Below are 121,896 nucleotides of genomic sequence, written 5' to 3' on the forward strand. Positions count from 1 at the left end.
CCGGGAAGAACCCACTGGCTACAGGTTATCTACAAGTCTCTGCTAGGTAAAGCCCCCGCCTTATCTCAGCTCACTGGTCACCATAGCAGCACCCACTCGTAGCATGAGCTGCAGCAGGTATGTCTCACTGGTCACCCCCAAAGCCAATTCCTCCTTTGGTCGTCTTTCCTTCCAGTTCTCTGCTGCCCATGACTGGAACGAATTGCAAAAATCTCTGAAGCTGGAGACTCTCATCTCACTCACTAGCTTTAAGCACCAGCTGTCAGAGCAGTTTACAGATCACTGCACCTGTACTTAGTCTATCTGTAAACAGCCCATCTATCTACCTACCTCATCCCCATACTGTATTTATTTATTTATCTTGCTCCTTTGCACCCCAGTATATCTACCTGCACATTCATCTTCTGCCGATCTACCATTCCAGTGTTTAATTGCTATATTGTAATTTCTTCGCCACCATGGCCTATTTATTTCCTTAACTTACCTCATTTGCACTCACTGTATATAGACTTTTTGTTTTCTTTTGTTCTACTGTATTATTGACTGTATGTTTTGTTTATTCCATGTGTAACTCTGTGTTGTTGTATGTGTCGAATTGCTACGCTTTATCTTGGCCAGGTCGCAGTTGGAAATGAGAACTTGTTCTCAACTAGCCTACCTGGTTAAATAAAGGTGAAATAAAATGTAAAAAATAAGAAGGGGGTGGGTGTATGTTTCATGGTTAACTACTCATGGTGTGATTGTGATAACGTACAGAAAGTTAAGTCCTTTTGTTCACCCGACCTAGAATACATCACAATCACATGCGACCTTATTACCTCCCAAGAGAATTCTCTTTGGTTAAAGTCAGAGCCGTACATATTCCCCCTAAAGCCGATACCAAGAAGGCCCTCAAAGAACTTTACTGGACTTTATCCAAACTGGAAACCACATATCCTGAGGACGCATTTATTGTAGCTGGGGATTTTAACAAAGCAAATTTGAGGAAAACGCTACCGAAGTAACACATCGACTGTCGTACTCGCGCTGTTAAAAACACCCGACCACTGCTATTCTAACTTCAGGGATGCCTAAAAGGCCCTCCCCCTCCCTCATTTCGGCAAGTCTGATCACGACTTGATTTTGCTCCTCCCTTCCTATAGGCAGAATCTTAAACAGGAAGTACCCGTGCTAAGGACTATTCAACGGGGGTCTGACCAATCGGAATCCATGCTTCAATATTGTTTTGATCACGCGGATTGGGATATGTTCCGGGTAGCCTCTGAGAATAACATTGACAAATACACTGATACGGTGACTGAGTGTATCAGGAAGTGTATAGGAGATGTTGTACGCTGTGACTATTAAAACCTACCCTAACCAGAGACCGTGGATAGATGGCAGCATTCTTGCAAAACTTAAAGCGAGAATCACTGCATTTAACCATGGCAAGGTGACTGGGAATATGGCCGAATACAAACAGTGTAGATATTCCCTCCGTAAGGCAATCAAACATGATGAAAAGCCTCTCGTTTTACTATTGGTCCGCCGTGGTTTTGCGTAGCCTAGTTTTGCTCATATATTTGAGATCAGTGTATTGCAGTTAATTTTGTCTTTGACTTAATAAGTCAAATATCTTTGAGTGGTAGATGGATAACCACGAGGTGAATAAGATGAGGACACAGTCCATGCCAGTCAGGCCTGTCTTTTTAAAGAAACACCATTTATTTCAATGTATAGTTGATTAATTAAATGAAGTAGCTTTGTTCTGGTCACAAGACATTCCAGAAAATTATGGTAAACAGCGCCACACTCAGGCAGAAAACTGAATGTTCTATTCTCAGCCAGGCCCAACTTGTCAAAGAAAACACATTTAATTATGTATCTATTTGAGCAAAATAAGTAGTTGTGTTGGATCACAAGAAAACCCGAACAAATCAGTTAAAAAGCGCTAAAGTCAGGCAGAACAATCTGAATGTTATATCATAAAGTGAGAACAATTAGTTTCCCTGGCTGTTTGTTATATGGCTGCTACTTAGAAGTACTGTAACAGTAAATGAATAGATGACATTCACTGCTATAAACCTGTCTCCATATTAAATCGCATAGTTTACACAGACCTACTGTGGAACAAATAAATCTCCATGTGAAATGGCCTGTTTTGCCAACCAATTCAATCTATTCCAAACACTGGTGGTAACCAGATAATCCAAATAGATTTGGTAGTAAACTTGTTGTTTTCCTGTTTACTACTCAAATATATTTACTTGTATTTCTAATGTATTCCAAACACAGGTTGTTGGTAACCAGATGAGTCAAATAATGTAGGTATTAAACGGTGGCCCCCTTTGTTATATTGCGAACTGTCTGGGACTTGTTATTTCCCTGTTTAACTACTTAAAGATATTTGACTTATTAAATCAAAGCCAAAATTAACTGCAATACACTGGTCTCAAATATATTAGCATAACTAGGCTACACAGAACCATGGCGGACGTAACATTCGGGGCTTTTTAACATATTAAAATGTGTCCCAGTGCAACATGCCTAACTTTGCCCACTGGGTTGTGGTTTACATAGCGCTCTTTGAAATAGCACTCGTATCGTCATATACAAACGGATCGAGTTCAGCCTCATATCCACCAGATGCTTCAAACTATTTGTGCTCCGGTGGAAGTCATGCATTTTCAATGAAGCAGTCCGCAACGCTGTGTTGGAAATGCCGCACTAGGCTGTGGTGCGTTCTGTGTACCACATGCTTCAATATTTTCATTTTGAGCGTTGCTTTTGTTGTGGGTGGTACCAAGTTCATAACGTCAAGGCAGTTTCCTAGCTCTCTAACTACAAGGCTAACCACTTTGTCGTTTGCCTCGCTTGCGTTTTAAAGTTGTCTTGTGATTCGCTTTCAGGAAGTCTAGAATGAAATCCACCACTGGGCTTTCCCGCGCTAGAGAGCAGGAACTCTGCTATAAGACTGTATGGGTAATTCCGCAACTACAGGAACTTCTATGTCCTCAGGGTCAATTTTGGTGATTTTATAAAAATATATATATGTTTTTATTCTTTATATGTTAAGTTCACACTACAATCACCCTCATTTTTTTCCCCAACACCTCTCTATCAAGTATTTTAGCTTCTTTTCAGATGCATTTTATACCTCAATTTCACTGTTTTGCTCTTGTCCATGACCCAGACTTTTGAGCTTCTACTATGTTTTTCTATGAGAAACCATGAATAATTACAAATTATGTTATCTTATAGAGAAAGAGTCAATTAAATCAAATCTATATCAATATTTGCTGTGGGTATGCCCTTTATATTGTTATTTACACAACATATACCTGTCCTTTGGGAGTGTTGTCATTTTCACCACTGAGGACAAATTCCTCATTAATAAAGTTTTGTCAAGAGAATGTTAACTTAGTTACCATGATAACGTATTGTGACACTGAAGCACAAGGCTGCACAGGACAGTTGTTCCAGGTGTGATGTCCAGAAGTTGAATGAAAATTTAGGTAAATATTGCTTGTGTAGAGAATATTTTTGTTGTCAGTCATTTCCAAACAGGCTACAACTTCTTGAATTTGTGGTAGAATTGAGATTTTTTAAATATATTTGATGTATTTAGTGTAAACCATATGCTAGTTGTAATACTGGCCAAAGCATGCTAAGCAGTCTGTCATTTTTCTCCAAAAACAGCAGAAGCGTCATTTCCATCACAAACTTAACTGTGATGGAAATGGCAGAACGTGCTGGAAATGACAAAAATCCATTATCTCTGAGCTTACAAAGTGAGAACAAAGAAGCAAGAGATGGCAATGGAAATGTAACCAACGGAATAGACAGACTTTAAAGAGAACCATTGCAATGGAGACCTACCTATCAGGCAACACACCACACCAACATCACCAGATGACTTGCAGCCAGAACATGAGGCCAATATACCTGCCCTTAACTTACCTGCCCTGATGCACGCCCTGATACCTCGTCCTCATCATCTGCAACAGGAATGAGAAGTCTAATACTTGCCGGAAGGAAAAAGGTTGGAAGAGGTCGCTCAAAAACATAGAGATCCTTGCATGACAAATGTCAAACTTGATAAAGCTTAACGGAAAACTGAGAAATACAAAAAAAAGCTATGATCAACTGATGAAGAAAATGGAGAGACAAGATTCCCCAAAGACAAAACAGAAAATGAAGGGAACTCCAAAGAACTTGAGAAGGATTCTATTGTTTCAAAATGCCATCATTGCAGTTAAAGCAAAAGTGTCAAAAAAATGGGCAGTGCCAAGGACAAACAAGTGGCTTCCAAAGTGTTCAGAGGAAACATCTTGAGAAAGTATGGGCTGATCAAAGCTGCAAAAAAAGAGAATTAGGATTTTCAGCAAAAGCAACGAGGACAAATGAAAACATGCCAACAAGTCTTCAATACTCCAGGAAAAAGCAGTATAACATAATTAGCACAGCCACAGAAGATGAAAATCACTAGATTCTATGAATGTGATGTCAACAGTAGAGCAGCAACAGGGGAAAAGGGAAACACTAACGAGGAATGAGAAAAAAAAGCAGAAGCGCTTCTTGAATGGCACAATTCAGAACCTTTATCAGGATTTTAAGAGGGAATATTCAGAGATTAAAATGTCCTACTATGAATTCTTAAAAATACCTATTTTGGGGTTGTCAAGCCAAAAGTCCAGGATAGGGACACATGCCTCTGCAAAACCCACGCCAACCTCCAGTTCATGGTGGACAAACTAGTGATCAGCTGCAGCAACAATCAAACCTTACTGAGTCTTTGTGCTGTGAGAACCTGGAGAAAGAGTGCATGTACACAGAGTTCTCCCTTTTCCAAGCCAAAGAGCTTAAACATCTGACTTTGATGCTGGTGAGCAGACTTGGTGGTTTGAGTGGAAAAACAAAGCTGAAGAGAGAGAGAAGGAAAAACAAAGAGGGAAACATTGAGAAGTTCACTGTACATTTGACAGTATAAGAAAAGGTGTGTGGCACACTGCATATTCTACTGGAGGACTTCTCCATGGGATTGAAAGAGAAGTTGGGGAAACACATGTACAAAATTCAACACCAATCCTCCAAACTGAGAGAATTAAAAGAGAATCTGCGGAAAGAGGAGATCATCATGCATATTGACTTTGCAGAGAACTCAGGGGCGCAACTTTCACTGAAATTGCATTTTTGTCCCCTCCAGTTTTATCATTTGAATGTGATGCAAAATGAGGTAAAGGTGTGCTTTAGGACCATGCAGACACCTCAGAGTGGTCGGGTAGGCTGTTTGGAGTGTTTATTCGACGTCCCCCCCACTTCTAAAACCAAAGTTGTGCCACTGAGAGAACAACCTGTGTAAATTCACCAGTGAAATCCAGGCAGTTCACTTTGGTGATTCTCACATGCAAGTGACCCTCCACACCTGTGTTGGACATACCACAAATGATACCGTTTCACTTTGCTCACTGAGCTCTTCTATGCGGATGACCCCTCTGCAATCTCAAAAACACTGGCCTACGTCCTTGAGCTCTGCCCACTTTTGGATTCTTACTTTTTCTTAAATTAATTAAATGTTCTACAATGGTTGTTGTTCAAAATGTTTGCAATTAAATATTGTCTTCATACGTTTTTTTTTACGTAGATGTCATTTCCACCACACCTTGTCATTTCCACCGCACCCATTGTTTTTAGGTAAATGAGTATGTTATGTATAATTGACATTGATTGATTTGTTTTAGTTGTGTTGAATTATTCATTTCAGGAAAACCTTAAAAAGCAGTTAAAATAATATTCAATGCAAGTTCATGTACAAATTTATAAGAAATATTTCATTTTCAACTAAAATGGATGTTTAATGATGTGATGGAAATGACATTTGTCTATGGCTGTCTGAGAAAAACTGCAAAAATATAAATATTCCTGAATAGTACGATCACAGCCTTTATCAGATATTATTTATAGACAAATCAAATTATAATACTGGTAAAATGGTGTTTCAATACATTTTAATTTCTGAAAGCTTGCAGGGCCAAAGTGCCCGAAGATTCAGAATCACCCGTATACCGCTGCCCAAAGCGTTTCCATAGTTGAGTTCATTTGTGCTTTCAAATTTGGTTAAAAGTATCAGGATCAGTCTATAGGTCCACAACTTAGTTACCATGATTAAACACTGATGACCAAGTGGAGTTAATAAAGCATCACAAGAAAACACTAAAGAGATGCCAGGCGCAAACACAAGCCGCACGCGGGTCACCACCAAGCAGCGCCCGGAAGTTTGATGAGAAGATAAAACATTTAAATATTTGTTTTCAATAACGACGACCACCATGAGACCTGTAACGATGTCTGGTTTGAGTCAGTTGGGAAGACGTTAGGCAAAATACGTATTTTCTGGTCATATACCCAGAATAAGACATTAAAATGACATCATGGGCTGTAGCAAATGTTTTGACTCATCACATACACTGCTGGTATTATCTGTCACTTTATTCCTAGTTATATGTACATATCTACCTCAAACCCCTGCACATCAACTCGGTACTGGTATCCTGTGTATATAGCCAAGTTATCGTTTCTCATTGCGTATTTATTATTACGTGTTTTACTTTTCTAATATTTCTCTATTTTCTGTCTCTGCATTTTTGGGAAGGGCCCATAAGTAAGCATTTCACTGTTAGTCCATACCTGTTGTTTATGATCAATGTGACAAATAACATTTGATTTGAAAATCTGACTGTTGTTTCGGGTGTTACACAGGCTTTCCATCTAAATCTCTATTTTATGGTTTGTAACCAATTTGATTTGTGGTTTGTTTGGTTGAAGCTAGGATAAGATAAAGATCCATCTAAAAAACACTGCATGGTCAATCTGACCTCAGTATTGGCCGTGCAGCATTTACGGTGATATGGCCTCTGAAGAAGTTGGCAAGGAAGTGATATTGTTTTTATACAGGGCCTCCTGCCACCGCCCCCACCCCCACCAATCGTCAACCAATCATGTCAATGTGGAGCTATACGGAGCCTTCTGCATTGTTACACAATTTGGGAGGCGCACAGCGATGCGGTACAGAATTCAATTTTGCCTCTGCGTGCCTCAGGAGCTACTGTAATTGCTTCACACCCTCATACATTACAACCTGTTTTTACTTTGTCATTATGTTTGTAGATTGATGAGGAAAAAACTATTTCATCCATTTTAGAATAAGGCTGTAACGTAAGAAAATGTGGGAAAAGTCAAGGGGTCTGAATACTTTCCTAATGTAAGCTATAATCATCAATGTCATGACAAGAATAATTAAAGATCCATAAGCTATAAAATACGAGATTCATAATGTTAAGATACCAATTGGTAGCATAATTACATGGGAAATTCATGCTTAGTTTATCGTTTACAATGTTATAATGCGTGTTACTGGTGATTTCTGTCCTTCGGTGGGCAAATTTCACATTTTTATTTACTCAACACAATCACAAATGGTGGCTTTGATCACAGTTTTGAGGTTAAGGTTGCTTGATGTTCATAGCTGGCAGGCAGCACAAACAAACATTGTTGTGCCAATCTCTCTTCACCTACCATCAACACCAACAATCTCTGCAATCCTCCTCCATGTCATTGACCTTCTGATTTTGTCTCTGTATTCTAGCAAAGCATAATCATATACAACTGGAAAACCATGGAAAACCATGGACCATGGAGTTATGTTGCGGGCGCAGAGTCACTCGGCCTCCGGGAGTACCCGACCATGGACACCATGATAGCTGCCATGGTCCTACCCGACCGGGAGATTATAGGGCAGAACCCGCGACTGAAGCCGGGACCCCCCAGAGTCTTTGAGGACTTGAAACCAACATATTGGTCCCTCTGCTCTCTTGGCTGCCTACTCCACTTATTTTGTGGTCCCAAAAAGAGACGGAGGGTTTCGACTGATTCCGGACCTCCGCAACCTCATCGGGTACTTGAAGGTACTGAAGTTCCACATGTTGTCCCCAGCGTGTGTGTTGCAGTCTGTGTCAAGGGACCAATGGTTTGTGATGCTGGACCTGAGGGATGCGTACTTCCATGTTCCTATTCACCCAGCACATTGGCAGTACCTCCGATTCGCTTTCGAAGGGAGGGCTTATGAATTCATAGTTCTTCCCTTCGGCCTTTCCTTGGCACCCTACATTTTCACAAAGTGCATGGACGCTGTCCTGGCACCTCTCACGTGGCACCTCTCACGTATTAATCCTCAATTACCTGGACGATTGGCTGATTTGTGCACCGACCAGGACCAAGGTCCTGTCAGACAGAGACATGCTCCTGACCCACATCGGCAGGCTGGGCATTACTGTAAACGACAAGAATAGTAATCTGACGCCCACCCAGAGGGTGACCTTCATTGGCATGGAACTGGACTTAGTCCTCATGAGAGCACACCTGCCCACTAGAAGGGTTCAGGCAATCGTATCTTTCTTCGACCACTTTCGGCAGGGATGGGTGGTCAGCACAGACGCCTCCCTGATCGGCTGGGGGTTGTGACCAAGGGCAGGTCTGCCAGTGGCTATTGGATACCCCCTTGGAGCGGCAGACACATCAATACACTAGAGCTCCAAGCAGTACTGCTGGCCCTGCAGTCTTTCCTTCCACATCTGCAAGGAAGACATGTCCTGCTGAGAATGGACAATACCACAGTGGTGGCTTACATCAACCATCAGGGTGGACTGAGGTCCCACTTCCTCTATCTTATGGCATGGGAGCTCCTTCTCTGGGTTCAGGGACATCTAGCGTCTCTACGCACAGCACACATACCTGGCATCATGAATGTGGCAGCGGATATGCTCTCGAGGCTGGGCCCGCCACCTTGGGACTGGAGCCTACATCCCCAGGTGGTGAAGCACCTGTGGGACAAGTTTGAGAGGGTGCAGGTGGACCTGTTTGCCTCCCTGGACAAATCACACTGCCCCCTGTGGTACTCCATGTCGGAGCCACCAGGGCCTCTGGGCTTGGATGCTCTGGCTCACGATTGGCCAGGGCTGGAGCATTACGCATTCCCAACTTTTCCCCTGATCCAGGCTGTGCTGGACAGGACCAGGATGGCAGAGCATCGTCTGCTTCTGGTGGTCCCATACTAGCCCAGACGACCCTGGTTCAGCCTTCTCCTGTCCTTGTTGTCTGGGACACCTTGGCAACTTTCCCTGAGACCGGACCTGCTGTCTCAGGCCGGGGGAACTCTGTGGTATCCGAGGCAGCACCGCTGGCACCAATGGTCCATGTTAGGACTACAGGAGGGTGTAATGAACATAACAAGGGCACCTGCTACACCCGCGGCACACCAGTTGCTCTGGCGGTTGTTCTGTTCTCTGTGCACTGGTATTGAGATTGTGCCCAAGTTATGCAAGGTGCAATATGTCCTCCAATACCCTCAGTCTCATTTGGATGAGGGCTTGGCAGCCTCTACACTGAGAGGGTATTTGGCCGCTATATCTGCCTGCCGTGCGGGGTGGATGGACAGGTCAGTGGGGTGCCATCTCTTGGTCTCCAGGTTTATGAAGGGGGTTCATTGCCTACATCCAGCTAGGACCCACTCAATGGCGAGCTGGGATCTGGAAGTGGTCTTTGCAGCTTTGGCAAAGCCCCCTTTCGAACAGTTGGAGTCTGCCTCCCTGAAACACCTCTCTATGAAAGTGGTTTTCTTGGTAGCAATTACTTCCATGAACAGGGTGGGTGAGCTCCATGCTCTTTCGGTAAGTTCTGAGTGCTACCGGATGGACCCCGGGAGAGGAGGAGTATATCTCTCTGCCCCAACCTGTCATTCCTCCCAAAGGTTCTGTCAGAAAGGCATGTGAACATCCCTTTTATCCTGTCTGCTTACGACCCCACTGCAGTAACGGGAGAGTCTGGGCCTCCCTCCGGCATGCTGTGCCCTGTGAGGGCACTGGCTGCCTATGTGGAGTGGACACGGTCAGTGAGAACAATAGACCAGCTCTTTGTCTGCTATGGTGAGAGAGTCCTGGAGGCTGGGCTATCAAAGGACTGTGCCGGGACCCCCCCTTCCACATTGACAGCCCCTGTGTCTCAATCCCACGCTGGGACTTTGCCGCTGGCTGGCCAGGTCCCTCTTGCACCAACTAATCTGGTACGGGTATACCAATATATTGGAGTGATCCAGTATAGTCAAACGTAACGAAGGTTACGTATGTAACCACGATTATGAGCTATATGGATCACTCCAATCCTCTACGGTGCTGGAGGTGCCTCAAAAATGATGTAGTCGCGACCATGGTGTCTATAGATAGGGGTAGACCCAGCCATGACACAGGTGTACACGGGAGTAAATCTGTAAATCCTCACCTCGGATGTATCCCTCTGCTGCGGAGTGATACCAATATATTGGAGTGATCCATATAGCTCACATAACCGTGGTTACATACGTAACCTTCGGCCTGTGTACACAATTGCCGCATGCTGCTTCAGTGCCCAGAGTGGCTCGCTTGTGGGCGTGCTAGGAGCATATGGCAGCAGTTCGGTTGTGCATCAACAATTAGTTTAATCCATTGTCCATTTCATTAATTTATTCACAGGTAAATAGTAATATAATCTAAACTGCTATGGTGACAAACAAACATTTCCAATCGTCCAAATGGCTGGGAGAACCTATTCAAGTAAGTAAATACATTTTGAAAATGTAAAAAAAAACGATAGCCTGCACTGTAGCTAGTTAACTCAACTGAGCTGCTAATGTAGCTAGCTATCCAGACAACTTTACATACTGTGTAGCTAACTAAGGGAACTACATATCCCCAGTTTCCTAACTTTATATTGGCTAACAGATAGCAGCTCCAACTGTTAAAAAGGGAGAGAGTAGGCTATTCTGGATAGGTCAGGCACTTTTGTGTAGTTCCAGTCCCCAGAAAGAATGTGAGAACAGAGATAATAGAAACAATATTCAGTGTTTTCCAGTGGCGATTTTAGCATGTCAATCGTGGTGGGGCAAACTCCCACACATTGTTTTTAGATGCATGCCAGCAAAGCCACTACACCACTACACACAACACAAAACAATACATTAATTGCTATATAACGATGACAAATGGTGCCCATAAACTGTCCCAAAAGCAGAGTCCCAACAGCAGTCCCAAAACCTTACCACTGCTACACCTGGCTATCAGCGGAGCCTTGTCTGGCCGCAAAACAGTTAATTCAGTCTCACTTACTGCCTTTAAAAAAAACATAGCTGATATGGCTGACTTGCTTAAACAAGTGTAGTTTCTACTGACAATTGAGATGTACAAACTATGGCATAAGGGGACGACGAGCGGACAAGAGGCAATCCGTAATTTCAATGAAGGCATTCCGTCAACGGGACAGTTGTAAATCATGTAGCGCCGTGTGTCATGATTGCACATTTTAGAGAAACAACAAATGTCAGTACATATAAGTGTCTTATATCGGCTGAAGGCTTAAATTCTTGTTAACATAACTGCACTGTCCAATTTACAGTAGCTATTACTGCGAAAAAATGCCATGCTATTGTTTGAGGAGAGCTCCTAACAACAAAATACTTTTCACCACGATAGGTTTGATAAATTCACCTCTGAAGGGTGAAATGTGTCTTTACATTCTGAAATCTTGCTCTGATTTATCGTTCCAAGGGTCCCAGAGATAACATGAAGTGTTGTTTTGTTAGATAAAATCATTTTTCATATCCTAAAAAGGTCCATATAACATGCACGATCGATTGTGTATTTCCACTCGTTCAATTTGCAAAGAAAGGAATCTGTAATGCTCCGGGTGTCGTGGGTGTGGAGTCAAATGCAGGAGACAGAGTTCAATGCTGTGCGTCTTTTAATAGCACCAACGCACCACAGGGTGCTCACAAAAGTTACGTTCCCAACCACAGGGAATCAAAATGTACAATGGAAAAAATCACGACCAGGCACTAACACGTACCTCTAACACAGAGCCGAAGGTTACATAGAAATAATCCCGCACAACAACCAGGCAGGCCAGCTGTCTAATAAAGACAAACTAATTAAACATGAACAGGTGCTACCACTAAACATACAAGGAGGGGGAGGAAAAACAATCAGTGGCAGCTAATAGGCCGGTGACGACGACCGCCGAGCGCCACCCGCCCGGGAAGGGGAAACACCCTCGGTCGGACTCGTGACAGTACCCCCCCCCTGACGCGCGGCTTCCGCAGCGCGCCGACACCGGCCTCGAGGTCGCCCCGGAGGACGAGGTGCAGGGCGATCCGGATGGAGGCGATGGAAATCCCTCAACATGGATGGATCCAAGATGTCCCCCACCGGTACCCAGCACCTCTCCTCCGGACCGTACCCCTCCCAGTCCACGAGGTACTGCAGGCCCCTCACCCGGCGTCTTGTGTCCAGAATGGCCCGGATCGTGTACGCCGGGGACCCCTCGATGTCCAGAGGGGGGGGAGGGACCTCCGGTACCTCACTGTCCTGCAGGAGAGACACATGAAACGAGGGGTTAATACGATAATAGGAAGGGAGTTGTAATCGATAACACACCTCGTTTATTCTCCTCAGGACTTTAAAGGGCCCTACACACTGCGGACCCAGCTTCCGGCAGGGCAAGCGGAGAGGTAGGTTTCGGGTCGAGAGCCAGACCCTGTCCCCCGGTACAAACACGGGGGCCTCACTGCGGTGGCGGTCAGCACTCCTCTTCTGCCGTCCACTCGCTTGTCGTAGAGATTCCTGGACGGCCCTCCAGGTCTCCTTGGAGCGCTGTACCCATTCCTCCACCGCAGGAGCCTCGGTCTGGCTCGGATGCCATGGTGCCAGGACCGGCTGGTACCCCAACACACACTGAAAAGGGGACACGTTAGTAGAGGAGTGGCGTAGTGAGTTCTGAGCCATTTCAGCCCAGGGAATGTATCGTGCCCACTCCCCTGGCCGATCCTGGCAGTATGACTGCAGAAACCTACCCACCTCCTGGTTCATTCTCTCCACCTGCCCATTACTCTCGGGGTGATAACCGGAGGTCAGGCTGACAGAGACCCCCAAGCGTTCCATGAACGCTCTCCATACCCGAGACGTGAATTGGGGGCCCCGATCAGAAACGATGTCCTCCGGCACCCCGTAGTGCCGAAAGACATGGGTGAATAATGCCTCCGCAGTCTGTAGGGCTGTAGGGATACCAGGCAACGGGAGGAGACGGCAGGACTTAGAGAACCGATCCACAATCACTAGAACCGTGGTGTTCCCCTGAGACGGCGGAAGATCGGTCAGGAAATCTATGGACAGATGTGACCATGGCCGCTGTGGAACGGGGAGGGGTTGTAGCTTCCCTCTAGGAAGGTGCTTAGGAGCCTTACTCTGAGCGCACACTGAACAGGAGGAGACATAACCCTTAACGTCCTTAGCCAACGTAGGCCACCAATACCTCCCCTGAAGGCTCCCCACTGTCCTCGTCACCCCAGGGTGACCCGAGGAGGGTAGGACGTGAGCCCACCGAATCAGTTTGTCCTGAACACCAAGCGGCACGTACCTTCGCCCCGCTGGACACTGAGGAGGCGCGGGTTCAGCCCGTAACGCCCGCTCGATGTCCGAGTCCACCTCCCATACCACTGGGGCTACCAGCTTTGAGGCGGGAAGGATGGGAGTAGGTTCGGTGGACCCATCCTCCGTGTCGTAAAGGCGGGACAGTGCGTCAGCCTTCACGTTCTGGGAGCCCGGTCTATAAGACAAAGTAAACCGGAACCGGGTGAAGAATATGGCCCACCTTGCCTGACGTGGGTTAAGTCTCCTAGCTGCCCGAATATACTCCAGATTCTGGTGGTCGGTCCAGATGAGAAAAGGGTGCTTAGCCCCCTCAAGCCAGTGTCTCCAGACCTTCAGAGCTCTAACCACCGCTAGCAACTCCCGGTCCCCCACATCATAGTTACGCTCCGCTGGGCTGAGCTTCCTTGAGAAGAAAGCGCAGGGGCTGAGTTTTGGTGGCGTACCCGAGCGCTGTGATAGCACGGCACCCACCCCAGCCTCGGACTCGTCCACCTCCACTATGAATGCTAGAGAGGGGTCCGGATGCGCCAACACGGGCGCATCAGTGAACAGCGCCTTCAACTTGTTGAATGCTCCGTCCGCCTCTGCTGACCACTGCAACCGCACCGGGCCCCCCTTCAGCAGTGAGGTGATGGGAGCCGCTACCTGGCCAAAACCCCGGATAAACCTCCGGTAGTAGTTGGCAAAACCCAAAAACCGCTGCACCTCCTTTACCGTGGTCGGAGTCGGCCAATTACGCACGGCCCTAATGCGGTCACCCACCATCACTACCCCTGAGGTGGAAATGCGATATCCCAGAAAAGAGAAGGCTCGTTTAGAGAACACGCATTTCTCAGCCTTGACGTATAGGTCCAGCAGTCTACCAAGCACCTTGCGCACCAGAGACACATGCGCGGTGTGAGTGGTCGAGTAGATCAGAATGTCATCGATATAAACAACCACTCCCTGCCCGCACAGGTCCCTGAGAATCTCGTCTACAAAGGATTGAAAAATGGCTGGAGCATTTTTTAACCCATACGGCATGACGAGGTACTCATAGTGGCCTGATGTAGTACTAAATGCGGTTTTCCACTCGTCTCCCTTCCGAATACGCACCAGACTATACACGCTCCTGAGATCCAGTTTTGTGAAGAACTGCGCTCCGTGGAACGATTCCACCGCCGTAGCGATGAGAGGTAGAGGGTAACTATACCCCACTGTGATGGCGTTTAGACCTCTATAATCGATACACGGACGCAAACCTCCCTCCTTTTTCCTCACAAAAAAAGAAACTCGAGGAGACGGGTGAAATGGAGGGCCGAATGTACCCCTGTCCCAGCGACTCCGTGACATATGTCTCCATTGCCAACGTCTCCTCCTGGGACAGCGGGTACATGTGACTCCTGGGAAGCGCAGCGTCTACCTGGAGATCTATCGTACAATCCCTTCCCGGTCGATAAGGTGGTAATTTAGTCGCTTTCACTTTACTGAAAGCGATTGCCAAATCGGCATACTCGGGGGGGAATGCACACCGTGGAACCCTGGTCTGGACTCTCCACCGACGTGGCACCGATGGAAACTCCCAAACACCTTCCAGAACACACATTTTTATTATAGGTACACTTCAACTGTGAGAGACGGAATCTAAAACAAATCTAAAACAAAAATCTAGAAAATCACATTGCATGATTTTTAAGTAATTAATTTGCATTAGATTCCGTCTCTCACAGTTGAAGTGTACCTATAATAAAAATTACAGACCTCTACATGCTTTGTAAGTGGGAAAACCTGCAAAATCGGCAGTGTATCAAATACTTGTTCTCCCCACTGTATACACTACTGTTCAAAAGTCCTCAACGGGTAGCTTCGTTAAATAGTACCCGCAAAACACCAGTCTCAACATCAACAGTGAAGAGGAGACTCAGGGATGCTGGCCTTCTAGGCAAGGTTGCAAAGAAAAAGCACTGAGACTGACCAAAAAAAGAAGATTAAGATGGGCAAAAGAACACAGACATTGGACAGAGGAACTCTGCCTAGAAGACCAGCATCCCGGAGTCACCTCTTCACTGTTGGTGTTGAGACTGGTGTTTTGCGGGTACTATTTAATGAATCTGCCAGTTCAGGACTTGTGAGGTGTCTGTTTCTCAAAGTAGACACTCTAATGTACTTGTCCTCTTGCACAGTTGTGCACCGGGGCCTCCAACTCCTCTTTCTATTCTGGTCAGGGCCAGTTTGCTCTGTTCTGTGAAAGGAGTAGTACACAGCGTTGTACGAGATCTTCAGTTTCTTGGCAATTTCTCGCATGGAATAGCCTTCATTTTTCAGGGCAAGAATAGACTGACGAGTTTCAGAAGAAACATTTTGAGCCTTTTTATTTTATTTTATTTCACCTTTATTTAACCAGGTAGGCAAGTTGAGAACAAGTTCTCATTTACAATTGCGACCTGGCCTAAAATCGAACCCACAAATACTGATGCTCCACATATTCAACTAGTCTAAAGAAGGCCAGTGTTATTGCTTCTTTAATCAGAACAATAGTGTTCAGCTGTGCTAACATAATAACAAAAGGGTTTTCTAGTGATCAATTAGCCTTGATATGATAAACTTGGATTAGCTAACACAACGTGCTATTGGAACACAGGAGTGATGGTTGCTGATAATGGGCCTCTGTACGCCTATGTAGATATTCCATAAAAAATCAGCCGTTTCCAGCTACAATAGTCATTTACAACATTAACAATGTCTACACTGTATTTCTGATCAATTTTATGTTATTTTAATTTCTTTAAAAAAAAAGGACATTTCTTTAATAACCCCAAACGTTTGAATGGTAGTGGTAGTGTATCTCCCTGGCATATTACATCATTTATGTAGCAACATACCTGACATTTTGGACTCACCTTGTTGTGCTGTGCTCACTTGAACAGAAAGGTGGCACGGCAGTCCATGGTGGGCAAATTATGTCATCAAACTTTGGCATCAAAGTCTGGCATTCCCTGGATTTATGGTGCTTTTATGACAACTGGGAACTGTGGAAAAAAAGCAAGAGTTGAATCATGACGTCAGTGATCTTCAGGTCAGAGCTCTAGAAAGAGGACGAAGTTCCCGACTTGTAATTCTGAGTTGGATGACCGTTCAAAATGTATTTTCCCAGTCAGAGCTTGTTTTTTTCCCGAGGTCCCAGTGGTCTTGAACTCACTGAAGTCTGATATTTCTCAGTTCCGAGTTTCCAGTTGTTTTGAGTGCGGCAGAATGTTGGATTGACAGAATGCCTAATGTTTGTCCTTTTAAGCTTGGAAAAGAGACCCCTAAACCCACACTTGGACCACACAACCTCTCCACTGAATAGTAGGCTAGTGATTGATTTGTGATGCTTGCAGTTAGCGACCGATTCCTTCCAAACCACTCATTGTTAAATTTGTGATTTCCAACATGTTGTGTAATGTTTATGTTCAATGGCTGGTGAGCCAGATACGTTTTATCTATAATTTCTCTTCATTATTTCTCTTTATATTACAATGATTGAAAAGGATTTGCCATTAGATTGTCGACTTGATTCATAATGACTGCTAGCTAAAAATGTTAAGTCCAATCAAAGCTTCTGTAGATATCATGTGATTTACTGTCATTTTATCTGTGGCCAATGACCTTGAGCCTTCTTTAATGGGCACTTCTGATGTAACTCTATGGCAGCACCCAAGGGGCTTGAATTTTCTAGCTCTACCCATAGATTTTGCAGTGGTGTAGTGTCCCCAGGAGTGACAGAACACTGAACCAATCACGGCGCAACTAGAGAACAATACCAACCCCTATTGTCCACTGGCTGTATTGTCCACCGGCTGTATTGTCCACTGGCTGCCCCACCAACACAGAAAGCACTGATCTAGGCTGAAACACCTGCATTTTGGAGCTGCCTTACTCAAGAAAGAAAACAAATGCATTTATTGATAGCAAATGTATTAATGCCAAAATAACATGCAAAATGACAGGTCACCACTGGTTCTGTCTAATTTGAGTATAATGAAGTTTGTTTCTTTTGATGTTTTCTGTCCTCAGATACAGAGAGCTGTGAAAGCCTGTTTGCAGATGCAGGGCTCAATGAAGAGAAGTGGTTCTCAGTCCTGGTGAAGGGGACTCAAAGGGGTGCACTTTTTAGTTTTTAGCCTTAGCACTACACAGCTGATGCAAATGATCAACTCATCAAGCTTCAAGTGGTATTCATGTATGCATTTGTGATGTTATCTTTGGTATGATCTTGCTATGTGTGTTCACATGCATCTATCTATCTATCCAATGTTATCATGATTTGTTATAATATTATACATTACTAATTCACAATGACCTGGTTATGTAAAAGCCTAATAATGACATTATCTTCCATATTCCTGTAGATACCTTCCAACTGGAAATTCCCTCAAAACAATTGCTGACAATTGCCATGTAGGGCACTGCCTCCTGGGGGAATTCAAGTATGTGTGAAAGCCATCTGTGTCCTGCATAACTTCATGATGGACATGAGGACCAGGAGGGGACCTGCAGCTCGCCGCCGACTGCCATAGGAGAGGTCTGCTGCTCTGCAGGATGTTGCAAGGATGGGGGCCAACAACACAGCACGGGAGACAATCCGTATGCGAGAGATCTTCACCTCCTACTTCTTCAAAGAGGGTGCTGTTCCCTGGCAACACCAAAGACTACACTATGCACAACTCTTTTAAGAGCCACCCACATTGCAATAAGAGTATTCTTCCATTTACTTAGCTATGTCAACTACAGTTATTCAATAACCAGTTTCTCTCTGTTGGATTTCTACTTCTCAGGTGAGGGTGCTGTTCAGGATAAGGGGATGTCTATACAAAAACAACAGGCTCTTTTAAGAGTCACTCATGTTGAAAAAAATGTAGAACAACTAGACACCCTATAACCCAACCTACAGTACACACTTGTGTATTTATGCATCAATGCTATTTGTTTGTTCTAGTGTGCCTTGTCTGTTTTTCAGTATAAAGTACTCTGCAGCCACTCCGTGTGGGACACCAGGTGAGGCCACACACAAATATCCCTGTTGAACACTCTCTCTTTAACTACTTTGTTTTTTCAATAAGTCTCTCTCCTTCACTTCATCTCTCTCCCCCTTCTCCCTAAATCCTCTAGGTTATATCAGCTGTGTCGGTAAACCCCTCCAGCTTGTGAACTGCCTGACACAGAGGGCACTGCATGATCAGAGGTGAAAGGTCACTTGGTCAGGTCAACATGAAGTATTATTAAAGAGATGTTTACATTGAAATACAGATAGAGATGTAATAGTCCCAGAGTTAAGGATCCAAGGTCAGTTTTGCATTCACCTCCTACTGATTATGATGGCTGACAGTGTTGGGATTAAAATAACTTAAGGCTTAATCATGCTCTTTCTCTCGTCTGCAGGTACTGTATGTTTTGATGTGAGGGATACCAACTCCCAGTCCCGTCATTGCCACCTCACCTGCTCTAAGATAACTGACGGGCCTACTGGGTGCCCAAGGCTGGTCAGGAAACACTGCTAGACACTTATGTAATTGTATTGACCCGAGAGAATATGAAGTTTAGTAGCACTATAATTCATTCATCATATGCTATCTTCCCTGCTCCTCAGTTCTTAACTCTTTCCCTTTGTCTTTTACACTCTCACACCCCTCTCCCAAACTTCTTTCTTCCTGTGTGTTTTTTATGCACACCAGATGTGCATTGAAGTACAGCTTGAACTTGTATTTATAATATCATACTACAATTATAATATGTATAATGCATGTACTATGTATTTATAACACTTGCATAATGAACTTCTTTCATTAAAGCTTTTCAAATTCTCTACTGGAGTTGGTTCACATTCTCTACTGGTTGAAATTAAGTCTTATTTGATGACATACTACATACTACACCTACGTTTCTGATGGTCCTGGCATGGTTTCGAGGCCTGTTCAGAAATCTGTGCTCATGAATGTGCGGCGGCAAAATAAACTTTGATAATGAATAAAGTGGACTTCGTAGCTTTTATTGGTAAGGTTATCAATACAACTCGGGTTGTGGAAAGCAGAAATGCCAGGTTGAAGGTTATTGTGGAGATGGCAAAATAGATATTGGGAGTAACAGATGTTACTGTTGAAATGGTTGTTGACATGCTGAACAAACCTACGGGTGGAGTGTTTCAGCATGATATAGATACAGTTAAATGGGGTTGGGGGTTTGGAGGAGGGTGTTGGAAGAAGTTAGGGATTTATTTGGTTTAGAATTTGTTCATGGTACTACAGAATTGGGCAGACCATGATTGATCGTACATTCCAGCACAGTAGGTGGTGACGTGCACTTAAACGATTGTTTGCGGACCGCCATGATATCATAGAAGAAGAATTATTATTATTATTATTATTATTATTATTGTTCATCTGAACCGGGCGTGCGCACTGCGCTGTCACCGCCTGCGAAGCAACACCAACCCGTGCGCGTACTGAAAACAAGATTGATCCTGCCTGGTGATAGGACATATCCCAGCAAAAACATAACATTTTATCGCCTAGTTAGATCACAGAACACGGACTTTGAGACAGATCATACATAGAGGGGTGAGTTGAGTTGATTTTATTATCTTGATATACAACGAAGCGGTAATGATGACGATGTGGCTGCAGTTGTTTTGCGCTTCCCGTCTGTCTCAAAATGGCGGAGAGGCAGTTACAGCAACAACACACGGTTGGGAAATTGATTATTGTAGCTAAATCATGACCTATCTCACTCTGATACATGTATCCAATGTTGTCTCGACGTGTAGTTTTAATCCATGACATTTGGAAACTTGGCTAGCATTCACATCGAGTTTGTTTACGTGGAACGTTAGCTTACTAAGGTTTTAAACTTTAGTAGCTAACATAGCAAGTCAGCATAGCAATTAGCCACGGATCAGTTGGTTCGACTTTAAATGGTCCGAATGCGGAATGCTTGATTGAAATTACAGAACTATAGAATATAGTATAGGTTTCTTACTTATGGTAGGTGACAATGTCATGTTTGGTGAGAGGACTTGGGCAAGATAAAAGGCTAACGAACCGCTTCAATTTCGGTCTTACTAGCTAACGTAACAAGCTGCATTCGTCAACTGGCTGGAAGGGCGTATGTTGGTCATTGCTGCAACCTTGGATAGCCAATTCCCTCCATGCTAGATCATGTAGCCACCTACCGGTATGTTGGCTAGTAAACCACTTATTAAGTATCACCTTTGCTTTACCACCTGCGCCGATATTTAATCTAGCTAAGGTAAGGAGTTGTCTACTTGTGTAAGCACTTTTGGAAAATGGCTAACTATAGTAATGTTAATGTTAGACGTTAGCTAACTAGGGCGTTAACGATCTTGCGTGCCATTTGAGTTAAATTAGTAACATCACATTTCTGGTGTTGATTCCTCGAGCATATATGCATGCACATGTCGATCAAGGCTTAAATGGGCTGAATGTCCAAAATAAATCACATCGTTCATATGATGAAACGGCTTGTTTGCCACCAGAATGTAAGTCTAACAGGGTGGAGTTTTGGCATTATGGTGTTCATCATGAATAACGTTACACAGATAGTGGTCTCTGGTTGTCTAGATGCTACTCTACACCGAACATTGGCTGGGTTTATATCTACATTTCGGTTCAGATAGTATAACGTTAAACTAGATATCTGGCTAACGTTAGATTCACGATTTGTGTTGTCAAGTTAGCAAGCCAGAATGGTATTTTCATGAGCCTTTATGGCAAAGACAACGTAGTTTGAGCTAGCTAGCTAACGTTAGCTGTCACTGGAGGGGACTCGTCGAAAATAAAAAAGTAACGTTAATGGCGTATTTCTGTAAGCACTAAATCCGCCATGGTTCGCTGGCAGAGGCCCATGTGAAAATGAATGGCGTTTAAGGTCTGTGGTAAACGCATGCTTAGATCTTATACACATTGTTCTGAGATGCTCTTATGCAGCTAATGTCACATTTTGTGAATTTTTAATTATGTAATCGGAACAAGCACATTACGTTTTAGTAATTTACATGCCGCATATAAAGGCGTCATAATTCATAAAGGTCATGCTAACACTCTTTATTTCATAGGGGAAAAAAACAATATACGATCTCCTAAAGCCTGTGTTAACCTTAGACCCTATTTTTGGTGTTCATCCCAAAACCCAATTTCCCCATATGAATGGCTGAATGAACGAACCAGAGGTAACTCATTTCCGTTTTTTAGGACTTCAAACTGGCTAGCTCTATTAGCCGAGTTTGTTTTGCATGGCCCACCCAGTGGGTGGAGATTACCCTTGAGGACCAATTGAATGGTCTAAAATGCACTTAACTGGGTAGTTTGAGCCCTGGATGCTGATTAGGTGACTGCTGTGGTATACCATGGGTATGACAAAAATATATTTTTACTGCTCTAATTACATTGGTAACCAGTTTATAATAGCAATAAGGTACCTCAGGGGTTTGTGGTATATGGCCTATATACCACGGCTAAGGGCTGTGTCCAGGCACTCCACTATGCGTCGTGTTTAAGAACAGCACTTGGCCATATACCCCCCCCCTGCTGTCTTGACACAGCTGTTTGTGATGTAGGCAGACATTACCTGGCAAATAATCTCCCTTTGAACCCACTAACAATTCAACGTTTTTTTTTAACCAAACATCAAGGTACACCTGATCTGAATTCTAGGTCATTATTTGCGTTTAAGCTAGTAGGCAGCTGTCATCCATGATTTGAGTGAGGGTGGAATGAACAGCGAGCAACAGGACATTAAAAAGGACATTAAAAACAACAATTAATGTGCCTGTGCTAAACTTCACTGTTTTTGTCAGTCTGCTATTATTAGTGCATGTACAGTTGGGTCTGAAATTGACACGCTTAAAAAAGATGAGCAAACATTATAATTAAATTATTGAGATATTATTTTATACTAATACAATTGCTCAGAGAATGAGATTTTGTTTTAACTAATACTTTTTTTTTCTTCTCTCAAAGGTAGGGGTCAAAATGATTGACAACCATGTTTTAACACCTTCCAATATTTCACCTTTTTTCTAAAATGTTTTAAGAGTTGGGGAACACATCGGGAGAGAGCTAAAGACCATTCCTCCATACAGAATCCTTCCATATCCTTGATATCATTCAGCTGCACTTATGGACTGGCCTCTTCATGTCTGGAGACTGAGATGGCCATTTGCAAAATATTGATTTTGTGGCAAATTAACCATTTCTTTGTGGATTTTGATGTGTGCTTGAGGTTGTTGTCTTGCTGGAAGATCCACTTGTCTTGTGGCCAAGTTTCAGCCACCTGGCAGAGGCAAACGTGTGTGTGTGTGTATATATATTAGTTTTTTTGTGTGTGTATGTATGTGCGTGCGTGTGTCTTTGTACTGGGTAAAGTTCATGATGCCATTGACCTTAACCAGTGGAGGCAAAATATAAATACAAAACAAATAATTCAAAATTAAATTGCGTGCTAACTGTTTTGATGCCACGATTTTGAAATGGCTAATATTTTTATTTCACCATTCAAATCCATCGTCTATAGTCAACGGTAGGCAGGTTATCAGCGTGTCACCCACCACTTTACAATGTGAGATTGAGGCAATATAATTGTACTTCAAATAATGAGGAATGTCTTACCTTGCTTCAAAATAGCCTAGCCAAAATCCAACCATAGAAAGGTGGAGGCAATTCTTTATAAAGACTACCTCATGTCATTAACCAGAATTTCTCGCTTATTCTATTGGTTTTCAAAACTTTTTTTCGTTATCCAGAACCCAAATGCACAATCCTAGTCATATTAGCAACCCATACTATTTGTTGCTGTTATATTCCCTCTCTTTCTAAGTTTCTAACATAAATGTTCGTCTCTGTCAGATTAGGGCTGGGTGATATGGCCAAAATATCATGTATGGTATTTTTCAAATCTTTGATGGTATGACGGTATTTTATGTTTTTGATTAATAAAAGTTCAACATTTGTTTATCAGCAGTGTGTGACCCAAGGGTGGCAACACATATTCTAAATGATTTCAATGGGTCTTTCTCAGTTCTGATTTGTTTTATACTTTTCAACTTCAACCTAAAACAATTTCCATCAATTTTTGCATTTCCTGCACTCATTTGAGATCATTTCCAGACTGCCACGATGTGGGCAAAAATACCAGGCCTTATTTTTAACCAAATGTTGCAATTGCGATTTAGATCAAAACACTTGGGTGAACTTCTGGAACCATGGAAATATAATGTTTATTGTAATTCTATAGTTAGATTATAAATAATAGTGTGCACTTTGAATACAGTGTTGTTTGACATGACAACGAATGAAAATGCCATTGACGTGTTATAGTGACAGGGTAGGAACCAATATGATGTTCAGTGTTTCCTAGGGTACCCTATAATTTTTGGCTACATTACATCTTCATTCATATAGCCAACATATTCATGCTTCGCCTATTCCTCTTTGATTTAGAAGATAACTGTTGCACAAAAAACATGCTGATTTAAGCCTCCACCAGTACTGGTATCAGGCTGTATTAGCTAGATACCTTTGCTCTGACTCAGTACTTTATCTAGTTAGCTAGTCAGCTAACTAGCGATTAGCATTAGTGGCTAACACAATTTCGAGTAACTTGCTAAGAAAATACAAACGAGTTGTTTGCAGATGTAAGAAACACAAACTAATATTGTAATTATGGAACACTTGTGGATTTATATTAAGATCAAAGTGGAAACAACATCGTTGTCATCAACATTGTTGCATGTGCTGCATTGCCCATGCAGACTGAACGAAAGTGTCTCTTGGTCAAGCAACAACAAATGCGCTCGCTAAGTGACAGGGACTAGGGAGAGCGAGAGAGAGGACTCAAGTAGCGGAGTAAACTATAAAAATGGACGTTACACACGGCGTATTACATGTAACAAACCAAACATTCAAATGCCGTTATAGAAGGTAAAGTAAAAACCCAAACCCATCCGTGCCTATACGGTATACCGCCCAGCCATATGTCAGTGTTTTCCCACAAATTGCATTTTGGTAAATGTTTGAACATGTTTATTTAGCTGCTTCATTACGGCAGTTGCATGTTCAATAATGGGCTATAGACGTTTTACTATAAGACAATGGGTGTGCTATTGTTGCATGTTTTCATTAAGCTCTTAATGAAAAATGTCAGTTCTTTGTACAAGCATGCATAGTATTTTCTGTTGGTCACGTCATTTTGTTTGGACATTTTTTTTAAACAATTTGTGACTGGTGAACGGGGTTCGGTGAGTCGGCAGCAAAATTGCCCGAAATGTGCATTGGGATATATTGGGATATTATTTTTGGCGATGTAGCGACAATATCGCGTTCAAAATGTTGAGCTAGTTGGCTGTACCTGCACCAAAGCTCCAGTGTTGTTATATCGTAGCTTGTTCTCAGTCTTTTTAAATAGGGAGCCAATTTGTTTTCAGCACATATTTCCATGACTCATCAAAATTCGTTTTCTCATTACTCATTTCCCTTCAGAAGACACGATGGGCAATATGTTTGGAACATCGAAACTAGGGCTGCATGATTAATGCAATTCAGATCGAAATTGAGATATTGGTATGTGCAATATCCATATCGCAAGAGGCTGTGATTTTCTTCTTTATTTGACGATCTGTCAATACAACAACAACTAGACTCCGGTACCTCCTCCAATGAGACGATCTAGACTGTTCATTCACTCCGCTTGGAATGTACATGCAGGCCAATCACGAGCTTCCCCGCTTAGAGCACGCAGTTAGGTGCTGGTGGGTGAGGAGAGAAAGTGCTTTACCAAAGACGGTACAGTATGAAGTTTAGAAACTCTGGCTTTACCTCCGAGTGTGTGTTGGAAACATGAGTGATGTTAGTACTGACGACAGTGTCGTATATGGTGCCAAAGAAGGGTGCCCCTTCAGTGGTATGGCAGTATTTTGGCACCAGGCAAACCAATGACAACCAAATGCAAGTTGTTTAAAAGTACCTCAGATTTGTGGCGACTACAAGCGGTAACACAACAAATTGATTCAATCATTTGAAGAATGGTGGTGGGAAAAAAAGCCCAACAGCAGCAAAGCCCCTCAGCCACAACCAGCCACCTACGTCAAACAGGCATTGATTGCCGATGTGTTTTCAAGTATAATGCCCTACCTAAAACATCCCGCAGACACATCAGAAGCTATCACATAGCCAAATACATGGTACCTATACAGTTGCAAAGACGGCTTCAAGAATATGATAAACAAGCTGGACAGGAGATTCAAGATTCCATCTTGCACGTATTTCTCCCAAGTCGCCATCCCAACACTGTATAACAAAATTAAGGGAGAAGTTTAAACATGTCGCGTTGAATGACTGGACCAGACTCCAATGTTTTGGACACAGGCTGCACCTTGTAATCGGTAGGCTATGTGTTACATGTTTTTAAGGTATTTTGTTATTCAATTTTAATGATTGAGCCTACTTCTGCATCATTACACAATCATAAGACTATGGCTGCCCGAATAAATAAATAATTAACTTAAGTTATTTAAGAACTGATAATGGTAAAATAGTAAATAGGAACTCTTTATTCATTAATACGTGCTGTGCTTATACCACACTATATTTTGATAAGTCTTGAAGTTCCCACAAGTGCTGAGCAGGTTGTATAGCCTACCTGGTTGGCATGAAAATGAACCACGGGAAAAGCAGCATCAATTTGCTGTTTAAGTGCATAGATGACATGCATTTTTTCCCGCTGCCCCTTGTTTGGAGACGGCTGCATCAAAACAAATTTCACCCATATATATTATTAAGTATATGCAAAGACGAGATTAAATCAAGAATAGTCTGATGGATGACAATATTAGCCTATGTTGTCACTTGTGGATGATGCCCAGCATAAGAAACAATTATTTTTTTGTGACTTTTTCATTTCGTAGTCGCGCACCTCATGTAGCCTAGCCTTTATGTTTTGATAAGGTTTGTATCGCAATTTAAGTGGCCAAATAACTTCTTTAAAATGAAGCCCATTAATCCGCTTTACAAGGGTTGTAAAAGAGCTTCATTAGCATACATAAGCAGCGCGTGAGTTTCATGTTTGAGGAAGATCATTTTCATCATAAAAATGCACCTTTAATAAAAGCATTACATGCATAATTGCATTCACTTTTGATAATGGTATTTTGTTGCTAATGGAACATTCACGCGTATAGCCTACTACCATGTGCGCATTGCTGTGTTTATAATGTGAAGAAATAGCTTAATAGTTTATCAACATTTTAAGCTAAATGTTCTGATCTGCTGCGGCAGCCACATTGCGTAAAACGTTTTTTGATGCTAGTATTTGTATTAATTTGGCATCTATCGCATCCCACAACTGTCCCAGACAATGTGTGGAATATTATTTTTTAGCATAGAATAGTTCAATTTAGTAGATTGACATAGGCTAGCACAATTGATGTTTGTTGTTGTTTGCTGATGAAAAGTACATGTGGACAGTTCTTCCAATATCTTCAATATGCATCTCGGAATTGGATAAGGTTGCGTCCCGGATGTGTCTGTCTTCATTTGTAGCCTGTGAGAAGGGCGCAACGCAGCTCTCAGGGAGAAGGGCGCAACGCAGCTCTCAGGGAGAAGGGCGCAACGCAGCTCTCAGGGAGAAGGGCGCAACGCAGCTCTCAGGGAGAAGGGCGCAACGCAGCGCTCAGGGAGAAGGGCGCAACGCAGCGCTCAGGGAGAAGGGCGCAACGCAGCGCTCAGGGAGAAGGAAGGGCGCAACGCAGCGCTCAGGGAGAAGGAAGGGCGCAACGCAGCGCTCCGGGCCAAGGGCACAATTTCCACTGGAAGCAAAAGGCATGGATTTCTTTTTTAGGGTGCATTACTGCCACACAGAGGGGATGCCAGCCATGAAATGTGAGGCATTATCAAGTGCTTGTCAAATTGTAAATGAGAGACTGATAGTGTATGCCCTGCGCAAAAAAACAACAAAGCAGAGCTCATGCCTTTCAATCTACTTTTTTCAAATCATCATTAGTTGCATCATGCAGCCTTACAATGTATTAAAACTCAAAACATGTAGAACAACTAATGTTACATTAATAACTCTAAATGAAGCATATAGGAGTTTCTTTGTTAACCGCTCAACACAGAATAGCCGCATGTGTGCACTCCCTCAAATCGTTTGGCGAAAAATGTTATATTTGATCCAGTTTTGTTCAATTGTATTCTTCATACTATAAAATAATGCCACAGAATTCGAAGGAAATCTAATCTGCTAAATGTGTAGCCCACAGCCATTTGGCATAGCCAGATCAGGACCTAACGTAAGGGGCGGCAGGTAGCCTAGTGGTTAGTGCGTTAAACCAGTAACCGATCAAATCCCCGAGCTGACAAGGTAAAAATCTGTCGTTCTGACTTGCCTAGTTAAATAATGTATATATATATTTTTTACTCAGACTATGCTCTTCTGTTCTTCTGAAATAGACTACATTTTCTTTGTATCATGTTTCTTTAGACCTCTCTAAAATAACTAATGGATTTGTTGTGAAGGTGTAGGCTATATTAGATGGATTTATTAGACTTTTTTAAAATGTTCCAAAGGTCTGCATCAGTGGCTTGTAGGCTATATGTTGAAGCCAAGGAGATGCTAAATGTGTTTATGTTCATTAACGGTCAATTACCTTGAGCCCGACCAGTTATTTGCTTGACAATCACCATCTGATGAAATCAGTACACAATTTGAGCGAGTTCCTTCCTACAAATATCCTGGTATTTGGCTTGATACCAAACTGTAATTTAAAGAACATGTCACTGAGCTGGTGAAGAAGTTGAAGTTCAAGGTTTGTTTCTTTTACAGAAACCAAGCATGTCTGAATTTTCTTAACAGGAAATAAATGGTCAAGGCCACTTTTATGTCTATTTTAGATTATGGGGGTATTATCTACACTACATACACAAAAGTACGAGGACACCCCTTCAAATGGCTGAATTCTGCTATTTCAGCCACACCCTTTCCTGTCAGGTGTATAAAATCAAGCACACAGCCATGCAATCTTCTTAGACAAACATTGCCAGTAGAATGACCTTACTGGGGAGTTCAATGACTTTCAACATGGCACCGTCAAATCAGGTTTTATTTATCTCATGCATCGAATACCACAGGTGTAGACCTTACTGTCATAGGGTGCCACCTTTCCAGCAAGTCACTTTGTTAAATCTATGCACTGCTAGAGCTGCCCAGTCAAGTGCAAGTACTGTTATTGCTCTAGGAGCAAGAACGGCTCAGCCTCAAAGTGGTAGGCCACACAAGCTCACAGAACGGGACCGCTGATTGCTGAAGCTTGCAGTGCGTTAAAAATCATCTGTCCTAGGCTGCAACACTCAATACCAAGTTCATAACTGCGTCTGGAAGTAACGTCGGTACAATAACTGTTCGTCAGGAGCTTCATGAAATGGGTTTCCATGGCCGACCAGCCGCAGACAAGCCTAAGATCACCATGCCCAATGCCAAGCGTCGGCAGGAGTGGAGTAAAGCTCACTGCCATTGGACTCTGGAGCAGTGGAAATGCATTCTCTGGAGTGATGAATCACGCTTCCACATCTGGCAGTCCGATGGACCAATCTGGGTTTGGCTGATGCCAGGAGAACGCTACCAGTCCCAATGCATAGTCCCAACTGTGAAGTTTTGTGAAGGAGGAATAATGGTCTGGGGCTGTTTTTGATGGTTTTGGGTTAGGCCCCTTAGCTCCAGTGAAGGGAAATCTTAACGCTGTGCTTCCAACTTTGTGGCAACAGTTTGGAGAAGGTTTTTTCCTGTTTATGCATGACAATGCCCCCATGCACAAAGCAAGGTCCATACAAAAATGGTTTGTCAAGATCGGTGTGAAAGAACTTGACTAGCATGCACAGAGCACTGACCTCAACCCTATTGAACACCTCACCGACTGCAAGCCAGGCCTAATTTCCCAACATCAGTGCCCAACTTTACTAATGCACTTGTGGCTGAATGGAAGCAAGTCCCCGCAGCAATGTTCCAACATCTAGTGGAAAGTCTTCCCAGAAGAGTGGAGGCTGTTAAAGCAGCAAAGAGGGGACCAACTCCATATTAAGGCCCATGATTTTAGAATGAGATGTGTATCTGACACAAGCTACATTCCTTGCCAAATGACCTCCGTTTAATCACAAATTACAGTACACGAACAAATGCCCATCCTTTTGTGTGTGGCCTAAATGTTGTCCAGTAATACTAGCCCTAGCTCCTCTCTAAGAACCCGGTTGTCTATAGGGGCCTTGTATGTCTGTGACTCTCTGGATGGTTTGGAGAGTTGGTCTCCTAGCTAAGTCTACTGTGGTATTACTTACTATACGGTCTGGCTGTTGGGTATGATGTAGTTCACAGATTGAGAGATGGACAGGAGACAAGTAACTGACCAACTGGCTAAGATCTACCTTGAGATCTGTGGTGCATGCTACATGGAATTTTGGCGCAAAACTGAAAGTTTGACTGGACTGCATTAGTTATTCACGTGTTCACTGATACAGTTCCTTCAGAAAGTATTCACACCACCCTTGATTTTTCCAAATTTAGTTGTTACAAAGTGGGATTAAAATGGATTTAATTGTATTTTTAAAAATCAGCGATCTACACAATACTCCAATGTAAAAAAAAGAAAATGCTCTGGACACTACGCTGATAGACACAGCAAACCTTCTTGCCACAGCTCACATTGATGTGCCATCCTGGATGAGCTGCACAACCTGAGCCACTTGTGTGGGTTGTAGACTCTGTCTCTGCTACCACTAGAGTGAAAGCACTGCCAGCATTCAAAAGTGACCAAAACATCAGCCAGGAAGCAGGAACTGAGAAGTGGTCTGTGGTCACCACCTGCAGAACCACTCCTTTATTGGGGGTGTCTTGCTAATTGCCTATAATTTCCACCTGTTGTCTATTCCATTTGCACAACAGCATGTGACATTTATTGTCAATCAGTGTTGCTTCCTAAGTGGACAGTTTGATTTCACAGAAGTGTGATTGACTTGGAGTTACATTGTGTTGTTTAAGTGTTCCCTTTATTTTTTTGAGCAGTGTATAATGATTACATACTCTACATTACTCATCTCATGTGGACAGTTGAAGTCGGAAGTTTACATACACAAATTTCTTGTTAAGAAACTACAGTTTTGGCAAGTCGGTTAGGACATCTACTTTGTGCATGACACTAGTAATTTTCCCAACAATTATTTACAGACATATTATTTCACTTATAATTCACTGCATCACAATTCCAGTGCGTCAGAAGTTTACATACACTAAGTTGACTGTGCCTTTTAAACAGCATGGAATATTTCAGAAAATTATGTCATGGTTTAGAAGCTTCATTGACATAATTTGAATCTATTGGAGGTGTGCCTGTGGATGTATTTCAAGGCCTACCTTCAAACTCAGTGCCTCTTTGCTTGACATCATGGGAAAATCCAAAGAAATCAGCCAAGACCTCAAAAGAAATTGTAGACCTTCACAAGTCTGGTTCATCCTTGGGAGCAATTTCCAAATGCCTGAAGGTACCACGTTCATCTGTACAAACAATAGTATGCAAGTATAAACACCATGGGACCACGCAGCCGTCATACCTCTCAGGAAGGATACGTGTTCTGTCTCCTAGAGATGAATGTACTTTGGTGCGAAAAGTGAAAATCAATCCCAGAACAACAGCAAGAACCTTGTGAAGATGCTGGAGGAAACAGGCACAAAAGTATCTATATCCACAGTAAAACGAGTCCTATATCGACATAACCTGAAAGGCCGCTCAGCAAGGAAGAAGCCACTGCACCAAAACCGCCATAAGAAAGCCAGACTACGGTTTGCAACTGCACATGGGGACAAAGATCGTACTTTTTGGAGAAATGTCCTCTGGTCTGATGAAACAAAAATAGAACTGTTTTGCCATAATGACCATCGTTATGTTTGGAGGAAAAAGGGTGAGGCTTGCAAGCCGACGAACACCAACCCAAACGTGAAGCACGGGGTGGCAGCATCATGTTGTGGGGGTGCTTTGCTGCAGGAAGGACTGGTGCACTTCACACAATTGAAAGCATCATGAGGAAGAGAAATGATGTGGATATATTGAAGTAACATCTCAAGACATCAGCCATGTTAAAGCTTGGTTGCAAATGGGTCTTCCAAATGGACAATGACCCCAAGCATGCTTCCAAGGTTGTGACAAAATGGCTTAAGGACAACAAAGTCAAGGTATTGGAGTGGCCATCACAAAGCCCTGACCTCAAGCCTGTAGAGAGTTTGTGGGCAGAACTGAAAAAGCGTGTGCAAGCAAGGAGGCCTACAAGTCTGTCTCAGTTATACTAGTTCTTTCAGGAGGAATGGGCCAAAATTCACCCAACTTATTGTGGGAAGCTTGTGGAAGGCTAACCGAAATGTTTGACCCAAGTTTAAAAATTTAAAGGCAATGCTACCAAATACGAATTGAGTGTATGTAAACTTCTGACCCACTGGGAATGTGATGAAGGATATGAAAGCAACTGAAATCAATCATTCTCTCTACTATTATTCTGACATTGCACATTCTTAAAATAAAGTGGTGATCCTAACTTGACCCAAGACTGGGAATTTTAACTCCGATTAAATGTCAGGAATTGTGAAAAACTGAGTTTAAATGTATTTGGCTAAGGTGTATGTAAACTTCCGACTTCAACTGTAAACTCAGCAAAAAAATAAACATTCTCTCACTGTCAACTGCGTTTATTTTCAGCAAACTTAACATGTGTAAATATTTGTATGAACGTAAGATTCAACAACTGAGACATATTCTGAACAAGTTCCATAGACATGTGACTAACAGAAATGGAATAATGTGTACCAGAACAAAGGGGGTGTCAAAAGTAAGTCGGTATCTGGTGTGGCCACCAGCTGCATTAAGTACTGCAGTGCATCTCCTCCTCATGGACTGCACCAGATTTGCCAGTTCTTGCTGTGTGATATTACCCCACTCTTCTACCAAGGCACCTGCAAGTTCCCAGACATTTCTGGTGGGAATGGCCCCAGCTCTCACCCTCTGATCCAACAGGTCCCAGGCGTGCTCAATGGGATTGAGATCCGGGGTCTTCGCTGACCATGGCAGAACACTGGCATTCCTGAAATCACGCACAGAATGAGCAATATGGCTGGTGGCATTGTCATGCTGGAGGGTCATGTCAGGATGAGCCTGTAATAAGGGTACCACATGAGGGAGGAGGATGTCTTCCCTGTAACACACAGCATTGAGATGGCCTGCAATGACAACAAGCTCAGTCCGATGATGCTGTGACATACCGCCCCAGACCATGACGGACCCTCCAATTCGATCCCGCTCCAGAGTACAGACCTCGGTGTAACGCTCATTCCTTCGACGATAAACGCGAATCCGACCATCACCCCATGTGAGACAAAACCGCGACTCGTTCAGTGAAGAGCACTTTCTGCCAGTCCTGTCTGGTCCAGCGACGGTGGGTTTGTGCCCATGGGTGACGTTGTTGCCGGTGATGTCTGGTGAGGACCTGCCTTACAACAGGGCTACAAGCCCTCAGTCCAGCCTCTCTCACTGATGGAGGGATTGTGCGTTCCTGGTGTAACTCGGGCAGTTGTTGCCATCCTGTACCTGTCCTACAGGTGTGATGTTCGGATGTACTGATCCTGTGCAGGTTTTTGATGCACGTGGTCTACCACATCTCCCTTTAGCCTTGTATTCGGCGTCTCACAGTACTGACACTTCTTGCAATTTATTGACCTAGCCACATCTGCAGTCCTCATCCCTCCTTGCAGCATAGCTAAGGCACGTTCACACAGATGAGCAGGAACCCTGGGCATCTTTCTTTTGGGTTTTCCAGAGCCAGTAGAAAGACCTCTTTAGTGTCCTAAGTTTTCAGAACTGTGACCCTAATTGCCTACCGTCTGTAAGCTGTTAGTGTCTTAATGACCGTTCCGCAGGTGCATGTTCATTAATTGTTTATGGTTCATTGAACAAGAATGGGAAACAGTGTTTAAACCCTTTACAATGAAGATCTGTGAAGTTATTTGGATTTTTATGAATTATCTTTGAAAGACAGGGTCCTGAAAAAGGGACGTTTCTTTTTTTGTTGAGTTTATATAGCTCTATTAGCCTAAACCTGTTCCACACCTGTCAGTCCAGACTGAAAGGAGCAGTGAGCCTTGCCATTAGGCAGAATGGCAGATATCAGTCATTGTTTGTGTACCGTGTTCATTTCTTATCTGTCAACAGTACATTTTTGTCTTTCTCATCCACTCTCCCTCTACCTCTGTTTTGCTTTTCTCCCCCGTGTTTTCTGGCTGCCTCTCTCTCTCTCTCTCTCTCTCTTTCTCTCTCTGCCTGTCTGTCTTTGTGGAATACCAGTTATAGTTTCTGAGGGTTGAAGTCTGAACGACTGACCGAGGGACCTGAGAACCTCCCTACACCATCTCACCCTGTCTCACCCGCCTCCCTCAGAGGGAGAGAGCAGCCACTACAGCCAACATGGTGCTGTCACAGAGACAACGAGACGAACTGTAAGTACACGCGCGCACACACACACACTAGTGATATGGGTGGGAGGGGATCGATAGTTACATATCGCAATATTATTTTGGGCGATATTACATTGATACTTTGACTCAAAGTATTGATTTGTAATGCTAGGTAGCATTAGCTAGCGATATCTGGCTGTACATTTGCCAAAACGCTGATATTTTTCATCATATGGTTTGTTCTAAATCTTCTGCACCTATTTCCTTGACTGCTCAAAACAAATTTTGTCATGCTCTTTTTTTCTCTCTCTGCAGCAGGAATATAGTGAGCAATATGTTTGGAACATCAGATTGCAATAAAATCTCAGTATCAAATCGCTATACATATCGTATACACATCATTTTGTGAGGTCCCAGGCAATTCCCAGCCCCAATTTTTTGGGGTGTGTGTTAGGATGTTTTCACACTTGGTCCCTTTCAGACAATGTTTTTACTTAGTGCGGTTTGCTTAATTTTTTTAGTGCAGTTTGAACACGCCAAAGGATCTCAGACCCCTCAAAAGAGCCCCCGATGTGAAATGAAAAGAGGTTTTTTGAGTTCTCTCTTTTGTGGCACCAATGTGAGGGTTTATGGCAGAGTAAACGGTGTTGCAGTACTCTAGTGGCTGGTGTGGGAATTATGCCATGCGAGCTTGGGGAGCTTTGCATTAACATTGTCCTAAAAAGGGAACCGGAGGTGGTCTCGGTTTGCTTCAGGGGTTCTTTTGAGGGGGTTTGAGTTCCTTTTTAAGCGAACTGCACTGAGTTCACAAAAATTTGCTGAAAGAGAACACCCTTACTTAGATGGACATTTGAAATGATTTCACTATTTAAATAATATCATTATTTTTGGGGGGATATCCGGATAGTTGAAAATATTTGCTCTAGTCTCTTGACCAATCAGAATTATGCTTAAAAAAGGCCACAGCAAACAATGCACACTTATTTTTAGGGTAATATTCGGGGAGTTTTGGGGTAACAGTAGCCTACGCTAAAAACAGTGAAAAGTCTGCTGTTCGCCATCATAAAACTGATTTCAGATTATTATTATTGATTTATTTTGTGTTTTTTTGCCTTGATCTGTGTCAGGTCTTGTGGACCCTCGGTTTGTACGCGCCTGTAGGCTAATTTGAAGTGGGGAAAATAGCATATGGTTGTCAGGGCTGACCGGAGGGCAAGATGTGCTATGATATTAAAATGTATTTTCTTGTAAAACCAGGGGAGAATGACAGCCCCCTCTCATTGAAGGTTAATGTTAACCGGGGAACTGCAGGCTGTTTTCAGAACTCTGTATCCCCAGGGCTCTACGCTGACCCTTTTTTGCAAGGTGTTCGAAGTTAAAAAATGTAGGCGCAGACAAAGAAATTTAGGCACACAGTGAAAAATACTTGATCAGGATCGAGGGAAAGATGAACAGAGCAAAGTCCTTGATGAAAACCTTCTCAGGACCTCAGACTGGGGGTCAAGGTTCACCTTCCAACAAGACAAAGACCCTAAGCACACAGCCAAGACAACACAGGAGTGGCTTCGGGACAAGTCTCTGAATGTCCTTGAGTGGCCCAGCCAGAGCCCGGGCTTGAACCCGATCGAACATCTCTGGAGAGACCTGAAAATAGCTGTGCAGCAACGCCCCCCATCCAACCTGACAGAGCTTCAGAGGATATGCAGAGAAGACTGGGAGATACTCTCCAAATACAGGTGTGCCAAGCTTGTAGCGTCATAACAAGAAGACTCATGGTTATAATCGCTGCCAAATGTGCTTCAACAAGCACTGAGTAAAGGGTCTGAATACTTATGTAAATGTGACACACACACCACATTCTCTCTGAAAAAATTGTGCACTCACACTCACATTCTCTCCCTCTCTGACACTCACACATATTACAATTATCCAAAAGCCATTTGAGGAGTGCTGCTCATAGAAAATGTAGCCCTCATCAGAGAATGGAACCAGGCTGCCACTCAGACGTACAACTCTGTGTGCGCGCATGCGGTTTTGGTCGTGTTGGTCGATCTGCTTCTCCTGAGTGTCGCCATGTTTCCATGACAACCATACACACACCATCTGTGATTCAATTCTCAGTGTCGTTTTCCTAGAGGAAACATATCACTGGACTGACTTCACACTGGAGCACACACACACCCACTTTCACTGCAGCACAGCCTCTGCCAGACAGACAGGGTGTGGTCTCTTTCTGCCTTAAGGTGGAACTGAGATTTCTCTTAAGGTAGAACTGCTGATATCACTGTTGTCATTCAAGGATACATTTAGCAATACGTCATCACAGAAAACACTGACTCAATAAAACATGCTCGGTTGAAACTGGAATGGTGCACTAACTCAATGTACGTTACAGATCGTTTTTGTAGGTTACATACCTTTTTATGATACTCTGAAAACCACTCTTGGAAATTGTCCTAATATGGAAGAACTTTAAAAAGCATATGCATGACCATGGCAGCAATTAAAACACTTTTACAAGGGTTTGAGTGAGAGGTCTAACTGGTGTCTCCAGGTGGCCACACACCCCTTCAAACTGTGCACGGTTCCTAAGTAATTTCAATGCACTTTTGACTCAAGGAAAGAGGTGCTTTCTTTTTTAGCTCTCCTAGCTTTGTCGTTGAGGAACTGAAGCAAGCACACTTGCAGTTTTTGGTTTGGAATTACAGCCCTGCGTCCACACCCTAACACAATTACGGTTGTTTACGCAATCCCCAAAAGTTCCTTTATAAATCCCAATCTGGGTCAGGTGTGCAGAACTCGAATCCAACATGGATTGTTAAAGAATCTGATCTTAGTGTTAGGCTTTCAGAAGGCACTTCAGACAAACGGATTGTAATTCTGGTGCGCATAGAATGCAATCATGAGCGCTTTCAAGTGCGTGTTCCACAGCAGATGTTCTTCACAATATGACAAACAGGCTCATTCTTTCAGGACAACGCAAGGTGTCACGCATGTCATCCTTGTAACTGTGGATCAAACATGGCAGTAATAAATATTTGACAATGAAAATGTGTAGTGCACATTTGGACTCGAGGGTGTGTGCTTTTCTTCTGTGACATCAAAGCAGTGTTATAATACTCAATGTTTCCCTCACTCAGAGTAGCCCAATTAGCGAGGGGGGTGGAGGCATTTTGTCACGCGTGTTGCTCAACTTTATAATGGCTGTCAGTCAAAACTTATACAGCGCTGTGAAGCGGAGAACCTGAGCCCTGACGTTATGTGTAGCATGTGTCTGTACAGCCACTGCGTTCAAATTCTCTTTCTCTGTCTCTGTGTGTTAGAAACCGAGCTATAGCAGACTACCTACGCTCCAATGGCTATGAGGAAGCCTACTCCACCTTCAAGAAAGAGGCTGAATTAGATATGGTAAGAGCACACACACACTAACTAACCCCCACACATTCCCGATTTGCAACACTAACCTATTATTTTATTTCCTCACAACAATTTTAAACCTAGAGATCATTCTCTCATATTTCCATTTCTGTCTCCCCTCCCTTTCTTCCACAGAATGAGGAGTTAGATAAGAAGTACGCTGGTCTTTTGGAAAAGAAATGGACCTCTGTCATCAGATTACAGAAGAAGGTGATTGTTGATGTCACGTTTGTGGTGTTATGGTATTTGATGTGTATGTCAGTTGACTGTGACTTGTATGTGTGAACAGTGCATTTGGAAAGTATTCAGACTAGGGGTGCACAGATATTACATTTTTGTCTGATACGATATCTGATATTTTCCTTGCCAAAAAAACATACCGATAACTGATATTTAACAGTTTAGCTGCCTTTTTAAGCATTCTAGTTAAGTTAAATAGTTGAAAAACACACACACCAAAAAGTTATTTTGTTGGCATTTACGTATGTCCCCATTACCAGTAAAACATAGTCAAAACCTATTTCTTTAATTTACTTGCTGTGCTGTTTTGTTGTTCATTTGTTCAGTCGTTTCATTCTCAACCAGGATTTCATCATACATGTCAAGCGGTAAAGTTTCAGCTCTGTCTGTCCGTTGCCTCTTCTGTCGTGCGTCCTCTTCTTCGGTGGGCATTGTCACTGTGTCCGTTTCCATCTTGTCCAGCTGTGTCTGTAACATTTCACGTAAACCCTGTTTCTTGTCTGCATCGAAGTAGCGGTCCTTGTACCGAGCATCGAGCATGGTGGCAACACAGTAAAGAGGCTCAGAGAGAATGCCACCAAATCGTTTTTTCACAGTCACAAGTAGAGTACTTTTGCACGTTATAACCCCACGGTCTGTGTCGGCAGTGTAGTTGAGCAGGCGTTTACATGCCATGACAGAGGGTATCACGTCTGCTGCAGACACAGTTGAGGAGCTTATTTCTTGAGTCAGTTGTTCGAATGGAGGTTGGAGTGTGTTCATGTTTCCAAGTTTCAAACGTGTTCTCAAATTCCATTGAAATGGCAGCAGTGGTAGGAGAACCAGCACATTCTTGAGCATGCAATACTGTTTTCCATATTACACGATCCTCGTCGACTAACTGTGCTGTCAGACTCAGCATGCCCATGGGGCTGACTTCGCTGTTCCAAACGTTAGTCATGAAGCTAATAGCAGTGACGCCCTCAGCAAGGAACTCATGGATGTGCTTTTCAACAAGAATGTGTAACTCCGGTAGGGTAACATTGGAAAAATAGCGCCTACTTGGTATTGTGTACCGGGGCTCAAGGTGTTCGACCAGTCGGCGAAAGCCAACATCATCCACGATAGAGAACAGTTGATTGTCAAGGGCAATGAATCTCATTATCTTGGCGTTAATGGATTTAACCTTTTGAGTTGTCTCGCTGAAATGTTCTTACTCTTTCAAATGACTGCTCGACTTCAACTTGTTTAGTTGAAATGTGAGCTTTGTTTTTTTTCTGCTTTTTTTTTTCTAAGTAGTCGCTGAACGTCTGGGGGTGATGCACTTTCAAATCATTTAAGTCATTTAGCAGATGAGTAATTAGGTTTGTGGTATTGAAATATTTCACTTTCTCCCCTCTGGAAATAATAGCAGCACAAACATTGCAAATGGCCTTTATCTTCCTTTGAAACTTTCACACAGCAGACCTTGTGGGCTAGGTTAGGAATGCTGTGTTGCACGTGTAGTGCTGTATTTTTCGTGACGTCATTACGTCATCTACCTACACTACCGTTCAAAAATTTGGGGTCAATTGTGTCCATTTTTAAAATAACATCAAATTGATCAGAAATGCAGTGTAGACATTGTTAATGTTGTAAACGACCATTGTAGATAATGGAATATCTACATAGGCGTACAGAGGCCCATTATCAGCAACCATCACTCAATTAACCATCAGGCTAATTGATCACTAGAAAACCCTTTTGATATTATGTTAGCACAGCTGAACACTATTGTTCTGATTAAAGAAGCAATAAAACTTGCCTTCAGACTAGTTGAGTATCTGGAGCATCAGTATTTGTGGGTTCGATTACAGGCTCAAAATGTCCAGAAACTAAGAACTTTTTTCTGAAACTCGTCACTCTATTCTTTGAAAAATGAAGGCTATTCCATGTGAGAAATTGCCAGAAACTGAAGATCTCATACAACGCTGTGTACTACTCCCTTCACAGAACAGCGCAAACTGGCTCTGACCAGAATAGAAAGAGGAGTGGGAGGCCCCGGTGCACAACTGAGCAAGAGGACAAGTACATTAGTGTCTACTTTGAGAAACAGACGCCTCACAAGTCCTGAACTGGCAGCTTCATTAAATAGTACCCTTAAAACACCAGTCTCAGCGTCAACAGTGAATAGGTGACTCCGTGATGCTGGCCTTCTAGGCAGAATTGCAAAGAAAAAGCCATATCTCAGACTGGCCAATAAAAAGAAAAGATTAAAATGGGCAAAAGAACACAGACACTAGACAGAGGAAGATTGGAAAAAAGTGTTATGGACAGACCATTCTAAGTTGGAGGTGTTCAGATCACAAAAAATTACATTTGTGAGATGCAGAAAAAATGAAAAGATGCTGGAGTGCTTGACGCCATCTGTCAAGCATGGTGGAGGCAATGTGATGGTCTGGGGGTGCTTTGGTGATGGTAAAGTGGAAGATTTGTACAGGGTATCAAATTAAATTGTATTGGTCACATACACATGGTTAGCAGATGATAAATGTGAGTGTAGCGAAATGCTTGTGCTCCTAGTTCCAACAGTGCAGTATTATCTAACAAGTAATCTAACATATTCACAATGACTACCTTATACACAAGAAGGAAGGCTATCACTCCCTTTTGCAACACCGTGCCATACCCTGTGGACGGCTCTTAATTGGAGCCAATTTCCTCTTACAACAGGACAATGGCCCAAAGCACAGCTCCAAACTATGCTAGAACTATTTAGGGAAGAGGCAGTCAGCTGGTATTCTGTCAATAATGGAGTGGCCTGCACATTCACCGGATTTCAATCCTATTGAGCTGTTGTGGGAGCAGCTTGACCGTACGGTACGTAAGAAGTGCCCATCAAGCCAATCCAATTTGTGGGAGGTGCTTCAGGAAGCATGGGGTGAAATCTCTTCAGATTCCCTCAACAAACTGACCGCTAGGATGCCAAAGGTCTGCAAGGCTGTAATTGCTGCAAATGGAGGATTCTTTGACGAAAGCAAAGTTTGAAGGACACAATTATTTCAGTTAAAAATCATTATTTATAACCATGTCAATGTCTTGACTACATTTCCTAATAATTTTGCAACCCATTTCATGTACGTTTTCATGGATATCAAGAACATTAAGTGACCCCAAACTTTTGGACGGTAGTGTGTATATATATATATATATATATAAGTACGCACGTCAGCAATAACATCGGTTTAGCACATCGGCGTTAAACTACACATCGGGCCGATGCCGGTGTTGGCATTTTTAGTTAATTTCGGCCGATTCTTATATGCTTACCGTTATATTGTGCATCCCTAATTCAGACCCCTAGGCGTTTTCCACATTTTATGTTACAGCCTTATTATAACGTTTTCCCCTCACCAATCTACACACAATACCCCATAATGACAAAGAAAAAAACGTTTTTTTAGAAATATTTGCAAATGTATTAAAAATGTACAACTTAAATCACATTCACATAAGTATTCAGACACTTGGCATTCAGGGCAAAGAGTTCGATCTTGGTTTCATCAGACCAGAGAATCTTGTTTCTCATGGTCTGAGAGTCCTTTAGGTGCCTCTTGGCAAACTCTAAGCAGGCTGTCATCTGCCTTTTACTGAAGGGTGGCTTCCATCTGCCCACTTTACCATAAAGGCCTGATTGGTGGAGTGCTGTAGAGATGGTTGTCCTTCTGGAAGGTTTTCCACAGAGGACCTCTGGAGCTCTGTCAGTGACCACCGGCTCCTCCCTGACCAAGGCCCTTCTCCCTCGGGCAGCCAGCTCTAGGAAGAGTCTTTGTGGTTCCAAACTTCTTCCATTTAAGAATGATGGAGGCCACTGTGTTCTTGGGGACCTTCAATGCTGCAATACATTTTTAGTACCCTTCCCCAGATACAATCCTGCCTCTGAGCTCTATTCCTTCTACCTTATGGCTTGGTTTTGCTCTGACATGCACTGTCAACCTTTATATAGACAGATATGTGCCTTTCCAAATAATGTCCAATCAATTGAATTTACAACAGGTGGTCTCCAATCAGGTTGTAGAAACAGCTCAAGGATGATCAATGGAAACAGGATGCACCTGAGCTCAATTGAAAGTCCCATAGCGAAGGGTCTGAATACTTGTGTAAATAAGGTTTTTCTGTTTTTTATTTTTAATACATTTGAAACATTTCTACAAGCCTGTTTTTGATTTGTCATTATGGGGTATTGTGTGTAGACACATTTTTTTGTATTGAAGATATTTTTGAATATGGCTGTAACCTAACAAAATATGGAAAAGTGAAAGGGTCTGAATACTTTGAATGCAGTGTATATCTGGAGTATGCGTGAAACAACACTGTTGGAGAATAATAAACAACCAACTGAACTATCTCCTCTTTATTCCTCTCTTCTCGTCTTCTATTCTAACCCTTATCTTCCAACTATTCCTTCTTTTTATACCTCTCTCGTCGCTCTTTCCCAATCCCACCCCTTCTCTCCTCCAGGTGATGGAGCTGGAGTCGAAGCTGAATGAGGCCAAAGAGGAGATCACTCTAGGGGGTCCGGTGGCCCAGAAGAGGGACCCTAAGGAGTGGATCCCCCGTCCCCCAGAGAGATACGCCCTGAGCGGCCACCGCTCCCCCGTCACACGGGTCATCTTCCATCCTGTCTTCTCCGTCATGGTCACCTCCTCCGAGGACGCCACCATCAAGGTGTGTGCGTGTGCTTCAATCATTTGCTAAGCTCTTGGTTTAAAAGTACAGCAAAAGTGTATGTGGACCAGGGAGCCATAGTTGGGATGCTGGCACAAGTATGAGGTGATAGGAACATAGACATATAATTATGATAGGTTTTAAAGATTTTAAAAAATCCTTGCAAGGTGAAACTTTATGTATATTTTCATGCTATTGTATTATGTATCTGCCAGTTTAGACTGCATTATTTTCACTGTCAAATCTAAGATGGCTGCCATTGTCAGTTTGGTGGGCTTTTCCTTTAAGACAGCATGTCTATTTTAGAAATGGAGGATCATTTTCTAATGTTTGGTGTGTACCTGGCTGAGGTTCTTTTTGTTTGGAAAAACCTTTTAAGAACCTTTATTTGTCATTCCATGTAATAATTGTTGATCATTTGTGAATTGTTAACTTCACATAATTTATATGTTGGGTGTTTTGGAGGATGCCATGAACATTGAGCTGTTATAAGATGGCGCCGAAGAAGATGGCTGACGTTTTACATTCTCCCAACCAATTGTAGTATTTTGTTGTTTTTTTTGCGTTTTGTGTAAAAACATTTTTTTTAACTTATTGTGTACATAATGTTGCTGCTACTGTCTCTGATGACTGAAAATAACTTCTGGACACCAGAACAGCGATTACTCACCGCGGACTGGAATAAACTTTTTCCTTTAACGAGTCCGACGAGAAGGATATCCAGCTTTCACTGGAACAGGCCCAGATCCCCGCCATTTGCGTGAAGAAAAGGGGCCGCAGATCGGGCAGCCTTCTGAGAATCCGTAGGTGAGCGAGTAAACACCCACTGCCATATGTTTTTCTTGCTTAATGTGCAATCATTGGAAAATACCATTTATGACCTACGATTTAAGATTATCCTACCAACGGGACATTAAAAACTGTAACATCTTATGTTTCACCGAGACGTGGCTGAATGACGATACGGACAATATAGAGCTAGCGGGATTTTCCATGCACTGGCAGAACAGAAACGCTACCACTGGTAAGACGAGGGGTGGGGGTTTGTGTCCATTCACATTAACAGGCTGTAGTGGAGCAGGTCGAGAGTTTTTCAAGTTCCTTGGTGTCCACATCACCAACGAACTATCATGGTCCAAATTTACCAAGACAGTCATGAAGAGGGCACGACAAAACCTTTTCCCCCTCAGGAGACTGAAAAGATTTGGCATGGGTCCACAGATCCTCAAAAGGTTCTACAGCTGCGCTGCCCGAGAGCATCCTGACCGGTTGCATCACCGCCTGGTATGGCAACTGCTCGGCGCTACAGAGGGTAGTGTGAACGGCCGAGTACATCCCTGGGGCCAAACATCCTTCCATCCAGGACCTACAGTTGAAGTCAAAAGTTTACATACACCTTAGCCAAATACATTTAAACTCAGTTTTTCACAATTCCTGACATTTAAACCTAGTATTAATACGGCTGCGTAGTCTCATGGTGTTTATACTTATGTACTATTGGTTGCCCAGATGAACATGGTACCTTCAGGCGTTTGGAAATTGCTCCCAAAGATGAACCATACTTGTGGAGGTCCTACAATTTTTTGGGGCTGATTTTATTGAGATTTTCCCATGATGTCAAACAAAGAGGCACTGAGTTTGAAGGTAGACCTTGAAATACGTCCACAGGTGCACCTCCAATTTACTCAAATGATGTCAATTAGCCTATCAGACGCTTCTAAAGCCATGACATCATTTTCTGGAATTGTCCAAGCTGTTTAAAGGCACAGTCAACTTAAGTCTGTGAACTTCTGACCCACTGGAATTGTGATACAGTGAAATAATCTGTCTGTAAACAATTGTTGGGAAAATGACTTGTCATGCACACAGTTGATGTCCTAACCGACTTGCCAAAACTATAGTTTGTTGACAAGAAATTTGTGGAGTGGTTGAAAAACAAGTTTGAATTATTCCAACCTAAGTGTATGTAAACTTCAGACTTCAACTATATATAATAGGCGGTGTCAGAAGAAAGCCCATAAAATTGTCAGAGACTCCAGTCACCCAAGTCATAGACTGTTCTCTCTGCTACCACACGGCAAGCGGTACCGGAGCGCCAAGTCTACGACCAGAAGGCTCCTCAACAGCTTCTACACCCAAGCCATAAGACTGCTGAACAATTAATAAAATCGCCACCGGTCAATTTTATTGACCCCTCCCTTTTGTACATGCAGCTACTTGCTGTTTATTATCTATGCATTCACCCCCACCTACATGTACAAATTACCTCAACTAGCCTGTAATCCCGCACACTGACTCGGGTACCGGTTCCCCTGTATATAGCCTCGTTATTTTTATTCTTATTGTTACTTTTTATTATTACTTTTTATTGTAGTCTAATTGGTAAATATTTTCTTAACTCTTCGTGAACTGCACTGTTGGTTAAGGGCTTGTAAGTAAGCATTTCACTGTAAAGTCTACACTTGTTGTATTCGACGCGTGTGACAAATAAAGTTTGATTTGATAAGGAAATCTCTACCAAGCGGGATTTTCCTCTTCCTCAACCATCCGGTGAGATTGATCCTGTTGACTCGATTAGTTTGTGCCTGTATTGGATTACTTATATTTTTGTATTTTGAAGGGGGATTGCTCATTTTTTGATTTGATTGACTTTGGGACCATTTTTTGTTGGGCTTGGGACTTGGACATTCAGAACTTTATTTGGGGTCTCATTGAATTGAGATTGTGAATATATACACTTTACATGGCAATATGCTCCTTTTGCTCACGTTATTCATTTTGTCTTGTCTTGCTTCGGTCACTCATATGAACACCGTGTTTCTTGGAACGTTTATGATAGCATAGTTTGCGATGCAAGCTGATTTTTCGACTGGTGGCCAGTACTGGGAGACTTGTTCATTTTATTTTTACGAGAGTTATGTTGTTACTAATACGGCTGGTGTCGGGTATAACCGTAGCCATTTAGAGGTACAAACAGACATTGACCCAGGGCAAGATGAAACAGGCCAAGATACACCACCCTTCAACCCTGGGCCTGGCGTTACCTTTTGAAATCCTGTGGCTCAAATATATCATCACTGTTGTGTGAGTTGACAGTATGGAGGAAGATGATGATGGTGGTGGTAAAAGTGCCACACTTACTACTACAGTTGATTTGGAGGGAGTCAACAACACTGTCAAAGGATTCCAAGATCAAGTAAACACTCTGGAGAATGCTGTGAACAGAGAGACCAGCCTCCGAGTATGAGGAGCAACGATTTGAGGCCATGGAAGTGACAATGAAAAACTCACTAGCCCACCTGGAGCAAGCAGTGGTAAAATGTATGCTCAGAAGAGCGGAGAAATGGGACAAGGAGATCTCTAAAGTCAAATCCACAAGCACCCCATCCTCTAATATAATATTCTGCTGTCACATCCCTGATCTCAGTAATATCCCAAAAGGAGCATCATGAAGTTCCCATTCCATGTACTCAAAGCTTTTCCACAGTCCTCACGGGACCTGGTGGGTCGCTAAAAAATAAATATGTTAACAATTGGGCAGAATTCAATAGTTTTTTCCTGTTTGCTTTCTTACCATCTGATTACCTGACTGAAGTTGAAGAACAGGGGAAGAAACATTTTTCAAGATCCAGACCGATAGATTCGGGACTTTTCTTATGATTACAGGGCATTGTGCCTGAAATGGAAGGCGGACATGTCAGAGACTGCGATGGTGAGAAAGCTCTTGAATAATAACTCTTGCTAGCAGTTTAAGAGGATCCGTCATGACTGGTGAATAACCACCAATCATAAGAGATGGTAGACCTACTAAACACATGGCCATAGCACGCTGAGTTTCCTGCCTTACTGGTAGTCCCCATAGAAGTTTGGGGCACCCAAGTGGAGGCTGTGTTAGGTACAGGATACACCTTAAGCTTGATGCAGAAGCAGCTATGGTAGCAGTTGCCCAAACCATGTGAGCAGCTCATCACGTGGGATTCCAGAGCCTTTGTGCTCACTGATGGAAAGTCTCTCACACACAGACACAGCTGAAGGAAGCTGACCGTAAGGCGCTACAGTGGGTAGTGCGAACGGCCCAGTACATCACTGAGGCCAAGCTTCCTGCCATCCAGGTCCTATATAATAGGCGGTGTCAAAGGGAAGTCCAGAAAATTGTCAGACTCCAGTAACCAAAGTTATAGACTGTCTTCTCTGCTACCGCACGGCAAGTGTTACCGGAGCTCCAAGTCTAGGACAAAAAAAATGCTCCTCAACAGCATCTACCCCCCAAGCTATAAGACTGCTGAACAATTCATTAAAATCCCCCCCGTCGTCCCTCTTGTACACTGCTGCTACTAGCTGTTTGTTTGTTACCTATGCATAGTCACTTTGCCCCCCACCTACATGTACAGATGACCTCAACTAGCCTGTACCCCTGCACACTGACTCAGTGCCAGTACCCCCTGTATATAGCCTTGTTATTCTTATTGTGCTAATTTGTATGATTACTTTTTATTTTAGCCTACTTGGTAAATATTTTCTTCTTGAACTGCACTGTTGGTTAAGGGCTTGTAAGTAAGCATTTCACGGTAAAGTCTACACTTGTTGTATTCGGCGCATGTGGCAAATAAAGTTGGATTTGATTTGAAAAACCCAATTCACTTGTGGCATGGTACTGTGTGGACCCTGGAAACCTACAGTGCATTCCGAAAGTATTCAGACCCCTTCACTTTCTCCATATTTTGTTACATTACAGCCTTTTTCTAAATGTTATTAAATGCATTTTTTCCTCATTAATCAACACACAATACCCCATAATGACAAAGTGAAAACAGGTTTTTAGAAATGTTTAGCAAATGTAATAAAAATAAACTGAAATTACATTTATAAGTATTCAGACCCTTTAGTCAGTACTTTTGGTAGGTGATCATTCACCCCAGTCTGAGGTGTGAGTGCTCTGAAGCAGGTTTTCATCAAGGATCTCTCCGTTCATCTTTTTCTCTGTCCTGACTAGTCTCCAAGTCCCTGCAGCTGAAAAACATCACACAGCATGATACTGCCACCACCGTGTTTAACTGTAGGGATGGTGCCAGGTTTCTTCCAGATTGGTATTCAGGCCAAAGAGTTAAATCTAGGTTTCATCAGACCAGAAAATCTTGTTTCTCATGGTCAGAGTTCTTCAGGCTCCCCTTTGGCAAACTCCAAGCGGGCTGTGGTGTCTTTTACTGAAGAGTGGCTTCCATCTGGCCACTCAACCATAAAGGCCTGATTGGTGGAGTGCTGCAGAGATTGTTGTCCTTCTGGAAGGTTCTGCCATCTCCAAGAGGAACTCTGGAGCTCTGTCAGAGTGACCATCATGTTCTTGGTCACCTCCCTGACAAAGGCCCTTCTCCCTCGATTGCTCAGTTTGGCCTGGCGACCAGCAATGGGAAGAGTCTTGGTGGTTCCAAACTTCTTCCATTTACGAATGATGGCCACTGTTTTCTTTGGGACCTTCAATATTGCAGAAATGTTTTGGTACCCTTCCCCAGATCTGTGCCTCGACACAATCCTGCCTCTGAGCTCTATTGACAAGTCCTTCAACCTCATGGCTTGTTTTTTGCTATTTTATGCACTGTCAACTGTGGGACCTTATATAGACAGGTGTGTGCCTTTCCAAATCATGTCCAATCAATTGAATTTACCACAGGTTGACTCCAATCAAGTTGTAGAAACATCATCTCAAGGATGTTCAATGGAAACAATATGCACCTGAGTTCAATTTCGAGTCTCCTAGCAAAAGGTTTGAATACTTCTGTACATAAGGTATTTCTATAAATTTGCAAAAAAATCTTAACCTGGTTTCGCTTTTTCGTTATGGGGTATTGTGTTTGGATTGATTATAAAAATTTAAAAAATGTATTTAATCTATTTTAAGAATAAGGCTGTAACGTAACAAAATGGGGAAAAATTAAATGGGTCTGAATACTTTCAGAAATCACTGTATACCCCACTTTGCTGACCTTGCCTCTCCGTTGAACAACCTCATGCAGAAAGGAGTGGTGGGAATAGACTGAGAAATGCCAGCAGTGTGTGGACCAGCTGCATCGCCCTAGAAAAGCCTCCGGCACTCACAACCTGACCTGACCTTGCCTTTCCAGGTACAAACTGACGCCAGCGGCCTGGGTCTTGGAGCAGTCCTGACACAGAAAATCAATGGGGATGAGAGGGCCATAGCATATTCCTCCAGAGGTCTGAAAGGGGCAGAGTACAACTACTCTACTTTGGGAAAGTAGTGTGTTGTGGGCAGTTGAGAATGGCGCCATTATTTGGAAGGAGTTCCGTTTTATGGGCTGCAATTGTTCAAGTATACTACTGTAAAGGCTACATGAATGTCGGCCCAGACAAGGGCTGCAGAACCGTCAGACAACCCAGTGATGGCTCCTTATGTGGCTCACTAACAAGCATCTTGTGCCTCTGATCTGCCGACATCCCTCGCAGAGATTGTATGTGCTCAAAATGACTGCGTGAGGGGATTGAAAGCAAGAGGCGACACATGATGACCGGCCTGACGGGATTGGATGGAAAGTACACCAAGACGTTTCCCAAGAGCAAGAAGGGAAATGCCTTTCTACCTGTGATTGTGGACTATTTCACAAAGTGGGGGGAGCTTTTTTGCCTCCTGAGACAGCAAGACTCAGACTGCCAAATTATAAAAGGGACACCCATCTTGTGAAGAGTTCATCTAAATTCATCGTCTCTGATCGTGGTTCCCAGTTCACGAGCAAAGTCCTCTCAGACATTTTGATAAAAGTGGGGGGTGATCCAAAAGCTGACCACCAGCTTCCACCCTTAGATAAACCTGGAAGGGTCAACAGGACTCGAAAGACCATGATGGCGTGGGTCGTGGGTGAGCATCACAGGAAGTGGGTTAAGTAGTTGCCTGAATTCCGGTTTACCATCAACAGCTCCAAACAAGAGTACACTGGCTGCACCCCTGCAGAACTTGCCATTGGCAGGCATCTCAAAGGGCCACTGAAGAGGCTCATACATCGAACTGTGACGCTGCCACAAGTATGAGGTGATAGGCACATGAACTTTAAATCTGACATAATTATATGTCTGAAAAGACCTTGCAAGGTTAAACCTTTGTCTATTTTCATGCTGTTTTACTATGTATTTTCCATTTCTGACTGTGTTATTTTCACTGTCAAATCTAAGAATTCAATCAATTTGGTTGGCTGTCCCTTTTTAAGACTGAATGTCTCTTTTTAGAAATGGAGGAGAGTTTTGAGAAATATTTGTGTACCTAGCTGAGGTTTTATTTTTTGGAAAAATATTTTAAGAACCTATATTAGCTATTCCAAGTAATAATTGTTGCTCAATCTTGTGGATTGTTAACCCCAACAACAAAGAATTCCATATGTTGATTGATTGTTTTGGAGGATGCCATGAACATTGAGCTGTTATAAGGAAATCTCCACCAGGCCGGATTTTCCTCCTCAACCATCCGGTGAGATTGATCCTGTTGACTGTATTAGTTTGTGCCTGTATTGGATGACTTATATTTTTATATTTTGAAGGGGGATTGCTCATTTTTGGATTTGATTGACTCGGGGACAATTTTGTGTTGGGTTTGGGACTTGGACATTCAGAAATTTATTTGGGGTCTAATTGAATTACGATTTCATTCACTTTTATATGACACTATGCTTCTTTTGCTCACTTTATTCCTTTTGTCTGCCTGTCTTCGGTCACTCCTAGAAACAAAGTATTTCTTTGAACTTTTAGCTGGTAGTATTGTTTGCAATCCAAGCTGGTTGTTTCAATAGGCCTATGTATCTAATGTAGGCCTATGGTTCCCTGGTCCACAAATGTTTGTTTTTTAAACACATACTGTATGTCAGTGACTGTGTCCCATTAGATATTATCTCTAAGCAGCCCACCCTGTCCATTAGCTTTCGTCCTCTTAATCTTCTCTCTATCCTCTCTCTCTTGCTCCTACTCTTGCTCTGTTGCTCTCATTTTCCTTATTCCTCATTCAGAAAGTATTCAGACCACTTGACTTTTTCCACATTTTGTTACATTACAGCCTTATTCTGAAAAATTATTCAATTTTTTATTGTTTTGTATCAATCTACACACAATACCCCATAATGAGAAAAGGAAACAGGTTTCCATTGAGCATCCTTGATGTTTCTACAACTTGATTGGAGTCCATCTGTGGTAAATTCAATTTGATTGGACATGATTTGGAAAGGCACACACCTGTCTATATAAGGTCCCACAGTTGACAGTGCATGTCAGAGCAAAAACAAAGCCATGAGGTTGAAGGAATTGTCTGTAGAGCTCCAAGACAGGATTGTGTCAAGGAACAGATCTAGTGAAGGGTACCAAAACATTTCTGCAGCATTGAAGGTCCTCAGGAACACAGTGGCCTCCATCATTCTTAAATGGAAGAAGTTTGGAACCACCAAGATTCTTCATAGAGCTGGCCGCCCGCCTGACCGAACTGAGCAATCGGGGGAGAATGGACTTGGTCTGGGAGGTGACCAAGAACCTGATGGTCACTCTGACTGAGCTCCAGAGTTCCTCTATTGAGATGGGAGAACCTTTCAGAAGGACAACCATCTCTGCAACACTCCACCAATCAGGCCTTTATGGTAGAGTGGCCAGGCACCTATAAGCACTCAGACCATGAGAAACAAGATTCTCTGGTCTGATGAAACCAAGATTGAACTATTTGGCCTGAATGCCAAGTGTCACGTCTGGAGGAAGCCTGGCACCTTCTCTACGGTGAATCATGGCGGTGGCAGCATCATGCTTTGGGGATGTTTTTCGGAGGCAGGGACTTGGAGACTAGTCAGGATCAAGGGAAAAATGACAACCTGCTCCAGAGTGCTCACAACCTCAGACTGGGGCGACTGTTCACATTCCAACAGGACAACGATCCTAAGCACACAGCCAAGAGAATGCAGGAGTGGCTTTTCTGACAAGTCTCTGAATATCCGAGTGGCCCAGCCAGAGCTTGGACTTGAACCCAATCGAACATCCCTGAAAATTGCTGTGCAGCGAAGCTCCCTATCCAACCTGACAGAGCTTGAGAGGATCTGCAGAGAAGAATGGGATAAACTCCCCAAATACAGTTGTGCCAAGCTTGTAGAGCCATAACTAAGACTAATCACTGCCAAAGGTGCTTCAACTAAAGTACTGACTAAAATGGGATATTTCTGTTTTTTACATTTAATACATTAGCAAAAATGTGTAAACCTGTTTTTGCTTTGTAATTATGGGATATTGTGTGTAGGTTGATTATGGGAAAAACATTTTAAAAATCACTTTGAGAATAAGGTTGTAACATAATGTGGACGAAGTCAAGGGGTCTGAATACTTTGCGAATGCACTGTAGTTTACGAGAATTCTACCAGGAAGGCTGGTCTGAATGATTGATTAATTTCATCCAGTAATCACACAATTCACTTTTTCCTATTCTAACGGCGTCTTGTTTCTTCTCATTCCTATTAACCATGTGCAGAATATCATTCACCTATTGACAAAAATGCATATTCCTCATGATTGCTGTTCAGCCTATGGGCTCACTCTTGCAATTATCACATTCTCTCTCAACCAATGGGTGTAAATCTTGGGATATATTTACAGTTGATGTCGGAGGTTTACATACACTTTAGCCAAATACATTTAAACTCAGTTTTTCACAATTCCTGACATTTAATCCAAGTAAAAATTCCCTGTTTTAGGTCAGTTAGGATCACCACTTTCTTTTAAGAATGTGAAATGTCAGAATAATAATAGAGAGAATGATTTCTTTCAGCTTTTATTTATTTCCTCACATTCCCAGTGGGTCAGAAGTTTGCATACACTCAATTAGTATTTTGTTGCATTGCCTTTATTAATTGTTTATCTTGGGTCAAACGTTGTGGGTAGCCTTCCACAAGCTTCCCACAATATGTTGGGTGAATTTTGGCTCATTCCTCCTGACAGAACTGGTGTAACTGAGTCAGGTTTGTAGGCCTCCTTGCTCGCACACGCTTTTTCAGTTCTGCCCACAAATGTTCTATAGGATTGAGGTCAGGGCTTTGTGATATCCACTCAATACCTTGACTTCGTTGTCCTTAAGCCATTTTTGCCACAACTTGGAAGTATGCTTGGGGTCGTTGTTGTTTTGGAAGACCCATTTGTGACCAAGCTTTAACTTCCTGACTGATGTCTTGAGATGTTGCTTCAATATATCCACATAATTTTCCTTCCTCATGTAGCCATCTATTTTGTGAAGTGCATCAGTCCCTCGTGCAGCAAAGCACCCCCACAACATGATGCTGCCACCTAGTGCTTCACGGTTGGGATGGTGTTCTTCGGCTTGCAAGCATCCCCCTTTTGCCTCCTAACATAACGATGGTCATTATGGCAAAACATATCTATTTTTGTTTCATCAGACCAGGGGACATTTCTCCAGAAAGTACTGTCTTTGTCCCCATGTGCAGTTGCAAACCGTAGTCTGGCTTTTTTTATGGCAGTTTTGGAGCAGTGGCTTCTTCCTTGCTGAGCGGCCTTTCAGTTCTGTCGATATAGGACTCGTTTTACTGTGGATATAGATATATTTGTACTTGTTTCGTCCAGCATCTTCACAAGGTCCTTTGCTGCTGTTCTGGGATTGATTTTCACTTTTTGCATCAAAGTACGTTCATCTCTAGGAGACAGAACGCGTCTTCTTCCTGAGCGGTATGACGGCTGCGTGGTCCCATGGTGTTTGTACAGATGAATGTGGCGTTTGGAAATTGCTCCCAAGGATGAACCAGACTTGTGGAGGGCTACAAAAAAAATTCCTGAGGTCTTGGCTGATTTATTTGGATTTTCCCGTGATGTCAAGCAAAGAGTCACCGAGTTTGAGGGTAGGCCTTGAAATACGTCCACAGGTACACCTCAAATTGACTCAAATGATGTCAATTAGCCATAAGCTAATCAGAAGCTTTTGAAGCCATGACATAATTTTCTGGAATTTTCCAAGCTGTTTAAAGGAACAGTCAACTTAAGTGTATGTAAACTTCTGACCCACTGGAATTGTGATACAGTGAAATAATCTGTCTGTAAACAATTATTTGTGTCTTGCACAAAGTAAATGTCCTAACCGACTTGCCAAAACTATAGTTTGTTTACAAGAAATGTGTGAAGTGATTGAAACACTTAGGTTGGAGTCATTAAAACTAGTTTATGTAAACTTCCGACTTCAACTGTATATGTCAACTTACCCTCGTTCTCTCACTTGCTGTTTTTCAGCAACAGTTTTCGACAACCATCCACCACCCTCACCACCACCAGCTATAATAACCTTAAGGCACATCATTGGAGCTCCTCTTCCCCAGTGGGGTGGGTTTCGATGCCAGCAGCCCCACATCAAATCAAATTTATTTATATAGCCTTTTGTACATCAGCTGATATCTCAAAGTGCTGTACAGAAACCCAGCCTAAACCCCCAAACAGCAAGCAATGCAGGTGTAGAAGCACGGTGGCTAGGAAAAACTCCCTAGAAAGGCCAAAACCTAGGAAGAAACCTAGAGAGGAACCAGGCTATGAGGGGTGGCCAGTCCTCTTCTGGCTGTGCCCAGGTGGAGATTATAACAGAACATGGCCAAGATGTTCAAATGTTCATAAATGACCCGCATGGTCAAATAATAATAATCACAGGCACAACACGGCCAGGTGGACTGGGGACAGCAAGGAGTCATCATGCCAGGTAGTCCTGAGGCATGGTCCTAGGGCTCAGGTCCTCCGAGAGAGAGAAAGAGAGAATTAGAGAGAGCATACTTAAATTCACACAGGACACCGGATAAGACAGGAGAAGTACTCCAGATATAACAAACTGACCCTAGCCCCCCGACACAAACTACTGCAGCATGAATACTGGAGGCTGAGACAGGAGGGGTCAGGAGACACTGTGGCCCCATCCGATGAGACCCCCGGACAGGGCCAAACAGGAAGGATATAACCCCACCCACTTTGCCAAAGCACAGCCCCCACATCACTAGAGGGATATCTTCATCCACCAACTTACCATCCTGAGACAAGGCCGAGTATAGCCCACAAAGATTTCCGCCACTGCACAACCCAGGCAGGAAGATCACATCAGTGACTCAACCCACTCAAGTGACTCACCTCTCCTAGGGACGGCATGAAAGAGCACCAGTAAGCCAGTGACTCAGCCCCTGTAATAGGGTTAGAGGCAGAGAATCCCAGTGGAAAGAGGGGAACCGACCAGGCAGAGACAGCAAGGGCGGTTCGTTGCTCCAGAGCCTTTCCGTTCACCTTCATACCCCTAGGCCAGACTACACTCAATCATATGACCCACTGAAGAGATGAATCTTCAGTAAAAACTTAAAGGTTGAGACCGAGTTTGCGTCTCTCACATGGGTAGGCAGACCATTCCATAAAATTTGAGTTCTATAGGAGAAAGCCCTGCCTCCAGCTGTTTGCTTAGAAATTCTAGGGACAAGTAGGAGGCCTGCGTCTTGTGACCGTAACGTACGTGTAGGCATGTACGGCAGGACCAAATCAGAGAGATCGGTAAGAGCAAGCCCATGTAATGCTTTGTAGGTTAGCAGTAAAACCTTGAAATCAGCCCTTGCCTTGACAGGAAGCCAGTGGAGGGATGCTAGCACTGGAGTAATATGATCAAATTTTGGGGTTCTAGTCAGGATTCTAGCAGCCGTATTTATCATTAACTGAAGTTTATTTAGTGCTTTAGCCGGAAAGTAGAGCATTGCAGTAGTCTAATCTAGAAGTAACAAAAGCATGGATTCATTTTTCTGCATCATTTTTGGACAGAAAGTTTCTGATTTTTGCAATGTTACGTAGATGGAAAAAAGCTGTCCTTGAAACAGTCTTGATATGTTCGTCAAAAGAGAGATCAGGGTCCAGAATAACGCCGAGGTCCTTCACAGATTAATTGTCAGATTCAACAGAATATCTCTTAGGGCTACCTGCCATCGTCCCTCGGAGACGAGGCCATTCCCAAAAATATTTCATACAATTTCATATTGCATTCAGTGTTTTGTTGTTCATTCAGCCTGTTCTCTTGCTTTTTCTCTCAATCTCCCTCACTCTTTTCTGCTGTGTCACTGCTTATCTATGTTGAGATGGGGTGATGCTCTGGTAACCAGGGGCAACGCTGGCAGAGCACCGAGTACTGTACCCTGGGATACATGCAAATCTTCTCCTGCTCTTTCTTTCACCGCTTTTCTCTCCTTTTTTTCGTTGTCTCTCTTTCCCTCCAATCTTTCTTTATATTTTGGTTGTCGTCTCTCCTTTCTTTCTCTCTCTCACTCATTTGCATTGGGTATGATTCCAATTTCCAAAACATTGTATGCTCATTTGCATTGATCCAGAGGACATTTATTGTCATGTTGAAAAGGTTTCAAAGTGATATTAACTGAAAGTGTGTTTGTAATGTGTGTGTATCTCTCTAGGTGTGGGACTATGAGGCAGGGGACTTTGAGCGGACACTGAAGGGCCATACAGACTCTGTCCAGGACATCTCCTTTGACCAGACGGGCAAGCTGCTGGCTTCCTGTTCTGCAGACATGACCATCAAGCTGTGGGACTTCCAGGGCTTCGAGTGCATCCGCACCATGCACGGTGAGGGGCTGAGGTGTGTGTGTGTGTGTGTGTTCCTCCAAGTGGTATAACAGCATAACAAGCACTGTTTACCAATGTGTACCTACCTCAGGATTTATGTTTTGGCGCCGGAGAATGTGACCAGCAAGATTAGAATTAAATGGACATCCATATGTATATACAGTAATAAAGCACTACTTCAAAATATAATATTGTTTGCAAACGACTTGTCCTATAGGCTATTTCTTTGAAAACGTTAGGTCTCTTCAATTGAGCCTAGGCATGAACATTTTTAATTAGGCCTAATAAATAACAAAACATGACTGTCTGCGAACAGCAGGGCCAGCAGGTCATGGCTTAAAGCGATCCAGCTTTTGTCAAATAACGTCATATTTGACTTTTCATTGCAGGTTAGGAGAATTTAGGCAGCAGGTTAGGAGAATTAACATAACTGAATAATCCTAACCGGCTAAGGCTAGGAAAAGGTAAGGGTAACGGAGTTGGGGTTAAGGTTAGCTAAAATGCAAAGAAAATCTACTTTTGACGTTAATTTGGCAAAAGCTGGATCCCTTCTAGCCATGATTGAGCCGTGGTATATGCCTAAAGGCCAAGACAATCAGGAGATACCTCACCACACCTTTTCGTTTACTCACAAAACCGGAGAGTAACCTCTGTCTGGTGAAGTCCACAAAGCATATTGCATGTGACAAACCGCTACAGCATGTCCTAAAGCCGGCATTTACCGGCTAACAGAAACCCTGACCTACCTACACTGTTAGTGTACTTACATGGTTCCTACCATAGAAATAGAATTCTAGCCCACCAATTAAGACCATCCACAGCCTCCCACCTAATATCGTACCGAAGCAGGGTTGATCTCAAATGAGTTTTGATTTATATCGCACTGAATCCTCTTGGATTGGATATTAGCTAAAACCCTAGCACTTACCTTCCATAATCAACCCCGATCAGACAGGATTAATTAAAAACAGGCATTATTGTTCAAATTTGAGACACCTGTTTCATATTATACAGTGCATTCAGAAAGTATTCAGGCCTCTTGACTTATTCCACATTTTGTTACAATACAGCCTTTTTCTAAAAATGGATTAAATGCATTTTTTCCCCCATCAATCTACACAAAATAACCCATAATGACAAAGCGAAAACGGGTTTTTAGACATTTTTGCAAAAAAACAACAACAACCATATTTACAAAAGTATTCAGACCCTTTGCAATGAGACTAGAAATTGAGCTCAGGTGCATCCTGTTTCCATTGAGCATCCTTGATGTTTCTACAACTTGATTGGAGTCCATCTGTGGTAAATTCAATTTGATTGGACATGATTTGGAAAGGCACACACCTGTCTATATAAGGTCTCACAGTTGACAGTGCATGTCAGAGCAAAAACCAAGTCATGAGGTCGAAGGAATTGTCCGTAGAGATCCGAGACAGGATTGTGTCGTGGCACAGATCTGGGAAATGGTACCAAAAAATGTCTGCAGCAATTGAAGGTCCCCAAGAACACAGTGACCTCCATCATTCTTAAATGGAAGAAGTATGGAACCACCAAGACTCTTCATAGAGCTGTCCGCCCAGCCAAACTCGACAAACTATAGCCTTTCCATATCATGTCCAATCACTTGAATTTACCGCAGGCTCCCAAGTTGTTGAAACAGCTCAAGGATGATCAATGGAAACAGGATGAGGTCAATTTCGAGTCTCATACCAAAGGGTTTGAAGACTTATGTAAATACCTTCTTTTTAAAAAAAAATTAAAATACATTTGCATAAATCAATCTAAAAACCTGTTTGCGCTGTCATTATGGGGTATCGTGTGTAGTTTAAATCGGGGAAAAATGTTTTTTTCGCCGTTTTTAGAATAAGTCTGTAACGTAACAAAAAGTGAGTCTGAATACTGGTTGTCTGTTACCTGCCATTTTAAAGACCTAAAGGTAAACTTTAAGAAGGTACTAGAACTTGACTTTGAGCGCTGATTGCTTCTTCCCTTTTATCTGGATGCATAAATACTGTGAAAATGAATGTCTTACAAAGGTTTATCGGTGATTTCATTCTTTTTTAAACTTTTTTTTTTTACAATATACACATGCAACAAGTTCAAATACTTTACTGAGTAACAGTTCATATTCAGTGGCAAGAAAAAATATGACCCTTTTGGATTGACCTGGATTTCTGCATAAATTGGTCATCAAATGTGATCTGATCACAACAATAGACAAACATAGTGTGCTTAAACTAATAACACACACATTATTAACTATATTGAAAACGTAATTTAAACATTCACAGTGTAGGTTGTAAAAAGTATGTGAACCCCTAGGCTAATGACTTCTCCAAAACCTAATTGGAGTCAGGAGTCAGCTAACCTGGAGTCCAATCAATGAGACGAGAATGTAGATGCTGCCTTGCCCTATAAAAAACACTCACAAAACTTGAGTTTGCTATTCACGAGGCGTTGCCTGATGTGAACCATCTCAGAAGACCTAAGATTAAGAATTGTTGACTTGCATAAAGCTGGAAAGGTTTACAAAATTATCTCTAAAAGCTTTGATTTTCATCAGTCCACGGCAAGACAAATTGCCTGTAAATGGTGAAAGTTCAACACTGTAACTACTCTCCCTAGGAGTGACCGTCCTGCAAAGATGACTGCAAGAGCAGAATGCTAAATGAGGTTAATAAGAATCCTAGTGTCAGCTAAAGACTCTGAAATCTCTGGAACATTTAACGAGTCTACGATACGTAAAACACTAAACAAGAATGGTGTTCATTGGAGGACACCACGGAAGAAGCCACTACTGTCCAAAAAAACCATTGCTGCACGTCTGAAGTTCGCAAAAGAGCATCTGGATGTTCCACAGTGCTACTGGCAAAATATTCTGTGGACAGATGAAACTACAGTTTAGTTTGGAAGGAACACACACCACTATGTGTGGAGGAAAAAATGGCACAGCACTCTAACAACAAAACCTCATCCCAACTGTAAAGTATGGTGGATGGAGCATCATGGTTTGGGGCTGCTTTGCTGCCTCAGGGCCTGGACAGCTTGCTATCATCGAAATGCATTTCCAAGTTTATCAAGACATTTTGCAGGAGAATGTTAGGCTATCTGTCCGCCAATTGAAGCTCAACAAAAGTTGGGTGATGCAACAGGACAACAACACAAAAGTAAATCAACAACAGAATGTGTTCAATAGAAGAAAATACGCCTTCTGGAGTGGCCCAGTCAGTCCTGACCTCAACCCGATTTGAGATACTGTGGCATGACCTCGAGAGCAGTTCACACCAGACATCTCAAGAATATTGCTGAACTGAAACGGTTTTGTAAAGAGGAATGGTCCACAATTCCTTCTGACCGCTGTGCAGGTCTGATCCGCAACGGCAGAAAACGTTTGGTTGAGGTTATTGCTGCCAAGGGAGGGTCAACCAGTTATTAAATCCAAGAGTTCACATACCCTGCACGGTGTGTTCAATAAAGACAAACATATAATTGTTTGTTATTAGTTTAAACAGACTGTGTTGTGACCTACATGATAATCCAATCAAATTTTCTGACCAATTTATGCAGAAATCCAGGTATTTCTACAGGGTTCACATACTTTTTCTTGCCACTGTACATAAATCAGTCAATTGAAATAAATGACTTATGTGAAATCCATAGATTAGGGTCTGGCTGATAATACAGATATACCTCTGGTCACAGATACCGTAAAAAAAATAAACAAGTAGGGGCGTGGATCAGAAAACCAGTCATTATCTGATGTGACCAGCGATTTGCCTCATGCAATGTGACACATCTACTTCGCATCTCACGCTGTTGATTGCGGGAATGTTGTCCCTCTCTTCAATGGCTGTGCCAAGTTGTTGAATATTGGCGGGAACTGGAATGCGCTGTTGTATACGTTGATCCAGAGCATCCCAAACATGCTCAATGAGTGACATGTCTGGTGAGTATGAAGGCCATGGAAGAACTGGGACATTTTCAGCTTGACACTGGGCCTTGCATTATTATGCTGAAAAATGTGATGGCGGCAGATGAATGGCATGACAATGTGCCTTCAGAAATGATTTAGTTTTGCAAACCCACAGTTTCATCAGCTGTCCGGGTGGCTGGTCTCGGATGCTTCCGAAGGTGAAGAAGCCTGATTGGAGGTCCTGGGTTGGTGTGGTTACACGTGGTCTGCGGTTGTGAGGCCGGTTGGACGTGCTGCCAAATTCTCTAAAACGACTTTGGAGGCAGAGAAATTAACATAATTATCTGGCAACATCTCTGGTGGCCATTCCTGCAGTCAGCATGCCAATTGCACGCTCCCTCAACTTGAGACAGCTGTGGCATTGTGTTGTGTGCATATTTTTGCGGCCTTTTATTGTCCATAGCACAAGGTGCACCTGTGTAATGCTCATGCTGTTAAATCAGCTTCTTGATATTCCACACCTGTCAGGTGGATGGATTATCTTGGCAGAGGAGAAATGCTCACTAACAGGGATGTAAATTTGAACAAAATCAGCTTTTTTTGTGCATATGGAACATTTATGGGACCTTTTATTTCAACTCATGAAACATGGGACCAACACTTTACGTGTTGCATTTATATTTTTGTTCAGTATATATGGAGAAATGTTGCAATCATGATTTGTTATCTGTAATGGTTATGATAAATGAGGTGTTTGTTGCGCACTGTTGGCATAGGTCTAAATACGCACACTTTTTTTCTTCAATGTGGGCCTGTTCTAAATATTATATTTGTTTTCATTCGAGTACTTGAATATATGTACTGAACAGGTCAAAAAAAACTGTCGAATGCCCATCCCTATTTTGGCCAAGTGTTTTTTCAACATTGTCTGTCATTTTTGGAGTCCGTGTATAATTGTGCCCCCTGCTGGCCTTTTTTTGGTCCACCACCTACTGGTTTAATGGTGTCCAGGCCAGTGCAGCTGGTTTTTCTATAACATTTACATTACATTTAAGTCATTTAGCAGACGCTCTTATCCAGAGCGACTTACAAATTGATACTATAAGATACTTGTAGTTCTTGAGTGGAAAAAGGTCCACCCTCCATTGCAGTCAATGGCTGCAGTATTTGATTGACTTTTTAAAACTGGAAAAATATGTTATTTATAAAAAGGGAAAACAATTGTATTTCATTCCACAGTAGACCTACAAAGACCAAACCCTCCTTTCGACTTTAGTTTATTTATTTTCAAATATTTAATTTGCCTCCATTATGTGTGGATGGCTTGGTCCCGCTGAGAATCTGCTACCATACCTGTCCATACATCTTTGAGCTGTGCTTCTTGGTCCTTGCCCTCAGGACACATCAAACCTTTCATTGGAGTTCGATGTATGAAAGGGGGGGGGGCACCCTTTCGGTCCCTGGGACAACAGAAGCACTGCCTTCTAACAATGTGAAAAGGTCCTAATCCTGACATGTACATAACCCATCTAAAGATACAGTGCATTTGGAAAGTATTCAGACCATCCTGAGCGTCATAGCAAAGGGTCTGAATACTTATTTACGTAAGGTCTTTATTTTTTAATACGTTTCTTAAAAACCTGTTTTTGCTTTGTCATTATGGGGTATTGTGGAGATTCAGGAAAAACGTATTTAACCCATTTCAGAATAGGGCAGTAACGTAGGAATGTTGAAAAATTCAAGGGGTCTGAATACTTTCCGAATGCATTGTATCTAACTGAAGTTATCTGAAATTGTAAACCATGAAATATGTATTATTTATATACAGTGGGGAGAACAAGTATTTGATACGCTGCCGATTTTGCAGGTTTTCCTACTTACAAAGCATGTAGAGGTCTGTAATTTTTATCATATGTACACTTCAACTGTGAGAGACGGAATCTAAAACAAAAATCCAGAAAATCACATTGTATGATTTTTAGTAATTAATTTGCATTTTATTGCATGACATAAGTATTTGATACATCAAAAAAGCAGAACTTAATATTTGGTACAGAAACCTTTGTTTCCAATTACAGATATCATACCTTTCCTGTAGTTCTTGACCAGGTGTGCACACTGCAGCAGGGATTTTGGCCCACTCCTCCATACAGACCTTCTCCAGATCCTTCAGGTTTCGGGGCTGTCGCTGGGCAATACGGACTTTCAGCTCCCTCCAAAGATTTTCTATTGGGTTCAGGTCTGGAGACTGGCTAGGCCACTCCAGGACCTTGAGATGCTTCTTACGGAGCCACTCCTTAGTTGCCCTGGCTGTGTGTTTCGGGTCGTTGTCATGCTGGAAGACCCAGCCACGACCCATCTTCAATGCTCTTACTGAGGGAAGGAGATTGTTGGCCAAGATCTCGCGATACATGGCCTCATCCATCCTCCCCTCAATACGGTGCAGTCGTCCTGTCCCCTTTGCAGAAAAGCATCCTCAAAGAATGATTTTTCCACCTCCATGCTTCACGGTTGGGATGGTGTTCTTGGGGTTGTACTCATCCTTCTTCTTCCTCCAAACACTGCGAGTGGAGTTTAGACCAAAAAGTTATATTTTTGTCTCATCAGACCACATGACCTTCTCCCATTCCTCCTCTGGATCATCCAGATGGTCATTGGCAAACTTCAGACGGGCCTGGACATGCGCTGGCTTGAGCAGGGGGACCTTGCGTGCGCTGCAGGATTTTAATCCATGACAGCGTAGTGTGTTACTAATGGTTTTCTTTGAGACTATGGTCCCAGCTCTCTTCAGGTCATTGACCAGGTCCTGCCGTGTAGTTCTGGGCTGATTCCTCACCTTCCTCATGATCATCCCAGCCTTGTGCAGGTCTACAATTTTACCACTGATGTCCTTACACAGCTCTCTGGTCTTGGCCATTGTGGAGAGGTTGGAGTCTGTTTGATTGAGTGTGTGGACAGGTGTCTTTTATACAGGTAACGAGTTCAAACAGGTGCAGTTAATACAGGTAAGTGAGTGGAGAACAGGAGGGCTTCTTAAAGAAAAACTAACAGGTCTGTGAGAGCCGGAACTCTTACTGGTTGGTAGGTGATCAAATACTTATGTCATGCAATAAAATTACTAAAAATCATACAATGTGATTTTCTGGATTTTTGTTTTAGATTCCGTCTCTCACAGTTGAAGTGTACCTATGATAAAAAATTACAGACCTCTACATGCTTTGTAAGTAGGAAAACCTGCAAAATTGTCAGTGTATCAAATACTTGTTCTCCCCACTGTATACATACACATACAGTACCAGTCAAAAGTTTGGGACACACGTACTCATTGCAGGGTTTCTTTACTGTTTTCTGCATTATAGAATAATAGTGAAGGCATCAACATTATGAAATAGCACACATGGAGTCAAACAAATTGTTAAACAAATCAAAATATATTTTAGATTCTTCAAAGTAGCCACCCTTTGCCTTGATGACAGCTTTGCACACTCTCTCAACCAGCTTCATGAGGAATGCTTTTCCAACCTTCTTGAAGGAGTTCCCACATCTTCTGAGCACTGGCTGCTTTTCCTTCACTCTTTGGTCCAACTCATCCCAAACCATCTCAATTGGGTTGGGTGATTGTGGAGGTCAGGTCATCTGATGCAGCACTCCATCAATCTCTCCTTATTGGTGAAATAGCCCTTACACAGCCTGGCGGTGTGTTTTGGGTCATTTGTCCTGTTGAAAAACAAATGATAGTCCCACTAAGCGCCAATCAGATGGGATGGCGTATCGCTGCAGAATGCTGTGGTAATCATGCTGGTTAAGTGTGCCTTGAATTCTACAGCATACAATGACATCCAACTTTGTGGCAACAGTTTGGGGAAGGCACTTTCTGGTTCAGCATGATGATGCCCCGTGCACAAAGAGAAATGGTTTGTTGAAAATCGGTGTGGAAGAACTTGACTGGTCTGCACAGAGACCTGACCTCAACCCCATCGAACACCTTTGGGATGAATTGGAACGTCGACTGCGAGCCAGGCCTAATCATCCGACATCAGTGCTGGACCTCACTAAGGTTCTTGTGGCTGAATGGAAGCAAGTCCCCGCAGCAACGTTTCAACATCTAGGGGAAAGCCTTCCCAGAAGAGTAGAGGCTGTTATAGCAGCAAAGGGGGGGACCAACTCCATATTAATGCCCATGATATTGGAATTAAATGTTCGAACATTTGTCCTTATACTTTGGTCATGTAGTGTATGTATGAAACATGACCTGAAAACCCTGAATAAATATTTCTAAAAAGAAATAGAATTATTCTATATATTTGGTTACTACTATGTAATTACTGTAAAGTGGAACTGTTTCTTTTGTATTAGGTTTACTGATATCTCTTTCCCTCTCTCCTCCGTCTGTTTCAGGTCATGACCATAACGTGTCGTCTGTAGCCATCATGCCCAACGGAGACCACATAGTCTCCGCCTCCAGAGACAAGACCATCAAAATGTGGGAGGTGGCCACTGGGTGAGACACACAAACACACTTATCGTCTGATGTAAAAAGGGCTTTATAAATACATTTGATTGAAATACATTTGATTTTACTTCTCACTTATCAGGTGCTGAAATACTTAATCTCATGTTTTATTAATCCAGTGGCAGACACATTCTGGTGTTGCAAAACGTCTTGTAAATGAGTGTTGCTGCAGTAGTGTATGTATATAACTCTGAGTGTTTTCTTTCTCTAGGTATTGTGTAAAGACATTTACAGGCCACAGGGAGTGGGTGAGGATGGTCCGGCCCAACCAGGATGGTTCTCTTATCGCCAGCTGTTCCAACGACCAGACGGTGCGTGTGTGGGTGGCCACCTCCAAGGAGTGTAAGGCTGAGCTGCGAGAGCACGAACACGTGGTGGAGTGTATCGCATGGGCCCCCGATACCGCTCACCCTACCATCCTGGAGGCTACCAGCTCGGAGGTGAGGAGAACCTCTATGTACACACACTAACCCTAATCCTGACTCAGTAGCCCAGCGTTTCCCAAACTCTGTCCTGGGGACCCCAAGGGTTGCACATTTTGTTTTTCACCTAGCACTACACAGTTGATTCAAACTAATCAACGAATCATCATACTTTCATTATTTGAATCAGCAGTATAGTGCTAAAGCAGAAAACAAAGCGTGCACCCCTTGTGGTCCCCAGGACTGAGTTTGGGAAACAGTGCAGTAACCCTATTTGTGACCCGTTTCAGAAAACTTGGCGTATGTCGCAAGTATCGACTTCACAAGAGAGCCATTTGAATGTTATTCATTTTTTATCAAAATGCTTTTTTGGGCAGAAATACCATCTTGAACATGTAAACTTTCATGTGCCTTAATAACAAACTTGTATGCTATCTGTAAATACGAATACAATTGTTACATTACAAGCCTTGTTGATTAAGCACACAGAAAAATCCAGCAACCTTCCCACTAGCCATTATTGACTGAGATAATGAATGGGCTGGACATGCAGAGGAGAGGAGTTTGAATTGGTCTGCCATATAGAGGGCTTCGGTCTATTTGAGCTGGTCAGTCTGTTGGTAATCCTGTAGAACGCAGCTTTTTTTAAATGTATTGTGTAGCGGAGCTGCATAAGTGTTGCTCTCCACTTCCTGGAGGATCAAGTTTTGAAATCAGTAGAATTAGAGTATGATAGTTAAAGAGATGGAGGAAACACCTGTCTCCGGATTACATCTTCAAACTAAGGGCAACCGTGGCATGGTCTTCATGACAGGGAGACACGTCCATGCACGATGATTTATACAGGTAAGATAGTCTAGCTAGCTACGTTTTCAGATATTAATTTTCTAATTTTGACAGAAAGTGGTTTAATTTCAAGCTAAAGTGTACTATTAGCTAGTTGGCTAACGTTAGCTGGCTGGCTCCATAGCTAACATTATGTGTATGACTATTCGTATCCCAGAACCGTTTGCTTTGCTAGTTAAAGGCTAATATTAGCTAGCTAACATTGAACCTGGTTGGTTAGCTCCCTGCAGATTCATGCAGGGTAGTAATGGCATGATTTGGCACTATGTTCATTGTTGTTTAACTAGCTAACGTTTGCTGCCTGGCTCGTTAGCTAATGTTATGTGACGTGTGTGTGTGATCTTACACGTTGTTTACCTAGCTAGGTTCATTGTTTACCTAGCTAGCTAGCTACGTGTCTTAAGCTAAAGGATACAACACGCGTTGAATATGGCCGGTGTCAGTAAACGTCGGCAAAAAAAGTGTAATGAAATTGTTGCCAGCAGAGCTGGTTAGGCTGTTTTCATGTTATCCAGAGGTAAACAAATCATTGACCAGAGCCTCAAGTGTGCGCTCTGAACGCAAGGAGATGGGTGGGGCTAAAGCTTAAGAGGGTGTGAACGATGCTGAATGGGTTTAGACAAATAAGAGCTCTCAAGTAGGTACCAAAATATTCAAGGTCCATTTTCTCAAAAGTGAGTTTACAAGTTTATCAACTTTCAAAGCAGAATTACTTTCCCATTGTTCCACAAAAATTCAATGTATGATGTACCATTTTGTCTCTACTATCCAATGTAAAAAACACAATTTAAAATGTTGCTACATAAGACCAAATCCAGATGGTGAGTCACATTTGGTTAGGGTTGCAAAGATTTGGTAACCCTACCAAAATTCCCAGGTTTACCAGAAATCCTGGTTAGAAGATTCCCAGAATCGGGCAGGAATAAGCAGGAAATCCGTAAGCCTCCAACCAGGATGTCTGTGAAACCTGGAATTTAAAGACTCTCTGGTGGTGTCTTTGAAAACCAGTGAACATAGTACCAGAGCTCAACCAATAAGATAGCAGATTTTTTTTAAAGGCATATTTTTGGCATTTTATGCTTTATTGGATAGAGAAGAGACAGTAGAACGATGATTTTTGGTGCAATAGCAGTGGGCTGGATTGAAACCCATGCTACAGCGGTAAATGTGATCCAGAGGCAGTGGTTTAAGACCACTAGGCCACAAGATTGCAGGATTTTAACCAGGAGAAATGAAAAGGGCAGCTAGTGTCAAACCATTCTGTAACCCTCTGTAATTTTCTAGATATTAATTTCAAAACCTTGGGTACTTTTGTAGGTTAACAATGTAACGGTGCATACACACTTGCTTTTAAATGATGAGCATATTCTCTCTCCCCCTGTCTCTCGCTCTCTCTCCCCCTCCCTCTTTCTCTCTCTAGAGTAAGAAGAATGGGAAGTCTGGTCCGTTCCTTCTCTCTGGCTCTAGAGATAAGACCATCAAGATGTGGGACATCAGCACTGGCATGTGCCTTATGACTCTGGTGAGTGTGTGTGTTACCTCCTCCTCAGGTAACCCGATTGGTTTCCAGTGTTTTTTTTCACAGGTTGGTCTAGTACAGTGTTTCCCAACGCCGGTCCTCAAGTACCCCCAACCGCACACATTTTCATTGTAGCCCCAGACAAACACCTCATTCAAGTCAAGGGTTTGATGATTAAGTTGAATCGGGTGTGCTTGTCTGGGGATACAATAAAACATGTACTATTGGGGGTACTCGACGACTGGAGTTGGGAAACACTGGTCTAGTGTGTGTAACGTGTTCTATCCTCCGTCTAGGTGGGTCATGATAACTGGGTGCGTGGTGTGTTGGTGCACCCTGGAGGCAGGTTCATAGTGAGCTGTGCTGATGATAAGACTCTGAGGATCTGGGACTACAAGAACAAGCGCTGCATGAAGACCCTGTGTGCCCACGAACACTTTGTTACCTCTCTGGGTAAGAGTGTGTTTGTATCCACGTGTTTGTGGGCATTCCCTCACATTGTTGTACGTCTCGTCAAAACCACCTGTTTCTGTGTGTAATCTCCAACACCCTTCTGCCAGTTCCACAGTTCTGCCTCCACCCAGTCCATCTTCCATTGTCTCTTACATCTGTATCTCTGTCTTCCAGATATGCACCGGACTGCTCCATACGTGGTAACAGGCAGCGTTGATCAGACAGTCAAAGTGTGGGAGTGTCGCTGAGTCTGCCTGCAACCTCCCTATCCTCATCCTCCTCTCTACCCCACAACCACCTCTTTTCCCACAAACTCACCGCAGCCTCCTCCTTTATCCCCCCCAAACAGCAGCCCTACCCTGTCTCTTTGACACTCACCTAAGCCCCACCTCTCGCACTCCATACCATGGTTACCCAGGCTCTCCGCCCTGCCCTGTTCAAATAAATATTGTCCTTTTATGTAAATTATTCTGGATATAGAGTACGCTTAATAAATGTTACACACTAACACACACATTCTCTCTCACACACACACTAAAAGAGAAAAGTATTCCTTGCATGGTGAATTCACCCAAAACTTGTATACTGTAAATTTGCATACCGTTGTCATGACGTCCTGATGGGGGTAAATGGTTTGTGTTCTGTCCCAGTTGGATGCTGGGTAATTGTGACACAGTGCACGCAACCCAATCACGTATGTCCTTTAAGGGTTTTATTTAGTATCTTGCCTCCGCTGTTATAGTCTGACGCTACCTGGGAGAGGAGGGAAGGAGAGGAGTGTGAAAGAAGGAAGAGAGGATGAAGTGGGGAGGAGAAGGAGTAGAAATAAATGTGGGGGGGGGAAAAAAATAGAAATGAACATTTAGTCCTTTAGTTGAAGTGACAAATTGTGTGCGCGTTTGTTCATCTGCGTGCGTGCGTGCAATGCGTACTGTACGTGTGTACATAGGATAACCTCTTATCATTATCTCTCTCTCTCTCTGTGTGGTTGTCTGTTTATACAGATGTAGAGAATTGTGTGGAGGCTTCTTTCCGTCTGTTTTTACTCCCTCTCTTTCTGACTGACCGACTGGCTTCTAGTAGCTACTCATAGGAGTATGCTCACTAAGTTCTGTGCGCTCGCTCGCTCGCTATTTCTCTCTTTCGTATACACATACACTCATACTCACACAGATGCACATACACACGCACAGTAAAATTGTGTATCAATATATCTGGATGTCATTGTTTGCACCATAATTAAAAAATAAAAATCTGTAAATATAACGTTGGCCTTGTTTTTAATTTTTTTTTTTTAATCAATGTTCTACAAGTTTTGCACAGCTTCAGGACGCCAAACTACAGTACCGGTCAAGTTTGGACACCTACTCATTTATGCGTTTTTCTTTATTTGTACTATTTTCTACATTGTAGAATAATATTGAAGACATCAAAACTATGAAATAACACATGGAATCATGTAGTAACCAAAAACGTGTTAAAACAAATCAAAATATATTTTAGTTTCTTCAAAGTAGCCACCCTTTGCCTTGATGACAGCTTTGCACACTCTTGACATTCTCTCAACCAGCTTCACCTGAAATGCTTTTCCAACAGTCTCGAAGGAGTTCCCACATATGCTGAGCACTTATTGGCTGCTTTTCCTTAGTCCCACTCAGCGCAAACCAGATGGGGATGGCGTATCGCTGCAGAATGCTTTGGTAGTGTAATGGGAATTTCAATGTTTGTGCTTTTCTTAAAACTCATTTCTGTGTTCTAATAACCAATGGATGTGTTCATGCAAGTGACTGATTTAACGAATCCTCACTTATCAGTATCTGGAATTTGGCAGTACACCCAGACCTTGTTTTGAGAACGAGAACAAAAAATATCTCAGTTTCAAGGTCTCGGCTTGGAGAGAAGAAGTTGTGCGGTATTGGTCTGTCACATGTTATGAAACAAAACGGTAATGATTAAGGAATTGTGCTAAATCGTGCATATATATAACTTGTCTGTGTATAGCCGTATATAAGACAACTGCTGGGTTTGCCCAAAGTGAGCTCCTGATTGACATGTGCCATGCTGCATTGATTTGATTGGAACCTCTCCAGCGCACTGACCAATAAAGGATGATTCATTTAAGATTGACTTTAGAGTGTTCCTGTGAATTTCCATGATCGTAGCCATACTGGTTATGTGTGCCTTGAATTCTAAATAAATCACTGACAAGAGTCACTAGCAAAGCACCATCACACCACCACTTTGTAGCAATTTGACCATGAAGACCTGATTCACGCAGTCTCCTCTGAACAGTTGATGTTGAGATGTGTCTGTTACTTAAACTCTGTGACGCCTTATACTGTATTTAGGCTCCAGTCTGAGGTGCAGTTAATTGTCGATTTTTGAGGCTGGTAACTAATGAACTTCTCCTCTGCAGCAGAGGTAACTCTGGGTCTTCCTTTCCGGTGGCGGTCCTCATGAGAGCCATTTTCATCATAGCGCTTGATGGTTTTTGCGACTGCACTTGCACTTTGAAGAAACTGTCATTTCTCTGTTATTTGAGCTGTTCTTGCCATAATATGGACTTGGTCTTTTACCAAATAGGGCTATCTTCTGTATACCACCCCTACCTTGTCACAACACAACTGATGGGCTCAAACGCATTAAGGAGGCAAGAAATTCCACAAATTCACTTTGAACAAGGCACACGTTAATTCTAATGCTTTCCAGGTGACTACCTCAATATTTGTATTTATTTATTTCACCTTTAACTACGCAAGTCAGTTAAGAACAAATTCTTATTTACAATGATGGCCTAAAATGCCTCATGAAGCTTGCGAAAATGCCAAGATTGTTCAAAGCTGGCATCAAGGCAAAGGGTGGCTACTTTGAAGAATCTCAAATATAAAATATATTTTGATTTGAACACTTTTTTTGGTTACTACGTGATTCCATATGTGTTATTTCATAGTTTTGATGATTTCACTATTATTCTGCAATGTAGAAAATAGTAAAAAATTAAGAAAAACCCTTGAATGAGTGGGTGTGTCCAAATTGTCAGGTCACCTTATGCACCGTTCACTGCTCAAACACACCTGCTCACTCCCTCCCTCCCTCACCCACAGAGCTATTACTGTATCACGGAGGACCGTATCTTGGCAACAGTTGCCACGACGGTGAATGCATGAGCACCTTTTGCAGCCTTTGTAAAGAGAGAGAGAGGTGGATTGTCAATCCCTAAGTCAACAACAGACTATGGGAGGCACACAGTACTATTCTATTCCACATCAGGTAACTGATGCGAGCAGTAGAATCGGATTTTAAAAAAACATTCAAATACACCTTATGGAACAGCGGGGACTGTGAAGAGACACACTCACAGGCACTGACACGCATACATATGATAATACACACTCTACAAACACGTACACATGGAAGAGTAGCTGCTGCCTTGGCATCTTGGCTAATGGGGATCCCTAATAAATACAAATACACTATTTTCTTCCTACAATTTTGTATCAAAAAGGGGAAATGGGAGGAGAGAACGGAGTAAAGGAGGTGGAGTTAAAATGAAGGATAGAGAGAAGATAGAAAGGGGATGAGAGGAAGGATGGAGTGTGAAGAGGTTAGAGGAGAGACACCTACCTAGACCCAGGTTGCCCCTGAGTTGAACTCTATTTCTCCAGAGAACCACAGGAACAGAAACTCTAGCCTACTTCTTTCTCCACACCCGCAACATTGTGAGACTAATCCCAGAGATAGTCCTGGTTTGTTGTCATACACATGCTAATTTGGTACAGTATTTATAAGTTGATTTGATTGTTATTTTGTCCGAACGGAGAACAACAGATTTGGCGTGTACGTGTCTGTCTGTGTCTATCCCCAGTTCATTCGCTTGTGCTCTTTCATGAATCTGTAGCATTTTCCTTCTGTCTCTATATTCTCTTTCTTGCTTGCTCTCATCTATATTGCTCTCTTCCCTCCCTTTAGTAGTGTTGGTGTTCAGTGTTAATGAGGAGGGTAAATGGCTGAACCATAAATATATCTGCACTCATCAATTGATCAGCACCTTTTCTGTCTGTAATCAACATGGAGGTGTAATATTTCTCCCTGAACTGATCATAGTGAATCATGCATGGCTTTGGTATGTGTGCATTTTGTGGCTTTTTCTGAGGCCAATGTGCTCATTGAGTCTCACACACAAACGCTTACACACAAACACATACTCTTTCACACCTACATTGGTGGTAGGGGATAATGTCTGGGTTCAGTGTTAATGAGGAGGGTAAATGGCTTATCCATACGCACGTGTGTGTGTGTGTGCGTGCGTGCGTGCGCGCGTGTGCGAGAGAGAGAAAGAGAAAGCGAGAACTAGCGTGCAGTAAAGCTAGAGCAGCCCTTACGCACTTCTGAGCAGTTGTTATGATTGGTCGAGACAGTCCGACTCTGTGATGAGAGCAGAGGGTATTCCACTGAGCTCTGTCCAATCACAGACTGTTACCATGCAGGGACACACACTGTACCAGCACATACACACACACACACACGCTGTACATGCATAGTCAACAACTCATATTGACACACACATGCATGTCCAACAACACACACACTGGTTCCCTCGCTTGTGTTGAAACTCTGAGCCATCCCCCGAGTCTCAAAAATGACAACATTAGGGGTGAGCGTGTGGGAGGTGAGAGAAGTAGAAGAAGGAGTGAAAGAGAGTAGCTGGGAGCAGCATAACGTAAAAGAGTTAGGGAGAGAGAAATAGAAAGTAAATGGTAGAGAAATAGAAAGTAAATGGTAGAGAAATAGAAAGTAAATGAGAGAAATAGAGAGAGAGAGAGAGAGAGAGAGAGGGAGAGAGAGAGAGAGAGAGAAAGAATGGCTGGCCATTGAGGTAGTATTGCAAGTGGCAACAACTACAAAAATGCCTTAACATCAAGACAATGACCATCTGATTTTTTACAAAGTAAATAAATGGGCAGTGAGATCCATTAGTGCTGCTTTCTGCTGTTGGTCATAGTGGTCTGGTAGGATGTGGAACGGCCAAGATGGCCGGGTCCATAGCAGATACCGAGGAGTTGGAGAAGTAGCTGAATGAACGACTAGATTCCTTAGAAGTTGACCAGGAGGTGTATGGAGCTTATATTTTAAAAGTAGGAGAGTGGTCTTAGCAGAGTTGCTAACAAGCAAATGATTCTGGGTTTTCAGGGATACAGCTAATTCAACCTAGCTTCCTTTTTTTTTGCTGAAAACCGGATGTGGGAACTCCACTCAAGCGTTTTCTTGTACGCCTGCTATGTTAGGTTAGGAGGAGAGTCACGAAAAGAAGGACGACACACTGCTTGGAATGCTATCTGCGCTTTTTTTGGAGGGCGAGAAAGGCGTCTGCAGAGAGATCATCAGAATGTGGGTGGAGAGCTGTGCTCAGTCTGCAACCAAGAACAAATATGATATTGACGCATTGACCATTGCCAGTCTAATAGATTAGCAGGCTCAGATTGTGGTGAACCAGAAGTCCGGAAAGAGGAAATAAACTAAAGAAGCAATCCTGGCTCAATATGCCAATAGCTGTTCCGCCTCCCCCCGTGGTGATAAATCCCTGTTAAACAACTCCAACATGGAGGAGGTTCTGAACAGGAGGAAGCAGCAGAGGGACCAGGCTAAGATTTACATAAGAAGAAAGAAACAGACAAGATACATAATGAAAAGGATAAACTAGCCAAGCAGGACAGGAAGGGCAACGAAAAGAAACGCACACAAAAAGGGAAACGCAAAAGATAAGAACAACAAATGACACTTTGGGACACTGTCAGATGACATTTTTTGTTCCCGAACAAAAACACGTTTTTTTTTGGCTATCCCATAGTAGCACTATAGACATTAAAAGCAGATTAGCACTATTGCAAATATAAGATGACATCTTTATGTTGTCGAGCAGATGCCCCGCCCCCCTCTGTGTGACTGACAGGTCCGGGCGCGAGGGAACGCATGTAAATGAGCCGCGCTCGGGCGGAGCGGGTGCCCATGTGGACAGGCACCATGCCTTGTTGTTCTGTGCACTCATTGGCCAATTCGCATCGACATGTTTTAATGCGCTGCGGGCCAGGGGAAGGGCTAAACCCTGGAGAGCGGTCCCGAGTGGATCACACGGACGGAATCTCTCAGGGACTTCAGAGTCCCGCCAGAGCCACGCAGTTTAACGTCAAAAAGCGACCCAAACGCTTTCATATTCATAGACGCAATAAACGTTGGACTTTTGGAGAGACGGTGTCTGGCCTATAGTGTGTACAGGCAGCAGGCCACAGGCGGTATAACCCCTCTGTTTGGTTCTGATGTCCTTTACATACAGTAGCGCTCACCCTGCCGTCTTTTACCCCAGGCTGTAGTAACAGGGAGGGGTAGAAACGTGGAGGGCGGGCCCTGACTGCATTCGCCTTGTAATGTATTCCCGTGATCGCATCGCCATCTTGTTGCAATCCCTCTTTTACGTGTGAGAAAGCATTTATCCAAGGAATATATTTTTACTCCTTTTCTTTCCGGTGAGAGGAAGAAAGGAATAAACAAAGTGCGCGTTCGTGTCTGCTGCGTTCCAGACAGTGCTCCCCGGCGGATCTCGGCTGTGCCTTTTTTCTTCTGTCCTGGGCGATCGGGTAGCCTACGGTGAGGGGCGCACGATGAGCATCGATACTCTTCTGGAAGCGGCCAGATATCTGGAATGGCAAGCCCAGCAACAACAGATCACACATGGTAAGAAAGGGGTACTCAGGTGGGAACCGGCGGGGGGCCTGCGGGAGTTCACAGTCTAGGTAAACCTTTGGAATAGCAGGATTAGGCTTGGTCGGTATATTGGGGGGGTCCACACCTACTTTAACCCCGAACGGTTATGCATTCCCACCGATCATCCTAGGTCCTGCTGGGAAACATCGTTTTCACTCAATAGCCTGTTCATGGACCCTTTATCGGTCATTCATGAACATAGCCTGACTGACCCTCTATAGTTTGACTAATGCATTTATTTTCATTTATCAATATGGGAGCAGGAGGTATTTTTCTACCTCGGTTTCCGGGTTAAATCACAGCTATATATAGCTTTGCTGCTACTAATATGCGCACTCTGTCTATGTGTGGCTAGTTATGCTGTATCTACTGACATATTGCCGTGCGTTCTGCACTCCAGAACGCTTCTGTATTTGTTTCGGGTTGGCTCCAAAGCATGTGTTGTTGCTTGCTACAATGTTGCAACTGTGGATCACACACACGCGTGTTACTATGTTACAACAGTACATTACATGTACTGTCGTCATTAGTCTTCAGTCTTTTATACTCTTGGAAATTCTTAACATGTTTTGGGCGTAAAAGATAGGTCGAGTAGGGTTATATTTGTAGCTTGTTTTGCAGTAGTAGACTAATGATTGCAGAATTTTGGCAAGGCTATTGATGGTCGATGTTGCAATCTGGTCTCAGAGCATTTCGTATTATTCGTTATATAAATCCGAGACACTATTTAACATGATATGTTATGTTTGGTATGGTTACATAAGACAGATGGTTACTTAAGGCAAAAACGAAAGAAGGGTGGTTGGTTGAGACACGGGTGGGTGTATAATGCGAAGTCTAGCAACCCAAAAGTTGTCAGTTCAAATTTTATCACAGACAACTTTATCATTTTTGATAAATAGCAACTTTCAATTACTTACTACATTTGAGCTACTTTGCAACTACTTAGCATGTTAGTTAACTTAAAAACTTACCCAAACCCCTGGCCTAGCTAACGTTAGCCACCTAACTAGAATTTGTAACATATCATATGTTTAGCAAATTCATAACATATATTATGAATTGTAATTTGTAACATATCGTACGAAAATAGGTGCTGGACATCCACAAATTAGTACATACCATACAAAACATAACATATCATACTAAATGGAGTGTCTACGTACAGAATAATACAAAAATGATCTGATACCAGGTTGCATAGGGCGGTGGCAGGCAGCAGAACAACCGGAGAGGCTCCTGCAAGCAGGCTCTCTCTTTTACATAATGCTCTGACATTGCTCAGATATCTTATGACACTCCGGGGCGGGACACACACACAACCTTACTCCCTGTCCAGCTGTGTGTGTGAAACGTCAAACACAGCATGGGTGTCCGTTTAACGGGGTTGTGAACTGAATCACAGTTATTCACAGGATATTTCATCGACGGTTGGTGATTTATCGCCACATATTGGGAAGAAGGCTTTTTGTTTCACTCATCTGGTGACGTGTCAGTTCATCCACACGCCCCTAGTGGCACATGCATACCGTGTGCCTAAGAGGACCTGCCCCCGACCACCACGTGCATGCCAGAATGACTGGCGCACAGGTCACAGTGGGGGGAAAGTAGGGCAACCCCCCCTTTTCTCTCCCTCTAGCTCTTCCTTTTTTTCAAATTAAAAGTATATGGACACCTTTCTCCCTCTCTCAATGAAAGAGTTATGTAATTAATGTTAGCATGTTTTTAAATCTGGAGCAGGGCTGAAAAGAAACTGTGTGTGTGTGTGTGTGTGTGTGTGTGTGTGTGTGTGTGTGTGTGTGTGTGTGTGTGTGTGTTGCATGTATGTACACTACATGACCAAAAGTATGTGGGCACCTGCTCATCCAACATCTCGTTCCAAAATCACAGACATTAATATGGATTTGGTCCCCCCTTTGCTGCTATAACAGTCTCCTCTCTTCTGGGAAGGCTTTCCACCAGATGTTGGAACATTGCTGTGGGGACTTGCTTCCATTCAGCCACAAAAGCATTAGTGAGGTCGGGCGCTGATGTTGGGCGATTAAGCCTGTCTCGCAGTCGGCGTTCCAATTCATCCCAAAGGTGTCCGATGGGGTTGAGGTCAGGGCTCTGTGCAGGCAAGTCAAGTTCTTCCACACCAACCTCAACAAATCATTTCTGAATGGACCTGGCTTTGTGCACAGGGGTATTGTGATGCTGAAACAGGAAAGGGCCTTCCCCCAAACTGTTGCCAAAAAGTTGGAAGCACAGAATTGTCTAGAATGTCATTGTATGCTGTAGCGTTAAGATTTCCCTTCACTGGAATTAAAGGGGCCTAGCCCAAACCATGAAAGACAGCCCCAGGGGTTCGATCCCAGGCTGTGTCACCGCCGGCTGTGACCGGGAGCCCTATAGGGCGGCTCACAATTCGCCCAGCGTCGTCCGGGTTAGGGGAGGGCTGGGGGGGGTCCTCCTTGCCCATCGCACTCAAGCGATGACGGGTCGGGTGCCTGCCAGCTGACTTCGGTCGTCAGTTGAACGGTGTTTCCTCCGACACATTGGTGCGGCTGGCGTCCGGTTAAGCGAGCAGCGTGTTAAGATGCAGCGTGGTTTGGCGGGTCATGTTTCGGAGGACGCATGACTTGACCTTTGCCTCTCCCGAGCCTGTTGGGGAGTTGCAGCGATGAGACAAAATCACAACTACAAATTGGGGAGAAAACGGTTGTACAATTCAAAAAGGGAAAAAAAGAACAACAAAAAACCAGCCCCAGACCATTATTCCTCCTCCACCAAACTTTACAGTTGGCACTATGCATTGGGGCAGGTAGTGTTCTCATGGCATCTACCAAACCCAGATTCGTCCATTGGACTGCCAGATGGTGAAGCGCGATTCATCACTCCAGAGAATGCGATTTCACTGCTCTAGTGTCCAATGGCAGCGAGCTTTACACCACTCCAGCCAATGCTTGACATTGCACATGGTGATCTTTAGGCTTGTGTGTGGCTGCTCGGGCATGGAAACCCATATCATGAAGCTCCCAACGAACAGTTCTTGTACTGACGTTGCTTCCAGAGGCAGTTTGGAACTCGGTAGTGAGTGTTGCAACCGAGGACAGACGATTTGTACGCACTTCAGCACTCGGCGGTCCCGTTCTGTGAGCTTGTGTGGCTTACCACTTCGTGGCTGAGACGCTGTTGCTCCTAGACATTTCCACTTCACAATAACAGCACTTACAGATGACCGGGGCAGCTCTAGCAGGGTAGAAATTTGACAGACTGACTTGTTGGAAAGGTGGCATCCTATGACGGTGCTACGTTGAAAGCCACTGAGCTCTTCAGTAAGGCCATTCTACTGCCAATGTTTGTCTATGGAGATTGCATGGCTATGTGTTCAATTTTATACACCTGTCAGCAACAGGTGTGGCTAAAATAGCCAAATCCTAGCCTCCCGAGTGGCGCAGTGGTTAAGGGCGCTGTACAATTGGCCTAGTGTCGTCCGGGTTAGGTAGGGTTTGGCCGGTAGGGAAATCCTTGTCTCATCGCGCACCAGTGACTCCTGTGGCGGGCCGGGCACAGTGCGCGCTAACCAAGGTTGCCAGGTGCACAGTGTTTCCTCCGACACATTGGTGTGGCTGGCTTCCAGGTTGGATGGTGCTGTGTTAAGAAGCAGAAGGTTGCCAGGTGCACGGTGTTTCCTCCGACACATTGGTGCGGCTGGCTTCGGGGTTGGATGGCGCTGTGTTAAGAAGCAGTGCGTCTTGGTTGGGTTGTGTATCGGAGGACGCATGACTTTCAACCTTCGTCTCTTCCGAGCCCATACGGGAGTTGTAGCGATGAGACAAGATAGTAGCTACTAAACAATTGGATTCCACAAAATTGGGGAGAAAAGGGGTAAAAAATAAAATAAAATAAAAAATGAATAGCCAAATCCAGTCATTTGAAAAGGCGACCACAAACTTTTGTATGTATGTGTGAGAACTTTTTCAGAGCGGAAGAGAAAGGTCAGGGAGTCTGGAAAGTGTGCTTATCCCCCCCTCCCCGTTGCAATGCAGAGGTCCATCTCTCCCTCCCAACCTACCTCTTGTTTTCTCATTTACTTATCCGTTACTTTCTACATGTAATCCATTAGTTACTAGTCCAAAATTGTAATCAGTAACAATTTTGGATTAGCATAATCTAATTACTTTCAGTTACTTTTAGACAACTTTTTAGACCAAAATGAATATTGCCAATTGAATGACATATACATATATATATATGTATATGTCCTTTATCCTAATTATATATATATATATATATATAATTAGGATAAATCTATTTTAGAGTTTACATAACTGGCCATAAATGTATGCTGCATTTAAATGTATGGGTTATGTAGGATTCTTCTAACTCATTGCTTTCTACTTCAATAGAGATATTCATTTGATTAGGCTATGTCTTTAGGCTGTCAGATTTCAAGTCATTCCAATTAAATTAATACCACTTGATCTTCAAGAATTGGATTTAGAAATATATAGATTAGCCAAATAGTTTTACCTGAGCATAACCCCAAAACAAAGGACTTATTAGCCTACTCTGTTGTTTAGGATTGTGTTGTCATGAAGAACTGATTGGGCTCATTGCTTCGAGTTGCAAAATAAATACTGCTCTCATGGAATGGCATGCTTTGTGCACTACCCAATTTTTTTTTGTACCTTTAGTTAACTAGGCAAGTCAGTTAAGAACAAATTCTTATTTCCAATGACGGCCTATTTGCATGTGAAAATGAATGAAATATGCTACATTTGTTATAGGCCTATTGTTCACGTTTTTTGTTGGTGACACTTTGATACCTTGATCATTTGCAGCTGTTTAAAGTCTATCAAAAGTGTTTGAGCATGTTAGCATGTTAGCATGTTAGGCCTATGGAAAAAATCCCAGGACAAATTAGATTGAGCAATAAAAGCCCCAGTCATGGTCGTGTTATATGAAACTCATTTTTGCCCGTATGTAAAGCACAATACCACGGAGGAGTTTAGAAGGGAGGAACACCCTCAAACGTTTATTCCACACAGACTGGATACTCACTATGCAGCTGTTGCAAGAGCACATTGTTCACTGGCTGTCCACTGGTTGCAAAAACAATGCTTGAAAAGGCGGCTTAAACTTCTACAATTCAACCATTATTGGGTTAAAATACAGACATAGGCCTACATTTGTTTACAGCCTTCCACAACAACGTGCTCCTGAATGGCGCAGCGGTCTAAGGCACTGCATCTCAGTGCAAGAGGCGTCACTACAGTCCCGGGTTCGAATCCAGGCTGAATCACTTCCGGCTGTGATTGGGTGTGCCATAGGGCGTTGCACAATTGGCCCGGGTTTGGCCAGGGTAGGCCTTCATTGTAAATAAGGATTTGTTCTGAACTAACTTGCCTTGTTAAATTAAGGTTGAATAAAAACTATCCGTAAGGTGCAATTAGCTAAATGAGAGAGCAGCAGTGTGATTCACCTCATTGGGCTATGTAGATATATCAATAATAAGTGATATCCATATCGCCCGTAGGCCACACCCCTGCTGTCGTCCTTATCTCCAGTTGGATGTACTGGATAATCCTTGGATGCTGACAGCAGTCACACCATTGGACTGTAGCCTACAAAAGCCCTTCCCCGCGATTCATCAAACCCATTTGGTGTGTCATCAATATGGTCTCTGACTTGTGGTCAGACTCGCTCAGGTGGAACAAACTGAAACTTGTGCCTTTTTTCAATGTGTGTGTGTGTGTGTGTCTGTCAAACTTCTAGCAATGTTCACACAGTTGGTTTTGTAACTGTATGTACAGTGTATATTTGATATGTAGTACATTTAAGCATGAGTGAACTCCGTGGTGTGCCACCTTTTTAGTTAAGTGTTCTTGCCTGTGGGATCCCTCGTATCGTGTGCATCTAAGTTTGCCTTGGATCTGTGGTTACTGCCGTTTCATTGAGCATGCTCATTTAAGACAAACCCCTTTTGTCTAGTGTGTGTGTGTGATTTTGCTTGCCTGTGTGTCTGCTGTGTGCTGTGTTTACTGATGTGCATATGTGTTGACCTGTGTGTGTACATGTGCATGTGTATATGCGTGTCAGCTACACCGTGTTTGGTGTGCATTGCGCATGTTGCCGGCTCCAATGACACCACTGAGTAGACCCATTCAACCCACCAGCCTATCACAGGCCTGGACCAAGGGCTGTCAGAGAAAGACCCTGTCCTCACGTCCCATCGGTCGGTCTGCCTCTAGGATGACATCATTATGTGTGTGTGTGTGTGTGTGTGTGTGTGTGTGGGGGGGTGTTCACCACTTCACCTAAGACAGTTTTGTCTGTGAAATATGAATTCTACTACATTTTTGTACTGCTATACGAGATGAAGCCTTGAAGTGCCTACATTTCTAACCATCATCCCCCTCTCTTTCCTCTTATATGTTATTCTTCTCCTCGCCCAAAGAGGAGGAGCGTTGCAGAGAGAAGGCGGAGCTTCACAGCCGGGAGGCAGAGTCCAGACGAGCAGAGGTTGTGACCTGTGCGGACCAGCCAATCAGATTCAACCATGTCACCTGGGGGCCATCACAGCATTGGCCTGAGTCATCACAACATTGTCAGCACCAGCACCTCTCTTCCTCCTCTCACCCTCTTCCCCTCTCCCTCCCTCCTCCCCCCATCTCCATCGCTGTCATCCCCATGGTACCCGTTGTCACAGCTACGCCCTCTGTACCGCCCCTTCCCGTCATCACGACGATCGCTGCTGCGGCAACCTCGCTCCACCTCGGAGGCACCCAGGTGATGAAGGGAGGCTCCTCCCCTACTCAGCAGCAGCCAATCCAGCGCCAGCTGGCAGCCCAGGTGAAGGCGGAGCCTAACTCGATGACACCACAGACAGGCGGAAGCCCTAGCCAATCCCAACCTCCAATTCAGATTCCGTACCCGACCTCCATCATCACCAAAGCCGCTTCCCAACATGCACTACTTCCACAGCAAGCCATTCCCACGCAGCCACGCCCAAACGGAACCATCATGGATGACCTGAGAGGGTTGGACGGGAAGAGACGACCTGGAGGGTGAGAGAGTCCTCGCTTTTTGAGGGCATACATTTTGCATGGATTTTCACTGATCACCGACTAAGGATAATAATAACGACTATAATAAATGAGTAGTTATTTAGGATGCAAGGTGATTTGTAGATCAGCCAGTCAACAGTGGAACACCACGAGTGTAGTTGAACAAATGTCATCGAACACGCACAGTGTAGTCAAACATGATGGCATGTCATCGAACACGCACAGTGTAGTCAAACATGATGGCATGTCATCGAACACGCACAGTGTAGTCAAACATGATGGCATGTCATCGAACACGCACAGTGTAGACAAACATGATGGCATGTCATCGAACACGCACAGTGTAGTCAAACATGATGGCATGTCATCGAACACGCACAGTGTAGTCAAACATGATGGCATGTCATCGAACACGCACAGTGTAGTCAAACATGATGGCATGTCATCGAACACGCACAGTGTAGTCAAACATGATGGCATGTCATCGAGCACGCACAGTGTAGTCAAACATGATGGCATATCATCGAACACGCACAGTGTAGTCAAACATGATGGCATGTCATCGAACACGCACAGTGTAGTCAAACATGATGGTATGTCATCGAACACGCACAGTGTAGTCAAACATGATGGCATGTCATCGAACACGCACAGTGTAGTCAAACATGATGGCATGTCATCGAACACGCACAGTGTAGTCAAACATGATGGCATGTCATCGAACACGAACAGTGTAGTCAAACATGATGGCATGTCATCGAACACGAACAGTGTAGTCAAACATGATGGCATGTCATCGAACACGTACAGTGTAGTCAAACATGATGGTATATCATCGAACATGCACAGTGTAGTCAACCGTGATGTCATGTAATCGAACACAAACATGATGTCATGTAATCGAACACGCACAGTGTAGTCAAACATGATGTCATGTAATCGAACACAAACATGATGTCATGTAATCGAACACGCACAGTGTAGTCAAACATGATATCATGTAATCCAACACGCACAGTGTAGTCAAACATGATGGCATGTAATCGAACACGAACAGTGTAGTCAAACATGTCATGTAATCGAACAAACATGACGGCATGTCATCGAACACAAACACTGTAGTCAAACATGTCATGTAATCGAACAAACATGACAGCATGTCATCAAACACGCACAGTGTAGTCAAACATGTCGAACACAAACATGATGTCATGTAATCGAACACGCACAGTGTAGTCAAACATGTCGAACACAAACATGATGTAATGTAATCGAACACGAACAGTGTAGTCAAACATGTCGAACACAAACATGATGTCATGTAATCGAACACGCACAGTGTAGTCAAACATGTCGAACACAAACATGATGTCATGTAATCGAACACGAACAGTGTAGTCAAACATGTCGAACACAAACATGATGTCATGTAATCGAACACGAACAGTGTAGTCAAACATGTCGAACACAAACATGATGTCATGTAATCGAACACGCACAGTGTAGTCAAACATGTCGAACACAAACATGATGTCATGTAATCGAACAAACAGTGTAGTCAAACATGATGGCATGTCATCGAACACGCACAGTGTAGTCAAACATGATGGCATGTCATCGAACACGCACAGTGTAGTCAAACATGATGGCATGTCATCGAACACGCACAGTGTAGTCAAACATGATGGCATGTCATCGAGCAAACAGTGTAGTCAAACATGATGGCATATCATCGAACACGCACAGTGTAGTCAAACATGTCGAACACAAACATGATGTCATGTAATCGAACACGAACAGTGTAGTCAAACATGTCGAACACGCACAGTGTAGTCAAACATGTCGAACACAAACAACACGAACAGTGTAGTCAAACATGTCGAACACAAACATGATGTAATGTAATCGAACACGAACAGTGTAGTCAAACATGTCGAACACAAACATGATGTCATGTAATCGAACACGAACAGTGTAGTCAAACATGATGTCATGTAATCGAACACGCACAGTGTAGTCAAACATGATGGCATGTAATCGAACACGAACGGTGTAGTCAAATATGATGGCATGTCATCGAACACGCACGGTGTAGTCAAACATGATGGCATGTCATCGAACACGCACAGTGTAGTCAAACATGATGGCATGTCATCGAACACGCACAGTGTAGTCAAACATGATGGCATGTCATCGAACACGCACAGTGTAGTCAAACATGATGGCATGTCATCGAACACGCACAGTGTAGTCAAACATGATGGCATGTCATCGAACACGCACAGTGTAGTCAAACATGATGGCATGTCATCGAACACGCACAGTGTAGTCAAACATGATGGCATGTCATCGAACACGCACAGTGTAGTCAAACATGATGGCATGTCATCGAACACGCACAGTGTAGTCAAACATGATGGCATGTCATCGAACACGAACAGTGTAGTCAAACATGATGGCATGCCATCGAACACGTACAGTGTAGTCAAACATGATGGTATATCATCGAACATGCAAACACCGTGATGTCATGTAATCGAACACAAACATGATGTCATGTAATCGAACACGCACAGTGTAGTCAAACATGATGGCATGTAATCGAACACAAACATGATGTCATGTAATCGAACACGCACAGTGTAGTCAAACATGATATCATGTAATCCAACACGCACAGTGTAGTCAAACATGATATCATGTAATCCAACACGCACAGTGTAGTCAAACATGATGGCATGTAATCGAACACGAACAGTGTAGTCAAACATGTCATGTAATCGAACAAACATGACGGCATGTCATCGAACACAAACAGTGTAGTCAAACATGTCATGTAATCGAACAAACATGACAGCATGTCATCGAACACGCACAGTGTAGTCAAACATGTCGAACACAAACATGATGTCATGTAATTGAACACGCAGTGTAGTCAAACATGTCGAACACAAACATGATGTCATGTAATCGAACACGCACAGTGTAGTCAAACATGTCGAACACAAACATGATGTCATGTAATCGAACACGCACAGTGTAGTCAAACATGTCGAACACAAACATGATGTCATGTAATCGAACACGAACAGTGTAGTCAAACATGTCGAACACAAACATGATGTCATGTAATCGAACACGCACAGTGTAGTCAAACATGTCGAACACAAACATGATGTCATGTAATCGAACACGAACAGTGTAGTCAAACATGTCGAACACAAACATGATGTAATGTAATCGAACACGAACAGTGTAGTCAAACATGTTGAACACAAACATGATGTCATGTAATCGAACACGAACAGTGTAGTCAAACATGTTGAACACAAACATGATGTCATGTAATCGAACACGCACAGTGTAGTCAAACATGTCGAACACAAACATGATGTCATGTAATCGAACACGAACAGTGTAGTCAAACATGTCGAACACAAACATGATGGAATGTAATCGAACACGAACAGTGTAGTCAAACATGTCGAACACAAACATGATGTCATGTAATCGAACACGAACAGTGTAGTCAAACATGTCGAACACAAACATGATGTCATGTAATCGAACACGCACAGTGTAGTCAAACATGATGTCATGTAATCGAACACGCACAGTGTAGTCAAACATGATGGCATGTAATCGAACACGAACGGTGTAGTCAAACATGATGGCATGTCATCGAACACGCACAGTGTAGTCAAACATGATGGCATGTCATCGAACACGCACAGTGTAGTCAAACATGATGGCATGTCATCGAACACGCACAGTGTAGTCAAACATGATGGCATGTCATCGAACATGCACAGTGTAGTCAAACATGATGGCATGTCATCGAACACGCACAGTGTAGTCAAACATGATGGCATGTCATCGAACACGCACAGTGTAGTCAAACATGATGGCATGTCATCGAACACGCACAGTGTAGTCAAACATGATGGCATGTCATCGAACACGAACAGTGTAGTCAAACATGATGGCATGTCATCGAACACGTACAGTGTAGTCAAACATGATGGTATATCATCGAACATGCACAGTGTAGTCAACCGTGATGTCATATAATCGAACACAAACATGATGTCATGTAATCGAACACGCACAGTGTAGTCAAACATGATGTCATGTAATCGAACACAAACATGATGTCATGTAATCGAACACGCACAGTGTAGTCAAACATGATATCATGTAATCCAACACGCACAGTGTAGTCAAACATGATGGCATGTCATCGAACACGCACAGTGTAGACAAACATGATGGCATGTCATCGAACACGCACAGTGTAGTCAAACATGATGGCATGTCATCGAACACGCACAGTGTAGTCAAACATGATGGCATGTCATCGAACACGCACAGTGTAGTCAAACATGATGGCATGTCATCGAACACGCACAGTGTAGTCAAACATGATGGCATGTCATCGAGCACGCACAGTGTAGTCAAACATGATGGCATATCATCGAACACGCACAGTGTAGTCAAACATGATGGCATGTCATCGAACACGCACAGTGTAGTCAAACATGATGGTATGTCATCGAACACGCACAGTGTAGTCAAACATGATGGCATGTCATCGAACACGCACAGTGTAGTCAAACATGATGGCATGTCATCGAACACGCACAGTGTAGTCAAACATGATGGCATGTCATCGAACACGAACAGTGTAGTCAAACATGATGGCATGTCATCGAACACGAACAGTGTAGTCAAACATGATGGCATGTCATCGAACACGTACAGTGTAGTCAAACATGATGGTATATCATCGAACATGCACAGTGTAGTCAACCGTGATGTCATGTAATCGAACACAAACATGATGTCATGTAATCGAACACGCACAGTGTAGTCAAACATGATGTCATGTAATCGAACACAAACATGATGTCATGTAATCGAACACGCACAGTGTAGTCAAACATGATATCATGTAATCCAACACGCACAGTGTAGTCAAACATGATGGCATGTAATCGAACACGAACAGTGTAGTCAAACATGTCATGTAATCGAACAAACATGACGGCATGTCATCGAACACAAACACTGTAGTCAAACATGTCATGTAATCGAACAAACATGACAGCATGTCATCAAACACGCACAGTGTAGTCAAACATGTCGAACACAAACATGATGTCATGTAATCGAACACGCACAGTGTAGTCAAACATGTCGAACACAAACATGATGTAATGTAATCGAACACGAACAGTGTAGTCAAACATGTCGAACACAAACATGATGTCATGTAATCGAACACGCACAGTGTAGTCAAACATGTCGAACACAAACATGATGTCATGTAATCGAACACGAACAGTGTAGTCAAACATGTCGAACACAAACATGATGTCATGTAATCGAACACGAACAGTGTAGTCAAACATGTCGAACACAAACATGATGTCATGTAATCGAACACGCACAGTGTAGTCAAACATGTCGAACACAAACATGATGTCATGTAATCGAACACGCACAGTGTAGTCAAACATGATGGCATGTCATCGAACACGCACAGTGTAGTCAAACATGATGGCATGTCATCGAACACGCACAGTGTAGTCAAACATGATGGCATGTCATCGAACACGCACAGTGTAGTCAAACATGATGGCATGTCATCGAGCACGCACAGTGTAGTCAAACATGATGGCATATCATCGAACACGCACAGTGTAGTCAAACATGTCGAACACAAACATGATGTCATGTAATCGAACACGAACAGTGTAGTCAAACATGTCGAACACGCACAGTGTAGTCAAACATGTCGAACACAAACATGATGTCATGTAATCGAACACGAACAGTGTAGTCAAACATGTCGAACACAAACATGATGTAATGTAATCGAACACGAACAGTGTAGTCAAACATGTCGAACACAAACATGATGTCATGTAATCGAACACGAACAGTGTAGTCAAACATGATGTCATGTAATCGAACACGCACAGTGTAGTCAAACATGATGGCATGTAATCGAACACGAACGGTGTAGTCAAATATGATGGCATGTCATCGAACACGCACGGTGTAGTCAAACATGATGGCATGTCATCGAACACGCACAGTGTAGTCAAACATGATGGCATGTCATCGAACACGCACAGTGTAGTCAAACATGATGGCATGTCATCGAACACGCACAGTGTAGTCAAACATGATGGCATGTCATCGAACACGCACAGTGTAGTCAAACATGATGGCATGTCATCGAACACGCACAGTGTAGTCAAACATGATGGCATGTCATCGAACACGCACAGTGTAGTCAAACATGATGGCATGTCATCGAACACGCACAGTGTAGTCAAACATGATGGCATGTCATCGAACACGCACAGTGTAGTCAAACATGATGGCATGTCATCGAACACGAACAGTGTAGTCAAACATGATGGCATGCCATCGAACACGTACAGTGTAGTCAAACATGATGGTATATCATCGAACATGCACAGTGTAGTCAACCGTGATGTCATGTAATCGAACACAAACATGATGTCATGTAATCGAACACGCACAGTGTAGTCAAACATGATGGCATGTAATCGAACACAAACATGATGTCATGTAATCGAACACGCACAGTGTAGTCAAACATGATATCATGTAATCCAACACGCACAGTGTAGTCAAACATGATATCATGTAATCCAACACGCACAGTGTAGTCAAACATGATGGCATGTAATCGAACACGAACAGTGTAGTCAAACATGTCATGTAATCGAACAAACATGACGGCATGTCATCGAACACAAACAGTGTAGTCAAACATGTCATGTAATCGAACAAACATGACAGCATGTCATCGAACACGCACAGTGTAGTCAAACATGTCGAACACAAACATGATGTCATGTAATTGAACACGCAGTGTAGTCAAACATCGAACACAAACATGATGTCATGTAATCGAACACGCACAGTGTAGTCAAACATGTCGAACACAAACATGATGTCATGTAATCGAACACGCACAGTGTAGTCAAACATGTCGAACACAAACATGATGTCATGTAATCAACACGAACAGTGTAGTCAAACATGTCGAACACAAACATGATGTCATGTAATCGAACACGCACAGTGTAGTCAAACATGTCGAACACAAACATGATGTCATGTAATCGAACACGAACAGTGTAGTCAAACATGTCGAACACAAACATGATGTAATGTAATCGAACACGAACAGTGTAGTCAAACATGTTGAACACAAACATGATGTCATGTAATCGAACACGAACAGTGTAGTCAAACATGTTGAACACAAACATGATGTCATGTAATCGAACACGCACAGTGTAGTCAAACATGTCGAACACAAACATGATGTCATGTAATCGAACAAACAGTGTAGTCAAACATGTCGAACACAAACATGATGGAATGTAATCGAACACGAACAGTGTAGTCAAACATGTCGAACACAAACATGATGTCATGTAATCGAACACGAACAGTGTAGTCAAACATGTCGAACACAAACATGATGTCATGTAATCGAACACGCACAGTGTAGTCAAACATGATGTCATGTAATCGAACACGCACAGTGTAGTCAAACATGATGGCATGTAATCGAACACGAACGGTGTAGTCAAACATGATGGCATGTCATCGAACACGCACAGTGTAGTCAAACATGATGGCATGTCATCGAACACGCACAGTGTAGTCAAACATGATGGCATGTCATCGAACACGCACAGTGTAGTCAAACATGATGGCATGTCATCGAACATGCACAGTGTAGTCAAACATGATGGCATGTCATCAAACAGTGTAGTCAAACATGATGGCATGTCATCGAACACGCACAGTGTAGTCAAACATGATGGCATGTCATCAACACACAGTGTAGTCAAACATGATGGCATGTCATCGAACACGAACAGTGTAGTCAAACATGATGGCATGTCATACAGTGTAGTCAAACATGATGGTATATCATCAAACATGATGTCAACCGTGATGTCATATAATCGAACACAAACATGATGTCATGTAATCGAACACGCACAGTGTAGTCAAACATGATGTCATGTAATCGAACACAAACATGATGTCATGTAATCGAACACGCACAGTGTAGTCAAACATGATATCATGTAATCCAACACGCACAGTGTAGTCAAACATGATATCATGTAATCCAACACGCACAGTGTAGTCAAACATGATGGCATGTAATCGAACACGAACAGTGTAGTCAAACATGTCATGTAATCGAACAAACATGACGGCATGTCATCGAACACAAACAGTGTAGTCAAACATGTCATGTAATCGAACAAACATGACAGCATGTCATCGAACACGCACAGTGTAGTCAAACATGTCGAACACAAACATGATGTCATGTAATCGAACACGCAGTGTAGTCAAACATGTCGAACACAAACATGATGTCATGTAATCGAACACGCACAGTGTAGTCAAACATGTCGAACACAAACATGATGTCATGTAATCGAACACGAACAGTGTAGTCAAACATGTCGAACACAAACATGATGTCATGTAATCGAACACGCACAGTGTAGTCAAACATGTCGAACACAAACATGATGTCATGTAATCGAACACGAACAGTGTAGTCAAACATGTCGAACACAAACATGATGTAATGTAATCGAACACGAACAGTGTAGTCAAACATGTTGAACACAAACATGATGTCATGTAATCGAACACGAACAGTGTAGTCAAACATGTCGAACACAAACATGATGTCATGTAATCGAACACGCACAGTGTAGTCAAACATGATGTCATGTAATCGAACACGCACAGTGTAGTCAAACATGATGGCATGTAATCGAACACGAACGGTGTAGTCAAACATGATGGCATGTCATCGAACACGCACGGTGTAGTCAAACATGATGGCATGTAATCGAACACGAACGGTGTAGTCAAACATGATGTCATGTAATCGAACACGAACGGTGTAGTCAAACATGATGGCATGTAATCGAACACGAACGGTGTAGTCAAACATGATGTCATGTAATCGAACAGAACGGTGTAGTCAAACATGATGGCATGTAATCGAACACGAACGGTGTAGTCAAACATGATGGCATGTAATCGAACACGCACAGTGTAGTCAAACATGATGGCATGTCATCGAACACCAACAATTGGTGTGGAAGTCAGTTTTTATACAGATGTTGCGTTTTGCAGAGCTGGAACCAGAGAGGTGCACAACAAACTGGAGAAGAACAGAAGAGCTCACTTGAAGGATTGTTTTGATACACTGAAGAAGAACGTTCCAAACGTAGATGAGAAGAAGACCTCTAACCTCAGTGTTCTACGCAGTGCCCTGCGATACATACAGGTAGGCTACGTGTGTGATGTTAGGGTGGTGCATTCTCCTTTTCTCTTTCCCCCTGCCTTTTATCTTGCTTTTCTTGTTCTCATTCTCGCTCCCAATTCAAATAAATGTTTTTTTCTTTATTAGCCAAAATTCACAGAAAACATAGCGATTAGAGCTGTATTCTAATTAAGCTACCATTTCCTTTTTTCTCTCATTCCCTCCCTCCCTCTCTTTTCCTGGATCCTTGGCCACGTGAGTTGAGAGCACATGGCTAACGCGAGCTCAGTGACGTCAACCCCCCTCCCTCCCTCTGCCCCGCTTGGCTATGCCCCTCCCTCACCCACATGGCAGAGTGAGAGAGACACACTGAGCACACTCTGTTCTGCTGCTGCTCAGCTCTTTGTCTCTACCTCCCTCTCTCTCTTTCTGTCTACCTCTGTTTCTTTTTTTTTTTTGCACTGTCATCCCTCTTTCCTTCTCATGCTTTCTCTTTCCAGTTATACATCCCTTTCTCTACCCCTTTTCCTCTCTTTCTCTCCTCCCCCTCTCTCAGTTTCTGCCCTTTAGAACACTTGGTAACCATAGAGACAGCCGGCAGGTGGTCAGAACACTGCAGGAGGTCCAATTCTTTACTCAGTGTGTGTGTGTGTTTGTGTTCCGGGTGTATTTATACAAGGATGTGTTTGTGGAATTGTGTGTTAAGTCTGCAGGGTTTGTACTCACACCAGCACAAAATGAAAAATATTATGCTGATTGATGATGAGGATCATGATGACGAAGGCTTTGCAAAAATAGGTGCTGTGATTGTTTTGAGGAAGATATCTCCAGAAGCACACTGGTCACTGATACAATGATCTCTGGGAGGGTATCAGCAGGAGATCTCCATCCTAGTGATGGAGAGAGAGAGGGGGAGCAAAGAGAGATGAGGGAACCTTAGAGGGTGGTAGGAGATACTTTTGGCCATGAAGTGTATGTGGACACCACTTCATATTAGGATGTCTATTTCAGCCACACTCGTTGCTGACAGGTGTATGAAATCGAGCACACACATGCAATCTCCATAGACAAACATTGGCAGTAGAATGGCCTTACTGAAGAGCTCAGTGACTTTCAACGTGGCACCTTCATAGGATGCCACCTTTCCAACAGGTCAGTTTGCAAAGTTTCTGCCCTGCTAGAGCTGCCCCGGTCATCTGTACGTGCTGTTATTGTGAAGTGGAAACGTTTAGGAGCAACAATGGCTCAGCTGCGAAGTGGTAGGCCACACAAGCTCACAGCACAGAACCGCTGAAGTGTGTAGCGCATAAACATTGTCTGTCCTCAGTTGCAACACTAACCTGCCTCAGGAAGCAACGTCAGTACAAAAACTGTTCGTCGGGAGCTTTATGAAATGGGTTTCCATGGCCGAGCAGCCACACACGAGCCTAAGATCACCATGCGCAATGCCAAGTGTCGACTGGAGTGGTGTAAAGCTCGCTACCATTGGACTCTGGAGCAATGGAAACACATTCTCTGGAGTAATGAATCACGCTTCACCATCTGGCCGTCCCACGGACGAATCTGGGTTTGACGGATGCCAGGAGAACACTACCTGCCCAAATGCATAGTGCCAACTAACGTTTGGTGGAAGAGGAATAATGGCCTGGGGCTGTTTTTCATGGTTCAGGCTAGGCCCCTTAGTTCTAGTGAAGGGAAATCTTAACATTATAGCATACAAAGACATTCTAGATGATTCTGTGCTTCCAACTTTGTGGCAACAGTTTGGGGAAGGTCCTTTCCTGTTTCAGCATGATAATGCCCCCGTGCACAAAGCGAGGTCCATACAGAAAGGGTTTGTTGAGATCGGTGTGGAATAACTTGACTGGCCTGCACAGAGCCCTGACCTCAACCCCATCGAACACCTTTGGGATGAATTGGAACACCGACTGCAAGTCAGGCCTAAACGCCCAACATCAATGCCTGACCTCAGTAACGCTCATAGCTGAATGCTGCGGGGACTTGATTCCAATGTTCCAACATCTAGTGGAAAGCCTTCCCAGAAGAGTGGAGGCTGTTATAACAGCAATGTTTCTACATCTAGTGGAAAGCCTTCCCAGAAGAGTGGAGGCTGTTATAACAGCAATGTTCCTACATCTAGTGGAAAGCCTTCCTAGAAGAGTGGAGGCTGTTATAACAGCAATGTTCCTACATCTAGTGGAAAGCCTTCTCAGAAGAGTGGAGGCTGTTATAGCAGCAATGTTCCTACATCTAGTGGAAAGCCTTCCTAGAAGAGTGGAGGCTGTTATAGCAGCAGTGTTCCTACATCTAGTGGAAAGCCTGCCCAGAAGAGTGGAGGCTGTTATAACAGCAAAGGGAGACCAACTCCATATTAAATGTCCATGATTTTGGAATGAGATGTTCAACGACCAGTCCACATACTTTTGGCCTTATAGTGTATATGGAAGTGGGGGATGGAGGAAAGGAGAGGGGGATTGAAGGGGAGATTAAGGAAGAGAGGGGAGTAGTCAGCTGGATCAGTAAGCTGGAAAACAACCAATTACATGACTCTTTAGATGAAATTCCACCTTTATATATCTTCCAATTAGATTCCTCCTTATAAACTGTCACTCTCCTGCTCAACCGCAGAAACCCTTGTGGATGTTGTTACCAAGGAAACGGCTATGTGTGGCAGCTGTTGCCGTGGTGTTGGAGAAGCAAGTAGACCTAATGAGCGCACACACACACCAACCTGCATTTTCCTCTCCTGCACCACCATGCGTGTCCTCATCGGGAAGGTGTGTGTGTTGAGCTGGTCTGTTCACCAACACACACAATTACACCAATACACATAGTTAGACAAACACTCGCAACCAGACACCGAGCCAGTTGGTCAATGAATAGTCAGTGGTGCACTGGGAGAAGGAAAGGCTATCATACATATAGCTATCAAAATGACTTGTTTCATTTCTTCGCTGATATTGATGAATGAATATGCAATGTAAAAATGAATGATTTGTCTCTCATGATATAGGATTATCAATATGATTAATGGTACAACAAACCACACAGACTGTAGAAGCGTATAGGCTAATCCTGATCACTGGACTACACACACACACACACACACATATCTCTCTTACAAAGCTCCAGTAACACCTCTGCGGAGAGAAATGGGAGCCCTTTGAATGTTGAGCCGGAATGGCGTGTTCCTGGCTAGCAGTGAATGTAGTGTATTTGGAGGGGTGGGGAGAGAAACTGACCTCGCGTGTGGACTCCATCACGTGCCTGCTAAGAGTAAACCGCTTTGCTCACTGAACTCAGTGCCCTGTAGTCGGATCATGTGATGTCCCTCTCTCTCCTTTTTTCGTTTGTTTGCTATCCGTCTTCTCCTCTATCCCATCTCTATTATCACCGCCATCTTGTGATCTTCTGTTCTCTAACTCTTTCTTTCCACCCTGTGCTCTCTCTTCCTCTCTCACTCCCCCTCAGCAGAGAGTTGCGTGTGCCTGTGTTTAGGAGCCCCTCAGACCACTCAGTAACTTGGTCCGAGAACCATTTGTCTGCATGACTACTGCACGCCTCTCTCTCCCTTTTCCTCCATCACGTCTTCCCCTCGCTCCCTGTCATAAGTTTACTCTTCTCATCCCCATGATGTCTGGAGTGCACACACGCACACGGTTGGGTCAGTTCTGGGCAGCTGTTATTGGTTTATGTGAAATGTGTGTTTGCATGTGTGTTATGAGCAAGGAGTGTGTTAATGTCCTTTTCTCAGACTTTGAGAATGAGTTTAATTTACGGTAATGTGTACCAAGTGTGTTGGTATTACATATGCTGATGTATGTGTGTGTGTGTGTGTCTCCCTGTCCCCCAGACTCTGAAGCGAAAGGAGAAGGAGTATGAACACGAGATGGAGCGTCTGGCGAGAGAGAAGATCTCCACGCAGCAGAGACTGGCTGAGCTGAAGAACGAGCTGAGTCAGTGTATGGACGTTATGGAGATAGACAAGGTTCTCAGACAGACCGTACAACCAGAGGACGACCAGGCTTCTACTTCTACTGCCTCAGGTACACACACACACACACACACACACACACACACACACACATTTGCAGAAGAAAGCATGCTGTGTGCATACCAGGGTTTCCGTCAGAAACACATTTGACCGTCATGCTTATCAGTCTATAGCAGCATTTCCCAAACCTGGTCCTGGGGACCCCAAAGGGTCACCTAGCACTACACAGCTGATTCAAATCAATCAGCTAATCATCAAGCTTTGATTATTTTAAAATCAGCTGTATAGTGTTAGGGCAAAAACCAAAACAGGGACACTTTAGGGTCCCCAGGACCGAGTTTGGGAAACGCTGGTCTACAGGTTAATTTGCATAATATAGTGGAATTAAATTGCTGTGTGTGTATTTTCGTTAGTCATCATGTGGCCTATCTTTTTTATCCAACACAACTGTCACACGTACACAGCATACAGAGCCTATTTTGAGCAGGACGTTTCTCCTGCAGCTCCTCGGGCTGGTGCTGCTGAAGTACAACGCGTGCTTTTGTAAAAGCCCGTTCATTGTGCAACAATTTGAAATGCAATCTTGTGTTAAGTTTTGGTGAACAATTAAAAAGAACTAGGCCTACTATTTTTATTTCTCAACTGGTAGCCTAATTGAAGCACGCCTCCCATTCACCATTAAAGTGCAGGCAACAGGCTATCAGTGCGTCACCACCACTTTACAATGTGAGCTGGAGGCAGTATGCATTCTGAAAACACAGGCCTACTTAATAGTTTGAAACCTGACTGTTTTACTTCATATTATAAAGGCATGTCTTACCTTGCTTCATAGCAGCCTGTAGGCAAATCTGACCAGGGACGTCTTACCTTCCTTCATAGCAGAGCAGCCTATAGGCAAATCTGACCAGGGACGTCTTACCTTCCTTCATAGCAGAGCAGCCTATAGGCAAATCTGACCAGGGACATCTTACCTTGATTCATAACAGAGCAGCCTATAGGCAAATCTCACCAGGGACATCTTACCTTGCTTCATAGCAGAGCAGCCTGTAGGCAAATCTGACCAGGGACATCTTACCTTGCTTCATAGCAGAGCAGCCTGTAGGCAAATCTGACCAGGGACGTCTTACCTTCCTTCATAGCAGAGCAGCCTGTAGGCAAATCTGACCAGGGACGTCTTACCTTCCTTCATAGCAGAGCAGCCTATAGGCAAATCTGACCAGGGACGTCTTACCTTCCTTCATAGCAGAGCAGTCTGTAGGCAAATCTGACCAGGGACGACTTACCTTGCTTCATAACAGAGCAGCCTATAGGCAAATCTCACCAGGGACGACATACCTTGATTCATAGCAGCCTATAGGCAAATCTCACCAGGGACATCTTACCTTGCTTCATAACAGAGCAGCCTATAGGCAAATCTGACCAGGGACGACATACCTTGATTCATAGCAGCCTATAGGCAAATCTGACCAGGGACGTCTTACCTTGCTTCATAGCAGAGCAGCCTATAGGCAAATCTGACCAGGGACGACCTTGCTTGATTAGCAGAGCAGCCTATAGGCAAATCTCACCAGGGACGTCTTACCTTGCTTCATAGCAGAGCAGCCTATAGGCAAATCTGACCAGGGACGTCTTACCTTGCTTTATAGCAGAGCAGCCTGTAGGCAAATCTGACCAGGGACGTCTTACCTTGCTTCATAGCAGAGCAGCCTATAGGCAAATCTGACCAGGGACGACTTACCTTGCTTCATAGCAGAGCAGCCTGTAGGCAAATCTGACCATGGACGTCTTACCTTGCTTCATAGCAGAGCAGCCTATAGGCAAATCTGACCAGGGACGACTTACCTTGATTCATAGCAGCCTATAGGCAAATCTGACCAGGGACGTCTTACCTTGCTTCATAGCAGAGCAGCCTATAGGCAAATCTGACCAGGGACGACTTACCTTGATTCATAGCAGCCTATAGGCAAATCTGACCAGGGACGTCTTACCTTGCTTCATAGCAGAGCAGCCTATAGGCAAATCTGACCAGGGACGTCTTACCTTGCTTCATAGCAGAGCAGCCTGTAGGCGAATCTGACCAGGGACGTCTTACCTTGCTTCATAGCAGAGCAGCCTATAGGCAAATCTGACCAGGGACGTCTTACCTTGCTTCATAGCAGCCTATAGGCAAATCTGACCAGGGACGTCTTACCTTGCTTCATAGCAGAGCAGCCTATAGGCAAATCTGACCAGGGACGTCTTACCTTGCTTCATAGGAGCCTATAGGCAAATCTGACCAGGGACAACTTACCTTGCTTCATAGGAGCCTATAGGCAAATCTGACCAGGGACGTCTTACCTTGCTTCATAGCAGAGCAGCCTATAGGCAAATCTGACCATGGGCATCTTACCTTGCTTCATAGCAGCCTATAGGCAAATCTGACCAGGGACGTCTTACCTCGCTTCATAGCAGAGCAGCCTATAGGCAAATCTGACCAGGGACGTCTTACCTTGCTTCATAGCAGAGCAGCCTATAGGCAAATCTGACCAGGGACGACTTACCTTGCTTCATAGCAGAGCAGCCTATAGGCAAATCTGACCAGGCACGTCTTACCTTGCTTCATAGCAGAGCAGCCTATAGGCAAATCTGACCATGGACGTCTTACCTTGCTTCATAGCAGAGCAGCCTATAGGCAAATCTGACCATGGACGTCTTACCTTGCTTCATAGCAGCCTATAGGCAAATCTGACCAGGGACGTCTTACCTTGCTTCATAGCAGAGCAGCCTATAGGCAAGTCTGACCAGGGACGACTTACCTTGCTTCATAGCAGAGCAGCCTCTAGGCAAATCTGACCAGGGACGTCTTACCTTGCTTCATAGCAGAGCAGCCTATTGGCAAATCTGACCAGGGACGACTTACCTTGCTTCATAGCAGAGCAGCCTATAGGCAAATCTGATCAGGGACGACTTACCTTGCTTCATAGCAGAGCAGCCTCTAGGCAAATCTGACCAGGGACGTCTTACCTTGCTTTATAGCAGAACAGCCTATAGGCAAATCTGACCAGGGACGACTTACCTTGCTTCATAGCAGAGCAGCCTATAGGCAAATCTGACCAGGGGCGTCTTACCTTGCTTCATAGCAGAGCAGCCTGTAGGCAAATCTGACCAGGAACGACTTACCTTGCTTCATAGGAGCCTGTAGGAAAATCTGACCATGGAAACATGGAGGCAAATCTTTTATAGACGTCATAGGCGATGCGTGAGTTTCAAATTTGGGGGTACCTTATAATTTCTCCTCCCATTTCTATCGATCTGTGTGCCAGTCATGATTTTCATATGCACATTTTCCTGGAACAGTTTCTTTCTAATAATACCGTTTTTGTTTCTCATAGTCATTGTCACGTGGCTCATCGTAAAAATGTGAAAGTAAAAAACGTGACATTGATACACGTGATCCTTTGGCAGTTAAAGAAACGAGCGCATGGAAACGAGCGCGACTCATAGCCTATAGTACAATGCAGCAGTAGTCCTAGAACTTCCATTGTCAACTAAGTCGAAATGCAGAAAACCGACAAATAAAAAAACATGATCAAGTCAGGTTGATTCGCCTCTCTACTCGCCTCACTGCCCCCCTTCCTCTCTTTTTGGTCAATTCCCCGTTAGGCCTACATACGTTTACTGCTGGGGACATATGCAATGGGGGAATTGATCAACAAAAATTAACATTCAAAAAGGGCAAATAATTTACAGTGAATGTGCAAGAATTGTCAGGAGACAAGCTGAGCCAGCCATTCTGGAGAGAGACTCACCTCTTATCGACGCCACACACCTCCCCTTCTTCTTGTCTCAACATTAGAAATTATACTCGAGGCACATATCTTAAGATACTTTTCACGGACAGCCGCAACTCAATCGGCAAGGCCTATTGCCATGCACTCTGCCCAGATTTCTGTGATCCCAAATAGACATAGGCCTACAGGCTTGTGATTTGAAACAATCCACAGCTATATAAAACACTTAATGATCCTCGATTCCTTTGTGGCTAAGTCATGCTTTCTGGTGATTTATTTGATTTATTAATAGACAGGAGTAATTATTTATCATTTGAATTATTTTATCATTTTGTCTACTTCCTAGCCTATTTGACTCGCCGCCATGAAAGACTTCATGTGCCATTTCTCTCCTCTTCCATTGGTTTTCATATCAATTTTCTTCCGTTGTCCAGAAGCCAAAAGGCACAATCCTAGTCAACAACAAATCTAAGTTTTAACACGTTTTCATCTCTATCACAAACTGCTCTTCTCAGTTTCACTGTTTAGAATGGACTTTTCCCTCAAATTACATTTTGGTTTGAAAATGGTGTTTTATTGGCTACTTCAATACAGGAGTTGCATGTGCTTCTAAAATGAATGACCATAATCTATATGTGATTTCTGTCATTCTGAGCACTGTGAGTGGATGCCCTAATGGGTTACGCACCCAATTCATATGGGTCCGGTAAATTTGTCGGATGGACGGTATATTAAAATCTTCCCGTTCACGTTGTCCAGCGCCACAGAAACCCTGGTGTAGACATACATGTCAATATGTGTGATGTGTTCTTATAGTGACATGTGCTGTATGAGTAATCGCTCTCCCTCTCTTTCAGAAGGAGAAGACAACTTTGACCAGGACATTGATGAAGACCTCTCCCCTCCTCCTCCACCCTTCTCCCTCCCCATTATACAGGCCAAATCATTCCTCACTCCTCACCTCTCCATCACACACAAGACCCTTTCCTCTGGGGTTCTGACCAGCCCCTCCCTCTTGGCCCCCTCCTCACCCCCAAGCTATCGCCCGCCCCCCACCTCACCCCCATCCGACCGTCCAAGTCTCACCCAAAGTCATCACCCACCCTTCCGTCATCCAGGCTGTCAATCACGTCCTCCCGGCTAATCACAAACACCTTACGCACATCGCTCCCTCTCCCAGTCCTGCCTCCTCCATCTCGCAGCCAATCACAGCAGCCGCCGCCGCTGCCCACCAGACAATCACGGCCCAGCCCATCGGACACATCACCGTCCACCCTGTGGCCCACCTGGGGGGTCCCCTGCCCCCCCACATGTACCCCCAGGGATTGACGGTCTCCCAGCCCACGGTGTTGGGGCATATCACCCACACCTTCACCCACCACACCCTTCCCCACGTCCAGGCTAGCCATGCTACCGCTAACGTGCCCCAGGTCAATGGGGCGGCTGTGCCTGGCCAGTGTGGCTCGTCCCTGGGGAAGCCCACAACCATGCTGGCCCACCACCACCACCACCACCACCATCACCACCCACAGCTGGTGGGACAAACCACCGTCCTCAACCCAGTCACCATGGTGACTGTACCACCCTTCCCTGTTAGCACACTCAAACTGGCCTGAGAGACAGGACAGGGAGGGGAGAGAGTGAGAGGGCGCGAGAGACAGCGGGAGGCGCGACAGAGAGAGAGGGGGCGACAGAGAGAGAGGGCGACAGAGAGAGAGGGCGCGACAGAGAGAGAGGGCGCGACAGAGAGAGAGGGGTGAGAGAGAGAGGGAGAGAGGGAGGGGGCGACAGAGAGATAGGGGGCGAGAGAGAGGGTGCGACACGAGAGAGAGGGTGGGTGCGACAGAGAGACAGCGAGGGGAGAGAGAGAGAGAGGGTGCGACAGAGAGGGAGGGAGGGTGCGACAGAGGGAGAGGGAGGGTGCGACAAAGAGAGAGCGAGGGTGCGACAGAGAGAGAGGGAGGGTGCGACAGAGAGAGAGGGGGGAGGGAGGGAGAGAGAGGGTGCGAGAGAGGGAGGGAGGGTGCGACAGAGAGAGAGGGAGGGAGGGTGCGACAGTTCGCTTCAACATTTGCTACACAGTGTGACATTTGTACCATTCAACGTTTGCTCCCGTTTGGTGAGTATAGCGAGGTGTGGCCTGATCAATATGGGTGTGACCATTTGAAATCGCAAAACTCATGCAGCAACACAATATTAATCGCCCTCTTTGCCTCTGTAATCACAAAGCTTATCAACTGGTCGTTCAGTACAGTTTCCGCTGAATTCAACGTTGCACACCGTTCTGTCGTACTGAATGCAACCCTGGACTCAAATCACAATCTGACGGAGAGGGCAGGAAGAGAAAGAGCGAGTGAAGCCGTTGGTGCTCATTGATCCCAGGTACCAAGGAGTACATGATCAGGTTGATTCAGACTACAGGATTTGTGACCAGAACATTAACTCTCAAGACTTATGGGTAGCACCCAAATTGTACCCGATTCCATATATAGTGCACTACTATGGGCCCTAGTCAAAATAGGAAGTGAATAGGAAATAGGATGCCATTTGGGACAGATCCATGGATGACCTCATACATGAATTGTTCTCGAGGACACTGACTCCTGTTACAGCCAGAGCCTGCTTTGGGTAGCAGTCACCTGTAGACACAGGTTCAGTCTACCCGCGGCCAGTCTTTCTCGTTCCCTCTCTCATCTCCTCAGACGCACTAATGTAAGATGAATATTCACTCAGGCATCAGGGGTCCTAGTCATTCATTCATAAAACCCTACCACAACATTGCAGCCTCATCCGGGACTGCTCTTCTCCTGCTCAATAGCCCCCCCTGCTGCCCGTCTCCCATCATAGCCACTGAAAACCTTATCCTGGTGTTAGAACAAGGGAACAGCTCTGGGGGCTGGACACATAGCATACCTGCTGTGTATGTGTGAGAGAGATAGTGAATTATATGCCCCTTTGCCAGCCTATGCATGTCTGACTACGTTCGAGTCACCATCATATATGTATGTAAGCAATCTCATATGGTCCTACTGGTTGTTTCAGGTGTGGGTGTGTGTGTGTGTGCGTGCGCGCGTATGCCTATATTCAGTAGGTTTTCTATTCTACACTATGGTGGATAAATCTACTGTTCCTGGTGCATGGTTCTATTTCTGTTGTAGCATTTTGACGTGTGTGTGTGTGTGTGTGTGTGTGCATGCAGCGCGCTCCTGTCGGTGTGTAATCAGTCATAACATTCTCCTTCAACCATAGCACTGTGACAACCTTGATCTACACCCGGAGATGATCTGAGAGCAAGCAGAAAAGCAGTGGGCGTGATGTCCCTTTTGTGTTCAAGTGTGTGTGTTTGGTAGGAGAGCGACTGAAACGTGGGGGGGGGGGAACTAAATATTTTCTCTTTAGAACACTCTGATGTTTGACTTTTCTAATATATGTGTGTAGGTACGTATGGGTGTATTTTTGTATATGTGTGATTGTATGCACGTTGTTTTGCATATACATGTGTGTATTTTACTCTTTAACCTTGCATGTAGATTGCGATTTAGGTTCCGTTTCAATGTAGTTTTTTTTTTGTATGTTTCTTTCTGGGACCATGTACAATATTGTATGATGTGGGCAGGATCTTGGACCTCATGCTACAATGTTATTATATATAAATATAAAAACACAGATGTTTTCCCTATGGAGAAAGTTGAAGTTATATATCGCCTGTACACTTTGGGCTGCCTTTTTGGATCCAACTGTCCACCATGTTTAAAGATAACAACAGTACTACAAACTATTCATTAGGACAAAAGTATGATGAAAACAAATAATAATGAAGATTCTTAATAAATCATATTACATTTACTACACACTGTTTGTGCTGCTTCTTTCTTTCTGACACTTCAACGGTCTAAGTTGACACCTCAGGTATGTCGGTAATCAAGACTAGGCCACAGCATTACTAACGTTTACAGGACCACCTTATTTCTCAGGGAACAAAAATGACATGGGTTCAGAACATTCAGCTGCAGAGGATTCCTGCCCCATCTCATCGCCATGGAGACCTCGAAGGCTGATACACCAATGAGGAGAATGGTGCTGGTTTGAGTGAGGTTGTCACGTTTCTTCCTCTGACGCAAATTCCCTCCTTCCCCTTTCTAGGTGTCTACGAGAATGGACCTCAGAGGCCCAGGAGGAATGTTGGTAAATCAGTAGTCTGGTTTCTGTCCTTGTTGCATCTGCTCGTGGATCCTCTCCAACACCTCCTGCATCCTCCTCAACTAGAGGGGAGAGAGAAGGTCAGGAAAGTTAGTGTTTGTGTGTCGGTCGGTCTAGGTTTTTTGAGATGCTGAAGAAGAACGTTCCAAACGTAGACTGGAAGAAGACCAACTTCTATGCAGTGCAATACATCCAGGTACGGGTGTGTGTGTTGTCGGTCTAGGAGTGCACGTGGGTGTTCTCACCTCCTCGTCCTTCTCCCAGATGAGCCTCTCTGTCTCGCGGTCTACAGGGGCCAGTGGGAGTGGGGTCATGGGGAAGTCAGCGCTGCTCTCACTCTGAATCTTATCACGCAAGCTAACACACAGAACAAAACAAAGGTCAAATAAATTGTCATTCTTTTTGTGCAGAAAAACCTTGTAGCACAACCGTTGTGCCAAATGTGTTGTACATCAGTACAACTTTAGTGTGTATGGGTCTGGGTAGTTCTGTGTACGTCTATTCTATGTGTGTGTGTGTGTGTAGTACCAACCTGCGTTTCCTCTCCTGCACCACCATGCGTGTCATGTTCTGTATACACTGTGCTCTGTAGTTCTCGTAGTGTGTCTCTCTGGTGACATCCTTCAGGTCCTGCATGTGAGTCTTCACCAACATGTTCCTCAGCAGCAGGAAATCACTGTGGGCCGGGTCCTCCACTGACAACACAACACTGCTATTAGGTCAGTGTGTTTTCACAGAAAGACATTTAGGCTGGAATTCAATCGAAGGTAGTACACTGTCGACAAGTAATTTCCTTGTACTTCGCGGAGATTGCATTCACGGTAATCTGTGCGAATGTGTATTTTTTTACAGGCAAGCTCAGTGAGGCCCAACTCTGCTGTTCACCGTAGCGAGGAAAGTTCAGTTGTGTGTGTGTGTGTGTGAGAGAGTTCTGTAGTGTAAACGTGAAGGTGTGCCTGTGCAGCGTACCTTCCACTACACCCCAGGGGTAGAGCCGACCTCTGAACTTGCGTCCTTTACTCTCAACCTGGATGTTACTGCCTATTACAGCAAAAGGAATACTGTCCTAGAGAGAGAGAGATCAAGGTTTTCATGGTTAAGCCATGTGGTCAGTGCTATATGCAATGGACAAAACATACAGATGCCCTAATAGCCCTCTATCCTCCCCAGGTCTGAAGTCACCTTGAGCAGCTGCTCCTGCTGTTTAAACTCCTCATCTTCATCAAATTCACAGTCTGGGAACTGGTAGATGTTGATGCCAAACTTCTCCATCTCCTCTCGGATCTACACAGGCACACGCATACAGTATTCACACCCCTTGACCTTTTCCATGATGTTGTGTTACAGACAGAATTTAAAATTAAATTGCATCCATAATGTCAAATAGATTTTTTTGTCTTGCTTTTTACAAATGAATAACATAATAAAAAGCTGAAATGTTTTGAGTCAATAAGTATTCAACCCCTTTGTTAAGAAATAAAAAAATAAAATAAAAAAAATAAGTCCAGGAATAAAAATGTGCTTAACAAGTCACAATAATTTGCATCCTGTTTGCAACAAGGCACTAAAGAAATACTGCAAAAAATGTTCTGTTGTATTGGATTTACCTTAAACACAACACATTACCGAGTACCAATTTCCATATATTCAAGCATAATGGTGGCTGCATCATGTTATGGGTATGCTTGTAATCGTTAAGGACGGGGTCATTTTTCAGGATAAAAAAATAAATTACGTTTAGCACAGGCAAATTCCTAGAGAAACAGACAGTGAAGAGATGAATTCGCCATTCAGCAGGACAATAACCTACAACACAAGGCCAAATCTACATGAGTTGCTTACCAAGAAGACAGTTTTGACTTAAATCTGCTTGAAAATCTATGGCAAGATCTGAAAATGTTTGTCTAGCAATGATATACAACCAATTTGACAGAGCTGAAGAATTTTGAAAAGAATAATGGGTAAATATTGTACATTCCAGGTGTGTTAAGCTCTTAGAGACTTACCTAGAAAGACTCTCAGATGTAATCGCTGCTAAAGGTAATTCTGTACTTAAGGGGGTTGAATACTTATCTAATCAAGATGTTTTATTTTTCATATTCTTTTTTTACAAATGTTAAAAATGTTCTTCCATGTTGAGAGTAATTTGTGTAGATTGAAAAATTAAAAAGACAAATCCATTTGAATCCCATTTTGCACCCCAACATTATAGCACAGGGCAAGTATATACCCCAACATTATAGCACAGGCAATTATATACCCCAACATTATAGCACAGGGCAAGTATATACCCCAACATTATAGCACAGGGCAAGTATATACACCAACAGTATAGCACAGGGCAAGTATATACCCCAACATTATAGCACAGGGCAAGTATATACCCCAACATTATAGCACAGGGCAAGTATATACCCCAACATTATAGCACAGGGCAAGTATATACCCCAACATTATAGCACAGGGCAAGTATATACACCAACATTATAGCACAGGGCAAGTATATACACCAACAGTATAGCACAGGGCAAGTACACTGCTCAAAAAAATAAAGGGGACACTTAAACAACACAATGTAACTCCAAGTCAATCACACTTCTGTGAAATCAAACTGTCCACTTAGGAAGCAACACTGATTGACAATAAATTTCACATGCTGTTGTGCAAATGGAATAGACAACAGGTGGAAATTATAGGCAATTAGCAAGACATCCCCAATAAAGGAGTGGTTCTGCGGGTGATGACCACAGACCACTTCTCAGTTCCTATGCTTCCTGGCTGATGTTTGGTCACTTTTGAATGCTGGCGGTGCTTTCACTCTAGTGGTAGCATGAGACGGAGTCTACAACCCACACAAGCTTACAACTCCATGAGGGTGGTATGAGGGCCCGATGTCCACAGGTGGGGGTTGTGCTTACAGCCCAACACCGTGCAGGACGTTTGGCATTTGCCAGAGAACACCAAGATTGGCAAATTCGCCACTGGCGCCCTGTGCTCTTCACAGATAAAAGCAGGTTCACACTGAGCACATGTGACAGACGTGACAGAGTCTGGAGACGCAGTGGAGAACGTTCTGCAACATCCTCCAGCATGACCGGTTTGGCGGTGGGTCAGTCATGGTGTGGGGTGGCATTTCTTTGGGGGGCCGCACAGCCCTCCATGTGCTCGCCAGAGGTAGCCTGACTGCCATTAGGTACCGAGATGAGCTCCTCAGACCCCTTGTGAGACCATATGCTGGTGCGGTTGGCCCTGCGTTCCTCCTAATGCAAGACAATGCTGGACCTCATGTGGCTGGAGTGTGTCAGCAGTTCCTGCAAGAGGAAGGCATTGATGCTATGGACTGGCCCGCCCATTCCCCAGACCTAAATCCAATTGAGCACATCTGGGACATCATGTCTCGCTCCATCCACTCGCTCCATCCATCAACGCCACGTTGCACCACAGACTGTCCAAGAGTTGGCAGATGCTTTAGTCCAGGTCTGGGAGGAGATCCCTCAGGAGACCATCCGCCACCTCATCAGGAGCATGCCCAGGCGTTTTAGGGAGGTCATACAGGCACGTGGAGGCCACACACACTACTGAGCCTCATTTTGACTTATCAAAGTTGGATCAGCCTGTAGTGTGGTTTTCCACTTTAATTTTGAGTGCGACTCCAAATCCAGACCTCCATGGGTTGACACATTTGATTTCCATTGATTTTGATTTTGTGTGATTTTGTTGTCAGCACATTCAACTATGTAAAGAAAAAAACTATTTAAGAAGAATTTTTCATTAATTCAGATCTAGGATGTGTTCCCTTTATTTTTTTGAGCAGTGTATATACCCCAACATTATAGCACAGGGCAAGTATATACCCCAACATTATAGCACAGGTATAGATTACAGAAATTCTGTAGCACAGATAGGAATATCACAGGTAAAATTAGCACTGGTAAAGATAATTAAAGATTACCATAGCACAGTTACAGTCTCTTACCTTCATCTTCTTCCTGCGGACCTCAGTGGGTGTGAGGCTGTCAGCTTTGGCCAGAACAGGGACTATGTTCACCTTGTCATGCAGAGCCCTCATACATTCCACATCCAATGGCCGCAGACTGGAGAGACACACACACACAGACAAAATTATTACAATTATTGTGGAAAAGCAGGTTTACTGTGAAAGAACTGTGTGTATCTATCTCATACTTGTGTCGAGAGAGAGAGAAAGATAATTACTTAACACATTGGAAAGAATTAACAAAAAAACAGAGCAAACTAGAATGCTATTTGGCCCTACACAGAGAGTACACAGCGGCAGAATACCTGACCACTGTGACTGACCCAAAATTAAGGAAAGCTTTGACTATGTACAGACTCAGTGAGCATAGCCTTGCTATTGAGAAAGGCCGCCGTAGGCAGACATGGCTCTCAAGAGAAGACAGGCTATGTGCTCACTGCCCACAAAATGAGGTGGAAACTGAGCTGCACTTCCTAACCTCCTGCCCAATGTATGACCATATTAGAGAGACATATTTCCCCCAGATTACACAGATCCACAAAGAATTCGAAAACAAATCCAATTTTGAAAAACTCCCATATCTTTTGGGTGAAATTCCACAGTGTGCCATCACAGCAGCAATATTTGTGACCTGTTGCCACGAGAAAAGGGCAACCAGTGAAGAACAAACACCATTGTAAATACAACCCATATTTATGCTTATTCATTTTATCTTGTGTCCTTTAACTATTTGTACATTGTATATATATATATATAGATATATATATATATATAATATGACATTTGTAATGTCTTTACTGTTTTGAAACTTCTGTATGTGTAACGTTTACTGTTAATTTTTGTTGTTTTTCACTTTATATATTCACTTTGTATGTTGTCTACCTCACTTGCTTTGGCAATGTTAACACATGTTTCCCATGCCAATAAAGCCCTTGAATTGAATTGAATTGAATTGAAAGAAAATATGTAGTGTGTGTGTAGTCTGGTACCCATGTCCGAAGGGAGAGATGAAGTAGAGGCAGCAGTGGACTCTGTTATCCTGGATGTTCTTTCTGTTCAGGCCGCTCTCGTCTCTGAAGTACTGCTCAAACTGCTGGTCAATGTAGTCCTCTATCTCTTTCCAGCTATAAAGAGCACAAACACCACTCAGAGGAAACTACAAACATGGTGGATCAACATGATGATAGATGTACACTCTCCACTATAGCTCCACTCGGCAAAGTGACGTTTCCTACAAAAATCACGGAAGTGGGGCATAGAAGCAATCTTTCCCCATTGAAAGTAGTCAAGCCAAGCCCGAATTCAAGAAATAACAACACGCATAGTTAAAAGCATTTCTTCAATTATAGCTCCCGTCCAAATGTCGTGAATGATATACAGTAAACACACATACACAAGTATACAGTGGGGGGGGAAAGGATTTAGTCAGCCACCAATTGTGCAAGTTCTCCCACTTAAAAAGATGAGAGAGGCCTGTAATTTTCATCATAGGTACACTTCAAATATTACAGACAAAATGAGAAAATAAAATCCAGAAAATCACATTGTAGGATTTTTAATGAATTTATTTGTAAATTATGGTGGAAAATAAGTATTTGGTCACCTACAAACAAGCAAGATTTCTGGCTCTCACAGACCTGTAACTTCTTCTTTAAGATGCTCCTCTGTCCTCCACTCGTTACCTGTATTAATGGCACCTGTTTGAACTTGTTATCAGTATAAAAGACACCTGTCCACAACCTCAAACAGTCACACTCCAAACTCCACTATGGCCAAGACCAAAGAGCTGTCAAAGGACACCAGAAACAAAATTGTAGACCTGCACCAGGCTGGGAAGACTGAATCTGCAATAGGTAAGCAGCTTGGTTTGAAGAAATCAACTGTGGGAGCAATTATTAGGAAATGGAAGACATACAAGACCACTGGTAATCTCCCTCGATCTGGGGCTCCATGCAAGATCTCACCCCGTGGGGTCAAAATGATCACAAGAACGGTGAGCAAAAATCCCAGAACAAAACTGGGGGACCTAGTGAATGACCTGCAGAGAGCTGGGACCAAAGTAACAAAGCCTACCATCAGTAACACACTACCCCGCCAGGGACTCAAATCCTGCAGTGCCAGACGTGTCCCCCTGCTTAAGCCAGTACATGTCCAGGCCCGTCTGAAGTTTGCTGGAGAGCATTTGGATGATCCAGAAGAAGATTGGGAGAATGTCCTATGGTCAGATGAAACCAAAATATAACTTTTTGGTAAAAACTCAACTCATCGTGTTTGGAGGACAAAGAATGCTGAGTTGCATCCAAAGAACACCATACCTACTGTGAGGCATGGGGGTGGAAACATTATGCTTTGGGGCTGTTTTCTGCAAAGAGACCAGGACGACTGATCCGTGTAAAGGAAAGAATGAATGGGGCCATGTATCGTAAGATTTTGAGTGAAAACCTCCTTCCATCAGCAAGGGCATTGAAGATGAAACGTGGCTGGGTCTTTCAGCATAACAATGATCCCAACACACCGCCCGGGCAACGAAGGAGTGGCTTTGTAAGAAGCATTTCAAGGTCCTGGAGTGGCCTAGCCAGTCTCCAGATCTCAACCCCATAGAAAATCTTTGGAGGGAGTTGAAAGTCCGTGTTGCCCAGCAACAGCCCCAAAACATCACTGCTCTAGAGGAGATCTGCATGGAGGAATGGGCCAAAATATCAGCAACAGTGTGTGAAAACCTTGAAGACTAACAGAAAACATTTGACCTCTGTCATTGCCAACAAAGGGTATATAACAAAGTATTGAGATAAACTTATGTTATTGACCAAATACTTATTTTCCACCATAAGTTGCAAATAAAATCATTAAAAATCCTACAATGTGATTTTCTGGATTTTTTCTCTCTCATTTGGTCTGTCATAGTTGAAATGTACCTATGATGAAAATTACAGGCCTCTCTCATCTTTTTAAGTGGGAGAACTTGCACAATTGGTGGCTGACTAAATACTTTTTTGCCCCACTGTATATGTCATAGTTACCAGTCAACTCCATTACACTCAAGTTACTTAACCAGTGAATGCTAGCTATGCTAGCTAATCTACCAGTCTGTATTAATGAGTGTTAGCACAACCTGCACACGTAAATGTATATTTTTAAGGGGTATGCAGCAGGTTGATAACAATGTCACCAAAGTATTCTGTATTAGATATTTCAAACAGCTAATGAGTAATTTAAAAGTAGGAACAAGATTTAACAAGACAACCTTGGGACTAATGTGACCTGGTGCCAACGGGCAGATGAGGGATTTATTTTTTTATTTTTTACATCTGTGCCCCCAGTAGAGGGGCGTGGCCACTGAATCGTCATTCCATGAGGGACTATTGATAGCAGCAAATCATCATGAGATAGTAATGATTCCAGCCTAGATAACCCATGTACCTCTCTGTGTTGTTGACAGCGTCACCAAACCCTGGTGTATCTACGATGGAGAGTCTGAGTCTGACCCCCTTCTCCTCGATACCCACGGTGTGTTTGGTGATGAACACTGTTTGCACGATCCGCTCTACACACACACACGCACAAGCACACACACACACACACGTATAAAAGCAATCTAGAAGATCAGGGTTGTAATAGAAGAGGCAAATCATTTCAAAAAGGACACAACTTGCTGTTATAGCAAAACAATAATAGTAGTTAATAGCAACGGACACATTGAGAAATGAGTTTCTGACAATATTTCTGTCTCACCCTCTGCATTCAGCACCTTCCTGTTGTTGTAGAGGTCTGTAAGGTACAGACTGTTGACCAGAGTGGATTTACCCAGACCAGACTCTCCTAGAGAAAGAAGGCAAGTCAGTCATTCTTCTATCTACTTTTTTCTGCACAAATAAATGTTGGGCAATGTTCACCTCAACAGATTATTTTTTGTCTATAATTCATTTCAGTAGTAATCTGAGTAATTTAGATGTCTCACCTGCTACCATGAGGGTGAAGGCAAAACCCTTTTTGACTGACTTCCTGTGTACCTGGTTGGGTAGAGTGGCAAAGCCCACATACTCCCTGTCCATGTCCTGTAGGGAAGACAGAAGACGGGACATAAAACACGCTGTTTGCAAATGTATTAAATTAAATACAGAAATATCTCACTTACATATACTACCGTTCAAAAGTTTAGCGTCACTTAGAAATGTCCTTGTTTTTGAAAGAAAAGCACATTTTTTGTCCATTAAAATTACATTAAATTGATCAGAAATACAGTGTAGACATTGTTAATGTTGTAAATGACAAATGTAGCTGGAAACGGCAGATTTTTTATGGAATATCTACATAGGTGTACAGAGGTCCATTATCAGCAACCATCACTCCTGTATCCAATGGCACGTTGTGTTAGCTAATCCAGATTATTAATTTTAAAAGGCTAACTGATCAATAGAAAACCCTTTTGCAATTATGTTAGCACAGCTGAAAACTGCAAGTTGAGTATCTGGAGCATGAGCATTTGTGGGTTGGATTACAGGCTCAAAATGGCCAGAAACAAAGAACTTTCTTCTGAAACTCATCAGTCTATTCTTGTCCTGAGAAATGAAGGCTATTTCATGTGAGAAATTGCCAAGAAACTGAAGATCTTGTACAACGTTGTGTACTACTCCCTTCACAGAACTGCGCAAACTGGCTCTGACCAGAATAGAAAGAGTGGGAGGCCCCGGTGCACAACTGAGCAAGAGGACAAGTACATTAGTGTCTACTTTGAGAATCAGACGCCTCACAAGTCCTGAACTGGCAGCTTCATTAAATAGTACCCGCAAAACACCCGCCTCAACGTCAACAGTGAAGAGGCAACCCTGGGATGCTGGCCTTCTAGGTAGAGTTCCTCTGTCCAGTGTCTGTGTTCTTCTGCCCATCTTAATATTTTATTTTTATTGGCCAGTCTGAGAAATTGCTTTTTTTGTTTGCAACTCTGCCTAAAAGGCCAGCATCCCGGAGTCGCTCTCTCAGTACTTTGCTCCGTTCATCTTTCCCCTCGATCCTGACTAGTCTCCCAGTCCCTGCCGCTGAAAATCGTCCCCACAGCATGATGCTGCCACTACCATGCTTCACCCAGATGTGACATTTGGCATTCAGGCCAAAGAGTTCAGTCTTGGTTTCATCAGACCAGAGAATCTTGTTTCTCATGGTCTGAGAGTCCTTTAGGTGGATTTTGGCAAACTCTAAGTGGGCTGTCATGTGCCTTTTACTGAGGAGTGGCTTCCTTCTGGCTACTCCTCCATAATGGCCTGATTGGTGGAGTGCGGCAGAGATGGTTGTCCTTCTGGAAGGTTCTCCCATCTCCACAGAGGAACTCTGGAGCTCTGTCAGAGTGACCATCTGGTTCTTGGTCACCTCCCTTCTACCCCGATTGCTCAGTTTGGTCGGGCGGCCAGCTCTAGGAAGAGTCTTGGTGGTTCCAAACTTCTTCCATTTAAGAATGATGGAGCCAACTGTGTTCTTGGGGACCTTCAATGCTGCAGATATTTTTTGGTACCCTTCCCCAGATCTGTGCCGACACATTCCTGTCCAGGAGCTCTACGGTCATTTCCTTCGACCTCATGGCCTGGTTTTTGCTCTGACATGCACCGTCAACTGTGGAACCTTTTATAAAGACAGGTGTGTGCCTTTCCAAATCATGTCCAATCAATTGAATTTACCACAGGTGGACTCCAATCAAGTTGTAGAAACAGCTCAAGGATGATCAATGGAAACAGGATGCACCGGAGCTCAATTTAGAGTCTTCATAGCAAAAGGGTCTAAATACTTATGTAAATAAAGGTATGTTTATTTGTAATACATTTGCAAACCTGTTTTCACTTGTGTGTAGATTGTTTTCCTCCTCAATGTAATATATTTTAGAATAAGGCTGTTACATAACAAAAGTCAAGGGTCTGAATACTTTCCGAATGCACTGTAGTTTCACATTATAAAAGATGCTTATTGGTCACTACACCATTAGATAAAAATGCTATCACACTTCTGCACACTCTTCCTGAAGTTTTCATAATGATTCTAGCACTACATCAGTGCACACATAGGTCTCACTCACACACGTATCCACACCTCACACACCTCTGCAGAGTCGTAAGGGTCAAAGTGTCCCCAGGGGCTGCGTGGCCGGGACTGAGGGGAGGAGTCCATGGACCGCGACCCCATAGAGGTCAGCTGGTACTTCCTCAACTTCAGCGGCTCAAACTCTCCCTCCAGGGGGGCACGTTTGGTCCTGGGGGGGGTGAAGGGAGGGGGGCCACTAGGGGAGGGCCGAGAAAGCAGGGGTGTCCCTCCTGGGGTGTGAGGGGATCGCCCCATCTCAAGCCCAGTTCCTTCTGGTTCTCGGTCAACGACAGGTGTGTGGCATCCCGGAGTTGTGTTTTGGTCCACAGATGCACCCCGGGGTGGGGGGGTGGGGGGAAGGTCTCTCATGGTGTAGGCCAGCTCTGCATCCTCTGGCTCCTCAATAGACAGACTGGACAACTGGGGGAGGAGGGGGTTATAAAGCCAAATATCAATCATATAGCCTTGTTACATCAGCAGTTGTCTGAAAGTGCTTAACAAATACCAGCCTAGACACTGAAGCGCAAGCAAAGCAGAAACATAGTGGAGGAGGGAAACTAGGATATATACCTGCAGAACAGATTGTCCACCACATTACTAACATCTGTCTCGTTATTTCATGTTGAAGGACATGAGTAAAGGAAGCCTCTTGTGCTGAATGCAGGGCTTCGTAGGGAAGAATCAGCTCACACGAACCATCTGATCAACAGGCCCCTCTACCTTCTCACACTAGTTAACCATAGAATTGCCCTACTTCACACCTTAAACAGCGCGTTTCACTCTGGGATCGATAGGTGGTAAATTTGCAAAGTCTGAGGTAAACACTGACCCAATTAGGTGAAACACGGGGTCCTGTGCTGACACAACATAAACAAAGTAAACTGCTGTGTACCCTACTGCCGGTTGGATTCCACATGACACAACGTGCAATTTCACCAACTACCGACTGACCCAAAACAACAAGCAATTTGGAACACTTTAATGACAGACGTAAAAGTAGTAAGTGGACATCTGTATGTAAACTGCATTTTGAGGGGGCCAGTACACACGACCAGAATATGCCAACAATATTTCCCTGGTTCAAGGAATGGCCTGACATAATCAAAACACACAACCTGACCTACCCGAATGCACAAATTCCCCTGAATGAACCCCAACTTGCCCCATTGACTGTAAGAGGTCTTCGGAAGAAACCAGCTGCGCCCAGACGAAGAGGACCATCATCTGCTTGCTAGCTAAGTTAGCTTGACGCATGCTGTTGTTAATTAGCTTGCTAGTTAACAGATCTTCTGTAGCTAACCAGGTTGCTTACGGTGCTCTTTTGGCAGCCAACAATAATATTAAAACAAGCATAATGAAGAGGATGTTTCTGCTTTATTCAGCCCATACCTGAATGTGGATTGTGTCTGGCTTTATCTATGTAGCGGTCTTACAAGGCACAACTTCATAGCTAGCTAAAGCCACAATCTGGTATTGGGCTATCCTACAAACAAAAAAATTAAGAGTAGAGACACTGTTCAAAACCACATTTTTAAATATTTTATCAAGTGTTGAGTAATGGCCAAGAACTGCAAGATAATGATTAGGTAACTAGCTAGGTACACCTAAAATAACAGGCTTATAAATAACTAGGCTATTCTAGTCCACACGTTCAAATATGGTGACTTACCTTTAGAGTAGTTTGTGAGCAAAGAGAGGCTGTTATCTAATTGTGACATAAAGAAAACTGTCTAGGGCAGGGATGCGTGGTCCCCTCGGATCAATCCCATCCACTTTTTTTTTTTTAGGAACTCGGTCTAGGTCTCAACTACTTTTGCGAGTTAGGATAGTGCATTAGCGGTTCTCTTGTCAGGTCAGTCACTGATAGTCTTTTAGATTAGATAGTTTAGCGGCCAGCTAATTTGGCAAACTTGTTGTCATGGTTAAATTACCAGCCGGGCCCAGTCTGAGGTCCTGAGCGCTCTGGAGCAGGTTGTCATCAAGGAGCTCTCTGTACCTTTCCCTTGATCAAAAACTGAAAGGCCGCTCAGCAAGGAAGAAGCCACTGCTCCAAAACCGCCATAAAAAAGCCAGACAACGGTTTGCAACTGCACATGGGGACAAAGATTGTACTTTTTGGAGAAATGTCCTCTGGTCTGATGTAACACGAATAGAACTGTTTGGCCATAATGACTATCGTTATGTTTGGAGGAAAAAGAGGGATCCTTGCAAGCTGAAGAGCACCATCCCAACTGTGAAGCACAGGGGTGGCAGCATCATGTTGTGGGGGTGCTTGCTGCAGGAGGGACTGGTACGCTTCATAAAATAGATGGCATCATGAGGCAGGGAAAATATTTATATATATTAAAGCAAAATCTCAAGACATCAGTCAAGAAGTTAAAGCTTGGTCGCAAATGGGTCTTCCAAATGGACAATGACCCCAAGCACACTTCCAAAGTTGTGGCAAATGGCTTAAGGACAAGAATGTCAGGGTATTGGAGTGGCCGTCACAAAGCCCTGACCTCAATCCTATAGAACATTTGTGGGCAGAACTGAAAAAGTGTGTGCGAGCAAGGAGGCCTACAAGCCTGACTCAGTTACACGAGCTCTGTCAGGAGGAATGGGCCAAAATTCACCGAACTTATTGTGGGAAGCTTGTGGAAGGTTACCCAAAATGTTTGACCCAAGTTAAACAATTTAAAGGCAATGCTACCAAATACTAATTGAGTGTATGTAAACTTCTGACCCACCTGGAATGTGATGAAATAAATAAAAGCTGAAATAAATCACTCTACTATTATTCTGACATTTCACATTCTTAAAATAAAGTGGTGATCCTAACTGACCTAAAACAGGGAATTTTTTACTTGGATTAAATGTCAGGAATTGAGAAACTGAGTTTAAATGTATGTGGTTAAGGTGTATGGAACCAAAAATTTGGACTCATCAGACCAAAGGATAGATTTTCACCAGTATAATGCTATTGCTCGTGTTTCTTGGCCCAAGCAAGTATTCTTATTAGTGTCTTTAAGTAGTGGTTTCTCTAGGTCTTCCTTTCCCGTGGTGGTCCTCATGAGAGCCAGTTTCATCATAGCGCTTGATGGTTTTTGCGACTGCACTTGAAGTAACTTTCAAAGTTCTTTACATTTTCCAGATTGACTATCCTTCACTGTCCTTTCTCCTTGTTTATTTGAGCTGTTCTTGCCATAATATGGATTGGTCTTTTACCAAATAGGGCCGTCTTCTGTATACCACCCCTACCTTGTCACAACACAACTATTTGGCTCAAACGCATTAAGAAGGAAAGAAATTCCACAAATTAACTTTTAACAAGGCACACCTGTTAATTGAAATGCATTCCAGGTGACTACCTCATGAAGCTGGTTGAGAGAATGCCAAGAGTGTGCAAAGCTGTCAAGGCAAAGGGTGGCTACTTTGAAGCATCTCAAATATAGTTTGATTTGTTTAACAGTTTTTTGGTTACTAACTGATACCATGTGTTATTTCATAGTTTGATGTCTTCACTATTATTCTACAATGTAGAAAATAGTAAAAACAAAGAAATGCTGGAATGAGTAGGTGCATCCAAACTTTTGACTAGTATATTGTGTGTAATATATATACATACACACACACATTTATTTATTGTTGGACATAAGACACCAGGAAATAAGCTCCATATGATTTTATTTCAGAAATCTGTTCCCAAGTATTCCCATACATAATAAAGAGACACGTGATTGTGTAAAAATGTAAGCAAGGTTGGAAATGTATGTTTTAGTCAAACATATGTTTGGGCTTCCTGCTGTCAATTTGCAGTCAACAAATTATTTGCAATTATGTTCCGGTTCCCCGACCATCTGCTCAAGAAAAAAATTGGCCGTAGCTGAATCTAGTTGATGATCTCTGCTGTACAGTGATCGGAGATGATTTGCTCTCTGGACACCATTTGCCTTTCCAGCGCGAGGGCTGCTAATTGACAGCGCAAAAAAAACAAATAAATTGTAATGCAAGGATTTCGTTTAATTTTTTTTTTTTTTTTACAAAAATGTTTGGTGATCGACTAAGAATGCCTTGAAGATCGACCGGTTGATTGTGACCGGTTGGTTACCACTGTTCTAATCATTCTAATTCTATGGGCCCAATCCTACCCGTCACATCATATTACCCACAACCCACTACAACGGGCTTAACGCTAGGCTCTCTCTAATACGCTGATCTCCGGTAAGAGGATGGGGGGTTGGAGACTTAGTCTAGCACACACACTTGTTTACCTACTACAGTACATTGTAACCTACAACAATTCTACAAATATAGATGGAACTAAAGGAATACATCTTAAACTCTTCTCCGTATGTAGGGTTTTCAGCAATTACATTTGCCCACATTTGGCTGTGTAAACTACAATTTCGACACTATTTTAACGTTTAGAAACGTCAAATCAGCGCTTTCAATAAGGTTTTCCTAAACATATACTGATATGCCTCTTATCTTTCATTTAAGCGATAAATAATATTTCAAATTAAAAAGAGACACTTACTGTAGCAGTTTTGCACAGATCCATACACCGTGTGTGCCTCCAGTTGAGAAACTACACTTACCCCCCAGTTAGCTACACACAGGTGTTCAAAGCAGTTAGCTAATTAGCATAGGTGGGGGCCAGTCTTTCCCGAAAACAAGCCCTGTAAACATGGAGATCTGGCAATGTGGGAACACTAATCTTAACCCTATAAAAAAGGTGTGTAGTAATTTACCTTTAGTTGTTTTATCATTTCTTGCTGATATGAAAGATATATTCCTTATGTTTCCAAAACAGTACCCGCAAACAGTGCGAGTTATTAGAGGATGTGTTGGGCTCTTAATAAAGATACTATCGTTTATAGGCACTAAAGTCTATGAATGGGGTACTAAAGGTCCTACCTGGATGTCTGAACAGAGTGCAGAAGAGACCATAGGAGAGAGTATGAAGGACACAATAAGTTATGGGAAGATAACATGCTGTTCAATCAATAAAGAGATGAATTGATCAATGTAAAACTGTCTGACCTGGCCAAACGGATATCAGAAAAAAAAAAAAAAGACTGCAGAATAAACTAAATTATAGACCATCTATTGCACAAAAAACAACCGACATTACACCATAACTGCAAGTAAAAGTAGAACATTTTAAATCAGGCTATTTAAAAAAAATATTGCAGTTGCTATTTCAAAGGGCTATCCCATGACTGCACCCAGAATTTACCAGGTTTGAAGCTGCTACGTAACCTGACAGGCGACGACATGTGGTCCATGTTGCGGTGCAGTGCGCTGTCAGCTAGTCATCGGACGGCTAAGATCGCGTACCTTCGGTGTCTGTCAAAACAATCTCGCTCCGTCAATGACCGGATTTTGTTCCAATTTGGCCCTAAACCAGGGGTACGTTCAGTTTGCTTGAACGTTTGCTACGCTGCAGAACAGTTTGTACTTTGTACGTTTTCCCAAAACGTTATTGAACAGACTTTGAGATGTGTGCGGGGGTGTGGCTTGCAGCAAAGAGTGACCTATTTAAAAGGGCAGCGGTGAATTGTGAACCCACAACCCAGCCCTTCCCCGTTTTCATTCATCAGTTCACTTCAACACGCCTGGTCTTCTGGGTCGGTTAAATAACTGCACCACTCCAAGACCAGAGTTGCCCACTTATCTGATTTCAGTGGGTTCAAGACAACTCTGAACTCTGAAAGAAATCTAGATCCGACTTTGGAGAAATCATCCGACTTGGAATTCCAAGTCAGAAACTGAGGCATCTTTACTAACTAAATTATTGGGATCATCTGGTTACCACCAATGTTTGGAATACATTGAGCTCGTTGACAAAAACCATGGGATGCCTTTTCACACAGATACTTTGTCAAAGGTCCGGTCACTCCGGTGGGTCTGTGTTAGCTATGCAATTTTTATATTGAATATCGTCTATTAATTTACTGTTATAGTATTTTATGTAGCAGCTAAATGTAAGCCAGGGAAACTAATTGTTCTCACATACAGAATTTTCTGCATGACTGTGACGCTCTTTACCTCAATTGTTAGGATGTTCTTGTGATCACAATATTCACGACAGTACTACTTATTATGTTCAAATAGAAAGATAATTAAATCATGTTTACTTTAAAAAGATGGGCCTGGCTTAGAATAGAACATTCAGTTTTCTGTCTGTGTGGCACGGTTTACCGCAATTCTCTGGAACATCTTGTGACCAGAACTAGAGATTGAAATAAAGGTGTTTCTTTAAAAATACATTAATACAATACATTAAAGGAAAGGATCCACAGACAGAGGCTGATTATCTTTCTGCACATCTCTTTACTTGCAATGCTGGCTGCCATGGTTAACCGAAACACAGGACATTCAGGGCCGGCATTATGGGCTGGCCATGTAAAATATTGATCATTTATTTGACGAGGCGCGCCAACAGAAAGATGCATCAATCTCACATAAAGCATCCGAGCGAGCGAAACAGCGCCCCTCTGTCTCCGTATGTGTAGACCATGTATCTGATGCTGTCTGGACAAAAGGAGTATGGCATGTCACCTTTTCTGTCCAGACAGTATCAGATACATTGACTACATAAGACAGGGGTGTTGTTTCAGCAGAGAGGAAGAGGCGAAGCGAGACGGGTCACCCTCTCAGAAATCTGTCCCAAATAAGCTCAATGCGTTTCGATAAAAACAATATGCAGACCTAAATTTGTCGACTGCATTACCGCCTTGTATCCATTATATATGGATCTCTGGTTTCAGTCATTTCCAAATTAGAAAAGTTGGCGGGTGCACTGCATTGTTCCCCTAAACCAAATGTATGTTTTTCCAAAACTATATAATTACTCCTGTCTAAATGAAATCATTTAAAATACTTAGCTACACAGGATCATTACCTTCTTTAAAAAAAAAAATGCTGTGGATTGTTTCAAATCACAAGTGCATAGGCCTATGCAGTGGCGGCCCGTCATTCAGGGCAGGTGGGGCTCAAAACAGGTGGGGCTCTGCATACAAACATGGTCTCTTTTTTGCTTTCTTGAATAAGGGAGCTCTAAAATGCAGGTGTTTAAGCCTAGATCAGTGCTTTCTGTTGTGGGGCAACCAGCGGAAAATACGGAGTGTAGTGGTTGGTAATGTTCTCTAGTTGCACCGTGATTGGCTCAGTGTTCTGTCACTCATTGGGACTGCGTCACAGCAAAATCTACAGTTATAACAAAAAAATTCAAGCCCCTTGGGTGCCATAGTTACATTAGAAGTGTCCCTCCAAGAATGCTCAAGGTCATTGGCACCAGATATTATGTAAAATCAGGTTATATCTACTGTAGCTTTCATTGGACTGATCATGTCAACATCAAACTTTCAAAATCTTAGCTAGCAGTCATCATCATGAATCAAGTCAACAATCTACTGGCAAATCATTTTCAATCCTTGTCATATGAAGAGAAAGTATGAAGATAAAATGTATCGGTGCTCATCGGCCATTGGACAAAACCATTACACAACAAGTTGGAAATCGCATATTCAACAATGAGTGGTTTGGAAGGAATCAGTGGCTCACTGCAAGCCTTGCAAAGTAATCACTCATTGGAGTGGGTGCGTGGCCCAAGTCTGGGTTTAAGGGTCTCTCTTCCAAGCTTAAAATGATAAACATTCAACATTGAACATGCTGTCAATCCAGCCCGACTTTTGCTGCACTCAAAACAACTGGAAACTCAGAACTGGGAAATCGTTAAAAAAACGAGCTCCGACTGGGAACGGTCATCCAACTCGGAATTCCAAGTCGGGAACTCAGGCCTTTTTCTAGTGCTCTGACCTGAAGATCACTGACGTCATCACTGACGTTTTTTAAAAAGAGGTCCCAGTTGTCTTGAAAGCACCATAAATCCAGAGAATGTCAGACATTGATGACATAATTGGCCCACGAAGGACCGCCGCGCCACCTTCATGTTTAAGTGAGCACAGCACAACAAGGTGAGTCCAAAATAAACCCATCCGTTTAAAACATATTCAGTAAATGTCAACCTAGCAAACCAGGCAACTACAATTTTCTATAGCTGGTTCGCCAATTCAAATAATCACTTTTACATTTACATTTAAGTCATTTAGCAGACGCTCTTATCCAGAGCGACTTACTTTTGAATGCTGGCGGTGCTTTCACTCTAGTGGTAGCATGAGACAGAGTCTACAACCCACACAAGTGGCTCAGGTAGTGCAGCTCATCCAGGATGGCACATCAATGCGAGCTGTGGCAAGAAGGTTTGCTGTGTCTGTCAGCGTAGTGTCCAGAGCATGGAGGCGCTACCAGGAGACAGGCCAGTACACCAGGAGACGTGGAGGAGGCCGTAGGAGGGCAACAACCCAGCAGCAGGACCGCTACCTCCGCCTTTGTGCAAGGAGGAGTAGAAGGAGCACAGCCAGAGCCCTGCAAAATGACCTCCAGCAGGCCACAAATGTGCATGTGTCTTCTCAAACGGTCAGAAACAGACTCTTAAAGGAGAAGTTACAGGTCTGTGAGAGCCAGAAATCTAGCTTGTTTGTAGGTGACCAAATACTTATTTTCCACCATAATTTAATGGCCCAACCCAAATCTGATTGATCTTAATTTAATGAATACACCAGAGAAATACAGTGGGGCTTACCATAATTTGCTAATAAATTCATTAAAAATCCTACAATGTGATTTTCTGGATTTGTTTTTCTCATTTTGTCTGTCATAGTTGCGGTGTACCTATGATGAAAATTACAGGCCTCTCTCATATTTTTAAGTGGGAGAACTTGCACAATTGGTGGCTGACTAAATACTTTTTTGCCCCACTGTATGTTTCTACTGGTGTCTTCAACCAAGACATTAGTGACCAAAAATCTTAGCCTCGTGTCATCACAAAGAAGAACATTAAAAACTTCAGTGATCTTTATTTTAGTGACCTTTATTGTATTTCAGCTATCCCTGAACCAGATTTAGACTACTGCCTCTTTGCAGATGTCTTCAATACTATTGTGGAAAGTCATGCACCTTTCAAAGAATTAAGGATTAAAGGTAGATTGAATGCCTGGTACAGAATTATCAGAAGTCATGTTTTTGTAAAGGCCAGGAA

The 121,896-nt window shown here is 43.4% G+C and overlaps 2 protein-coding genes and 2 pseudogenes across 7 annotated transcripts; 3 read left to right on the forward strand and 1 right to left on the reverse strand.

Annotated features, from left to right (window-relative positions):
* The first annotated feature begins 19,893 nt into the window (after positions 1 to 19,893).
* Positions 19,894 to 68,083, forward strand: LOC115106818 (lissencephaly-1 homolog B). 4 transcript variants are annotated; one of them, XM_029629931.2, is made up of 11 exons: positions 19,894 to 20,065; positions 33,889 to 34,040; positions 37,322 to 37,406; positions 37,551 to 37,625; positions 42,135 to 42,341; positions 55,781 to 55,949; positions 64,261 to 64,363; positions 64,587 to 64,815; positions 67,064 to 67,165; positions 67,459 to 67,615; positions 67,790 to 68,083. In XM_029629931.2, the coding sequence occupies exons 2-11, from the start codon at positions 34,009 to 34,011 to the stop codon at positions 67,861 to 67,863; spliced, it is 1,233 nt and encodes a 410-aa protein (XP_029485791.1). In that variant the 5' UTR covers positions 19,894 to 20,065; positions 33,889 to 34,008; the 3' UTR covers positions 67,864 to 68,083. The 4 variants fall into 4 exon arrangements, with proteins under 4 accessions (XP_029485791.1, XP_029485792.1, XP_029485794.1 ...); XM_029629932.2 differs by lacking the exon at positions 19,894 to 20,065 and adding an exon at positions 20,100 to 20,192; XM_029629934.2 differs by lacking the exon at positions 19,894 to 20,065 and adding an exon at positions 20,222 to 20,678.
* Positions 68,084 to 72,228: 4,145 nt separating this feature from the next.
* Positions 72,229 to 73,782, forward strand: LOC115106819 (coiled-coil domain-containing protein 43-like; annotated as a pseudogene).
* Positions 73,783 to 73,993: 211 nt separating this feature from the next.
* Positions 73,994 to 100,329, forward strand: LOC115106084 (max-binding protein MNT-like; annotated as a pseudogene).
* Positions 100,330 to 101,887: 1,558 nt separating this feature from the next.
* LOC115106820 (septin-5-like) lies at positions 101,888 to 118,280 on the reverse strand. 3 transcript variants are annotated; one of them, XM_029629935.2, is made up of 13 exons: positions 118,030 to 118,280; positions 117,708 to 117,715; positions 112,827 to 113,228; positions 110,701 to 110,797; positions 110,475 to 110,561; positions 110,163 to 110,286; positions 107,732 to 107,866; positions 106,722 to 106,839; positions 103,928 to 104,029; positions 103,715 to 103,811; positions 103,278 to 103,440; positions 102,991 to 103,102; positions 101,888 to 102,807 (listed from the first exon to the last, which is right to left on the reverse strand). In XM_029629935.2, the coding sequence occupies exons 1-13, from the start codon at positions 118,076 to 118,078 to the stop codon at positions 102,736 to 102,738; spliced, it is 1,566 nt and encodes a 521-aa protein (XP_029485795.1). In that variant the 5' UTR covers positions 118,079 to 118,280; the 3' UTR covers positions 101,888 to 102,735. The 3 variants fall into 3 exon arrangements, with proteins under 3 accessions (XP_029485795.1, XP_029485798.1, XP_029485796.1); XM_029629938.2 differs by lacking the exon at positions 117,708 to 117,715; XM_029629936.2 differs by lacking the exons at positions 117,708 to 117,715; positions 118,030 to 118,280 and adding an exon at positions 117,328 to 117,680.
* Positions 118,281 to 121,896: the final 3,616 nt, after the last annotated feature.

This window comes from Oncorhynchus nerka, linkage group LG23, assembly GCF_034236695.1.
Source record: "Oncorhynchus nerka isolate Pitt River linkage group LG23, Oner_Uvic_2.0, whole genome shotgun sequence".
Classification (NCBI taxonomy): Eukaryota; Metazoa; Chordata; class Actinopteri; order Salmoniformes; family Salmonidae; genus Oncorhynchus; species Oncorhynchus nerka.

Coding starts and splice junctions, on each gene's coding strand:
- LOC115106820 (XM_029629935.2), bottom strand. CDS start 118,078: ATGGACCACATGTCGTCGCCTGTCAGGTTACGTAGCAGCTTCAAACCT. Junction 110,287..110,474: donor GAAGGTGCTGAATGCAGAGG/GTGAGACAGAAA, acceptor GTGTGTGTGTAG/AGCGGATCGTGCAAACAGTG. Junction 107,867..110,162: donor GCTGTCAACAACACAGAGAG/GTACATGGGTTA, acceptor TGCTCTTTATAG/CTGGAAAGAGATAGAGGACT.
- LOC115106818 (XM_029629931.2), top strand. CDS start 34,009: ATGGTGCTGTCACAGAGACAACGAGACGAACT. Junction 34,041..37,321: donor CAGAGACAACGAGACGAACT/GTAAGTACACGC, acceptor TCTGTGTGTTAG/AAACCGAGCTATAGCAGACT. Junction 64,816..67,063: donor TGGAGGCTACCAGCTCGGAG/GTGAGGAGAACC, acceptor TTCTCTCTCTAG/AGTAAGAAGAATGGGAAGTC.